Below are 128,229 nucleotides of genomic sequence, written 5' to 3'. Positions count from 1 at the left end.
ATATATGGGATTTACAAATAAAATTAAGAGAACTACCTAGGAGGCAAAGTATATATAAAGAGCTTCTAGCACACAAGGGCAACTCAGCCAGCCTAGGCAGGTCCATTTCAAGTACTCTTAACCACTCCAACAGCTATAAAAAATTGGAGAAAAGACCTGGTGCATATATTGTTCCCATGTAAAATGAGTACCTTCCATTGAAAATGATTGACTATATCCTTTCACATGAATTAAAGATAAACCTTCAGAGAAAACTGGGCACTATTTTCACTGACATTTAACTCTGGAATTTTTGTTTTTTAAATAGGATATTTGATTTTTCTTTGTACTTAAAGCACATGACACCAGTATTAATAATTTTTTAGATTTTGCAATAGAATGAATTTAGAAATCCATTAGCCAATGGGTAAGCATATAATTTATATTATGTTATAAAATTTGTATTTTGTTTTAAATATGTGTACTGGCAGATATTCTGTTTAGAATTGGTTATTATTATTACATTTTTATAGGACTATAGAGAAAAGTTAAATAAATAAATAATAACTGTTACAAAGTGTTGTAAGTATTGGTCAGCACCTGTCTTGGGGGGAATTGATTGTATGTTTTTTTATGTATTATTTGTTTGAGTGTATACTTTTCATGTAGTATCTGTTAGATTTAAATTGATATCACTAGGTTCTTATTTTCCATAGAGTATAATTTTTGTAAATTCTAAGGTTTAGGATTGTATTATTTGTAATTGTAATGGGGAATTGTATTTTGTAAAATCTAAGATTTGAAAACTTTTTAGAGTAATTTTAGGATTTGTTAACTCCCTGAATCAAGAAAAGTGAACTGTATTAAAAAGATGCCATAAAGAAACCTATAATGCATGAGGAGATCTAAAATTAATGTGGCAAGTATTGATTGAACTGAAGGGCTGAATGCATTTAATGATTGTAAATTTCTTATGCCAAAGGGGATTACCCCCAATTGGCTTCCTGTCAATGTGCCTATTAGTTTTGCTTTTTTATCTTTTATTTCCCCTTTTTCTTATTATTATTTTATTTCTATTACTTTTTATGTATTTATTTTTATTTATTAATTATTAATATATTTTTGTAATTTGACAATATAATTATATGTTATGTAATAAATATAATTATTAGTTATTTCTATTAGTTAGTTTAATATTGTAGGCACCTTTAACTAGAAGATTTTTAGAATATAAGTATAAGGTAGTTATGTTTAACTGATCCATTGGGGAGACTAGCCTCCCAAAGGATCACAGAAGGGTTATAAAAAGGAATTCTTTATTCCTTTTCTCTAATTTAATGGGGAACCTGGAGGTCCTCTTACTATAGAGATATGTAGAGATTAACCAGCCCACAGTGAAAGGAAGTAGAAACCAGAGAGACAGGAAGTAAGGTAAGAAGGGGATATAAAAAGGGCCTAGTGTCAGTTGGTCTGGGAGTCAGTTGCTGACAGTTGGGTGCTGGAAGTTTCAGGGAAGTTGGGAGTGTGTTGGGTTAGTGGTTGACGTTTAATTGCTGGAATATAAAAGGCGAGCCAGAGCTTACTGAGAGGGCTTTAGCCTTTAGAGGGCTTTTTGGCTTTGGGGGGTTTTGGCTTTTGTTTTGGGCTGTTCGATTTTTTTCCTTTCTTGAACCTTTTGGATTGTGGTTGGTCTTTGTCTCTACCTCTTTACTATATTTCCCTCCTTTACTATTATATTCAGTTTACTATATTCTTTTACTATCTCTATTTTAATAAAAACAAAGTTGTTAATTGTTAAAAGCTGCTAGAAGTTTTCTTTTCTCTGGCTTAAATGGGTAATATTAATTTACAACTCTACTATATTCTCATTAAAACTTAATTTATTAAAAGCTTTTATTTTTGTCAAACCCCTAATTTGAGACTTAAAGTACAGGAATTGCCAAACATGTAGTCTGATCCTCAGCATGAGAAAAACAAATGTTTCCCCTTCACAAATACTGTATGTTCTTCCAAAAAAAATCACTCGTATAAGAATTCTATGATAAACTTAGCCAGATAGTTACCCAATAACATATTGATTTATTATCCTTTAGAAAGTTCTGATTAGAACCACTGAAGTAATCTAAATCCATTGACTCTCTCTTGTAAATCATTACTAACTATTGTACCTGCAAAAGGCTTACCTAATCCCTTAGCCCACATCATTTTCCCTATAAAGTATGCACCCCAAATCATTAAACTTTGTCAGTGATCAGGAAGAGGATTCTGTGTGTCTCTGTCATTTTGACTCTCCTATAGTTTCAGAATCTTTTCTCTCATTCTGGTTCATAGATCCATGAGTTATTTATAGAGCTGACCTTTACAAGAAGTGGGTAAAGCATTTCTTTTATTGAAGTTTGAAAGCATTTCATCAGTATTGTAAGAGAAGAATTTGCAAAAGAGAGGAAGATGCAGAAGGAGGAAATCTGATCCAGTGAAGCAAGAAGCAGCCCTCTTGGGGGAGGGGCAGAAAGGAAGAGACCCAGGATTCCAGGGTGAGAACAGAAGCTGAGTAGAACTCAAAACTCCCACTTCAATTCTTACTCCTTCAGCTGAGAGCCTGACAAGAGGTTCTAGGAGATCTCTTTCTGGACACCAACTGCTTCCTAGTGATCCCTGGAAGTCTTTTGCTCATCTCAAACATTGCAGATTGGATTTTGAAGAAGCCATCTACTAAGAAAATCCTCTCCTCTCTATCCCAATTTGTCCTGAACTCCAGCAATTTAATCAGATTAGCTCAAGAGTAGGGACAACCAGCAGCTGACCAGAAGAGGGCTCAAGACTGAGGGCCTGGACACCCCAGATTTTGGAGGGGGTTAGTCTGCCAGTCCCTAGGGACTCCTGCTACCCACTTTCCTTACCCAGTTTTCAATTTCCCTTCCCTGTATGGTTCTCTATTAAAGTGTTATTAGTTAGATGAAGTCTGCTTACTTTCTGACACCAAAGAAAGGTACTGAAGATTTGGGAAGAATCATAACTCTCCCCAAAGAGGAGGACTAGCTCAAGATCAGGATTGAGAAGTAAACTCAGATCTTAGAGGGAAAAGTGGTAATTGAGGTACTGGGAGCATCCAGAGGCAGGAAAATCGACCCTGCCTCTCAACAATAGCTAAGATCAAGAAGGGAGGCAGTAGGTCATTTCTCTAAAGCCCTCTCTTGCAGACCTTAACCTTCACCTCTCAACCCTACTTTTTGAGGAGACATATTCTGTCAGGGAGTCAAACTCAGGTTGTCTTCACCGAGGGGAAGAGAGTGGAATATCAACCTCTTCTCCCCTCTCATTCTCTCAACCCTTTCTCTCCTCCCCAATTCACCAGTGTGTGTGGGTGTAACCTCTCTTATTGGCTTATATTACAGTATCCTTCCCTATTCCTAATACTTCTGTGATAGAAATCATCTTCTGTGTCTTAACTATTTGCCTCACATAGAATGCCTATACTTCTCTACTTATGCATATACTACTATGTGGAGTGGAATTGTGGGGAGGTTTGTACCCCCAGAATCACTCTAATGATTCCTTAGAAGACTTGATAAGATGCTGGCAGAGAAAACCTGCTTTATTCAGAGAAAACAGTAGACAGTAGGGAAGGGGGGAAGAGGAGAAGGGAAGGGAAAGCAAAGAATTCTGTCCACATAAGCAGCTTGCTTGGGGCAAAAATGTCCTGTCTTCTAGGTACAATCACAGACTTTTATAACAATCCTGACACAAGATTCTCCTCCTCACTTCTGTCCAATCCCACAAAAGGGGGGGTTGTGATGTTGACAGTCTTGAGCGTGTGATTTTCAACATTACATACCCCTAAAGACCCCCATAATCAAGAATACCCATGACTCTCATGGTATTCCCATGCTGGGACCATAATGATACTTTTGAAACTCACTATACTTTCTCTCACTCAACTTATCTTATAGTTGGCTTTCTTCCCAGGGTACAGATAAACTCTTCTCAAGGTTTTTGAAAATAGGTCAGGAAAACTAAAAGTTTTATGGGGTCTGGGGAGGGGAGGTAGTTTTAGTCTAAGGAATAGTAGTAATACTAAGGGCTCTTGAAATTAGGGTTATAACAAGTTACTACTCTGAGAATTACACACTGAATCTCTTCCTACCCACTACCAATACTTGAAGACCTTAAATTAACTCCTTGAAATTTTACTGGAGACTTATGCTTACATTGAACTTCTTCCCTTTTGACTTTTGTTCTCAGTGTCTGTATCATATAATTTAGCATTATAGAACAAGTCCTTACTTGCTTAATAATTATTTCACAAGTGTCTGTTTTGTTTTCCAAATTAGATAAGATTATAAACTCTTTTTTGACCAGGGAACATATTTTTAGAGATTAAGGCATAGTAGAAAGAATGCTGGTGTTGGACCAGAAAGCTCTAGGTTTGAATTTTTCTGACAAATACTCACTACATGACCATGAGCAAGTCATTTAACCCCTCTGAGTCTCAATTTCCTCATCTACAAAATGTGCATAATCAAAACTAGTAGCCATACCAAATGCCACATGCTACATACACATATCACAAGACTGGCATGAAGCTGAAATGATCTAATATATTTAAAGTGCTTTGGATTCCATGAAGAATATAAATTTTAATTTTTATGAAGGATTTTTATAGTGCTATAACTCTTTGCTCTTTCTAGTTTTACAAAGTGATATATATATATACATATGTATATGTATATTATATATACATTTTTCCCCTCATTTGAGCCTTACATTTCTGTGAGGTACTGTTAACAGGAATTGTCACCATTTTTACACATGAAGAACCTGGAGCTTGGAGAGTTTAAAATATCTGTCCCCAGCCATGTGGTTAGTAAGTGTCAGAGGTAGATTTTGAACTCAGTTCTTCCTGACTTCAAGTCCAGCTTACTATTCATTGTAGCATATTGCCTTAGCATATTGCCTTTCAAAATATAAATGTCAGCCATTATGATAATCTTGTATTTCTCATATCTTTATTAACTCTAGCATAGTATGAGGCTCATAGTACATGCTCTGTTCATTTGTCTTGTAACTGATATGTCCTACTTTCATTTATATATCCCAATATCATACAATCATTGAGCATTTTCTGAGCATTGTCTATGGTGGTCCAACTAAGGTAGGTGCTCTGAAGGCATAGAAGTAAAGAAAAATGACATCGTCTTTTACTCAAAGAAGCTAATACTAAAATCTAAATAGTTTCCTTTCTTTGCCAGTTTTATAGCAAAATTTTATTTGGTTGATGCTTTTCTATTATCCTTCTTATTGTTTTCTGTCATATGTAGGATTAATATCTAGGGAATAACTTCCTGTCTGATTTTCCTTTATACAAAAATAGAACTTCCTAATATATAAAGCACTAGGTTCTCTCTCTCTCTCTCTCTGTCTCTGTCTCTCTCCCAACTTCATGCATAGCAATTATAAACTAACTGGCAGATTAAAACGTAAAAGAAATGCATGAATTCTCTATTGAATTGTTCCATTTCATTTATCAAACAAATAAACACAATTCCTACAACCACCACTGAGAATATCCTGGCCTTGGCAAAAGAACACAAGCCATAAACCATCACTTTCCACCTGAACTCTCATGACTGCTCCATGTTATTGCTCCCTCCTCATTAAAGAAAAGAATTTTAAAGTAATAATTTAAGAAAATAATTTTTAAAAATTTTTATTTAGAATATTTTTCCATGATTACATGATTCATGATCCCTAACCCTCACCCGCTTCTCCCCCCCCAAAGCCTACCAGCAGTTCCACTGGGTTATACATGTATCATTGTTCAAAACCTATTTCCATTTTATTCATATTTTTGCAGTAGAGCTATCCTTTAACATCAAAACCCCAATCACATCGCTATCACACTATGTGATCAATTACATATCTATGTATATATATTTTAATATGTTATATGTATATATATATATACACATATGTGTATATATATATATATATATATATATATGAAACCTACCTTCCATCTTGGAATGAAAACTGTGTATTGGTTCCAAGGCAGAAGAGTGGTAAGGGCTAGGCAATGGGGGTTAAGTGACTTGCCCAGGGTCACACAGCCAGGAAGTGTCTGAGAACAGATTTGAACCTAGGACCTCCCATCTCTAGGCCTGGCTCTCAATCCACTGAGCTACTGAAATGGAGGGGGAGAAATGGAGTCCCCCACTACTTAATTCAGGACTAGAGGGTTAGAGGGTGATAGAGATAGAATGGAGCTTAAATGTGGAGAGAGGGGACAGATTGTTTCTCCCCTCTCTTTCCCTAGTAAACCCACACAGGCTATCTTCAAATTCACAGACTATAATTTCTTGAGAGACTGGGTTGAAGTAAAATCCAGACCTGAACTGCATCTTCTTCCTTGGGGAGGAAATATAGTTCTCCACCCCAAAGCTTCAGGTCCCTCTCCTTAAATATTATGAGCAAGCACTTGATCTATAGAAACAGCTATTTATTTTTGAGGAACACACCAAAGGTAGGATAAGTGAGATTGTAAAATAAGGTAATGGGAAAGTGGGAAATAGGAAGTCCCTAAGATGAACAATTGAACTCCTTCTTCCCAAATCCTGCAGGGATTTTGCCTGCCTGCCTGTCTGGGGTCAATTGTGAGAGCTGTCTTGACTTCTAACTGTCCTAATTCTGCTAGAAAGTTCAAGAACTGCTTTAGAGGGAGAGAGGACATCTTACTGGGATGAATAGCTTTATATCAAAGTCCTATCCACTCCTTGTTGTCTTCTACTGAATTCAGGGGTCTGGCTTCACAGAAGGATAATCAAGACTCAGAGGTTTTCTCAGACCAATCTCTCTGGAGGGGTCCCCAAAAAGAGGTGAGTTAACTGCTTGGATTCTCTCAGCTCCTCAGGTCTTTCACTGGAATTCTCCTTCCTTCCTTCCCTTCTCCCACTTGAGTTGGTCTTCCAGCAAGATGAATTTGCTTTCCTCTCTTACACTACCTAGCTGCCCTCAATCATATATTTCTCTAATGCATTTCTGGTTCCATAGTTCTTTCTCTAGATGTAGATAGCGTTCTTTCTCATAAATTCCTCTGGATTGTCCTGGGTCATTCATTGTATTGCAGCTAGTAGAAAAGTCTATTAAATTCAATTGTGCCATAATGTATCAGTCTCTGGGTACAATGTTCTTCTGGTTCTGCTCCTTTTGCTTTGCATCAGTTTCTGGAGGTCATCCCAGTTCACATGGAATTCCTTCAAGAAAATAATTTTTTAAAAGGCTTGGGGTGGAAGAGCTAGGTGGCTCAGTGGACTGAGAGCCAAGCCTAGAGATGGGAGGTCTTGGATTCAAATATGAACTCAGACACTTCCTAGCTGTGTGACCCTGGGTAAGTCACTTCACCCCCTATCCTAGTCCTTAATACTCTCCTGCCTTGGAACCAATACTCAGTATTTATTCTAAGACAAAGGTAAGGGTTTTGACAACAAAAAGAAAGAAGGGGGAGGAGAAAGAAAGAAAGAAAGAAAGAAAGAAAGAAAGAAAGAAAGAAAGAAAGAAAGAAAGAAAGAAAGAAAGAAAGAAAGAAAGAAAGAAAGAAAGAAAGAAAGAAAGAAAGAAAGAAAGAAAGAAAGAAAGAAAGAAAGAAAGAAAGAAAGAAAGAAAGAAAGAAAGAAAGGGAAAGGGGATGGGGGAAGGGGAGAGAAGGAGAAAGATACAGGCATGGAGAGAGAGAAAAAGAAGAAAGGAAGGCAGGAAGAAAGAAAGAGTGAGAGAGAGGTTAGGGGTAGAGTGGGGCTCATGGTTTTGAAAATGTCTCAAATTAAGTGCTGCCTTCTTTCTGGGTGATTGTCTTGCCTTGAGAAGTTACAGTTGACTGTAAATGACCTTTCTTTTTCATTGTACTCTCTTAACCCCTCTTCTTGAACTGTCCTCTACACTGTTCTCTGGAGAGGGCAGGCAAATGATTCGGACTTTTGGAGTTCATTCTTCTGATGTATGTAGTTTTCGGATTTCTATCCAGTGAAGGTTGTCATATCCATTTTCCTCTTGTTTCTATTTTAAAATAAAAAGATACTTATCCTGAAACACATACCCACACACATCCCTTATAGATCTGTCTACAGATAATGACAACTTCAATAACATCCCCATGGTCACGCTACTGTATATCAGGGATAAGATTTTAAATCCAAGTCTTTCTTACACTGTCTGCCAGTATTGATTCTACTTTTTTTCCTCCTATAATTAAGAATTGGACTTTGAACACAATGATAGAACTGAACGGACTCTAAGATTATTTAAATCCAACTTTCTTTTTATAGAGGAGAAAAATAAGGTCGTATTAGCCAGTTTCTCTCTGAAACCGAAGCTGAAGTACACAGTGGGTCTACAAATTTGGGCTGCAGGGCATTTTCAGGTCACTTATTAGGTTGCCTCTCAGGCAAGGAAGATCTTTTCCTTTGTTTATTTGCCCAGGCAAAAAGACCTAGTGTATTTTTCCCCCGAACACCAGGAGAACTCCTCCCAAGCAGCTTGACTCCACCCATTTACCAGAGAAGATTCGAGGAGCAAGTTATCGAAACTGAAACTAACCAATTCAAACTTTAAAAACTTGATTCCCCGGTTTGTCACCACCCAGGAACCGGGTGACAGAAGCAGCAGAAACTTCCTCCCAGGGAGCGCAGCGCAAATAGGGGACAGGACAGTATCACCTCCCGGAGCATCGCGACTGGGGGGCAAAGACCGGGGGCAAAGACCAGGTTCTAATCCCGCGGATTAGCGGGTACCGCAACTCCGTTAGCCCGTTTAGCCCCGTTAACTCTACAATCAAGTTTTAGGAAACTTCAAGGCAGAAAGAGCTGGGGGCTCTAAGGGGATCCAAGGGCCGGGCCGAGGGCGCAGAGGCTGGAGTGCTGAGCGCCTGCCGCTCCAGGACCAGAGTCGTCGCTTCCCCCTCTCTCCGTGAAAAATGTCTTTTGAATCGTCCCAGGAAAAGAATTTCCTCAACTTGATCCAGTGTTTCAGGCCCAGGCTGAAACAGTACATTAGGGTGGAACCGGTGCTGGACTACCTGACCTTTCTGGATAGAGAGAAGAAAGAGCATATTCGCCAAACCGCTGCTACCCAGGGCAACGCTGTAGCGGCGGAGTTCCTCTTGAGTACCTTAGAGAAAGGGACCTGGGGACCTGGCTGGACTCAGGAATTTCTCACGGGACTTAACCACGGGGGCTGCACCTTAGCGGCTCGCTACATGAACCCGGACCTCGCTGATCTGCCCTCTCCATCCTTAGAGACCTGTTATGATCAGTGCGTCCAACTGCTGGACATTTTACAACCCACCCTCGTCGACAAACTTCAAGCTACGGCTGTTGTAGACAAATGTCTGGAGAAGGCTCTGCTAACTAAAGAAGACACAAATCGGGTAGGTGACTCTTCAGATAAGAGCCCTTTTCCCCCTTTTGCTATGCAGTTGTTTCCGATATAAATGCCCATGCATACTTCCGTGTTGGTACATGGATGTATGTATTCTATTCCACATATTCTTTGGATGTTGAATTGATAGCTATTCTCGGAGAACAGGATAGTGAAAAGAAAAGTGGGAGAATTGAAGGACCTGGGTTCAGATTCTCTCTATCTGTATGACGTCGGGCAAATCATTTAATCTTTCTGCAACTCAGTTAGTAAACGGAAGGAGCAGAACTAGATAGCTTCTGGGGTGCTTTCCTGTTCCTATATCTAAGATCCCATGATTCAGATAACTACAACTTAACATCATGAGGGCTGTTGTCTTACTTTTCCCCAACTCCTCCCCACTCCTGACAAATAAAAATAGATTTAGATATATATGTGTATATATATATATATATATTATACATGTCTGTTTATTCACTAACACATTTTTGCTAAAGTACCTTTTGGAAACTCTTAGACAGCCTCTTTTTTAAGGAGTGGGGGCATTTTGCTTTCCAGGATGTAAGAGAATTATTGTAGAGCAGTTATTTGGACTTCATGATCTCTGTTGATCCTGTCCAATCCCATTTTTCTATGTTGGTAGTGTTTAGTCCTCTGCTCCCATCATGAGAAACTCATATGGTATAGAAAGTTTAATTAAGTATGTTTGATATATTAAAAACTAAATGGGAGAGGTTCCCATATTGCAGGAAACAATATGCCTTTTAACAGGTCAAAGATTATACGCCCTCTCTGGTAGTCTCTTAAGTAAGAGCACTATTGATCTCTTTCTTTGGTTTCAGAATAAAAACAATAATCTATACATATTATATACTAATTTTTTAATTTATATTTTATTTCTATGTCACTTAAACTTCTTTATCTTACTTAGTTATCCCTTCACCAACTATTCCATATAATTATTTTTTAAAAATCAGCAAAACTGATCAATGAACTTTTTTTAAACCTGACAACATACACAATACTCTGTACTTTGAACTCTGTAAATTTGTTTAATATCTGCTAGAGAGAAGAAACAAAGAAAAAAAGCTGAAATGGACAGCTAAGACTGAACTTTGCAAATTTGTTAAGAGTTACTAGAGAGAAGAAACAACAAAAAAAGCTGAAATGGACAGCTAAGACTGAACTTTGTAAATTGGTTTATATAAAAAGAGGGCAAATGGAAAATGAGACTTATATGTAAGACTGCATGTGTTGAAATAATAAAACAAAAGTAACTTCACATATTAGGGAAATAGCATGCATCACTACATAACTTGGAAGAAAGAAGAGATCCATCAGTCAACATGAGAAGTAGAAATCTAAAGAAACTTGATAAGTATTAATTCAATATAACACTATTATACACAAAACACAAAATCACATGAACTCCCACCTAACCCTCCCTACAAGAAGTCACGAGACTCCAGAGCAGTTCTCTACATCACTTCCTGCTTCTCACATGTGCCAATGATGGCTCAAGCTTGTCTTAGGATAGCCCAGGGGACATTCAGTTGTTTCTGATTTGTCATTTGCTAGCACATGCCCATGTAGTGTGGGTGTGCACATTCCTGGGTGCTAGACCAAGCAAGATGGAGAAAAATCTAAAAATCACATTATATTTATTGTAAAATGTAAATATGTATATAGTTAGTTCCTTAAGGTCTTAGGCAAATAGAAAGCTATTTGACTGATCTCAGGATGTGGAACAATGTATATTATTGTATTATATGTAAATAATCTATAAATAATGTATATACTATAATTAGGTTAGTAACAGTGATAGAGTCTAAATATTTAGTATAGCATGTATATATGTTGTACATATAATTAGGTTATAGATTAGACTAGAGACTTAGATAATAGTTATAATAAGTAGGCAATAGATTAAGAGTAAGTTAAATTAAACATAGCATAGACAATTAGTTATACAGAAAATGGACTTAAGCTGCATTTGCAAATAGCAAACTTTTAACTGTTTATTGTAAAGCTGATGCTGAAATTGTGTTTAATGGATATATATATATACATATATATAGATAAGATAGTCTACAAATAATGATAGATATATATATATATACATATATATATATTAGGAAAACTATTTGTTTTAGTTAACTTAGTAAGACTAAGTAGTATTAGCACTAAGATTCAAATTTCTTGTAATAGTTTTTTTCAAATATTTATTGTACTGAATTTATTGTAAAATCCTAAAACTATTCCTGCTAAGAATTCCTTAGAGTAGATTTAGTAAATTGGTAACTATAATATAAATAAGTGACCTCGGGAAGTTCACAACAAAAAAAGGGGACGATTGTGGAAAGGAAATTAGAAATAAGTTCTGAACTTTCTGCCACTGTGTTGAAACAAGCAACAGTGAGAATATCTAGAGAGAAGAAATTGTCAAGACTGACAGTTGGTGGGGGAAGGGGCAACTGAGAGTGGCAGTTGGGTCTTGTGACTAGCACTTCCTTCCTGCCAGCTTTACTTCTTTGTTGGTGTTGAAGGTGGGAGGAGTGAGGAGCTCGTTCAGCCTAGTCTGGAGTGGAGTACCTCTACTTGCTTCAGCCTGAAGACACAGGCCCAATCAGTTCTTAGGGTTAGAACTTTCCTTGGTTGCTTGCTGTCTACTGCTAAGATTCTGAATTTGACAAAGCTAGGATAGATACAGAGTAGATAGGAGTGGGAGAAACCCTCCACCAGCCTGTGAGGCCTGGTCTCAGCTCTGAAGCTGAGAAAAACTCCAACCTTATTTTGGACATCCCTTGTCCCTCTTTACTGATACCTCTCCAATGCAAACTGGTTATTAAACTTTATCTTATTTGAATTCACAGTCAAATAAGTGGACTATCTTTTGGGGGGCCTAGAGGGAGCTGAACATCAGTTCAATCATTCAAAGACAAACGTTCCTTATAGGATCCCTGCTGCTGCCTCTCGGCAGGGGGCATCTCTCTCCTTTGCCTCACCGAGCAATATTCCCTCTCTCCCCTCAACTCCTCCATACCCTGCTATAAACCCTTTGTTATCCCCTGTTTTTTCAATTTCCCCATCTTTTCCTAATACATATTACATATACCAGTAGACCTCCCTATCATTACCAAGAAGTGAGGGGAAATGACTTTTAAGAAATAAATGAAAAAAAAAAACAACTCTTACCTTCCATCTCAGCGTCAATACTATTATTGGTTCCAAGGGAGCAGAATGGTAAGGGCTAAGCAGTGGAGGTGAAGTGACTTGCCCAGGATCAAACAGCTAGGAAGTATCTGTGGTAAGATTTGAACTCAGGATCTCTCATCTCTAAGTCTGGTTCTTAGTCCACTGAGCCATGTAGCTGCTCCCAGAGACGACTTTTTCTATCATTTCTTTAGACTAAACTTGGCATAAAGAGTAAATTTTACATTTGTTTTCAATTGTTTTAGGGTTGTTCTGTTAATTTACCTCATTATAGTCATTATGTATATGTTCTTGGCTTTGTTTAATCAGTTCATTCAAGTCTTTTCATGATTCTTTACATTCACCATATTCATAATTTCTTAATTAGAAATAATATCCATTATTTTCATATACCTCAGTTTGTTTACCCATTCCCAATTGATGGGCATCAGTTGTTTCTAAATTTTTACTTTTTTCAAACAATAAGTATCTGAGATATAAAGAAATGTAAAAGATAGCTCCAGTTAAAGAGCTCACTGTTTAATAAGGGAGACAACATGCAAATAACTCTTTATATATATGCTATACAATTCTTGATAAATTGGAAATAATCAAGGGATAAGGCACTGGAATTAAGGAGGAATCGGGAAAGGCCTCCTTTATGAAACCAGAAGGTAGAGATGAAGAGAGGGTTTTCTGGGAAGAGAGAACAGCCAGTGAAAATACTTGAATTCAGGAGATTTAGTAATTTAATTGAGAAATAGCAAGAAAGCCAGTGTTACCAGATCAGATTATGTCTAAGGAAATAACACATGAAAAGGTCAGAAGGAGATGGGTCATAAAAAATTAAAAGTCAAGGAGAGGATTGTTTCATATTTGATTCTAAAGGTGGTAGGGAGCCACTGGAGTTTATTGAGTAGAAGTGTGCTGTGGTAAAACCTGTGTTTCACAAAGATCAATTTGACAACTGAGTATGGACTGGAATGATAAGGACCCACAATAGGGTTATGACACTGTAGAAGAGAGAAAGGGGTGTATTTGAGAGATGTTGTAAAGGGGAAATAGGCCTTGGCAACAGATTGGATATGGAAGAGTGAGAGATAATGAGTCCAGGTTTTATGTTGGGAGTCTAAGAGACTGAAAGGATTATTGCCCCTTACAGTTGTTAAATTTTTTATGGTTAAATTTGAATATATTAAAATTGGTGGTTGCCAGGGATTTAATTTCTAAATCCCAAAATGAATTACTAAAGTAAATGGAATTTATGGTAGTTTATTTTACAATAGAGGGAAGATATTAAGGAATGAGATAAAGGGAGAGAGAGAGAAAAAAAAAACTCCACTTCCTCAGAGCCAGGTAGAAATTTTAAGACCCTAATCAGGGAAAAGAGTCTCAAGACGATGGGACTTTCTCAGAGGGTCACACCTCCAGAAAATCAGGGAAACTAAGTCAGCCTTTCACTCACCATGGTGACTGTCTAAAAAGAAAGCAGTCTGAGGTCCTCTGCACAAGCTCCTCCAGGGTCGAGTTCCACAGCCAAATTAGAGGGTTTGTCTCCCAGTCTCTCCTCCAAGGGACTCTTCTTCACTCCAAGCTTGAGAGACTGATTCTCCAGTCTAACTTCGAGTCAGAATTCTTTGATCTTTATCTCTTCTGGCCTCTGTGGTCCTCTATTTAAAGATTTTTTTCTCTTGTGTCACCTCCCCTAAATTTTATGTCTACCAATCACAGCAGATGCTCCTCTCCAGGGCTGCCCACCCATTCACAGGTGGGTCACAGACCTCCCACTCAATGGGTGTTCATGCCTTTTTGTGGTTAGTTATACCCTTTTTGGTTATATCACACCTTTAGTAGTTAGTTACTTTTTTGTAGATTAAAATGGGTAGATCTACTTTAAATACTGAGTTAACACTTTTTGGGGATTAAAATCTAAAAATAGACTGGGGATTACAATTCAATCTTCCCAATAAAGGAAGAGCTAAGTACCTTTATTATTATAATCAGGGGATAGCTAAATCCAGTCTTCACACAGTAAAAGGGAAAGTGGCCTGGACATGGTGTTTGGGAGGAAAATATTGGGTTCTTTTTTTAGACATACTGAATTTAAGATGGCTATTGGACATCCAGTTTGAGATAATTAGATATGTAAGACTGTCGGTTGGGGGAGAAGAGTTTGGGGATGATTTGAAAATCATTAGCGTATAAGGTGGTAATTAAATCCATAGGAACCATTTTTTAAGTGAAGTAGTATAGAGGGAGAAGAGGAAAGGGTCCAGGACCAAACCCTGAGGGATGCCTGTGTTTAGAGGGTGTGATCTGGAAGAGAATCCAGCAAAAAGGTCAGAGAAGGAGTAATCAGATAGATAGGATAAGAACCAAGAAAGAGTGGATAGTATCAAGAAAGAGGAAGTGATCAAAGGTGTCAAAGGTAGTTGAGGGGTCAAGGATTTTTAGGATTGTATAAGTCCAAGGTTGAGATTTGGCTAGCCATAATCAGCAATAATTAAGGGGTAAAGGGAATTAGGAGTTCAAGAGAGAATATTATAGAGTTGAATTGGTTCATCAATGGATCAACATGGGGAAAAGAGAAAAGTGGTTACTCCAAGATAAATGACCTGGTATAAAAATTGAGTGTTCAAGAAACTAGAGATGATATTGTGGATGAAAAGTAGAATTTTGTGAGGGAAGGTCAAGGGAGAGGTGAAAAGCCAGTAAATTGTGCTTGGATAAGAGGATTTGGGAATTTTTTAACATGGAGCTGACACATTTGTAGATGAGAGCAAAATCAAAGATATGACCATCTTTGTTTGTGGCTAAGGTGAGGTGGAGGAGTAGTTCACACACAGGAAGTGAGAAAGTTGAGGAACTGAGTGGTTAGCATGATTGAGGGAAAGTCAATATATATATATACTGGAATTCCTCTAGTATGAGAGCAGGGGAAGAAAAGAAAAATTGTGAGCTATATACTAAACTCATTGAGAAAAGAAGGGAGTGACCTGGGAATCTATAGATAATAGCTACCAAGATTTTGATTGAATGGTAAATATGAATAGCATGGACATCAGAGGAAGAGAAATTATTGAGTGATGGAGAGGGAGAACCTGTAAATAGCAGTAGGGAGCAAGAAGTATCCCAACTCTCCCTCCACCAGAAAACAGAAGAGAATGAGTGAGCCAATATTGGGAAAGGGTGACCAGGGAGGCTACATCTTCAAAGGAGGAGTCAGGTTTAATAATAGTAATAACCAATAGATAGAAGGAGTGGGAGGGGAAATATTTAAGATGAAAGAAAGCTTGTTACCTTATTACAAAGGCATTCCAGAGGGCACAGTGGAAGGGCTGGGTAGTGTTTGGTTGAAACTTTGGAGTAGGAAGGGTAAAGGAGGAGGAGAATGAGGAATAAGATTTTAAAAACAGGAGTTGAAAGGACAATAAGAATGAAACATCTTCCTTCTTAATGTGAGATCTATGAAGACCAAGATCTAATTGGCTTCCTTTGTAATCCTATGTATTTTATTTTGTTCATTTAAAGCATTATTTCAAGAAAGAGACAAGAAAGATTTCAAGGGATTCATGTCACAAAAATATTAAAAGCCTCTATTCTTGGTGGACATTATGAGCTTCAATAGTCAGATGAGTTCATCAGACCCCAAAACATGAATTTATTTTTTGCTTGTTTCTTGAGCAACTACAAGAGCATAATGTCAGAATAAGTGCAGGACTGGAACCTTTAAAAAAATGACATAGAATCAAGAATCAAATTCTTGTTCTGAATGCATGTTAAGCAATGTGTTCTGTGTCTAAAGTCAGAGATCATGTCTTGAAGATATCAGCAATTCAGCAATCTTTAGAGCAAACTAATTCTTTTTGAACCATCATGGTCATTTAGTTCCAAGGAATGCATTAATAATGGTAATAGTCAATTCAGTTCGATCATCTTATTAATCACATTTGATCAACCTTTTTATAGTTTTGGCTATCATGGAGATCTAGTCAAATCCTGAAGATATAAAGTTGATGGCCCAGCTTAATATAATTACTTAATTCTGCTCCTCTGTATCTTCATGTTGTTTTGTGTATTGAGAACCAGAAAGATCACATTACAGTAGTCCAGCTGGATATGACAAATGTGTACATCACTGTGGCAGAATCTTATTTTGGAAGAAAGTACACAGCCTTCAAGCCAGCTGGAGATGGAAGATGGCATTTCCAGCCACGGTAGCTGTTAGGGAGTCCAGAAGCAACAGAGTCCAGTAACACCACAAAGTTGTTTATATTTGCTGGGTATACTCTTCCAATTGCCAGTGAAGTGGCACTTCTCATTATTTACTCTAAATACTTCTGCCTATCAGCATCACTTTTGTCTTGCCTGGGTTGAATTTCTGCCAGTGAGATTTCATCCAAGATCTGATTCCTGGCAAGCCCTAGGACAGCTGGGAATAACGCAAGGGGACTGACACAAAGGCGATATAAAGTTAGGTGGCATTTGTGAATAGATGGCATTCAATGCCAGAGAGACTCACTCTACGTAACCTCACCCAAATAAACATTTCCAAAGAGAGGGGCCATAACTAATGAAGAGCTATGCTTTTCATATTCTCTGAGGATGATGTTTCCTTGGGAGTCTTTGGGATATTTCTGAAACAAATAGCTTTCCCATTATAATACATTTTTAGTTTCACTGAAGCATATGGTTGACATTGTCAAAGAAAGTGTACATCCCAAAATATACATGTTAACCTGTAGAAGCATCAATGAATTTTGAATTTCTTACTAGAGGTAGGCTTTTTAGGCCGTGTATCTATTTTTGAAAAAACTAAAATACAGATACTTTTCAACTGGTTTAAAATTTATATGAAACAAGTTTAATTTTGAATATTATAGGTTGTATTGCTCTGAATGTTCTGTACAGATAGATATAGCTCTGAATTAAAAAGATAATGAATAAACTAGTAACCGTTGAACCAATTTGTCAGCTTTCCTTACTTACACATAAAAGATTCCCAGTTTGCTTTATAATGAAAGGTACATGACTTTTTGATATCCTAAGTTAATATATATCCACAAAAGTCCTGCTTTCATGTTTCATTGTGGTATAAAGGTAACCCTGGGTTTTGAGATCTCTTGGCAAAATTCAACTCTAGTAAGTTCTACCAGGTGGCAAAGGTTGTGAATACATTCAAAGTGACAGATTGAATCTACTTGTAGAGGAACATCCTAGTTATACGTGGAGACACTGATAACTGGTAGGCTATTAGATGATAGATGCCTTAGCTATTGCAATCTATGAAAAAAAATGATCCCCAGCCCTGTTTGTCCTCATTGTGCTTCTTCAGTGACAGTGACATAATGTGTTAAGAAACCCCAGTTTTTACACTACCTAAAAGCATGAGCTTAACTATTGGTAACCTAAATGTCAGCTCCATTTCCAGTAACAAATGAGTTGACAGTGAGCAGTTACGGAATAGTGGAAAGAGCATAGGACTTAGATTGAGATCTAGGTCCTGATCTCAGGTTGGCTACTACTATTGTTGGGCAACTCATGAACTTTATTTTCTTAGTGACTTTGGTTTTCACATCTAAAGGATGTCGATATCTAAGATCTATTCCACCTCTAAATGTATAATCCTGTCAACACTGAAATTCTAATTAAAAATTAAACCAGGAAACATAAATAGTATCCAAATGGAAAGATGGGTCACAGATTCTTTTTGGAAACTCAACTAAAGGAGGTGGTGTAGTATGTCTGAAGGCAACCAGAAATATCATTTTATGGCATAGTTGGTCATTTTATATTGCTGTCCTCTTAGAACTCTCTCAAAAAGAATAGTATGAAGGTTAATTTGAGCTCATTTGCCAACATCTATTGTAGAGGATGAAAGGAAAGGAAGAAATTCTACAAAGAATTCTAAATGCTTCCAAATTAAATTAACTGTAATACTCAGTGACCTCAAAGCAAAGGTGGTCATGAGGGAGTTGGTAAAAAAATATATAAATTTTATATATATATATCATTCAAGATTAAGAAATGAAATGTGGCCAAAAGTGTGTAGACTACACAGCAGAGCACACCAATAAAGAATATCTTCTTCAAAAAGAGTGTAGGAAGGCAAGCATGCATATGATGACCATAATTGAAGCTGATTATATTTTATAATAGAGAAAATGAGTACTTATTGATGAGGGGAAGTCATTTCCAGATCAGCTATATGCATATAATCAGACCATTGACTTGCCAAAGAAAAGTTCAATTTTTTTAAATTAGAAGAAAAATATTAGATGTTATGGCATTTAGTTAAAACAGCTTCATCCGGACCAATTTTAAAAAGTTATTTATATCCACACATAAAATGGATGATAGATAAAGCAACAGACACTGATGTAGATATTCTAATTTCTTAGGAAGTTTAGCTGATATAAAGCAGTTGCCAGAATAAATAGTCCAGAGTAGTCCAGAAACTGCCTTAATCAAGTGAGTCTGGTTTACTCCTAAAACAGCTAGTATGATGAGACTTTATTTTAGTTCACCAAGTCTATGGAACCCTTTGAAAAAGAGCTGGACATTCTGAATTAAAGGATAAAGGCAGCAGATAAAGGCAATATCCTTCTGCTGAGGATGGAGAAAAATTGAGGAGCTGAAGGAACTATCAAGAACAAAGGCATAGTAACTAAAAGCAATGCCAGTTTAGAATGTAGTATCATCTTTAAAATCTGGAGTAGGAGAGTGAAAAGTTAGAAGCAATATTACATTATAAAATAATGAGACACATTAGATAGAAAAAGGAAGCTACAGTGGAAAGACCTGGAACCAGAGGACTAGGGTTCAAATTATGATTCTGACATTGATTGCCTATCTCTGTAAGTAACTTGGGCCTTACTACCCTTATCAGTAAAAAAGAAATTAGATGGCTTCTGAGCTCTCTTCTTGTTCTTCTAGCACAGTGATACTCAGATCCCTTAAATGTTCCAAGTTCTTAGAAATGTTTGACAGAGTACCCAATTAAGCTTTTTATCCTTTAAAGGATAAAACTAGAAAGACAACGAAGAAACAAAAACTATTAAAGATGTGTGAAAGTTCCTATAAGTTTTCTCTAAGTGATTTTGGAGCTGCTACATTTGTTCTGAAACATGTCAGTTCCCAACCCCAGTGTGCTACACTAGGAGATATAAATGGCAGAAAAGAAAATTAGAATTGGAACTGGACAAGACCTAAGTATATACAAAAAACAGATGCTAGAGGCAATATAATTTTAAAGTCACTGTGGATTCAATTCTCAAGCTAGACAAAAGAAGGAAGGAGGGATTAAAAAAAAACCCAACTGTAGACATTAATACTACTTTAAAAAGGTAATCTAGATATTAATAACCAGCAATTTGTCTCTACAAAAAAAATTAGGAGAATGATTTGAACATAGAACAAGGGAGGCTGTGCCCAACTAATTCCATGCTATTATTTATTATTGATTATTCTTTCCAAAATGTGACTAAATAAATTTCCTTAAGTTTTCTCTTAATTTTGATCCTGATAAGTAGTAAAGATTTATATTTAATTAATGTTTGCCTTGCCTCCTTCAATGAATCCTTACTCCAAGACTTCAATGTGGGATGGAAGTGATGTTGGATTCTTGAGTTCATGTTAAAAAAAGGGCATTAGTGCAAGGCCTTGTAAATCAGCTTTGTACAGATTCTAAGAAGGACTCAGTGCTTAACTCATTGCCAAAAGGCTGGCCACCATGTGAAGAATTTTTAAGGCCCCCACCAACTCATGAAACCAAACTCCTGACAGTTTTCATATTTTATAATTTTTTTTCAATTTGTTAGTTGGGAGGCTAATCCATAGTTATTTTCATTTGCATTTATCTTACAAGTAGAGGTTTGGAGCATTCTTTCCTATGGTTGTTGATAGCTTACTAGACATTTCTTCTTTTGAAAACTGCTTGCTCATGTCCTTTGACCACTTTTTAACTGTTTTTGTTTATTGACTATTGTATCTTCAGGTTTCAATGATTTTTGGACAGTTTAATGACAAATTATACATACATATGTGTGCATACATATTACTTTTATATATACATATATAAGGAAATTCTATTTCTTTAGACTCTCTTAAAATGGATAATTAGGTGAAACTATTGCTTCCCAAGATCTTGATATTTGCCAACACCCAAAGTATAGGATTTATTTACCAGAATATCGATGAGACTATTGAAGTTACACAAATGTATTGAAGTGTTTCACATGGATGTTATAACAAACTAAAAAAAAAATCTAAGGAATAATAGAATTCTGAAGATCAGCCTACATGAATTTAGGTTAGACAAAAGACTCACAAATGTGATTGCTTTTAAAAATAAAATTAGCAGATTGATAGTAGAAGAAAAAGTAGTAATAAGTATAATGGTCCTAGACTTTTGGAACAAGTATTCATTATATTTTTTCATCCACTTTTATTAAGAGAAATACTTCTAATTAGCCTGTCTATGGATGTGTATTAGCTTTATCAGAGGGACTGAAAACTGATAAAGGACAGTATAATGAAAAATGGGAATGTCTTGAGTTAAAAGATGGTGCTAAATCTGGTCATAATTACCTTCTTTATCAATTATCTCTTAAATCAGCAGATAATAGTAGTACATGTGCTATAAAAAGTGAATAAGAAATCTACATAAAGGAGATTCAGGGGGTTGGTAATATAAATAAGAAAAATTAAAAATATAAAACTAAAAAATGATAAATGATAGGAGAAAAAAGTCATCTTTCATGTAATAAGGGAATATTTTAGGTTTGTAGATGGTGTAGTGAATAGAGGGCTGCTCTTGGTAGTCAGGAAGACCTAAATTCTGTCTCAGATACTTAAAAGCTTTGTGACTGAGCAAATTGTATAACCACTCTCAGTGCCATCTGTTTCCTCATGTAAAATGGGAATAATAATAGCACCTACGCCACAGGATTGTTGTGAAGACAAGATGAGATAACATATATAAAATACTTTCCAAACCTTAGAGCACTATATAAAGCTAGTAATGACTACCATAATTATTGAAATAATAAGACTAGATGAGAGTCAAAGAGCTTGATTAAATGATGTAACAGCCTTTCCTTTACCTCTTGCCTCAGGTACCTGTAAAACTTAAAGAATTTGAGTGGTGGTTGGGGGAAGGTTAAAGGGTGCTCAGTACTATTTTATTTTCACTGTCCTCTTTAGGATGCACCAAAATGCATTAGGAAACATGCTTGATTTGGAGAGTGGAGACATGATGATAATGGACTCTCAATTTAGTCAACTGTAAAATGAGGGAATCGCAGTAGATGACCTCAAAGGTCCCTTTTGTTTCTAAATCTTTGGTCATAGAGTAAACGGATTGCAGAATTTTGTTATTTTATACATTTTATTATGTATCTGATAATTTGCATTAAAATCTAATTCTCTTTATTTTAGTAAAAATGAACAGGGCAAATATTATATTATTTTAAGAAAAAAATGAAGAAACTCATATACTATTATACTTATTCATTCATTTAAAAAGGGAAAGTGTTATTCCATAAAATTTGGAAACTATTGCTTTTGGTGGTGACACTTGTCTCTTTACTAAGTAGAAAGAAACATTCCTGGTTTCTTTGTCCTAATCTGAGCCTTTATTTTTACTTGTGACTAATTATAAACCTTTTCTGGTAATTATTACTATCCTGTTGGATCTTTAAAGAAGTTTTAGGTCCATTAATTCTATTTTTCTTTTTAAAATAGGTTATTAATCTTAATGAAAATTATGGAAATGAACATGCTGTCAGGGAGCTGCTAAATAGGATAGTGCAAAAAGAAGACTGGTTTTCCAAATTTCTGAGTATTCTTCGTGAAACTGAACATATCAAGCTTGCTGAAGACTTCATAGCCGTTGATTACTTGGAAGACAATGAAGGTTATTTCTTTTTTTTTTTCTATTTGATGCCAAATGAAAATAAAATTCTATGTCATGCCAGAATACTCTACATTTAATGAAACTTGGTTTACATAATGCTACACATCTAAGATATCAAAGTGGTAATATTTGAGAGCTGGAATAATCTTAGACATCATCACTTAACCTCCCTAGGCCTCAGCTTCATCTTTTAAATGAAGGATCTAGTCTAGATAACCACTAAGCAAGATATTGTGGGGGAGGGTATGGTCATCAAGTGATCATTATATAAAAACAAAAGACATCAATAGCAATGTCTTATTTACTTATTTTTTAAAACTACCTTAGAAGAGTAAAAGTAGATGATCATCTGAGTGAACAAAGGTAAATTGATTTGCAAATAGTCTACATGGATGAAAGGTTTCTTGTCAACTTGTAGTTGATTCATATTTTGTGGGGTTTTTGGTGTCTTCCTACTTTCTGGGAAAAGTACTCGAGATCAACAAGAATGAGGCTCCTAGGAAGGCAGTGAGTGTGTGGCTACAGTCATTTCTCATTCCTTAGCTAAATTTTCAAGCTCATTTTTTGTTGTCTTCCTCTATGTCCACCTTGGCATTGAAGCTAAGTGTTAAGGTATAAGCTGACTTATTTTAGAGGATTTTGTTAGTTCTTAGTAAAATTTCTCTACTTCTGAATTTTTGCAGAAGTTACTAGCTTGTTTATCTTCATGGTGAACAATGCAATAAAAGATGACCCAAATCTTTTGAAATGACATTTCTAGTTGTAGTTGGGTGAAGAGTGAAACCAATTCTACTAATATCTTTATTTGCCTTTCCAAAAAAACAGGTGTGATCCATTCCTACATTTATCTGCAACTCCCTTATGATTTCTAATTTCACTTATTTTGAATAATATCCTTTTTTTTGTTTTAATTAAAAAAAAAAGATTTTTCCTTACCCACACTGGAAGTACAGGCCTGGTCCCATTCTAATAGGCTTAAGAGTGTTGACCTGCTATATTTCTGATCTGAACTGGTTCCTTCCTCCTTAGGCAACCTGAGGGCCCCTGGGGGCTTACTACATTAATGCCAGACTTAGCTCTTTATACTTGCCTAAGAACAGCAATGTTAATATGATTCAATAAATACAAGTACTTGTTAACTAACAGTGTAGGCAAGGGACTATGCTAGGCATTGGATATGTGACCACAAAATTTAAAACATTTCCTTTTTCCCAGTGAGTTTATATCAACAGTGTATAGAGAAGGAAGCAACTCTTAAACATATGAAGAGATGTATCATTTTTTTAAATTATTTTTTTCAGTCAGTCAGTAACATTTATTAAGTGTCTACTATGTGCCACACACTGTAGTAAGATGGGTATAAAAAGAGGCAAAAGAATAGTCTTTGCTTTTAGGAGTTCGCAATATAATGGAGACAACAAATGAATGAATATATACAAACAAGCTACCTATATGATAAATAGGAAGTTGGAAGGCACTAGAATTAAAGGAGGGTTAAGAAAGCTTCCTGTAACACTATGGGATTTTAGTTGGAACATAAAGGAAGCCAGGGAGGTCAGTAGTCAGAGCAGAGGAGGGAGAGCATTTCAGGCATAGGGGATACTCAGAAAAAATGTCCAGAGATAGAATTTCTTTTTTTCCCCTTTTTCTTTTTGAATTTTATTTAATTGATTAATTAAGAGAATTTTTCCATGGTTACATGACTCATGTTCTTTCCCTCCCCTCCACTCCCATTCCCCCATAGCCAGCATGCAATTCCACTGGGTTTTATATGTGTCATTGATCAATACCTATTTCCATTTTATTAATATTTGCATTAGGATGTTCATTTATAGTCTGCATCCCCAATCATATCCCCATTGAGTCATGTGATCAAGCAGTTGTTTTTCTTCTGTGTTTCTATTCCCACAGTTCTTTCTCTGAATGTGGATAGCGTTCTTTCTCATAAATCCCTCAGGATTGTCCTGGATTATTGCATTGCTACTAGTAGAGAAGTCCATCACCTTCGATTGTACCACAGTGTATTAGTCTCTGTGTACAATGTTCTCCTGGTTCTGCTCCTCTCGCTCTGCATCACTTCCTGGAGGTCATTCCAGTTCACATGGAATTCTTCCACTTTATTATTCCTTTCAGCACAATAGTATTCCATCACCAACATATACCACAATTTGTTCAGCCATTCCCCAATTGAAGAGCATCCCCTCATTTTTCTAGTTTTTGCCACCACAAAAAGCTCAGCTATAAATATTTTTGTACAAGTCTTTTTCCTTATTACAGAGATAGAATTTCTTGTTCATGCAACATCCAGGCCAGTATCATTGGATATAAGAGAACATAGACAAGAGTAAGATATAAGAAGACTGCAAAGGTAGAAGGAGACTGTTCTGAAGGACTCTGAATGCCAAACAGAAGAGTTCACATTTGATCCTGGAGGCAATTGGGAACCACTAGAGTTTATTGAATGAGGGGAGTGGGTAGGGGGCAGGTGACCTGGTGAGATCTGTGCTTTAGTAAAATCACTGTAGTGACTGAATGAAGGAAGGAGAAGAATGGGGCAAGACCTGAAGCAGGCAGACCCACCAGTCTATAAGCTAGTGTAATAGTTTAGGATTGGAGCAATTGCACTGGAGTGGTAGCAGTGCCAGAGGAGAGAAAGAAATGTGTTCAAGAGAAGTTGCAAAGGTGAAGTGGAGAGGCCTTGGCAATAGACTGTATATGGAGGAATGGGGGAGATATGAGCAATAATGAGGAGTCAAGGATGATGATACCTAGGTTGGTAGCCTAAGAAACTGGGAGCATGATTTTGCTATTTATCATAATAGGGAAAGAAGGAGGTAGGAAAGGTTGAAGGGGAAAAATAAGTTCTGTTTGGAACATGTTGAGTTTAAGATATCTATTGGATATCCAGTGAAGACATTTGGAGAAGTGAGATTCATTTTCTAATGTAGACTCTCCTTCTGACCGTCCCTCCCTAGCCTCACCACATTGAGAAGACAAGAAAACAAAATCCCTGTTACAAACGTGTATAATCAAACAAAACTAATTCCTACATTGGTCATTTGCAACAAAAAAAGAAGAAAAGACAAGGGAAAAAAGAGAGACATGAAGGAAGGAAGAAAGATCTCAATTTAATTTCTAAACCCATCATTTCTCTATAAAAAGGTGGGTAGCATGTTTCATCATGAGTCCTCTGGAATTGTGGTTGGTCATTGTGTTGTTCAGAATTCCTATATCTTTCAGAATTGTTTCTCCTGCCACTTCTCAGCCATTTGACTACAATCAAGTACAGAACTGTTTATCCTTATACTACTGTTGTATAATGGCTTTATTGATGCCACTCTACATCAATTCATGTCTTCCTATGTTTCTCTGAAACCATCTCACTTATCATTTTTTACAGAATAATAGTATTCTATAATATTCATATACTATAACTTGTTCAATAATTTCCCCATTTAATGGAGATCCCCACAGTTTCCAATTTGCCACACAAAAGGAATCGTTATAAATATTTTTGCACATATGCCTCCTTTTCCTTTTTCTTTGTTCTCTTTGATCTAGTAGTGTTATAATTGGATTAAAAGGTATGCACAGTTTAATAGCTTTGGGGGCATAATTCCAAAAAGCTTTCTAGAATGGCTAGACAAGTTCACTACTCTACCAACAGTATACTGAGGAGCCTGTTTTCCTGTAGCCCTTCCTGCATTGATCAATTTCTTTTTCTTTCTGACAACTTTGCCAATCTGATAGATGTAAGATAGGACCTCAGAGTTCTTTTAATTTATATTTCTCTAATTTTGAGTCATTTAAAGCATTTTTTTCATATGGCTATTTATTTTTAGCTTGAATTCCTCTGAAAAATATGCCTTTATATCCTTTGACCATTTATCAATTGGGTATAAACTTAGATTCAGTTTCCAATATTAAATTCATGGTTATTTGAAGAGAGCAATAGTAGTAAGAACAAGGATGATCAGAAAAGTCTATGATCTAATCTTAAAGTTGAGGATTCTAAGAGTAAAGAGATAGTACATTCAAAGCTTGTGAAGATAACCTCTAAGAGTATCCCAGCTTGTGCAGGGATATGGAGGCAGAAAAGACAAGTTTCATTAGAAAACAGTAGGAATAATGAGAAATAAACTTTCAAAGGTACGTTGGAACAAAATTAGAAAGGGTATGTCAGACTGAGGAGTTTGAATTTTATTCTAGAATAAATAGAGAGTCCCTGAAATTTCTTGATCATGAGAGTAAGATAGTCAGATATGTATTTCAGTAAGTTTATTTTGACAGCTGTGTAGAAGATAGATTGAAGAGGGGATAAACAAGACAGCAATACCTTTTAAGAAGCTGATGTTGTAGTCCATGTAAGAGTTATTGAAGGCCTGATCTAGGATTTAGGCCATATGAGTAAAGATAATGAGACAGGCAATAAATATATTGTTGAGCTAAAAAGAATAAGTCTTGGCAACTGTGTGGGGACTGGGGATTGGGAGGATGGAAGCATAGAAAATTACCTGAGTTTTCAAACTGAACTGGCTAGTTTGGTAGAATGGTAGTGCTTTCAACAGAAATAAGGAAATTTGAAGAAGAGTTCTGTTTTGAACATGCTGAATTTAAGATGCTTAAGGGACATCAAGAAGTTAGTGATATGGAATTAAATGGTTTGGACTGGATATATAGGTCTGAGAGTTAAATGCATAGAAATAATAAATAAAACAATAGGAACAGATGAAATTACTTAACAAGGGTAAAGAGAGAAGACTCCAGAAAGAACTGTTAGGGGACCATTCCAGTTTAGGGGAGCAGGATATAAGTGATAAAATGTCAAAGGCGATTGAGAGGGAGCAGACAGGAAAGAAGAGAGTGAGGAAACTGTAACAGCATGAAAATTCAGGAAAAAGAGTCATCCTGAGGAGTTGTTAACAGTATCATCTGCAGCTTATAGGTCAAAAAGAACATAGACTGAGAAAAGGCTTTAGATTTTGTTTACCTCTTCATCAATCATTAGTAAATGACCTGAGAGATTTCACTTGAGTGAGGAAGTCAGAAGTCTGATCACAGAGTTGAGAAGTAAATGGGAAATTGACAAAAAAAAAAGCAAAATGACAAACGTTGGAGGGACTGCTAGGAAAATAGGCAAAGGGATGGACTATTGGTTGAGTTGTGAAGTTGTATAGACATTTTGGAAAACAGTTTGGAATTACTGTCCCACAGTTATTAAATTGTATGTTGTCTTTTAACCTAGTAATACCACTACTAAATCTATATCCCAATAAGTTTTTAAAATAGTAACAGAACTCACATATTTAGTAATATGTTTAATAGCTTTTATTCTGTGGCAAAAAAACTGGAAACTAAAAAAATATCCTTTATTTGGGAAAGGCTAAGCAAACTATACATATGAATGCAGTGAACACTACTATCATGTGGTAAGAAATGAAGAAATGTTTCAGAGAAACCTGGGGAGACTTGTATGGATTTATGCAGAATGAAGTGAGAAGAATGAGAACAATTTATACTACATATCAACATTATAAATAATGAACAATTTTGAAAGATTGGAAAACCGATCAATTTAGCGATCAATCATAATTTTGGAGGGTCAACAGAGTTAATGGACCAATAAGTTAAATAAGACACATTTTAGGACATGTCCAATATGGGAATTAGTCTTTTTTTGACCACACATATTTGTTATGAGATCTTTCCTTTTTTGAGGAGGGTAGGTGACAGGGAGAGAGAAAAATGTTTAATAACCAAAAAAAACACAAACAAGTTAGAAAAAATAAAACAGAGGTACAAGTTCAGGTTACTTTTCCTTAGAATTTGACTATGAAAGGGAAAAGTGATATATGATGAGGTATGGCAGAGTAAAATGAAAGGGTTTTGTTGTTGTTGTTATTGTTTTTTTAAGGATTCCTAAAGAACTCAGAAATATTTAATGGCTCCTACTTCCCCTAGGATAAAATATTAAATATTTCTGCTGACTTTACCAGTTTTACTTCATGCACTCCACTAGCTTCCTCCATTAATGACATTCTACCATATGCCTCTTTGTTTTTGAACACCTCCCCTCCTCACTAATACATCCCCTTTTTATTTCTTCCCCTTAGAACCCCTAGCTTCCTTCAAAGACTTGGTCAGATGCTACATCTGACATCAGGCTTTTCCTCATGCTGATGATTTTACCTTTTAATGGGCAGCTACATAGCACAGTGGATCCTCGGAAGTCATCATCTTATCTGGTCTCAGACTTGTACTTAGCTGTGTGACCCTGAGGAAGTCACTTAACCCTGTTTGACTCAGTTTCTTCATCTGTCAAATGAGCTAGACAAGTAAATGGCAAACCCCTCCAGTACCTTTACCAAGAAATTCCCTGAAGGGATCATGAAGAGTCAGACATGACCGAACAACAAAAAAATCTTTTAGAATTACTATGTATTTGTATTTCCTCTATATTGTTTTATCACCTTACATTTTCCTGTACCTTTTAAGATCTTTAAAGGCAAGATCTTGGCTTTTGTCCTTGATATCCCTGGAGAGTATCTATGGTCAGCTCTAACCTCACTTTCCTTCCTTCTTTTTGACACTGTAGTTAATCGATTAAATATTACACTGTCTTTTCATCTTAACTCCTTCATCCCCTTATCTTATTATTGCTTTTGACTTACCAACGTCCCACTTAGACTAATCCCCACATCTTCTTGTAATACTTCTTACAGATCACTGAATGGGACTGACTGAAGTCACACAATCATGCTGCCTGGGTCCACTACACATTTGTCTACTCTCAACACTGCCACCGTTACTTCAACACATTGCTTTACTCTTCCTTAATTGATTCCTTATCTCATTACCCATGGCAGCTGTTCCAGATCATCTTTCTCCTTTTTAACCTCTCAAACCTCTACTCCCTTGACCCTTTCATCAGAATTTACCTTAAACTTTACTAGAAAAGAGAGCTCATTCATTCTTTGCCCCTCTTCTGCATCTCATCCTCTATTTTGACCTCCTTTCCTCTATTCTCCAAAAGCAGTCTCTCCACATGTGTCCTTGATATCAGTGTTTCCTACCTCCTTTGACAGACTGAAAATATCGTGATAAATTAGATGGGAACAAACAGGCTTCTGTAGATAATTCACTATAGCAGACTATGCTGTCATAGTAAAACAACACACTGAAAGGATTAGAGCAAAAAGAATCTGGTAAATCTGTTGGTTGTTGATTACTGGGCCCCCAGACCCCCCCCCCAAAAAAGAAAAGAAGAAAAAAATGAGCTGGTAATGAGCCTTAGTTTCAACTCTAGCCTGAACCTCAGCCAGAAGTCATTCTTAAATACTGTTCTTCAACAAGGTGTTTCCCATACTCATATTGTGATCAGACAAAATATCATGATAGGTGCAATCACAGAAATAATTTTATTCTTTGATCTTTAGATGATCCATATCAGAGGAGGCAGGAAATGGGGAGGTAGATGAATACCAAAGGTATTCACCAGTGTCAAGGATGCTATCCTATGAAAATTCCTCAGTGGAAATGGAATTGCCCATAGATAGTGAGGTTCTTTGGATGCTTCTGCCATGGATGACATCGTATTGATTATCCTAGAATACTAGAGGCCCTTTTCACTGAGCTATATTGAGATATTGACCTAGTAATCCCCATAAAAAACTAGCTGAATGAAGAATATTTGGTTCTCAAATTGTGGCATGTAATTATGTGAGCAATGTGTTGATTTGGTACCTTAGTAAGTACAATTAAGATGAACAGTGACATTGGCCCATGATTAATGAGGAAGATGAGAGTAAACTGGGTCAAATTAGAGACACTGAGAATTACTTTAAATGATATTGAGCTTCTCCTGTTCCCCAAATCTATACTCTTACTAATATTTTACTTGCTAGGCTATGTGGATATAAATTATAGGAGTTCACCCTGTGAAAAGAATCAAAATTGGATATCACACAAACAACCATATAAAGTTGCATAATGTGTATAAATATTCATTTTCCAATGATGACTTTCTTGTAAGAAATGCCCCCCAAAAAGTAAAAATCAAGGACACAAAAAAACTGGAAAAGAAGGTGATGATGGCCAGCCATGTGGCAGGAATATCATTCCAGTTTCTGGAAATTGTTACTATCTTCCCTCCCCCTTACAAATTTTCTTTATATTTACATTGTGTATATATTTAGTATTTACTTACCTATGCACATGTAGAGTATAAAGATAAGGACTCTTGTCAAATTGATTTTTTGCTGAGAGCTTTACTGATATGCTCCCAAATACTGAAAGAATTAGAATAAGTCATCCATTACATTGGGTGGATCCACTATGATGGATTAATGGAAGGGCATATATAAGAATAACCTAGGATAAGAAGGCCCTATGGAGTTATGATCTGTTCTTAGAGAAGAAGTTTCCATGCTGATGAGATCATGGATCTGTCAGCATCTGGAAATAAAAACACATTACAATTAATTTGTATACTGTCCAGAACATTCTCAAAAAGGTTATAATAGATATCATATTACAACATTAATTATGATCTCAGTGTGCCAAATGACTTGTTAATGGTAAATAACATTTTGCTTTTTACTTTTGAACTATGTGTAAGTAATATATTATAAAACCTACTATATAAAACAAATTAAAATGTTAGTCACCATTAACAAATGATCAAATGAATCTGAATCACTGAGAATCTCATATTTGAAAATACACTTGACCTTCTTCCACTTGGTTATCTAATTATTTTAGAGAAAAAAAAAGTAAATAATTTTCACTGTTTCGAATGTAGCCCTGTTATTTTTTCCCCTGGAATTTCATGTACATAAAAAATTAAACAGCCATTATTAATCTTCAGTCTTTACTGCAGTCTCCCTTTACATTTAGAATTCAACAGCATCATCAAATAGAATCAATGAGGTGAGCTAGCAAATGGAACGATACTGTTTTATATCAATCAAAATTAACCAGGCACAATCCTAGTCTAAAAATAAATACAGTAAATTTCTCTGTATTAAAAAGTTTTTTAAACCAAAAAGTTTAAATCACTTGCGTTTATGTCTGTATTCCATTATACCTTTTTAAGAAAGAGAAAAAGAAATTTTTAAAAATTGAGAATAAATATCTTTAAAGCATCTTTTAGGGCATGACAAGATTGGTTCAGAGACAGTCTCATATATCTTCTTAACCTCGGGTCAAGCAACTTTAATTTTTTGATAGCTGTATTTCAATATAATTGGTTTCTTTTAGTGCTATATGTTTCATTTTGTGCATTTAAAAACATTAAGAGAAGCTTCACACTGCTGAAAAGGTTCATGACACAAAATAGCCTAAGAAATCTCTGTTGTAGATTCTCAAAATAACAATTCCAGGTGATTTCAAGAGCCTTCTGAATCTTCAGAGGAAAAATAGTTGTTATTTATAATATAATTTTAGTAAAATATTATTTTGTTGTCACACTTTTAGTTTTAATAATCAATACATATAACTCTCAATCAGAATATTCAGTTAAGAAGAACACACAATTACTAAAGATTATTTCAATATTGAAATAGATATATTTGTTAATACTTGTTAAGGGCTAAATCAATAAACCTTTAACTGCATAACATATAGAGAGATAATACTATGTGAAAAGCACATGCTAAGCAGAAGCTAGGTAGTGCAGTGGATGGAGAACCAGATCTGGTGTCAAGAGAACCTGGGTTCAAATCCAACCTCAGATATTTCCTGGCTATGTGACCCTGGGCAAGTCATTTGACTCCAGTTACCTAGCCCTTACCACTCTTTTGCCTTGAAACCAATACTTGCATTGATTCTAAGAAAGAAGATGAGGGTTGTTTTTTTTTTAAAGCACATGTTAACCAATACATATACATGTTCATCATTCTTAGATGTGAATTTATATTTTAGAATGAGCCATTCTCTTTCTGGAAGTTATTTTTGTTGTTCAGTCATTTCAGTCATGTCCCACTCTTCATGACCCCATTTGAGGTTTTCTTAGCAAAAATGTTGCAGCAGTTTGCCATTTCCTTCTCCAGCTTATTTTTTATAGATGAGGAAACTGAGACAAACAGGGTTAAGTCACACAACTAGTAAGTGTCTTAGGACAGACACATTTGAACTTGGGTCTTCCTGACTGTAGGCCTGGCAGTGTACCCACTGTACCACCCAGATCCCCTTCTAGAGGTGACCAAAAAATATTCCTTCCATTGTATTTACCATGAAGGGGGAATGAGTAATTAAGGTAAATTGAAGCACATGGTGAAAATAGTAGATGATGTTTATATATTGACTCATCCATTTAAAAAGCTTCTTAAATCTCATAACAACCCTTTTAAGTAGACAGAGGAGGTTATTATCCACACTTTCTAGGGGGAGGAAATGGGCTCATAAAGGGAAGTGACTTTGCAAAGGTCACAGAAATGCTCAATTAGTGCTTTCTACTGGCTAGACAACTTCTGGAAGTAATCTTCATGGCCCATTCAGATACTCTCTTTTCCTAATATGTTCACATTTTCATAAATGTAAACAAAAAATTTTTGCTAACTTTATCTTGCAGAAACAATGACTATGATGTATTCATCCAAACTAACAAAGGTGTGCGATGCTTGCATTACAGATGTATAACACAGGTGAAAATTAATAGTTCACTCTGCTTTAAAATTTTTCCTCATATGATCTTACATACTCTTTAGTTGTATAAATATTGATTAGTGATGATGATAATATAGTTTTTTTCATTCCATAATTTTATCTGTCCTACAAAGGCAGATCACAGCTTCTCCACATGTCATGAATTAGCAGGCAAATAATGACTAGGTAATCAAATTTATGGTGATGATACTCTCTAAACTTAGGTTGATTCTTGGACAAAACAGGTACTCAGTAGGTCAGGACTAAACTAGCCTTACTATCTTGATCAGATCAGCATTAGAGGTTTGCTGTTTCTTTTAAGAACATGACATTACTCCATGCCATAAGGAGAAAAGGCATTAATGAAGGATGTCCCTTTTGTAAATGTAAATATTCTTATTTATGTAATTTGATGGATCTGTGCATTGATCCATGTACTCCCTCCAACAATAGCTACCCAATCATAATTCTATATACTTTGTGCATTTCCTCTGCTAAATATTTCTCAGAGAGGCTACCCAATGTTTTTGGAATCTTTCTTCAGATCACTTGACATTTTTTGATACTATTAGGTCAAAGTTCTTTCTTTCTTATATTTCTACCTAAAATGACCAGGACAGTATCAACTGAATGCAAGAGGATCTTGTCTTCTATAAGGAATTCTTGCTTCTATTTAGATTAAATGAAATCTTTGATAACAATGGCAAAAATTTCTCACGAGATTCCCTGTTCGTATCTTGCTTGACATTCATATCCAGAAATTTTTTAAACAAATATCTATTAAATATTTCGAGGAATATTGGGCAATTTTGACATAAGAGATATCTTTGCAATCTGACCCCAATCTCATCATTAAACTGAAATAGTTTTCTTTAATGTACTAGTGATCTCTCATTTGCCAAATCTGATAGTCCTGCCTAAATTCTTGTCCTTTTTTTTTATCTCTGCTACATTTGTTGCAGTATTGTTGACTGTCCCCTCTTATCATACCTTTCCTTTTGAATTTCGTGCCATATTTCTTGCCTGGCATTATTACTTCTTCTGAGTCTTTTTTGCTGGCTTCTCCTGTCATATCTCCAACAGTAGGTGTATACTCCAGGAAACTGTTCTGGGTCCTCTTTCCTTCTCTTTTTATATTCTTTCTCTTGATGACCTCATTAGCTCCTGTAGTTTTAATTATCCGGACCATTCAGGTAACTCATAAGGCAGATATGAATTGCTTATCTTGCTCCTAAATTGCATCTTAATGGCCTATTGGACATTTCCTTAACACACACACACACACACACACACAGGTAGAAACACAAGGGCTATTCTGAGGCAATAGATCACTTTAAATTAATTAAATTAATTAATTTTGACGTATTCAGTTTCCAACCTAAGACCATTTGTCTCTCTTTAGCCATCTCAGACACTTCACTGATATAGGCAATTGCAGGTTTCAGCTCAGAGCTCCAAAGATCAGCCAGCTTCCACCTCTTTGGTTAGATATTTCTAACTGTAAACTCTGGAGACATCTCAACTCATTTTGATCCTCTTGTTTTCAGCTGAAATTCTGCTGGTGGCATCAAACAAAATTCATTATTTTTCACACTCAAACCCACTCCTCTGCCAAAATTTCCTGGTTCGAAGAGGGCACCACTATTCTTGCGCTATTAATACAAGAATGCTTGACCCCTCATTCTCTCTCATTCAATATATCCAGTTAATTAGCAGATCTTGCATTTCTACATACACAACACCTCTCAATCTTTTCCCTTCTTTCAACTCATATAGTTAGATCAGGTCCTCATCACCTCTTTCCTGGATTGTTTATTACTGGAACCTCCAAATTGGTCTTCCTATCTCGTCTATCCCTACTCCAGTGCACCGTGGAGCATAATTCTGAAAATGCTGAGGAAGCAATTCTCAAAGACTATAAAGAGGATTCCAAAGGCCTGAAAAAAAAATCAGACCTTATTATTATCCCCTAAAGAGATGACCAAATAAATATCAATAATTGCCAACCCATAGACTTGAGAACAATCTAAATTTGCCTCAAGGAAACTGAGTAGATAGAATGTCCTGCCTCCTCTCAATTTTGTTTTCTTTAACGTGATTCTACTTCCTCATCTAGGACCTCATGCTACTGTAATGGACCATAATGTTAGAATTCAAATAGGGTAGTTCAGTTATCTTCCATCCTGGGCTCTTTTGAAGAAACTACTCATGATACCCAGTTGCAAAGATTCTTTATGTTCTATGTTGCTTCTTGTTTCTTATTCTCAAACCATATTTTCCAACATTTTTTGCAGTCTTCTCTTATGCCCAAGTTGGCATCGAAGTAACTGAGCATTAAAGTAGATATTGACTAACTGTGGAGTTTCCCTGGCTCCTTATTTTCTATTAAGAATGCTTATGCAAATAATGGTGCTCTTTTATATAAATGTCTGTTGTGAACACCGAAATATAAGATGACAAAATGTACCATAAATGATATTTCTTGTTGCCTTTAGATATATACTATCCAGCCTCTTTATCTCTTCAAGAAAAAACAGTAAGATATCCTTCTACTTAGCTGGAATGTACTTTTGTCTTCTGGTGCCAATAGTAATGAGAATGTCAGGATTTATGGTACAGTTACTTTAGTAGTATGTCAGCTTGTCGGTCAGTGGACAAGGATCTCAAATCTAGAGTGCTAGGACATTAGGTATGATCTAAAAATGACATGAATTTTTAGCGCTCTTTGTCAGAGTTGGCACTATTTTGCTATTCAGGTGGATGGGGGCCACACAAGACTAAGGGGCATTTTGTACTTTTCTTTGTTCCATGAATATCAGTGTCCAAATATTTATCACAAACTGTTCAACCCACAATGAGATGGAGAATGAAACCCAGAACTGAAATAATTAGAGAGAATTTTATTAAGTTATCTGACTAGAGGGAAGAGCCAAAAAAAGGATAGCCTGCGTCCCCAGTTCTGTAAGCTTTTTTTATGGTAGAGCTCTGTATCTGTAGGTCTGTATAGGATTCAAACAAAGGAACAAGGAACCAGTAGTTGATTGGTCAACATTTTGGCAGTTTCCGGATAAGATACTTGAGTAATTTAAGTTGTATTGTGTGTGTGTGGGGGGGGGGGGGGGACAAACAAACTTCCTACATTCTTTGCATGGATTTTTCAAAACTGACTGGGTTTCTAATTAATATAAGTGAAGTTAGTATAACACTGAGTTTAGCATTAAACAAATAACTGGTTTCTAAGCCATACAATACTAGGTTCTTACAGTGCCTGAAGATTTCCCACACCTAATGGTGATGAGCCTCTTTTGTATTTAGCTGGGCTAGTCCTGGAAAGCAGGAACAGACAATTGTCACCATCCTACTTGAAACCATTCTAACTTAGTAACAACTTCCAGAGAAGATTAACACCCAAGATTACATCCATGCTTTAATGAGGAACTTGAGTAGGATTTTACAGAGGATAGATATTTTATTAGGTTAAAATACATAATCCTAGCTTTTATGGATTGAGTAAAAGATAAGAATTTAAAACTAAGCTTCAATTTTAAACAGAAATGTTACTTATTAAGGGGCAGGTAGGTGACTCGGTGGTGTATGATCCTGGGCAAGTCACTTAACCCCCATTGCCTTGCCTTTACCACTCTTCTGCCATGGAACCAATACACAGTATTGATTCTAAGATGGAAAGTAAGGGTTTTTTTTAAGTTTAATTTTATTAGTGGAAATGTTTCTGTTAGTAAGAGATGTAAATGTATATGGTGTCTATGAAAAGCAGTTATTTAAAATATTTGCATCTTAGTATTTTTGCTCAAAAACAGAGATTAAGGAAAATGGAATTGAGGAATTATTCCCAAAGGATGGTCAAGATATTGATGAGACATTTCTTTCTTTATCAGATCAACAACAAGAAGAAAATGATATCCTATCTGTGGAGAGTGATGAATTGGAATCATCTTTTGCAGGTTCTTCTGTGGTTTCAGGTAACATGGTCATATCTAATATTAGGAACATATCACAGAGTCTAATCTTACACTAGGAGTAACAAACATCTTATTAGGTATAAAAGAAATTGACAGTCAATGAAAAAAGGAAAACATTTTGGTATACATGCTTTTCTAAACATTAAAAAATTAAAATGATACTTTAAGGCAGAGATAAGTCAACAACACTGGAGCAGGTAGAACCCTATTCAAAATATATTTAGGATATCTTTAACAAAATAAATAAAAATGCAATAGAACATGGATAGTGTTAATATGGGGCATTTTAAGTTATATATGCCCTGCAAAGATCCTTATGTATAGGTGTACTCAAGTTTGATACCACTACTTTAAAAAAGTGAAGTAAATTTATTTTCTCTGATCAACATTATATGTATAGTATGTGTGTATAAACATATATATATATATATATCCTAATTTGTTAAAACAAACTATGATCTGAATTTGGAATTAACTGACCAAAAAGATTAATCATTAATGGTCTGATGTCAACTCAGAGGAAGAGGAATGATTCTGGAATGCCTTGATCCTATGCTCTTCAACATTTTTAGCAATGATTTTTAATGAAAACCTAGATCGTGTTATCCTATTTGCAGAAGATGTTAATCTGGAATGAATAACTAACATATTGGATAACAGCTAGGATCTAAACAGGTTAGAATGATAACCTGAATTTAATAAAACTAAATTTAGTAAGGATAAATAGGTTCAGTAGCATAAAATTCCATATACCAGTATAGGGTGAGGGAGGTATGACTAAATAGCAGCTTCTCTAGAAAAAAATCCCGGGAAGGTAGTTAAAAACAAGCCATAAGTGTGTCATGGCTGCCAAAATTGCCAATGCAATTCTGTATTTAGGATTACATTATATTAATCTATATCAAGAAGGAAATGAAGGAAACAAGCAGTGTCTTCTATGTGCCAGGTTTTACAATTATTCTTTCCTTTTCTCCTCAAACCAGAGGTCCTACTTCTTCTTGAATTCCCCATTTTACCCATCAGACACTTGATAGTTGGGTAATCTCTAGCAAGTCACTTAACCACTGCTTTCAATTCAGTAAACATTTATTAAGTGCCTAATATGTGTGAAGCCCTTTTCAGGGCTGCTTATCTGCCTCTGGTGTTCACTTTTCACCAACTCTCACCTATGGCTCCAATATGCTATATAGCATGTGCAGTGACTACACATCCTGATAAATAATTTCTCAGGTAGGTGGGCTAAATAAGACTGAGGGTGATCAAAAGGCTTCCAGTCTATCAGTGATTTAGCAAGATTCCCTGATGTACTGAGAAATACTTAGTTGAGGAAAGCAAAGAGTTAGGAGGAAAATGGTAGCTATTTTCAGGTATTTAAAGGGCTATCATAAAGCTCTTTTGGGATGAAAGAAAAATAAATTTTGTTCCCTTTGACTCTGGAAGACAAGATTAGAAGCAGAGAGGTATATTTTTCCTCTAGTTAAAAGAGAAAAAAATTTTCCGATTTAAATCTATTAAAAATGGAATGTATCTCAGGAGATAATAGCTAACATTTTAATATATAGTTTTAAGGTTTGTAAAATACATTCATTATCTTATTTGAGTCCTAATAATGTGACATAAATACTGTAACTATCCTCTCCATTTTATGGCTCAGAAACCTGGACTTGAAAGAGGTCATTAAGTCAGCTAGATTTTATTAAATGCCTATTATGTGCCAGACTTGCCTATGATCTCTAAAGAATTTCCTAAAATATAGAAGAAAATTGATCAAATACTGTCCTCATCTAACCTCCATCGCCTATAATTTATTACACTTAACAGTATAATTTCTTTAAGAAAATAAACTGCCCAAGCACAATATATTTTAATTCTAGGGGTATATTGAAGGATATTATGTTTAGCTTGACTTGAGAAGACTGGTTTAGAGGATGCTGCAAATTGGGCATCCTCTAGCTAGCTATACAATTACCTATGGCATCAGATCAGCTCCTACATGTATGGGCTTCTCAACAGGCTCTTTTTACACACAATTGTTTCCATCTCTAATGTGTGTTAAGGATGCTTCTTCAGTTTTCTTTCTTTCTCAGTAGTTCTAGGGTAAGTGTCAAAGATAGAATTCTAATTCAGGTTTTCCTGACGATGCATCCAGCATTTAATCCACTCCATCTGGTAGTAACTTCTCCTTTTTACTGAAGGTCTTAAATCAGAGACTAGATTGCCATTTGTTGGTCATATTATAGATGTTATTTTTGATCAGGTAAACACTAAACTGGATGATCTCTGAGATCTCTGTGATCTATCTAGATTTAGGGCTAGGAAGAAGAGTTACCTTTGTTTCTGTAAAATTTGTATTACCAACTGTTTTGAAAAGCTACATCCTCAAATTAAAGAGGAATTAGTAGCAAAGGAAAAGAAAAGAATATTTATCTTTAACTTCAGACCATTTTGGACATTATAATCTTAAAAGGGTAGACTAAAAACTAGCGAAAGGAATTAGGATTTGTATCTTTGCATGAACATATTTATTTGAGGCAGAGGTAGAATTCTAGAATCTTTTTATATAAAGCCCTTTGTATTTTTCTCAATGCAAATAAGGGTGAGCCATAGTATAAAAACAGGTTTTACATGAAGAGTTATGAAGGAGTAGTATAGATTTTGAATTTGTCAATTTTCTGAACCAACTCATTAAAATTTCTAAAAGCAAAAATTAGAGCACTAGATATGACAAGCTTAGAGAACATTGTTTCCTAGGGCCCCAGTCATGGTTCAGGGTCAGGGTCAGAGGGGTTAAATAATGAATATCTTTAGTAAAAATATATACAAATATATTCCAGGTAAAAGCTGTTCCTTAGGCAGTTCATGAGTATAAAAGAAAGTAAAATCCACTGTCAAGGAAATTGAAAGTCATTGTCCAGGAGATGTTCTGGGGTGCCCTCTGTGTGTGTGTGTGTGTGTGTGTGTGTATTCATAACTTTCTGGTTCTACTAATATCTTGATTCACAATTCTGCACCCTTTTATTTCCAGCCACTAATAATATAAGTGGCAAAGGTCACACATTTCAACTTTAAGGCACACGAGTTCACGCTTTCATCCTGGCCTACATATTCATTCTGCTCCACATTCTTTCCCTTCTTTCCAAGACTGGAAATGACCAGGTGGGCCTCCGCAGTGGCTGTGGGCAGAACCTAACCAGCTAAGCGGACCAACAATAGGGGATTGGATTCTTTTTCCAGTTTTGGTGGTGCCCCCTCAGCATTGCTATAAAAATGAGGAAATGAGATGGGCTGTGAAGCTGACATTCATTGTCTGGGCCACTTTTGTTATTGGCAGCCTGGGGTCAGAGGATACTAATGGAACTGGGCAGGTGTGGGATAAGCCTCTGTGATCTCTCAATAACAGCTTGGATTGTGAATGGAGAAGCTATGGGTACAGATCTGGAGTAGTTTGGGTTTGGCCTCAGGATATCATTTTATGACCCAGCTGGAGCTCTCTGGGCAAGAAGAATTTATAAAAGTGATTTCTAGAACTTTATATGGGGAATTCCTGAGACCCCAGAGAACCTACTTGTTGGCTACCTATAATGTCCTTTGAGGGTCCTTTGACTTGCTTTTATTTGCAGGAACTGCTTTGGGAACTTCTTTTACCTTGGGGGTATTTGTATAATTTTTTTTATATTAAAGGACTGATTATTTGAACCTTCAGATTCTGAGTCATATCATAATAATAGCAGCAATAATAAATAACAAATATTTAAACAATAGAGCATTTTATAGTTTTATAGAGTTTATGTGTGTTGTTTCATTTTATCCTCACAACCACACATTATGGTCAATGCTGTCATTATCCCCATTTAATAAATCCCTAGCATAAGGTGTTGAACACATTTGAATAAATATATAATTAGATGAATAATCAAATATAGTTTACAAAGATGGGGGGAATGAGAAAATAAGCATTTATATAGAAACTACTATGTGCCAGGTACTGTGCTAAGCACATTTTACAAATAAAATCTCATTCAATCTTTATAATAACCTGTGAAGTGGATACTATTATTATCCATATTTTGCACTTGAGGAAACAGGCGATAGAGGTTAAAGGACTTGAACGCATGTCTTCCTGACAGCAGGCCCAACACACTATCTACTGTGCCACTAGCAGACTCAAAAAATGTATTGATGTCTTCTAGAATTAAAATTTCTATCAAAAACATTTCAATTTCTTTTTTTTTAAAATCATTTACTTTTATTTTTATCTTTCTAAATGAACTTGGTCAATTAAATGAAAACCAAAAAAAAACCTAATCAAACTCTTGTTAAAAATAATTTTATTGATCCTTTTTTGGGGGTACAAATTATTTTCCAATATACCCCTCATCCAAAGATCTCTTCAATGTAACAAAGAAAATTATTTAAGAAAAACCCACTGACAGAGGCTGAGATGTTTTAGTATATAATGTTCTGTACCCATAGTCCTCTACCTTTATCAAAGGGTTGAGGAGTTGACATGTTTTCTAAGACTTGAGTTTGGTCACTGCAGTTAATCAAAGATTGATAGCCTTTTAGTGTTATTTTTTTATTATATCATTGTAGTCCTTGTCTTTGCCATTCTCTTGATTATGCTTTCCTTGCTGTGTTTAATTCATTTAAATTTAGTTAAATCCTTGGTGGATTATGTTAATGTCATAAAAGAGGTAACCAGGAGGTTATGTGACTTTAGGAGACAAGTCTGCATCATGTTCCTGATCTACCTGTTTAGCAACCATATAAAAAAAATTAGATTGACCAACTTTTTGATGAAGCCATGTTGGTGCTTAGTCATCATTGCCTCTTTTTCTAAATGCTCATAAACTATACCTCTAATAATTCATTCTGAAATAATCCAGTGAATTAATATCGAGCTCACCAGCATATTTTTTTCAAATTTCACCATCTTCCCTTTTTAAAAAGAAATTAGGCCAGAATTTTCCATCTCTAGCCTTGCAGTACCTTTCTTATTCGTCTTGGTTTTTCAAAGATTTCTGAACAGTGGCTCAGAAATAATACCTACCAATTTTTCATTTCATGAGTAATCTGAGGATATCATCTAATCCAGAATGAGTACAGCATCTTGGGGGTGTTTAATTTGATTCCAATTATATTTACAAGACAAAGGTAAATGCTGGCTTTTTCTACAGCAGATGCAAAGATTGACTACTTATTAGTGTTTTCATGTAGGACAACTAAGTAGCCCAGTGAGTAGAGTGCCAGACTTGGAGTCAGAAATACTTATCATTATGAGTTCAAATCTGGCCTCAGACCCTTGATAACTGTGTGATTCTGGGCAAGTCACTTAACCTTGTTTACCTCAGTTCCTCATCTGTGAAATGAGCTAGAGAAAGAAATGGCAAACCACTCCATATCTTTGCCAAGAAAACTTCCAATGGAGGCACAAAGAGTTAGTCGTGACCGAAACAACCAAACCAAAGTGTGTTTGGTTCATTTGTCTTGTCATTTAGCACTGCTGTTCCAGCGCCTATTCCATGGGGGAAAAGAAGAACATATGAACACACTCAGAAAACCCAAACCCTATAAGGAACTGACAATATTTTTGTTGGTTTTTTTTTTACAATACTAAAGTTTTATAGTGCCAAATTTACTTAAAATAAACAGGCCCTTGGTGGTAGTTGGCAAACCTTTTTCATAGAGATTTTTGTTGAAACAGTTTGCTTCAGAAAGTTTTGCTTTTATAAAAGTTCTTAGAATTAGACAGTCAGGAGTAATAATAATCTCTTATATAATTCTTAAAGGTTTACAAAGCTCTTTCCCCACAACACACATGGGAAGTAGGTAGGGCAGATATTATTACCTTTATTTTCCAGATAAGGAAACAGGCTTTGAGAAATTGACTGACTTACTCCTAGATACACAATTAATTAGTGGCAGAGTCTGGATTATAATCCATGTCTCAAATCCAAGCCCCACTACCCGGTACGCAAAATCTAGATCTTTACCACACATTGCTGCATGCTTATTGCCTTAGGTATTTTCTCAATACTGAATAAGCCTCATTTTGGATTCTAATGTATTTTATGAAGATTTCACGAACAGTAAAAGCAAAGTAGCATGAAAAAAACTTGTTACTCAAGCTGCACCCATTCTGTAAGTAGACAGAAGACCTCAGTTTTTAGAATCATCAATCTGGCATATTTACATGTGCTAAATTCACTTGCAGAAAGACAAAACTGGGGTTGGCAAATTTTTTTAAATGACCTGCAATTTCAGATTTAGGACTATCTAATATTTGGTTTTCAATCCATTTTTAATCTTAATGCATACTTATCTTTATAAATTCATTATTCAAGAAAGATTTGAGTGCCTAATACATGTAAAGTATTGTGCTAGTGAATTAAAATGGTATTTATAATTCACAGAAAGTATAAATGTGAACCATTATTTGGAATTTTAATACAAAGGTTAGTAACTTGATTCCAAAGAAAAATCTAATGATTTTTCAATAAATATTTATTAAAGGCCTACTGGGTGCCAGACACTGCTAAATTCTAGGGATACAAAGAAAAGGAAAAGAGCCCTGCCCTTAAGGAGATCACAGTTTAATAGGGAAGCACCCATGCAAACAGCTCTGAATAAATAAGCTATATATGGGAAATGTTGGAAATAATCTACAGAGGGAAGGCACTAGAATTAAGGAGGAATCAGAAAAGTTCTGCAGAAGTGGTGGTGGGGTTACTTGGTTTGAAGCCATTGACGCTAGGGGCTGGAGATGAAGAGGAGGAATATTCTGGGCATAGAGGAGGGCCAGTGAACATGCTGGAATCAGGAGATGGAGTAGCTTATTTGAGGAACATCAAGGAAGCCACAGTCACCAGATCACCAATTATGTGGGAGAACTAAAATGTGAAAAGACTGAAAAGGCCAGAAGGGGCCAAGTTATAAAGAACCTTAAAAGCCAAACAGAGGATCTCATGTTTGATTCTGGAGGTGATAGGGAGTCACTGGAGTTTACTGAGGAGGAGAAGGATGTGGTCCGATGTGTGCTTTGGGAAGATTTCTTTGACAGCTAAGTGGAGCATGAACTGGAACAGGGAGAGACCAGAGGCAATAGCCCAGGCTGGAGGTGATGAGGGCCTGTAATAGAGTGGTGGCAGTGTGAGAGGAGACAAGGGCATATATTGAAGAGATATTGCAAAGTTGAAATCGACAGGCTTTGGCAACAGATTGGATGTGAGGGATGAGAGAAAGTGAGGATAGAGGATGCCCTACGAGTTGTGAGCCTTAAGGAATGGATGATGATGGTGCCATTAATAGCAAGAAGAATATTAGGAGGAGAGGAGGAAAGGGAGAGTTTGGTGGAGAAAGAAGATGAGGATGAGCCCAGTATTGGACATGTTTGGTTGGAAATATGGAAAATGCTCTATTGGAAACCCATTTCAAGATGTCCATTTAGAGATGTGAGTCTGGAGCTCCCAAGAAAGGTGAAGGTATATGTTGGAATTTTCCCCCCACATAACTTATCTAGAGAATCCAGTGTTTTTTAAAAAGCGAAGTGAACTTTCCCCCTTCAGAAATAGTTGAAAATACACAAGTAATGATATATTTCTTTTTTTAAATTCCTGGTCACCTGTAGAAGAGACTCAAGGATAACCCATCTATAAGCTCTATTTATGCTGCTAGTAAACGTTTACAACTGACATTCATCTAGTGCTGTACAGATTGAAACATAGCTTACCTATGTCATTTCATTTAAGCTTTTTAACAGCCCTGTAAGGAAAGTAATAAAGTAATAAAGATATGATTATATCTAGTTTACATTTAAGAACACTGAAACGCAAAAAAAGTTACATTTACCCATGAAAGTTGAGATTTGAACCTAGGTCTTATTGACTCCAAAGCCAGCTCTCTATAGTATACTACCTCTCCTGAAAGAAAAAAAAATTAAAATTAAAATTAAAGATTTATGGAGAATCTTCCTTATAATAATCCTGCGAGGTAGGTACTACAAGTACTACTTCTCCATTTTTTACAGGCTCAGATTAAGTGATTTACCTGTAGCCACACTTTATGTGTCAGAGGCAGATTCTGAATTTGAGCCTGTCTGATTCAGGTCTAGCCCCACTGTGCACTATGCCACACAAACTCTGTATTGGCAGAGAGGGCAGCTCTCTTCTTGATTATTTGAATACCATTTTCCTTAAATATATAGATAATAGATGATCATTTTTCAGTTCTGGGTTAGATATACAGATCCTAAATTTATTGAAACAAATGACTTTTTTTTTAATTTGGAAAACTTTAATGAATTAATTAATTTAGAATATTTTTCCAGGGTTACAAGATTCATGTTCTTTCCCTCTCCTCCCCCAATCCTCCTCCTGTAGCTGACATGCAATTCCACTGGGTTTTACATGTGCAAATGACTACTTTTTAAAATGTTATCCTTTGTGTGCTTTGCATTTGGAATGGTTAATATAGCTTATTAAAATAAGAGTGAAGTAAAGTTAATTAAAAATATGAATTTGGGTTTATAATTTTAAAATGTTTCACATTTACAAAATGACGCAAACCCCCCCTCCCCATCCACCCCATTTTTGTCACTGGATGTTATTTATGATTGCTTTAATTCTTGTTAGGAACAAATACCTTGCATTTTCCACCAGAGGGTGCTTTTGCATTTATAAAGACCCAAAGTGAAACTTCATCATAAGTCTTATAATGCAGCAGTGATAGAAAGTTAAGTTTTTGTATATGAAAATGTTATGTGTGAATGCCTAGTGCGCATGCATCTGAATACGTGTGTCTATTTTGATTTATATATTCTTTCACGTGAAGATTTTTAAATTCCACCCCAGCTAATGAGCTCACCAACCTGCTTGTTTTCAGACTTCACTACCTTCTTTTTCATATTTCCCCATATGTTCCATTCCTAAGGTTTATCTGGTGACATTATGTTCTGGGAGTTATTGTAGATATATTTTGCAAAGAGTAGATCGTGTTCTGTAGGAGGAGTTTAAAAATTGACCTTTATGGAAATACCTTCCCCCTCCCCCATCTGTTGTAGCATTTTCCCCTGCATTTTTTATATATCAAAAGTCCAATCTTGGGTCTGGTCTGTATTTATTTCTGGGTAAGTCTCCCCATCCCTTCCAAACCAAATTTCTTTTCTCATCCGGCCATATAAATCATCACCTAGTTTATCAGCCTCCTTTCTTCACCCCCCCCCCACCATTTACCCCCAAAATGTGGACAGCATGCTTCATGAACTGCCAAAAATAAAGAACAGCATTGAAGGGTAGCACCTTAGATTCCAGCAGCTGGTATCCTCTAGCTATCTAAGCCTCCTACACACTTAGTATATTATGACTTGTATTATAGTTATTTGTGTACCTGCCTTTTCCTTCTACCAGACTGTAAGCCCCTTGAGGTCAAATACTGCTGTTTTTCCATTTTTTTTATCTCAATTATCTAATACCGTACACTCACTGTACATGGAAGGCTCTCAAGAAATGGGAGTTGAATTGAATTCAGTTGAATTTTAATATGCTTCATATCCTACAGGAAAAGGTTAGTGTTTCATTTTAAAATTTTTATTTGGTGGCCAACTTTGAAATGATCAGCTTAGGAAGTGTAGCTTTAAAATTAAAGTTTTAAACTGCAGATTTTAAGGTAAAATTGGTGCAAGGAACCTCGCATCATTTGAATAATTGAATGCCAGATTGATGGGGATATGTTCCATAACTTTTCACATATTTTACTTTTTAATAATAGTTTGTAAGTAGAGGACTGCATTTCTCATTGGATCATAGAATTTATGGTAAAATATATTTAGAGCTGGAAGAGACTTTCTACATCATCCAGTCAAAACTCTTATTTTATAGATGAGAAAACTGAAACCCAGACAATTTAAGAGACTTACTTGCCTGAGATCACCCAGCTTTCAGGAATACTTGAAGAAAGATTTGAATCCAGATTCTCCCAGCCAGTTTTTAGAAGTTTAATCTCCCAGTACCTCTACTTAAAAAGTGGGGAATCCATTGGCCAAAGGAAAACTCATTCTTTCCTACCATGTAACCTCATTCCTGATGATTGCTCAGACTTTCCAAAAAAAGTCTTTTAATCTATCATATAGGCACAATATGTTGTGATAATAATTGATAATGAAATGAATCAATGAATGAGTGGGCTTGGGTCCTCCTCTTTTTCCTGTGTAGGATAGCCAATGGGACAAGTCATTTTTAATTCATTGGTGTGAGTGTTCATATTTTTTATGTCACAATTTAAATGTATAACAGCTATACAAAACACCACACTAATTCATAGTTACAAAAACAAAGATGGTTTTGCCCTAAAGGCACTAACCTCTCACTGAGACAATACAACATATTAAAAGATAAAAATATGTTTGAGAAGAACACTTAACAATTAAGGGAACAACAGAGGTGACATATGAGCCTTTAAGAAATCTAGTTATTCCAAGAAGTGTTGGTGAAGAATATAGCACATTCCAGTTCTTGGAAACAAATTATAATGGCAAGGAGGTTTATGATGGAGTACCCAGTGTTGGGAAAAGCAAGTAAGCCAGTTTGGCTGGGATATGGATTGGATGAAGGTGAATAACATGCAGTTGGGTTGGATTTAGTTTACTTCTTTTTGTGGCTCCTCATCTTCCTTCAGCTTCTTGACAAGGGTGTCTTCCAAAGCTCAGTTCAATGCTCTCTCTTTTTCTTTATTTATAGTGTTGCATGGTGATTTCACTCTATGTTTTGTTTCAGCTCTCAACTCTATGTGGATGACTCTCTTGACTCTTTATCTTTAGCCCTGGCTTTTTCTCTGAATCCTGAATATTTAGTTTCTTATTGAAAATTTTTCACTCATGCCCTGAAATCACCAATTTCCCATTCCCAAACCCAAATCTGTTTCTCCTTTTAACATTCCTTTTCCTCCAAGGAATCATATTCAGTTTCTTTTTTGTTTTCTCCAATTTCTCATACCCATTCCATCCAATATTCAAGGTCTGTGATTTTTACCCTCATAGAATCTTATATATCCATCCTTGTCTTTCTACTCATATTGTTTCCACTTTAGTTCAGGTCCTCATTATCTTTGTAAACAGTCCTTCAGCAACCATTTACTAAGTGCCTACTGTGTGCAAAGTATTATTTTAAGCACTGAGGTAGGTAACAAATGGTCTTGAATGGGGGATATGACACATACAAAGGTAAAAATTTTATATAATACACAAGTATGACTTGGATTAGAATATAAGAAGAGCACAGGACTGGTTACACAGGATGTAATACCAGAGGAAGAAATGATTATTTCTGTTGGTAGAGAGCTGGAAAGGATTCCTGAAAGAAACAAGAAATTGGGAATGAGCAAGTTTCCAACTAGCAGAGCATTCTAGGCAAAGGGAAGAGTATGAACAAAGGCACAGATATGGGAAATCTCTGAGCGAGTATATGGAACAGAATGCAGTATAATCTGGGTAGAGCATAGCACACTTGGAGGCAAAAGCATGAGATAAATTTGGATACACCAGGATTTAGGCTAGGAAGAATATCTTAGGCTGGATTTGGAAGCCATTGACAGGTTCTATAGTATGATTAGATATGACAGTGGTTTAAAGGCTACTTTAGAAGGAAGAGAATCTGGAGGCAAGGAGAACAGTTAAGCATGTAGGGAGTAATGAAAGGCTTGTACCTGGATTGAGAATTAAACTAAAATTGAGGATATAGATGAGAAAAATACTGTGGAATCCTAGATTGATAGGAATTCAAAACTAAATATAAGCAGGAGATGAAAGAGAAAGGCAACAATGCCTTTTGATCAATAACAATTGAGTGTATGGTAACATCTTCAAGTGGATTGATATTATTAGGAATCACTTATGAATATAGGATGACAAATGCTATTGTAAACACTGATTTTAAGTTGCTCTTTCCAGTACATAGCTGACAATGTGAGCAAGGAGCATGAGAGAGGGTATCCACAGACTGACCTCGTTTCCCATTTTTCATTTTTCCTATCACTCTCATCCATCTTACATCACTTCCAGAGTGTCATTTCTCTGCCTTAAAAAATAGAGATCTATGCTGACGTCTCTGGATGAAATAAAATCCAAACCCCTAGAGCAAATGGTATTCAAGAGCTATCACAATCTGGCTTCACCCTATTTATACACTCAGTGCCCCAGCTGAACTATTCACTTTCCCACCAACTCATCGTGCCCTCTTCTGCTTCACTGTTCTTCTCTTTAGACTTTGAGATTCTTGAGAGCAGGCTTTGGCTTTTACCTTTCTTTGGATCCCAGGCATTTAGCACACTGGCTCTTAATTGACTGAACCATTCCTGGGAAGTTCTTTCCTTTTTTCATCAGTAATATAATATGAGTGAGTTGTACTAGGTGATCTCCAGGGTCCTTTTCCATTCTTAATCAATTATTTGCTGATCCTTTTTAGTTCCTCCTCCCTTTACCTTCCATTTTTTTCCCCTTTGAAATACCATCAAGGTACAGCTCAGGTGGTCTCCATGTAATTTTCTCTAATGTATCAGTTAACAATGTTCTTTAACTCCTTAAACTTCTCATAAGATTTTGCACATCTCCTATGCACTTAACACATACTACTTTGTACTTGTAATTATTTTTATTTCCCCATCATCTCCTCTACTTGAGTTTTCTTCATCTTTGATTCAACCCTGGGGCCTAACACAGGGACTTACTAGTAGTGCATACTTGATAATTTTTTTTAATTGAATTAGATCCAGGAGAGAATGTGGGAGGTGGGTGGAGGAGGCTTTTCTCCCTTCTGCACTCAGGGAACACATGTTCCCTAGAATAGAGGGGAAAAATGTAAAAGACCAAAGTGTGTATGTGTGTGTGTGTATGTGTGTGTGTAGGTACATATACATATCCTCTAAAAATGTAAGCTTATTTTTTTTCAGAAAAATCAGGAATTTTAAAAAAGGAATTTTTATATCAATAAAAAATGGTCAGATTTCACCTATGCCAATGTAGGACAAAGGGGTAACTCTTGTGCTTGTGGTTCCAGCCTCAGGTATGAGGAGTCTAGCCCAAATAGTAAATGACATCAGTATGGAGATGGATGTATGGTCAGGGAGGGTAGTGCCTCAAAAGAACAAGAATAAACAACTATCAGAGTATGATGGGGAGTCAAGTTTCCCAAAGGGATAGAAATTAAATTATTTTACGGCTGTGGTTCAGCACTAGAGCCTAAAATGGATTTGAAGCCTTAGTTCATCTTATTGTAGCACTCCTAGAGATTGACTACATGCTACATTTATTTCTTTAATAATGCAAACTTGTGCTCTGGGAAAGGGGGATTGTGGAAGTAAGGAAGAGACTGGAGAAAGGGAAGGAGGAAAGAAAGAAAAGATCCAGGGGGGATTTCTTGTAAATAACAGGATGTGCTGATCCGGGAAACTGGGGGAGAAATACACTGGCAGGCACAACAGAAAGACGAAATTTGAGAATGTCTTGCTTAATCCACTGTATCTGGTCTTTATTATTAGAATAGAAATATAAAATATGTAGTACAAGATTATCACTTTATCGTCATTTTATGTTTTTCCAGCAGAGGGCACACCTCACATTGGGATAAATTTAAAATTAATTTATGCCAGAAAGTGTGTGTGTGTGTGTGTGTGTGTGTGTGTGTGTATGCGTGTGTGTGTGTGTGTGTTACCTTTGGCATATAAAAACTTTCTATATACTACACTGCATTTTACTTTTGGTCTCTAATTGGCTTAATATACCAGTATGATATTTTAAGCTATTACTAAATCACACATTGAATTTGTCAGTTGTCATTTAATGTGTGTTTTTACCACTATAAACTGATGAGATTGATTTGTGTGTATGGCTTGTAGAACGAGTCTCATTACTTTATAGCCATGCCACATATGTGTGACATAGTGTATTATTTTTATAAAGTGAAAAAGTCTCATCAACATTCTTATTAAGTTTAATTTCTTTTATTTCAGTAGACTGAGAGGCAGCATGGAGTAGTTGAAAGTAAAAGTTGATCTCAGAATCTAGTCTAGGTTCAGTTTCGAACATTACTGACTCTGTGATCCCAGGCATGTCACTGTGTTCTTGCAGACAACTTGATAATAAATAAAATAATAAATAAAATTGATAAAGAATAAAAAACCAAAAGATTAAAAAATTTAAAGGGGGTAAAGATTTGTATTTTCTGATTTGTACTGGTAGGAAGAGTCCCTTCAACAATGAAGTAACAAGTTTGGGTTTAAAAAAAAATCTAATATGACATGACCTGCTTGGCTATATTTTTTGAAATTAATATAAAGAAAGTGATGCTATTTTCTAGCCTGTTCATATATTACTCTAAAATTACTCTTGCTTCCCAGGAGAAACTGTACTTAGACTAATGATGAAGCTATTTTTCTATTCAATAACACATCTATCTAAAAATGTATAAAAGAACTTTGAAAATGGATTCTGTTTCTTGCCAAGCAGTTTTTCCCCAATTTTTTTCTTAATGAATAATGTAAAACCGTGCTTTGTAATCCATGATCATTTAGCAAGAAAGAAACTTTGGTCAATAAAAAAAGGAAGAAAATTATTGGGGTGACCCAAAATTTAACTATTTCTTCAATAAAACCATTTGGGGAGGAGGTTGAAAACCATATTAACAACCAATTTCAAAATGTCAATAGGTAACCACTATACTATGAAATAAGCCAGTTAAAAAGGGTAACTTTTTGATGTTGTTTTTCATTCTATCTACATGTTTTTATCCATTAGGAATTAGTTATTATTCTAAAATATTTGAAAACTTGAAAGATATAAAGCATATGAAGCATGTTCTTTTGGTTTTTAAATTTTATTTATTTGTTTGTTACATTTAAACGTCTAGTTAACTCCCTTTCTCCTCCATTAGAGAAGGCATTATTTGGTTTAAAAAAAAAAAGATTTATGTCTATATAAAACTATGTCTTGTTTTTGTTTATCAGTTTTTCCCTGATGGTGGACATACACAAGTCATTCTTCAAACAATATTTCTGTTGCTATATATAATGTTCTCTAGGTTCTGCTTGTTTCCACTCTTCATGATTTTATGTGTCTTTCTGTGTTTTTCCAAAATTAACCTTTTCGTCATTTCTTATAGCACAGTGGTATTCCGTCATAATAGCCACTCCCTAATTGATGGTCATCCCTTAAATTTCCAGTTCTTTGCCACCTTAAAGAGAGCTGCTATAAATAATTTAGAACATATAGGTTCTTTTCCTTTTCCCCTGATTGCTTTAAGAAATAAATCTAATAGAGATATTGCTGGGTCAAAAGGTATACATAGTTTTATAACTCTTTGAGCATAATTCCAAGTTGCTCCAACTGAATGTTGTTCCATCAACAGTATATTAATGTCTCCATTTTTCTATATCCCTTTTAACATTTGTCATTGTGGCTTTTTATCATTTTAGCCAGTCTGATAGGTGTGAGATGATATCTCAGAGCTGTTTTGATTTGCATCTCTTTATTCTCTATTTCTAAAAGAAAGATATTCTTTTGAAAGATAGTGTCTCAGTATCGTAGTTTTAAAACTAGACAGACTGACTGAATTTTGATACTAAGTAGGAATTTATAAGGCCTTTGGCTAGTTCCCTTATTTTTAACCTGATAGTATTAGACAAATGCAGGAGGGAAAGAACTAGGAAATGAACCGTTAGGTACTATAGTAAATATGAAATCTTTAATTTCATTATTAAATTCTTTTATACTATATATATTTCTGTGAATATTAGAATATAAAAGACTTCAATTCTGCAGAAGCAAAAATCTTACTTATAAATTAGTATTAGGTTAAAAAAAGGAATTGATGTATACTCGTGATAGTGAATAAAAAAAAAACTGTACAAATGGATGTTCACAGGAATAGAGAGAGAAGAATAAAGAATTGATATTTTCCTTTTTCTTTGAGAGAGAACTTTTAGAGAAGAACTTAAAACTGAAAATTTAAGTGATTAATCCTGTCAGGATGGAATCAACATCAATTTCATATCTGAATGGATTTTAATTTTTGTCACATTTCTTGAAATGACTTTTTTTGATTTTACAGACAATATTGTCAAACCTATTGGGAAATGTTTCAGATTAAGTGGACAATCTGTAGGTGTACCTTATGTGCTATATTTTTGAAGCAGTTCAAATCCCTCAGGATTAGGAGTATAAAAATTTTGCATGATATAAGGCATGTGCTTTAAATTTGCAGATGATGCTAAGGGGGAAAGGATGACGTATGGCATAACAGAGTCAGAATGGCTAGTGTATTGGGTTGAATCTAGTAAGATGAAATTCATTAGATACAATGTAAAGTCTTATATTTGGGTTTTAAAAATTCATTTCATATATAAGGGATAGGGGAAGTATGGCTAGATGACAATTTTTAAAAGATCTAGGAGTTTTGTAGTCTGCAAACTCAAAATCAATCAGCAGTATGATGTGGCTACGTGTGTAAGTACATACCACGTGTGCACAGACATAGTATAGTAACGTGTATGATGTGTAGCACATATTGTTTACAAATATCGATTATGTGCATCCTATACATAACATATGTAGAATGTACATAATATATATGTTGTATGTAAATATATAGCTATATTGTATATTTATGTGCATATATGTATCCCAGTAGGTATGTATGTATGAAATCTTAGACCACATTAAGGGAGGCATAATATCCAGAAATAAGGAGGTGATAGTCCTAACTTCTGTCCTATTTATACCATATCTAGAATCTTGTATTTGGTTTTGTGTACCACAATTTTAGGACCCTGATCAGGTCATAGGAGGGCAGCCTAGATGCTGAAGGTCCTTGAGTATATGTCATAGGAGGAAGGAACTGGGGATGTTTAGCATAAAGAAGGGGAGATTTCAGAGGAACGGAAGTTGTCTTCAAATATTTGAAGGGTTATAATGTAGAAAGGAATTAGACTTATTCTGCTTGGCCCTAGAGGGCAAAATGAAAAGCAGTGGGAAAAATAGCAGAAGGCAGATTTAGGCTAGAAAAACTTCCCAGCTATTTGGAACTGTCCAGAAGTGGATAAATGTCTCGGGAGATTATGAGTTCTTCAAAGGATTGATCTTGGTTTGTTGGAGATACTGTATAAAGAATTCTTGTTCAGATACAGGTTGGATTAAATATCTTCTGGTGTTTTTTTCCAACTCTGCCATTCTGCAATTCTATAAAGGAGCCATAACTATTTAAACTGATTTCTTTTCTGTTTTTATAGAAAGTACATTGTCAGGGGAGGCCTGGGTTTGAATCCTGTGTCTGACAATGACTTGTTATATAATATTACCTTCTCTGAATCTCAGTTTCCTCACTTTTATAATGGGAGTAATAATACTTCAAATACCTTTCTGAAAAGGTTATGGTAAGATTTTAAGTGATATATATATATATATATATATATCACCCTTAATGTTTTAAATGTTGTATGACAGTTATACTGTTAGCCTTAGAATCAATCAGAAGTCAAGGGGGGAAACACTTAAGTAAATTCTATCAAAGAAAAATAGTTGGAAACAGAGGGATACAGTTAGTGTCCTGAGTTTTCTACAAAGTCTATTTTTAAAAGTATTAAGATTTAACTCTTCCATCAAAATGCAATTTAAGTCCTTCCTCTTTAATAATAATAATAATAATAACAACAACAACAACTTTTATATAGAGCTTTAAAGTAAGCTCAAGAAGGTTCTCCCTCCACCCTAGGTTCCAAGGAAACCTTTGAAGGGTAATGGGGTTCATTCTAAAAGTCAACCCAAGCCTTCATTCTGCTATATTACCTTCATTATCATTCACCATTGGTTACTGCCCCAATACTGGCTAGTTGATATCTCCTTGATAGATTTGCTAAGCAATTAACATCAATTAACATTTACAAAAGGACATTTACTGAAAATAAATAGCAAGAACCCAAGGACAAAACCATGTCCCCAAAACCACTCTTCCGTGCCCCTCAATCATTTGGGAGACTGGAATTAAACTTTATGTTATTAGTACAAAAGAATCAGCAAGTTGCTCCCAAATGTAGCATAACTGGTGGATGGTGTCACCTCCTTATGATGAGACATGGCATCTCAGATGCCTGATTGTTCTGCCATTGGGCTAGGTCAAGCAGTGTGGGTTTCATGGTTCCACTGGTTCAACAGACTCAACTGCTGGGAAATTCATATGGACCTCAGTGTCTGCCTCTCTCTGGTGGCCTGCCTACTTTTCCAAGCTCATAAGCTTGTAGCCTAGTCCAATCTATTTCCAACACTCATTCATCTAATAGCAAGAAAGAACAAAACACAGCAGAGACAGAAAAAAAAACCCATGTCAGTACTCATGGCTTCCTGACAGTTGAGTAGGGAGAGTACATGACTGGAATGGCCTCTCTCTTCTTATGGTAGTCCTTACATTATTCTCCTCCAGGATGAGATCAAATAAGCTGGTTAATTCCTTTTGTATGGTCATTCAGTTCCAGTTGATCAGCTAATTAAAAGGCTTTTCTTCATCCCTCAGGCTGCAGCCAGGAAGCAGTCACAGAATATCAGTTTGGAGCTGTTGGTGAGGCTTGTCTAACTCTTCATGACCTTATTTGGGGTTTTCTTGGCAAAGACACTTTAGTGGTTTGCCATTTCTGTCTTCAGCTCATTTTATAGATGAGGAAACTTAGGCAAATTGCTTTAAGTGACATATCCAGGGTCACACAGTTAGTGTCTGAAACCAGATGTGAACTCAGGAAGACGAATCTTCATGACTCCAAGTCCAGTGCTGTATCCTCTGTGCCACCTATCTGCCCACAGAATTCCTGTGCATTTTCCAAAGTGGAGAGTCAAAACCTTTGATCCCACATCAAGCAGCCATTTGATTTGTCATCAGATGGATCTGACTGCTTGTGCTGGAAGGAGTGGGCTTTCATTGGGTCCACAAATTTGATTTTGTGTATGCACACATATAGCATGTATTTATACTGGTGCATGTCTTACCTAATTCAAACGTGATCTTCTTGAGGGCTAGGACTATTTACTTTTGTCTTTGTATCCCCAGTATGGGTGATCATAGTGCAGTGACTGTACACAGTATATGCTTATTCATTGATGAATTGATTCATTCATTTCAACAAGAATTTATTAAATCGCAACTATGTTCCAGTCACTGTGCTATGTGTGGAGATACCAGGACAGAAACAAAAATAGTCTCTTCTCTCAAGGAGGAGGGAGAAGACATAGGGAGAAACATGAACACAGATATAAAGCAAAGCCCAAGTAGTGTGTGTGTGTGTGTGTGTGTGTGTGTGTGTGTGTGTGTGATCGGCAATTGATGAGCTCAGGATAGTCAATGACTAGGACGTAGCATTTGATTTGAGTCTTGAAGGAAGCTGGGGATTATGAAGGGCAGAGATGAGTAGTAACTGAACTCCACGCTTGGGGGACTTATTCAAAGATGCGGATAGGGGAGCTAGAATGATGTGTTTGGGGAATAAAAAATAGGCCAATTTGGATGAAATGTAGAGAATGTAGACAATAATATGCAATAGTCCTGGAAATGTAGGCTGGGACCAGATTTCAAAGGACTTTAATGCCAAACAGAGTAGTGCCTATTATATTTTAGAGGCCAAATAGAGTCATTGGAGTTTCTTGCATTAGAAATACTGAATTGTTCACTGTGATAGGCCTTCCCTGAAATGTGCTGGTGGCTCTGAGAGTGGAAACAATAGGACAGATATAAAGATATAGGATTCATAGGCATAAAGACAATATTTGAACCAATGGGAGTTGATATGATCACCCAGAGAATGTAGGGAAAGAAGAGAAAAGGGCCCAGGATGGAACCATATCCAAGAAAAGGAAGGTTGGAAGAGAACATAGCCCCTTATGTTCTAGGCACTGTGTTAAACACTTTACAAAACTTACCTAGTCTGATCCTCACAACCATCATTGGAGATAGGAACTATTATCACTACCATTTTACAGTTGAGAAAACAGACAGGCTAAATGACCCACTCAAGGTCTCTCTGTCAGGTGATATTTGAGCTCAATCTTCCTGTCTCCTCTAGGCCCAGTGCTTTGTCTAGTGTGTTACCTAATTGCCCCAAGGAAGGAGACACAAATGGGGATCTAGCAAAAGAAACAGGGAAGGAGCTGCCAAGAGAATAAAAGAACAAGAAAGGAACCAGTGTCACAAAAATCCAGAGAAGAGAGACGACTGAAAAAAGGAGGGATGAGCAAGAGTGTCCAAAGTTGTAAAGAGGTTAAGAAGGATTAGGACTTAGAAGAAGAGAGCAGATCAGGTCCCACATCACAACTACCTAGCTATCAAAGATAACAAAAGAGGAAAATGATAAATGTTGGAGGGGATGTGGGGAAATGGGTACATTAGTACATTGTTAGGGGAGCTTTGAAATGGTTCTGCCATTTTTGAAATCAACTTGGAACAATGTCCAGAAAGTTGCCAAACTGTGCATACCCTTTGACCCCAAAATGCTAGACCTATATTCCAAAGATACCAAATAGAGGTTAAAAATATCTGTAGGTTTAAAAAATATATTTATAGGAGCTTTTTTTCATAATAGCTCCAATCTGGAACCTAAGGGATTGTATGCATGATATTTATTGAGTATTATTATGAGTATATATTATGAGATATTTATTGAGGTATTAGTTTTGTTTTCTTTTTAATTTGATCATGTGAGCTGGGATTAATAATAAGAAAAGATACACTAAAATACTTATGTAAAAAATGAAAAATTTTTAAATTAAGATAATTGGTCACCTTAAAGAAAGCAGTTTTGGGGTCTAAAGCAAGGTTGAAGAGGGATAAGAAATGAGAGGAGAGGAAGTGTAGACAAAAAAGTATATACAGATTTTCAGTGAAAGGAAGGAGAGATAAAGGACAAATGTCTCCACCAATCAATCAATCAACAGTTTAAGTGCTTACTGTATGCCAAGAGTTCTGCCAAGATCTGAGGATAACAAGCCACTGCCTTAGGAAGTTTACATTCTGATGAGGGAAATAACATTAACATATACTTATATGTGTATATACATACTACATAAAAGGAGTGGAAGGGAGTGCACTAATAGCTGATGGGATCAGAAAAGGCTTCATGTTTATGGTGATGCCTGAGCTGAGACTTGAAAGAAACCAAGAATTCCAAGAGGTGGAGAATAAAAATGAGAGACATTCTAGATTCAGGGCACAATCAGTACAAAGGCATGGAATTCAGACAGTAAGAGTAGGTCTCAGAATACTACAAGGAGAATAATGTGTAAGAAGACAAGAATAGTAAGAAAAGGTCAGGATGTAGAAAGATTTTTTTAATGTCAAAGAGTAGAGTTTCTGTTTGATTTTGGTGGCATCATAAAGCCACCAGAATTTATTAAACAGGGGCAAAAGGATCAGACTTGAATTTTGGAAAAAACACTTTGGTGTTAGGATTGAAATTCTCTAGAGCATGTATCTTAATGTATACTTATTTATGAAATAAGCTAAACGAGCGGGTCAGAGAAAGAAAAGGAACCAGCTACATGTGGTCAGCTGTTTCTTTCACAAGCCTCCTTTCCTAGCCAGAGCTCCCTCAAAAGCTTGCCCTCTCCTCACCATCTTCCCTGAGCTCAACTACATGCTCCCATTACAGATGATCCTCCTCTCACCGTGGTTCTGGTAAAAAAGAGCCAGCTGCATCATGCTCTCCTAACCCCCTCCTCTCTCCCTGGGGCTAGGCAAAAGCAACCTATTTCCTTTCTGGACCCAAACTTGTGTTTTCAGTGATGTCACTTTCCTGAGTCCTCCTGACTTGGCGGTCTCTGATCAGAGGTTCATCTTCCTGATGTCTAGAGTCCTGTGGAACAAGAGACAAGCATCCTCTGAGTGCCAGGGAGGCATCCTCCCAGAGGGTGCATGTGTCCCCCTTACACAGCTAAACCCCAGACTGTGTGCTTAACTCAGAGAGAGGGGTTGAATGGCAACCTCCAAAGAATGGGGGTTCAGGATAGTGTTAAGTTCTCACAGTGGTGATAAGGAAGATAGACTAGAACCTGGAGAAACTTAAGGTAGGGAGACCATTAGGAGGCTATTGTAATAATCCAGGTGAGAAGTAAAACAAACTAGGGTGGTGGCTGTATGGAGAGGAGAGGACACGTGCAAGAAATGTTGTAGAGATGGAAATGTCAAGATTTGGCAACAGTTTGGATATGTGGGGGACTGAGAGTAAGGAGCCTAGGACATAGACTGGGACACTAGAAGAATAGTAATGGGAAAATTCAGAAGCAAGGTAAATTGGGGGCATGCTTCTGTTTTAGACTATTGAGTCTGAGATGTCTACAGAACATCTATTTCAAAATATCTCATTCAATAGGAGAGCTATTTTGATGAGAGAGATGAGGATTGGATATAGATAGATAGATAGATAGATAGATAGATAGATAGATAGATAGATATATCCTAGGTAGTGTTACAGACAAAGGAGTGGTTGCCATAAACTGTGACTGCGAAAATATGGGTGTAAGACTTTGAATTGCCAAAACTGCAAAGATAAATTTTTAGTGTCTTGATTTTATATTAAAAATAAAGTAGTCGCCATGGGAAAAATTCCCAAATATGAAATACCCAAGTCAGCTGGGTTTTATGGAGATTTTAATTAATACAAATTAAGGAATTAAGGAAAGGGAGAGAGAGAGAGAGAGAGAGAGAGAGAGTAAGAGGAAATAGGGCCTGGCCTAGGCCTTTCTCCTTAAGAGAGAAAACTAAGTCAATCTTTAATCACTCACAACAAGATCCTTCCAAGCAAAACTCTAGTGTTCAGAGAGACCCTCCAGTCACAGTAGACATAGTATATGCATGTTTATATGTTTTATATATAGTATATGTGTTTATATATTATGTATCTATAGACATAGTATATATGTGTTTATATATTACATATACACATATGTGTTTATATATTATGTATGCATAGTATATGTGTATTTATATATTATATATACACAGATAGTATGTGCTTATTATATATACATATAGTATGTGTTTGTAGATTATATATACATAGTATGTGTTTTATATATATATATACATATATATATAGTATGTGTGTTTATATACTATATAGGCACATAGTATATGTATGCTTATATATTATATACATAGTTGGTTGGTTGGTTGGTTGGTTGGTTGGTTGGTTGGTTGGTTGGTAGTAGTCTCTCGGTAACCGAGGATGACTATTGTCTTTGTGCGTTTTTGTGCACAAAGACACCTGTGCATGAAGATTTAAGTGGAAAAGTCGATGCACAGAGACAGTCCCACTCTCTCGGTGTTGAAAGCCTGGGTCCAGTGGCATGAAAAGTCGTTACGCCTGGAGACTTCCTCAGCTGCATTGGATGGCCGGGTTGTCTTTTGTGCTCCAACACGCCCTGAGCACTCCACAGTGCTTTGCTGCATCGCCATCTCAGCTGTTTAACCTTCTTGTTGGTTTCTTCCACCTGTTCCGCCGAAACAGTCTTCACATGCTGGGTGAGCAAAGCCCTAGTTCACCAGGGGTCGACGACGACCCTATGGCTACCCTCACAAGGTTTAGCCGGCTTGTCGAAGCCGTTGTTATATATTATATATACAGTATATGTGTCATATATTACATACACACATAGTATATTTGTGTATATATTATATATATATAGTATGTGTACTTATATATTACATCATGTAATACATTACATGATGTAATATATAAGCATAGACATACATTTAGTAACTGATGGGCCATAAACCAATTGGTGAGTTAAGGGGGGGGGGGTGTCTACTCCAAGAAAATAAAGACTTCCCATGGCAGAATAGGCAGAAGAGAATAATTTGTTCCATTGGCCATGAAGGTAACTATGGAATTTTACATGGAGAAGGGCTACATCTTTATTAGACATTAGAGCAAAGAAAGAAAATGGGTAATTATGCCAAGAGGTTTTTTTTTAAATGAAAAATAGGGGAGTAGAGAGAGTCCAGGAATAACCTCCTTCTCAGCTTTTGCAAGCTGTGGACTATGAAGCTGAGGGTTCCTCCTTACTGGGTGTGGCAACTTAGGCGAAATAATGATGAATGGGACACAGCTTTCTATTCAACCTGCAGCACAGGTTTCACAGGATAAACTGCTTCACCTTGGCTGAGGCTTGGCTTTATTTTATACCCTCATGATCACACATCTACTTGGCACACAATTTCATTCTCAACATACATGTTTCCATAGAACATAACAACAGATGTGAAGTCTAAGGAGATATTCAACAAAACATTGTTACTGAGAGCAGGGTCAGAGGGTAGAATCAACATGACACAGATTTGCCAGTTTTTATGCCTAGAAGAGGGTCCTATCTAAGTGGGTATATAAGAATCCTTAGGTTTAATTTTGTAAGTGGGATCTCCTGGTAATATTCTGGGGAGACAGAGTAGGACATCTGCACTAACCCTGCAAGTATGTTGCTCTCATCCTTTTTTTTCCCCGGGGCTAAGTAAGAATAATAATTATAGCAATTCCCATAATAAGGGGATGTTAATAAGGAACTTAGGGGTTTCAATGGGTTTCCATCCTTCCTGATGGTTGCTTTGCAGTCCCCAGTTTCCACATGTGACCATGTCAAACAGCGTGGTCTTTGATGGCTCCCGGCACTCCACAAAGTACTAGAGAGGTTCTTTGTTGGAAAAATGGGGAAAGGAAATGACGTAGAAATCTTTAGCAATGAAATGTTTGGAACAATGACAATGAGGGCTTAATTAAGGAAGTGTAAAATGATTGCATCTCTGTTATAGACCTCTAGCATAAACTAGATAATAGTTAATTTTTTTTGTGGTTAGCACTGTCCTGTGGCTTTTTCTGGTACCATGCTTCAGTAGCATGCACATAGGAGTGGAGAAAAAAGGTGGTGGGGGTTACATAGTATTGGGACTTTGTAGGGGAACCATTATGCTACAGTAGAAAAAGAACTCAAAGGATCTATGTTGAAATTCTGACTCAGTTCGTGTGACCATGAACAAGTCATTTTAGGCTCTGTTTCATGATCTACAAAATCTACAAAGTGATTAGACTAAAAGACTTTTAATATTCCTTCCAGTTATAAATCCATAATCTTTTATTAAGACATAAGTAGCAATTGGACTAGAGAAGAAAGGAATGTAAGTGAATTATTATGTGGTAAGTTTCATAAGGGCAGCAACTGTAATTTTTTAGCTCTTGGGTTTGCACATTGATAGTAAGCATTTAATAAATATTGATTTAAGTTGAATTAAACTCTCCTATTCCAAGTATTGGGTAAGTTCTTTTTAGCTTATGAAACTTGGTGAATTACAACCTAGTCCAATAAAATATGCATACCACGTCCCTTGAAAGCTAAAGGGAGCTGATAAGAATTTTATAGAAAAATTCTCTGCTAATATGCATATTGTTTAAGCATATTAGAACAACATAAATACACAAATGTGAAAATACTGTGCTTATCAGTTGTCACAGATTAGCTCCAAAACTCAGATTTGAAGGCTCCCTTATGATTGCAGGGGAAAACCTATACATCTCGCCGAGAGATTTTAAATATGGCACTTTGCAATTCCCAGAGGTACCTCTTGTTAGTAGCTCTGAGGAGAGTGTGGGATAGAGTTGTCAAGTAGGAGAATTTTATGGGCAGATGTACCAATGAGAGGAGTATGTTATTTAGTGGGAAAAAGGCAAGGAATAAAATCAAATAAGAAAAATACCTTTGAGTACTTCTTAATCTAGAAAAATTTTTAAATATGTTTTCTTGTTAATTTTTATCTTTTATTTTTGGCTAAATTTGCTTTTAGGGAATCAGAGGCATCATAATGACTAACTGGAAACAAAAATGATCTAATCTTCCAAAACTATGTGTAATAAAAAAATTTCCGGTGATGTTAAAATAACATGTGATTTCCAATTTTTATTGTCAAAATACAAGCATTTAAATTGATTGACTTCCACTTAATTCATTCAATAATTAATTATTAAATGGCCCAAGTCCTGGAGTATCAAAGGCAAAACCCAAAATAGTCCTTGCCCTCAAGGAACTTGGCTTCTATAAGGAAAGAAGAATGTGCAAAGATACTGAATACAGTTCACCTTCCAGGTCTCTACTGAATTCCTTGAAGATGCACACAGAGGAGAGCACTAACATGTGAGGATTTCATGAAAGACCTGCAAAGGGAGGTGGCATCTCAGCAGAGCCTTGAAGGAAGCCAGGGATTCTGTGATATTATTTGGATTTTAAGAGATTTTGACTATTGGTTCTGATCTTAACAATACCCTTCTATAGTGCTTGAAGAGAAATCCACAGAGGGGAAATATTTAGAGGGATAGTGAAAGAGTTTTTCAGAGTAATTTTTTTTGAGAACCTTAAAGGGGAAAATCAGAGTTGTTAAGGCAATGTTAATGAATCCTTTCATCTGCTCTTCATATGAATCATTACTCACTTAAGATTTAGCTTAATGCTAATAAAGGGCAAGGTTGAATTCTAACCTAATTCCTTCTTCTACTATGAATTTGACATCAACCTGTTTTCATACTTATCAGCGAAAAGCAAATGAAATTTCATTTTGGGGCTAAGTATGAAAACAGGTTGATCTCAAATTCATAGTCTAATTATAGTATTTTCATAATCAATCAGTATATTACTAGAGTTGCTTAATGTATTGCAAAATTTGCATGTATAGAATTCCGTGAGTTCCACACAGTCTTTTGGTAGATAAAATAATATCAAGTCCAGTTTTTTTTTTCCTTTTCAGGCATAACTTGCACAGATGGAAAAAGGAGCCCCAGTAAGTTCCAGTGCAATGATTGCATTCGACTGCATTCTATTTCCCCATGGGTACACTCTCACTATGCTATACTTGCTAAGAAACCAGTGTTTCATAGTTGATCATCAATGCTTGTTTCCCCATCCAGCAGCTGCTTGCCCATAGTAGTGAATTTTTTTAATGTAGCTAGCCAAAAGCTCTTACCTTACTTTATCAGCTTCTCCTTTGGGTGTGCCTTCACCACGCACACTGAACTGTATGTACTGTGTATTGTAGAGGTGTGCAGTTAAAAATACGTTTACGCTTGGAAATATTTTAAAAATATTTTAAAATGTTTTCCTTTGCAGAATCAGACACAAGTTTGGCAGAAGGAAGTGTCAGCTGCTTAGATGAAAGTCTTGGACATAACAGCAACATGGGCAGTGTTTCAGGCACCATGGGAAGTGATTCAGGTACCGTATAACTGTTGTGTAAACCTTAAAAAGTGTGAAATAAGACAACATATAGTAGGAAGAGTGGGGGCTGCTGCTTATACCCTACTTAGTGTATTTATGGAAGTTGAAACAATTCTTTTCCACTGTGAGGTCGTTTTGGAACTTTGCCATATACCTTCTTTTGAAGTGTAACCTACAAAAGTCTTTCAGAACGAAATAATCTAATTTAGATTCAGAACCTGTCTTTTTGGTCTGGCACATTCTAAATTCCATAGAGTCGTGGCTATTTTATTTATGAAATCTGTTATAATTTAATTTAATGCTTTTGGATTCTGTACTCTTTTTGTACATGTGCCCAAATGCCCAGGGGCATATTTTTAATCCAAGAATTAATAAAGATTTGGCTACTGAGAGTTAAAATGTATGTGGCTTTGTAGATAATAATATAATAACTGCTCTTAAAATGCATATTCAAAAAGGACATGTAGAAAAGAAAAAGAATTCTATTCCTTGTAAATGTTACCAGACAAGAAACAAGAATTACAAATTATTTGGTCATTTGTTTTAGGGGGGGAAATTGTAAAGATTTGTGTGAAGACCACTGGTAAACTCTTATTTACTATTTTTATTTTGGAGTCAGGAAAGTGTCCACATTAGAGATGAAATATTGCAGTACTTTTGATTCTATAGCCTAGTGGTAGAAAACAGAATAAAGAATATGTGCATATTTGGGAGTTCCCTATGAAGCATTCAAAAAAATCCCACAAATATAAAGCTGAAAGAATTTTCAGAGAAATCACAGAACTATTGGACTAAAGAGGAAACATTATAAATCATTCCAGAAAGACTGTTTTTAAAGATTTCAAGAGGAAATTCATACTCTCTTTTGATCACATTTTATTTCTTATAATCCTACTTCTAAAATCACAATAGAGAAAATTGTCATTTTGAATATCAACCACGTATAATAATAAAAAGGTATCGTTATTTTCAATTAAAAAGAATTCAGCTCAATATTGTTTATTTAGTATTTACTACGTACCTTTTTCCCTGTGGAAGGCAGTGTGGTAGTGAAATAAACTTCGAGTTGGGAAAGAATCAAATCAAATAAAGTACTTAATATGTACTTGGGCAAGAAACAATCTCAATTTTGTTATTTATAAAATGGATATAATAGTATTTTCACCATCTACCTCACATCAGGGGCATTGGGTATTTAAATCATTTAAAGTGTGATTCAAATATAAATTATTATCATTATTATTGCATATTTAATTTTGCTCCTCTTATTAGATAACAAATACTCTAATGGAAAGAGAGCTTACCTTAGGAACTGAAAGAGCTGGGTTGGAATATTACCTCTGACATATACTGGCTCTGACCCTGGGCAAGTTACCTAACCTCTCAGTGCTCTGGTGCCACCCGGCATTGGTAGGAGTTTTCACATCTGGGAGTTCTCTATACCAATAATATTGCATAGAAATTATGTATTTCAGTCATATATTTCATGTACCTGCTATCAGAAATTGAGGTTGGTATTTCCCAGATCACCCTATTAATAAATGTCAAAGTACTAAAATAAAGGAGTGGAAAAGATTATTTCAGGTTAGGGATGGGGAATGGGGGTGGGGGTGGAGAATAGTGTTTTAAGCAGATAATAATGTCCCAAAAAGGAGAAGTTATTGTGGCAATGGTACTCTGGCCTTATCTTTGGGAAGTAAAAAATTTGCAGATCCTTCTCTGCTGCCTTAAGCCTAAAGAAAGATGGGTCAACTCCATTGAAGAGAATTTCAGGGAAAATGATGTCATCAAGTGAAATATTTTTAGTGATGTGGAGAGTAGACCTGGGGAAGCATCATGAGAGACTAAATAGGGAAAAGAAGTAGAAGAGAACATAATACAGGGTATCCCAGAAGTCTTGGTGCAAATTTGAGCTGTTAAAACTATTGAAGTTACACTAAGATTTTTTGGACCCCCTATTTATTAGAGTATGATATCATCTATGTCAGTTAAGTTGTTAACAAAAATAAAGGAAGTAGGTCATTGAGAGGTAGAATGGGTGTATTTTATTTTGAGGGAGAAGAGTAAGTGAAAACAATTTATTTTAGGGAAAAAAGAGTTATATTGAATTAGCTAGCTCAGGGTTGCATGGACTCCTTATAAACTTTTCTTCCTCCCTGGGTAGTAGATCTGGCATGATAGTTTAATAAAAAAGAAGATTTAAGACCTTACCAAATGTTATTCATGTTATATAATAAGACTCATTTCCAGCTAGATTTTACATAATAAAGCATTTTAAGAACCTTCATGGATTGTGATTCTGATTAGACCTTTGTTTCTTAAGTAAGTGAATTTTTATTTATCTAATTAAAGATTCATTGACATTCATTCCTTCAGTCTACAAATACATACAATGCATTTATAGCATCTGAGGTATTGTGCTAGATGTCTTAGAAATATTAAAAAATGTTTGCTGAAATACAAGACTTATTCAATCCAATCCTAAACATACTTGTAAAATGCAACTTGGTCAGTCAGGCAACCATAATTTATTAGGCACCTACTATGTGCCAGGCATTTTGCTAAGCATTGGGTATACAAATAAAGAGAAACAATCCCTGCTCTCAAGAAATTCACAGTCTAATGGAGATGGGGGTGGAAGGAAGAACAACCTGCTAATTCTTCTATTTGCTATTTTTTCCTTTACTTCAAACATGATTGGGGTTTAACCTTTAGCCATGGAAAGAAAGATACACATCCATAGATGCTTCACTTGTGTTTTTATTTAGAAAACAGTATTGTAGGCTTAGAATGAGAAAAAAGCTTAGAAATAATTTATCATGTTTCCAGCCTACCTTGTTTTTTAAGCATATGCTTCCTTGGTGACATACTTTACTTTGTTTCCTCTTTAGAGTCCTTTGTTACATATTGTGTCCTGCTCATGCATATAATGTGCCCCTCCATTGACCTCTAGGTCATACTTGTTTTTAATTACTTAAGATACCCTAGTATTCCATGACCAATAACCAAACAACTGTGTGGATAAAATACTACTTTTAAAAAGATGGCTCTTTATTTTTGAGTGGTTTGAGGTTTTGAAAGGAATTTTGCTATTTACTGAAGGCAGACTAATGCATTCTCCTGTTTAATTCTGGACCTCTTTTTTATTCATGCACTTGTTCAACAAATTTTACTGATAATCTCTCTAGTTCATCTTGGTGTCAAAATCTGGACAATAGACGTCATTAGTCCATTTGTTTTTTCTGTGCAAATAATAATATTAAAATTTTCAATCATTGTGAAAATGTTCAGAGTTTATTGCAAAATACACAGGGTTATCTGAAAACAGGAGCATCTGAGGGACCTCATTGTCCAGAAAAAAAATTCTCTGAAACTTGAACTTTAGACTATCTCCTTCATGATGCATACAAACATGTTTGGCAAGCATGTATCTCTTGTTTTATTCTAACTTGATATTTACAATTGAAGAATCATCAAACTCTGCTATACCTTTCAAGAAATCTTGTATAATTTTAATATGGCAATGGAAGACACATTATTAGAAGCATGCCTTTAAGAAAATATTTTTCTGTTTGAAATAAAATGCGTTTTTTATGGTGAAATAATGGCACAATGGTAGGCATCATTCAGTCAGTCATATAATGGTAAAGCTAAGGCATAAAATGGAATATTATATGCAAATATATCTGTCTCCTCCTAATAACCAAATTGAGAAGATCCTTGGTATTTTTCTATTAAAATATTTATAGATTAGAAAAGAGTTTGTTATGAAAATGTAGGCAGTAGAGAAGCAATATTTCTCTTAGCTGTCTTTTCTGAAATTACTATGATCTGAGATTTTTTCATTGTCCTTTTTAGCATCTTCCCCTCCTTCAGATTCTTTGTGAAGCAATCCCTTAATATCACCATTGTGTGACCTCAAACAGGAGTCTTTTCTAAGTATATTGTTATAATCCAGCTTCTTTTCCAATTTTTGTGGGAGGGGGATGGGGTTCTATAATTTCTTCCATTTGTACCATTTCTGTCTTCAAGCACATTCAGGACCATAATGTTAAGAGACAGGAATCGGTGGCTTACTTGTTCTTAAATGGTTAGAAAAATTGTTCACAGATCTTTTCCATTTTTCTTCTATTTGTTGATATCGGTACATTTTTATTCTTAAATTTCCTCAAGATGATTTTTCTTGGTTGGATGTATTACCAAGATTTCTTCAAATTGTTTTTAGCCTTTGCTGCTATCTTTTTATTAGGTTGTGATGCTCATAATCGGCCATCTTTCTCTGTAAGATTTGATGAATAAATTTATTTTCTAAACCCAGGTTTACTATGAGAGCCTTATCTTCTGCTCAAAAAGTGAATGTTTGATGAAGCTCTGTTTTAGACCTTTTTGTTCTTTTTATGGCAATTGATTTACATTTTTTAAACTGCTGTATTCACATACCACATAACTGTCTTTATTCATATGTTTCTCCACATAGTTCTTATAGTTTGACTAGGTCTGGCCCATTTTTTTTTCAGCTACATACCATATCTTTTTCTGATTCTTATTCTTCTAGCTTCATACTAATTTTGAAATTTGTTTCAACAAATTTGTTTGTTGTTTGATGATATATGCATAGTTAATTCACTAGTGATTCAAATTTCAGTTATCTTCTGTGTATTAAAATATAATAATTTTCATTTTTTCAATATTATTAGTGCTTACTATGGCTAGTGCCTACTGATTCTCTCCTTGAAGAAAGAATTCAGGCATTAAGCTTCTCTAAATTTTGGGCCTCTCTAATCCTTTATTTTTTATCTGTGTTTTCCAATATTTTATATCTTCCTTGTTTATTCTCCTGTTTGAATTAAAGTTGTTGAGCATCCGATTATATGTTAATATAATCAGATGAATCTTATTAAGCTCTTTCTTATAATTTTTGTACATCTTCATCCTCTGAAACCTGATTTTGGTGCATTCAAAAATACTTTTCATAAACAGGTCAGCTAAATAGTAGACAGAGAATATAGAGTTCTAGCCTTGGGGTAAAGAAGACCTGAGTTCAAATTTTGCCATAACCATTTACTAACCTCAGCAAGTCAGTTAACCTATCTAGGCCTCAGTTTCCCTCTGTACTATGGGATAATAATAACATTTATTATGTGGGTTGTTGTGAGGATCAAATGATATATCTGTTAAGTTTGTTGTAAATCTTAAATCACTACATAAATATTAGCTATCATTATTGTTATTATATACTCATCAGTATCAGACATTGAATGTCCTATGAAATATTCTTTGTTGTATTTGATCACAAGAGTAAAATCAACTCTACCAATTCCTTTATTTTCCTAACCAAGGAGAAGGTATAAATAATCTTTCCATTTAGCTGAAACTTCTTTTTTCTTCTAATTTAATTTGTAATAAGAATGTAAAGATCAGTACTATTTAGTTCCTTCAGTTGTATTGTGGCACTTCCCTGAAGGATCATTTTCACTGCAGCTTTATATTATCCAAGGGTGTCAGCCCTCTTGGCCCATTCTCTATATATGCCTAGCTAATAATTGATTAAGCATATCTCATTTAGAATATCAAAATATGATTTAAAATTTTAGATAATATAAAAACAATATGATTCTAAGCATCCTGTTTCCCTTTCCTGACACTGCCACCATCACTACAAGAAGCAGAAGGTCAGGCACACAGTACTTGTAACTTATTTTTGTTTCATAGGTTGTTCATGGCCAAAAAATTTCATCACCAAATGGCCAGCCCTAATGGTGATGAGCCTCTCATACTTAGTTAGGATGGCTCTTGAAAAGTGGACTCAATCTGTTGCTGAGACTATTCTCAAAACCTTTCTACCATGGTAGAAGCTGCCAGTTTTTACTCCATGAAAAACCTTTGAGAACCCTAGTTCACCCCCAGGATAAAACGTTAGAATAGGACTTAATGAGAATTAGTTGCTCTTTTTAAAAAGTAAATTAAGAATTCTAATCACACGTAACATTTTTTTTCTGACTCATTCATATTGGGTTAAAATGATTCTCACAAAAATGTTAATATTTTAGCATTAAATATTTGTTTAACATGTAGCTATTATTTCCCATAGATTTGTAGATAGTGCATTTCAGCCTGTCCAGCTGGAATGGTGTACTTTTCCATCATTACTTATTTTAGGTGGAGTTATGCTTTTTGGATTTCTAACACATGCAGTGACAGACCTTTTTTCTTCAAGAATAACTGAGCTGTCAAAATCAACTTGAGGCTGAAATTTGCCACATGGTGTGGTTCCAGTCGCATATTATTATTTAAAGAATATTTTATTTTAATTTGGACATTTATGAGCTATAGAATTCTAAAAAGAAAAATAATTTTTATGTTTTCAAGCTCTATATTTATTGTAGAGGGAGGATATTTTAAAAATCTTTGTCTATTTAAAATGCTATTATTATTAATTGATTTCATGTTCCTGGGGGGAATAAAATGATTTTTTTTAAATACATACAATAAAATAAGATTCAAACAGTGATTTTGTAAAGGAAACTGGTTAGTAGCTTGGTTAAAGTGAAAATCAGCTTAATTCTGTACTTTTAACCATAGAGGGATGAAAACTCTTCCTCTATTGATAATACAGAGAGATTCTTCCTTATCACAAGAGAATATGATATGGCAAGAATCAATTTGACAAGTTGGCATTTACCAAGTAAGCAGGATTTTTTATTTCAGTTTTATTTTAACAGTTAATAAACCTGTCTTCTTTCCTCTTCCATTTACATTTATCCATCAAGTTTCATAGTCTTCAAAGGGGTTTTAATAAATGGTTCAAATAGTACAATCAAAATATATTAAACTCCATTTTGAAATGGAATTATCAAGTTGGGGTTTTTTGAGGCTAATTGGATTCTCTTTGGTTTTATTGGAATCATTATATAAAAGTAATCATGAATGACACTTAGACCTGACTACTTAAGCAGTAAAAATTTTACTTTGACTGGTTTATAGAACTTCTGATGAACAATAGGATCATGTGATGTTAAAACTAGAAAAGGACCTTAGAAACTAAAGATTGGGCAAGTCACTTAACTTTCTTTGAGACTGAGTTTCATCTATAAAATGTAAGGGGGTTGGAATCAGTGCTTCCTAAGTTCTTTTTCACCAATCACATTCTATGTAAATATGATCTATACTCACTTCTGGGAAAGAAGGCTTATAAAAGTCACTGTGCCTTTCTTTAAATCTTGATATCCACAGATAGGGTAGCATGAGTTGGGTAGGAAGAGTGGAAGACAACAGGAGGAACAATTTTATAAATAAATTTTAAAATACATGTAACTATTTTGATGGAAGCAGCATTTTTTTAATCTGTGCAAAAATGTATGCAGATTGAAATAAAACAAAAGAGAACTGATCTTGTTGATACCTTTTAACAAACTGTCTAGCTCAAACAGCAAATTAGCAAAAGTAAATACACTGATCTTGAAGTTAAACACTGCTTAAAATATAACTTCTCTTACAAATGTACTAGTTCTTATGCAAAAAGTATTTTTAAAAAGTGATGAATGTAGTTAAAATAAGTGAAATGTTGGTATTTTGGTGATCTATGAAGAGTCTTTCATGAAGAAGTAATGGTGTTCTTGGATAAGGGTTCACCTTAATGTAAATAATTTAGATGAATTATTAATAATTGTTAGCTAACTGCAAAATAAGCATAAAAAGAACTCAAAATATAGCATTTTAAAGTCTGGTGGGCTAGAATGAGAATTTGATGATACTGAAATTAAATGAATCAGACAGATGATCCAATGTTAGTTTAAATGTAATGCATCTGTTTGTATTCATTCATACAGAAGGCAAACTTCCTGCAGGGTTAGTAGATGACTATTACTAAGCACTGTTTGGTGTGAATTTTCCTACCGTTCAAATAGTACTATCAAAATAAGTTAAAATCCATTTTGAAATGGAACCATCAGCAAGTTTTTTTTTTTGAGGCTAATGGATTCTTTTTGGTTTTATTGGAATCATTGATAGCGGAGAGCATTTATTGTGTATGTAATATAAGACTGATAAGTCCTACAATTTCATTTTTCTCTAAAGATTTCATGTAACTTTGGAGAATTTTATTTAACTTGGAACAGTATTAATTTTATCTCAATGAGGACAATTTTTTACAATTAGTAAATACATAAATAGATTCAATATTAATAAATGTAAAATTTCAGATAGTCTTTAAAACTTTCTAAAGGGAATGATATTGAAATAATTTTTTGACCCAGAGATCCTTTTTTAAAAAAATCTCATAAATGCAAACTGAGAGCAGAAACTCCATCTGTGCGACAGAGCAGAAAAATGTTTGAATTAAACTATACACAAAAAAGAATATGGAAGACAAGGCCTATGTCTCATTCAGTGTTTCCTACTGTCTCTTATTTGACCCTTCTCTTTTTCTTTTTCTTTCCCTCCCATTTTTTAACTTCATTCAGACCAAGATGATGAGAAGAAAAGAGCATCTCCTGAGCCAGAACTGGTCCTTAGGTCTTATCAAATGGAAGTGGCCGAACCAGCTTTAGAAGGGAAGAATATTATTATAATCATCCCTACAGGAAGTGGAAAAACAAGAGTAGCAGTTTACATTGCCAAAGACCACTTAGATAAGAAGAAAAAAGCATCAGAGCCTGGAAAAGTTATGGTACTTGTGAATAAGGTATATGTCACATCTAAATATTGGTTTTTCTTTTTTGTTTTATTATTCTATTACATTTAACCCTCACAACAATAGTTTAATTAAAGGGATATTGTTAAAATAAAAGTCATCTTTTTTCTCTTGTAGTTGAAGTTCTAAATAACAGGTAACGTCACTTAAAAAAATAAATTTCTCTAATGACAAAGCCTTCTATTTTAATGGTTTTGACTTATGAATACACAATGCATTTTCCTTGAGATTATTTAAGGTTAATTTGTGCTAGTGGAAATTATCATAACATTGACATAGATGATCCCAATGGGGAGAAGGGAAATGTGAAATTAGATATTTTTTTTTGGATAGACCATTTGATTCTATATGTCTGTCCTTGGATACAATGTGTGGTGAAAAATCCTATTTATATGGAGTGGTTTGGGAACGAAATGTCCTATCTAATTGAGGATTTTAGTTAACTCTAGGATATATGTAACATGTATAGTATATCAATTTAATAACTTTATTACTCAAGGCATAATACTATATCTTTTATAGTATATTAAAAGGAAAACATGCTTATTATGTTGGTTACTGATCATATAAATGAGAATTTATTGCATAGAACCTCCTTCAGGGAATTGGAATAGGTCAGAAGTGTCAAACTTGCAAGCTGCAAAACTCCCAAGTGTGGCCCAAAGAAGATTAAAATATAATCAGGAAATGTTGAAGAAAATAAATAAAACTACATTGTAATCTAGAGAAAATGTCAATTTGTGATTTTCTGAGTCAATATGCAGCCCTTTGGGATCTGAGTCTATTTGAAGATGACACCAACTGAACTAGGAAATTTTTAAAGTCCCTCCCAATTCTTAGACTCAATAATTCAAGGATTCTCAATATTCAATATTTTTCATACTGTGCATAGTAATTTAATATTGACATCAATATTTCAATGGCCCTATGATCTCATGGGTTGCAACCTGACCATGCCTCATACTTGGTAATTCTTACTAGTGTCTTTCTATCTTTCTTTCTATAAAAGAGCTTTCCAAGGATTTCTGGACCCTTTCCTCTAGGTCTTTTAGGATTGCATAGGTACCAAGGCAGAACTTAGATCAGTCATATTTTATACTTTGTCCTTACTAAGAGACTCATTTGCCTTGATTATTCCTTGGATATCTTTTATTCCCCCTTTCATCTGCATTATTAGTAACAGGTTATAACCAACTTAATATCAGTTATAGTTAGCTTAATACCAGCTAATAACCAATGTCTTACAGTTTAAATTCGTTGGAAATTGTGCTGTTCCATGATCAACAGCCATATGATTTCACCATATTGTATTCCCAGTAGAATACTGGTGTTAAAAAGATGGTTCTTTCTGACAGGGAGCCACTTGAGGTCATTAAAAATACTGTTCTATTTCCTAAATGCACAATGTAATTCATTTATATTCCCTATGTAAAATGAAGCATTTTTATGAGGAACATAATTTTTCTATCCAGTCTTTGAGATTATTAAAAAGCTATATCTGTGAAATGTAGCATCAACATTTTCCTTACATAAAACATGTTATATAACCTTTTAAGCAATTGCTACTGCAATTAAAACTTTAAAGTGAGAAATAATTTTCAATGCTAAAGTAAACATATGCCCAGAAAAATGCAGTAGAAACCCTAATTTTTGTGTCATTTCCATTATGTAGCTCATTATGTATTTTGTTCGTGTCATCATTTTGTAAACAGTTTTTCATATGAAGTGGGCAGCTAGGTGACACAGTGGATAGAGTTCTGGGCCTAAGGTCATAAAGATTCATTTTCCTGAATCCAAATCTAGTTTCAGACATTGATTAGCTCCGTGATCCTGGCAAGTTATTTAACTCTGCCTCTTTTTCCTCATCTGTAAAATGAACCTGAGAAAGAAATGGCACTCCAGTATTTTCCCTGAGAAAACCCCGAATGGGGCATGACTGAAAATAACTGAACATTATATGAAGTATCATATGGGCATGTGGTTTGCTTTTTGTATTTTTCCCCTCCCAGTAAGAGGGACACATTTGTACTACTCAACCCATAATCTCTCATTTGGTACCCTTTATGACTAATGGCAAAATTTTTTCATGACCTATAAAAAGGAGAAAAAGTGAAGTCTATAAAAGATATAAACTCCAAGTAGAACTTATTTTGAACTATTTTGGTAGCTCTATGCTTCAGACTCCTGAGCCAGTCAACATGATAGCATTGAAAATAAAACTATCAATTCAATCTAAATTAGACTGCATAATTTTTACTTATTAATTAAATTTCTGTTTGTTCAAATGAACATAACAGAGAAATTGGAGGACTTTTGCAATTTGATTTTTAAAAATATACTCATCATATTCTAGATGTACCAGAAAGCATTATGACTGAAGTCTAGGGATTCAGTGATAAATGGCCAAGAGTTGTTGGAACTATAAAACACAGCCCTTGGTTATTAAGGGAAAATAGACTGCTGGATTAAAGATAAAATATCCAGAAATAGATATTGCCTGACATTCTGTTATCATGTGATGTTTGTAAGTAGTGAGTACTGTAAAGGGTAAAATTAGGGTTGTTGACTGAATATATTATACTAGTGATTTCCAGGGATTAAAATTCAATCCCAATAAAATACTCAAGTCAGTTTGGGATTTTATGGTGGTTGAATTACAATAGAGGGAAGAAATTAAGAAGAGAGAGAGAAAAGGGAATTGGACTGTTCTGGCAAGCCAGATAGGAGTTGGAGGTCAAGGAAAGGAAGAAAGGTGAAATCAGTCACCTCACTGCCAAGCTGCAAATGCCAAAACCTGCCAAGACACCAAAGACGCCACCACAAGCTCCCAACACAAAAAAAAAAACCAACGTCTCTGAGAGAGTGAGAGTGAGAGTATGGAAGTAACACGAAATATATAGACCATTCTTTACATTACTTCCTGTGTCTCACATGTACCATTGTTAGTTTAAGCTTGACTTAGGACAGCCCAAGGGGTCTGTCAGTTGTTTCTTATTTGTGACTTGCTAGCACATGTCAGTCATAGGCCATCCTCCTGAATACTTAATCCTTAAGTAGGGGTGTATACATTCCTAGTTGTTAGAATCCTAAGACTAAGCAAAATGGAGAAAATCTAAAATTCACAGTACAAAGTTTTTATATATGTAATTGGTGGCTGATTTATCCTGACTTTTGCTCCACACATAAAAAAGTTGTATGTTTTCATAATTCATTGCATTAAGCCTGTTGTGGTATGAGAAATATGTAACATGTATTGAACAAGCTTGCATTTCATCTGACTAGTAAGTGGTCATTCACTATATTTCTCATTGTCATTGACCTTTCCATTCTATTTTAAACTGTTATCCTTCCTTAAAATCCTTTCCTTCATTAGTTTTTTTGACACTCCAATGACATTGCCCTAGATATCTTAACTACCTTCCCCCCCCTCCTTTTGTTTCAGCTGCTCCTCTACCACTTTCCTGTACCTTATGGTTTTTCTCCAGGTCTAGTTCCTGGCCTGCTTCTCTTTTCTCTCAACAAATCCTACCCTAGAGAGCTTATCTTTTCTCCTGGCATAGATAATCAGCTCTATGCTAATGACTCCTATATCTGAATCTCTGGTCCTAATTCTCAAACTAAACACAAGCCATATATCTCCAAATGGTCATTTATGCTTGGATTTCAAGCTTGAAAAGTTCAATACTGAACTCATTTTCTGTAGTTCCTATCAGATTCCTAGTCTTTCCTCTCTCCCAGACCCTGACATCAGCATTCTCCCAGTCATCTAGATTAAAAAAAAAAAACTTCATTCATCTCTTTCATCCATCTCTTATATGGAATTATAGAATCATAGAATCTTCACATTGGAAGGGGCTTTAATACCTCCTTAATCTGAATCTCTCATCAAATCAAGAAATTTCCTCTACAATATCTATAACAGGTAGTCATCCAGTCTTAGCTAGAACTTCCAGTGACAAATACTGTTTCAGAAGGAATCACATTCTATTTTTGGATAGCCCTATTAAAAAAAAAAAGTTCTTCTTTACATTATTGACCCATTGACCCAAAATCTGCCTCACTATAAATTCTGCCCATTAGCCCTCATTTTGCCCTATGGAGTTAGAATGAATCTAATCTGTCTTTCATGTGTCAACTCCTCAAACAATTATTATTCCCCCCTCACCCCCAAGCCTTCCCATTTATTCTTAGTTCTTCCAATAGTCCATTAAACAACTTCACTATCCTACTTGGCCTCCTTTGATGAGTCATAATTTGTCAGTCCTTCTCAAAATGGAGTGCCCAGTATTGAAGGTGGCACTCTAGTTGTGGTCAGACCAGTGTGGATGTGATCTGAATAATGCAGGAGACAGTGAAACTATTAACTCCTTTGTTATACCTCGAAAGCCCAAGACTACGTTTTCTTTGGAAGCAACATCACAAACCTCCCTAACAATACATAGATGATGAACTGTTACTGACAAACTTTTAAGCTAAGTTGTCTCAATCCTATGCTTATATAGTTCATTTTGTATGTGTGTGTGGGGAATGGAGTGATATGCAAGATGTAACCTTTATCATGTTATTTTCAGTATTATCATTCTACCTTGCCGTCATCAATCAGCTAGCATTTATTAAGCATCTTCTTCTATGTGCCCAGCATCTTACTAGGCTCTGGTTGGAGATACAATTTTAATTTCTATTCTAAGGCTTCTTTTTAGCCTTTTGTCTTTCAAAGATTTGGGTAAGCATATCTTATTCTCTTTTCATCTTAATTGAATAAGATATGAAACTGTATATGGTCAAGTTTGGAGCATAAAAGAACCCCAATGTAAAATCTGTGGTCATTGGATCATATCTGTCTTTTCTTTAGACATTTAAAAAAATGCTATTCCAAGGGTCTCACTTTCCCCTTCCTTGGTGATTTAGATCTTTAAGATGACATAATATTTTCTGCCAAGTTTTATTTCCATATCATCAACTAGTTCTTTCTTGAAGGCTATAATTGTCGTTTCCTCATTGTTTTCTTTTTCTTTATCTACCTCGTTTGCTGTCTCCTCATTCTCCTTTAAGATAAATTCCCCATAAAGCTCTAATATTGGCCCCCTTCTCTCCTGTCTCTGTATACTCTTTTGATGAACTCATCCACTCGGAAACAATTACCTTTAAATTAACAACTCTATCCCTCAGACACTATTCAGACACATATTTCCAACTGATTGCTGTACTATGTATGACTGCACAGGGATGTCCTTTCTACTTCTCTGACTTGCACACTCACAACTAAACTTGCCATCTTTGCCCTTCAAAGCTATTTTCCCAAACTGTTTCAATTTATGGGCCATATAGAACAATCATACCATTATAAAATTCTCATTTTTATTTACTCTTTTCTCTCATTCCTTCACACCACACATCTAGGTAGTTGCGGACTCTGAGTTTCTAATACTTGAATATCTCATTCATCTGTTCTTCCTTTCTAGTCCCCTGCCAAAAAAAAAAACAACAACCTTCATTAAAGCCTTCCTGATCTTTCTGTCTCCTGTCTTCCCCCTCACTATTCCCACCATTCCATTCTTTATTATTAACTCCTTTGTATGATATCAATTTCATTATCATTCATGATTTTAGTTATCATTAACTCATTTGTTCATTCAATATTATGTATTGAGGTAGAAGGCTTATTCTGGTTTGAGCAGATCATCTGTCAGACACTTCCTTTGTCTTGTCAATGATTATAACTCAATGCAAATAAGTTCAGTTTACCAAATACGTATTATTTGTAGGCACTATTGATAGAAATGACATGAATTCTACTCTCAAGGATCTTAGAGTCCAAAAGGAAAAAAAGGAATGTACAACTTTGATACAAGTGAAAGTGAGATGAGTGCAAATGATGGGCTGTTTGAAGGAGAAAGCAGGGGTCAGGAAAAGATTTATGGAAAAGGTGGCCCCAGACAGTGTTTATCATCTGTATCTGGATGCCAATACTCCTGTCCCCTACCATGATCATATTTTTCTCACATCTGTGGCCATGACAGCTCTTCTATTATAGGACATAACAAACATGGCACCAGTGTGAGGTCTACTAAAGACTCTGCCTTGGATTTGTTTTTCTACCCTATTTAGGAATTCTTCTGCCCATTTAGTTAAATAGTATATTAAAGAGGCATTCCTTGAGTCTATTCATCTTTTCAGGAGAACTGTTTGAAATTGTCATTGGTGAGTGCCTCTAGCAGGAAGTTTTCAATAGTAGGATCATAGTAATTGCTGGATTGATATTAAGAATAACCTCGTTCATTTGTTTTTTCCTACTTTGGTATATTACTTAGGTACCATTAGTTGACCAGCACCTCCGCAAAGAGTTTAATCCATTCTTAAAGAAATGTTATCGTGTCATTGGAGTAAGTGGTGATTCCCAACTGAAAATATCATTCCCAGAAGTTGTCAGATCCTATGATGTTATTATCAGTACAGCTCAAATCTTGGAGAATTCCCTTTTGGACTCAGAGAATGGAGATGACGATGGTGTCCAATTATCAGGTAGCTTTGATTTAAAGAGTTTTATTACTTAAGTAAAATTTCAGAGGTCTTTTGATAAAAGGAAAAAGAAGTCTTGACATAGTTGGCATTTTATGATTTTAAAATTCCTTTCTTTTACCCTTTCTTTCAGAAGGAAAGTAAAAATGTTTGAAATTCACTTAATCCATTCTCTCTCTTTTTTTAAAAGAAATAAAAAATGTATCAGGATTGGAGTGGGGACAGATTAAGTAACAATGGAGAAAGTAGAAAATGTACATGCGTACATATTTCAACAACCTTGAGTGTAGGCATTATCCAACAGATTTCAATAAGGTATACACTCAGGGAATTTTATTTATTTATTTTTAATGACCATTTATTGACTCTTCAACCAAAAGGACCATTTCTATTTCTCAAACTAAAGTAGCAAAAGCTTAACTAAACTCATTTTTAAAAATAATCAGCTAAACTTTACTTTAAGAATGTTAAAAAATGAAATATTTAATGAGACAAAATATCAAATTTTTGCTATAGTGATAATCATGTATATATAAAACATACTTTTTGTAGGAAAATTACATAGCTGATTTGAGAATCCTTTGAATTTTCCATTTATTTTCAATCTCTTTCTATTAGAGACTGCTATATATTTTTTTATTCACAGTAGGACGTTTCTTTATTAGATTTACCTGTAGAACAAAATCACTGGGGGGGGGGGGCGAGGAAATGTACTAAGCAACAAGATGGAAGATTTAAAAAAAGATATTAAATATATTAACCTTCCATAATAGTGTTAATTTTTTGAAGGAATAAAATAATTTAGCCACTACCACTGATTTGGGGATAGAAAACCTGAATTTGAATACTTATTCTAGTATTTATCTATATATTTGTGTATATACTATATATTTCATAGAGAGAGACTTATAGACTAAGTATTCAAATACATATATCCCCTTTTCTAAACCTCACATCCTCATCTATAGGATGAAAGTTGAAGCTAATGACTTATGAGGTCTCTTCTAGCCCTAAATCCTACAAAACCTATAAAGTAATAATTGTTACTTGAAAAATCATAGTCATTCTGTGACAAGTGAAATGTGGCCACTCTCTAATAAAATCCCAAAGTATCCCCTCTCCACAAGACATCTAAGTTAAAAATAATTAAATGTATTTGAAAATTTAGAGTTTGATACTATAGCTCAGAGAAGGTCATTTATAAGGAATAATTTGAATAATTTTGATTTTCTTTCTAGACTTTTCCCTTATCATTATTGATGAATGCCATCATACTAACAAGGAAGCTGTCTATAATACTATAATGAGACGTTACGTGAAGCAAAAGATGAAGAACTGTCGATTGAAAAAGGCAAATAAACCAGTAGTACCTCAACCTCAAATACTTGGACTGACAGCTTCACCAGGTGTGGGAGGAGCCACAAAGCAAGCGAAAGCTGAAGATCATATATTACAAGTAAGAAATTACTTTGAAAGTGAGTAATTTAAAAGTAAGTAATATTTTACATTATAGGAATAGCAGTGCCATGCAGTATATTGATGTCTGCTCTCGTGGTAAGGAAGACCTGGGTTTTAAGAACCTCCTCTGACACACTGGCTATGATACTTTGATCATTCAAGTCACTTATTCTCTCAATGGCCATGGCATCTCTCTTAGACACTAAATTGCAGAGGGAGGTGCAGAGCTGCATAGGTAAAGGAAACTTCCCTGCTGGAAGTTCTCTATTTTAATGAATCATAGGTGCAGTTAAAAAATTATACTTTGTAATTTTTGCTAAGATTGTTTTGAAATCTTAATTTGTGTTCAGTGATTTATAGTTAAAAGAAATCAATATGTGCACACAGAAAATCTGTATAGATGACCTTCTCCAAAACATTGATTCATCTAATAATTAAAAGAGGACACTATTGCATGAACTATGAAGACTAACATTTAATAGCATGGGGCAAAATTAATATTGCTTATTTTTAAAACATAAAGGCGTTGAGGTATCATGAGAAAAAGTACTATCCTTGTCATAAAAAGACAAGTTAAAATCTGAGATTTACCACTTGCAAGTTCTGAGGTTACAGTCCTACCTTCACTACTCTATTTACTGATTTCTGAAATGTAAATAAATGCTCACACTGAAAATTTTACAATCAGTTTTAACAAGCTTGTTGGAGCTTACTCTAGCACACCACTGGTTGAGAGCATTGAGAAGAGGAGATCAATAATTGGGAGGAAGACAAGGGTTTGATCACTGGCAATCTAGATTTCAAAATCACTGGGATGAAGAGGAAAATATATTAATCACTGAGGGATGAGTTCATATAGGTTGTCATTGCTCACAGAGTCTGAGAGTGGAGTTGTCCCAGAGCATCAGGCAACAATGTGTAGCTAGAAGAAGGAGACGGGGCAGATCTGTCCAGGCTGGGGCAAACTGACTACTATGGGGTTCACTTAGCTGGAAAGATGCCCAGAGCAACTATAGGCAAACAAAGCAAATGAAGAATATTGTCTACTTCTTACATGAGAAAGATTTCTATACCAAATGGATCCAATACATAAATGAAAAGTAATTATATGTTGAATTTTTTTTCTTTTTACAGTTATGTGCTAATCTTGATGCATCTATGATTGTCACTGTTAAAGAAAATGCTTCCTTTCTGAAAGAACAAGTGAAGGAGCCTTGTAAGAAGTTTGTGATTGCAGCTGACAACAGAGAAGTATGTTTTGAAATTTCTGTACTGTCTGTTATAAAAAAAAGTGTTTTTAAAATTGAAAATAATCATTACTTCAGATTTTAAAAATTATACAGGCTATTTTTACCCTTTCCTCCTAAAGCTTATTATACCAAGCTATTGAAATATAAAGCTTCAGGGCAGGTAGGTGGTTCAGTGGAGAGAGAGAGCCAGGCTTGGAGTCAGGAAGTAATAGGTTAAGACCTGGCCTCGGACACTTCCTAACTGTATGACCTGGGCACGTCACTTAGCCCCAGTTACATAGCCCCTTACCACTCTTCTGCCTTAAAATTGATAAGAAGGTATGTCTTTTTAAGCCCCAGCTTTGCTATTATGCATTGATAGCATGAAAGAATATATAGCAAATTTTCTCTTCTAATTTTGTGCTGACAGTTACAGATAAGCTATGAGAGAATACTTGCTAGATTGAAATTTAGTAAGTCCCTTTAGCTTTGACTATCTTTCATAATTCCAATACTATTAAACTAATACACTGTTGCCTTTCCAAAACTTTTGAAATAATAATAATAATAGTAACAGCAATAATTGATTTTATATAACACTTACTATGTGTCAGGCACTGTGCTAAGTGCTTTACAATTATTATCTCATTTGATTCTCATCTATTCTAGGAGATAGGTGATATTATTTTCTCCATTTTACAATTGAGGGAACTAAGGCAAACAAAAGTGACTTAGGCAAGATCACATAGCTAGTAAGTATCTGAGGCCAGATTTGAATCTTACTCTGTGAATGAAGCTCTATCCATTGCACCACCTGGAATGATAGTGATAGTCCTAGTTTCTGTAAACTACTTCAGGTTTTTGAAGAAGATATCACTCGTGGTGAAAGATAAATAAATTATATTCACTTGTGACTGTACTATGGGTGTATGTGTATATAGCAGAGGCCCTTCTCTTGCACTGGAAACTCAAATGCCTGGAGGTACACTAGTTACTTCTTGCCTCAGGGCTCTAGAAGACACTGAGGAGCTTTATTACTATGGCACTTGAGTTCCTACTTATGTTGTTTTCCCACTGATTGCCCGTTTATATCAGTTAGCCAGTCAGACTTTAGTTTTTAGAAAAGAGTATTAACTAATAAAGTAGTATCATATTAGAGTAATTTGGTACAATACATCTCTCCAAACTATCTCTGTAAGTATCTACAAAATCCAGAGGAAAGTGAGCTCTCAAGGTTAAATCATATGTGCAAAATGGATAATGTCCTAGCCCCTAGAAGTCCTTTTTTCCCCTTCATGGGTCCTGTAGTAACTGCTCCATAGACCTAATGTAGAATATTCAGGGTTCTTTGTAGAGGCCTGAAGTTATCTTTCCTCATCATGTGTAGTTTATCCTGGAATCCAAATGCAAGCAGTACCATTGGCTCTTCTGAAAAAAACTATGAGAATACCTACATGCAGTATAAATCCCCCAAACTTTCAAAGTTCACAAGGTCTTCCTCTGATCAGGCAGAGGGAGGAGGATAAAACACTTAGCACAATTCTTGGCATATAGTAGGTTCTATATAAATGCTAATTTACCATTACTCCTCCTGCCCCTCCTCCTCTGGATTATCAAAAATATACCCGTTTCTTTACTGTAAACAAATGTTCCTGCTGAAGTCCTTGGTAATAATGATGCTACTTTAGCAAAGAGGTTAGTTATCAATGTAAGAGTTATGATTATCTTGCTATTTTATTTTTAGAATCCATTTAAAAAGAAACTTGTGGAAATAATGACAAATATTCAAAACTTTTGTCAAATGAATCCAACATCTGATTTGGGGACACAAAGCTATGAACAATTTGTCATTCAGAAGGAAAAAAGAGGTAATTTGGTGTTTCTACTAAGTAGTTTTAAATTTGATTTATTATACTGTGTCAAAAATTCATATTTAAAACTGTATATTTTCTAATATTGTTTTATCTGTATATTATAGTTGCGATACAAAGTCAGAATAAAGATCAATATGTCTTTACATTTTGTCTAAGGAAAGAGGAACCAGGCATCTTGACCTCTTTATCATGTCTTAAGATGCTTCTCCTCAAAATAGCCTTCAAGATAAATATTATAAGTTGATATTAAAAGATAATTAGACTTAGCACATTTTCCCTAGTGTTGGTTGAAGAAAAGCTAGCAAAATAGCTAAACTGCTTCAAGGGAGGGAGCAGATGCAGTCCAAGGTCTCAAAACTAGAGCAGGATCTCTCCTTTGATAGGGAATGGAAGCAGCCCATATACTTAAACCCAAGGGATCAAGAGGTGTTGGAGTATTTTAATCCTTAAACAATCCTTACGAATCCATGTTTAGTGCATGAGCCAGTGCAAGGCCAGATCACAGGATTTATAGGTCATCTAGTCCAGCCTTCTCATTTTTCAGAAGATGAAACTGAGCTTTCGAGAGACTATGACTTGACCAGGGCACCCAAGGAGTTAAGTGTCAAAAGTGGCGATGTATCTGCAGGGAAGACTCCCAATCAACCACCCTTTGCCCTGCATGGTGCTGCCTCCTCATGTAGAGTTTCTAATGGAGTGAGCCGCCCCACTATGGTCTCCTGGGTTCATAATATTTGTACAAGAGGAAAAGCAGAATCATAGAATCAGGAAGGGAGCAAGTATGGTCATTGGCATCGGAAGAAAATACCTGAATGTTTCCATTCATTCAGAGGCAGCATCTTGCTGGCATCATATATATATATAATATATATATATATATATGTTATATATATAATATATAATATAAAAAATAATATATATATATATTAATGTTTTCGAGACTAGAATTGCTTTGAAAGCATTTACAAGCTGATATATATAGTCTCGAAAACATTAACTAGTTATCACAGATATGAGGCAAGATCTAGCGTGGCCTCAAAGAAGAGCACGATTCAGGAAGCCTTAGGATTTTTAAAAGGGATATATATAACATGACCTTAGGCAATATTTTCTTTATTCTTTATAGCCGCAAAAGAAGGGAATTGCAAAGAACGTGTTTGTGCAGAGCATTTGAGGAAGTACAATGAAGCCCTACAAATCAATGACACAATCCGAATGTTAGATGCATACCAACACCTTGAAAGTTTCTATAATGATGAAAAGGAGAAGAAGATGGCAACACAAGAATATGATCAAGAGGAGGATGACAATGAAAAAAAAGCATTGAAAGTAGATGAGACAGATACATTTCTTCTAGATTTATTTTATGGTAAATATCAATTTTTGATTACATTATAAAGAAGTAGAATTAAATTTGACATAAGGAAAATGTTCTTAACAATCAGTACTATCCAAAAGTGGAATAGGATACTTTAGGAGAGAATAATGTTTTCCTCATCTGATGTCTCAGTTGAAGGCTAGGTGACCACTGGATGAGGTTGTAAGATCAGTTGTAAGAGGGAGATTAATCAGGTGCAATTTACAATGAATGACCTCTGAAGTAATTTCTATTGAGTAATTTCTATCTGAGACTGTAAACATTAACTTTAAAAAATCTCCCAATAGTACAGCTCCAATCTCCTTTTCCAGGCTTAAGCTTAATCACTTCCCTTGACACATTCTCAATTTACAATTACACTAGACTTTTTTTCTGTTTCCCAATCTTTTCCTATACTTTCCTATCTTTAAGCAATCATTCAAGCTGTTCCCTCATGCCTGGAACACATTCTGCATCTCTGCCTACTGAAATCTTTCTTTTATAGGTCCAGCTTGCCATTTCCAGATGCCATTTCCTTTATAAAGCTTTTCTTTACCACTCAAACTGAAAGTGTTCTTCCTCCCTAAATTTTCTTGCTTCAATCTCTTATTTGCCTTTATCAAACTCTACCTTATATAATACTTATTTGTGGATATATATGTATTATTCTACAATATTTCCCTTATTGTATAAACTTCCTGAAGACAATATCACATTTTATTTTTATATGTCCAGTGCCTAGCATAACATAATGTATATAATAATAATTAAGGCATGTATAGAGTGTTCAGGGAAGTCCAATATCTCTTGTGTGAGGGTTTGCCAAATCCTTTTCAAGTCATCCTCCCAATGTCCACCTTTCACCCAACTCTCATCTGTGACTCCATGAAGCTGCGGCATAAGCACTGACCACATCCCTGTAAGCCATCTAGGCAGGCAGGCTAAACCAGGCGGAGGGTCACTGATACTCTAACCCATCAGTGAGTTAGGAGGATGTATACCTCAAAGCATGTGAACACTTCTCCCAGTGGAAGGTGATGGAAGCTGGCATTGTGGAATGCTTAGGACCTGATTAGACAATCAAAAAACCCAAGAAGCCACTCACCCTGGGCCATCACCAGTCATTTTCCTGATTTTTGTTTTTCCACTAAACTTCAATGACTGGAAGAGAGGAAAACTAAAATTTTGTGAAACTGCCTCACTTAAATCTAATTTATGTAAGAGTCAAAAGACACCACCTATGATGTTATTTTGGTCCTCTTTGAGTAGGAAAGACAACAACCAACCAATGGAACTAAATAAGGCTGTGAAAATTCCCATGTGCTAACAAGATCCCAGATTTTTTTTTTTGCATATTTGAATATATTCAGGATTCTTTGAAGAATATCAAAAGGGAAAGAAATATGAGGAGGTCTTTGACATTTACCCTGTTTTTCTATAACATGACTGAAGTTTCCACAGTATGGGTTTTGTAATTGATTGATTGGTTGTTAGCATAATTTCTTTGATGGGGTTTTTGCCACATCTAAGTTATATTAACAACCTTGAATCTGTTTGTAGTTAAGACACTTTTAAGTTCCTATTTCCAGGAATTGTTGGATGCTCTTGACATAATTATTTATATATTTCATTGATTTTTTTGTTTACTAATTGCTTCTTAAAGAAAATAAGAAAGAATTGAAAAAACTGGCCATGACTCCAGATTATGAAAATGAAAAACTGACCAAATTACGAAACACCATAATGGAAGAGTTTACTAAAACTGATGGATCTGTAGCCCGGGGAATAATCTTCACCAAGACTCGGCAAAGTGCATATTCTCTTTCTCAGTGGATTAACAGTATTGAAAAATTTGCAGAAGTAGGAGTAAAAGCTCACCATCTAATTGGGGCTGGAAATAGCAGTGAATTTAAAGCCATGACACAGGTATCTCACTGAGTATATTAACTAAAACTGTAATATAATTTTATTTCTATGCAAATTATTTGTACTTTCTTTTTAATTCACTTTTTAAATATGTGTTCTTGAAATTTGACTGGGTACAATGTGTAAGCACCTTTAATAATCCATACTGCTCTAGAGGCTGAGGCAGAAAGATCTCTTGAACTAGGTTGCCACTGGAAGGGTAAAATGACCCAGGTCAGAAATGGAACAGGTATATTCCTCATCTGGAAGAGTGACCATTATACTTCTTGCCTAAGTAAGATAAGGAGACTCTGTGTGTGTGTGTGTGTGTGTGTGTGTGTGTGAGAGAGAGAGAGAGAGAGAGAGAGAGAGAGAGAGAGAGAGAGAGAGAGAGAGAGAGAAAGAGACAGAGAGAGACAGAGACAGAGACAGAGACAGAGACAGAGACAGAGACAGAGAGACAAAGAAAGAAAGAGGAGAAGAAAGAAGAAGAAAAGGAAGAAAGGAAAGAGTGAAAAAGGAAGAAAGATGTTTTAGATTTTAATAGAAATCTTATATTTTATTATAAAGTGTGGCTAGAGTACTATTCCAGCAATCAGAACCTTTCAGTTGTGATCTCAGATCTGGTGCAAAATCAAAAGTAGCAGTGAATCATTATTTGACATACTTCCAGAAACCACATTACTTGATTGACTGTTCTTTGCAAGAAATATTGCCATTACTCAAATAATTAGAGGTTCAGCTACCTCCCTCTTATAACACATCCCTGAATGATGTGCAACTATGAGTACATTATCCCCAGGTCATAGTTGGCTTAGCTTCTTGTCCTTTGTGTAATTGTGTATTTGGAATTTCTGCCATTATTTCAGAGGGTTGTGGGTCTGGTATGTTCGATTATCATTCACCCAATGTCATTAAATCTAGATCAGCACAATACCAGCTGGCCTGCAAAACCCCCAAATGTATTTGGGAAATTTTTAACAAAAATTGAAAAAAGCAAAACATAGATAATGTTAAGTTGAGGTTTTCTAAGTCCATGTGTCTCCCATAGAAATCCATGTCTATGTTAGTTCAATACCACTGATCTAAAGAAAGGCTCCCATTTGATTTAGATGTGGAAGATTTATGGCAGGAAGTGAACAAGAGTCACCAAGGAGATGATATGAATAGGTTACTTGCATCATTGCATGGAGTACCCATATTAATTAGATCACAAATCAATTGCAGTATCAATTTTTAAGTTCCATTGGGTTATTCCATTATTGTTTGTTTATGTTATTAGCCTACTTCTTCTTTATGAGTAGACTTGAGGAGTGGACAGATGTTTAATAGTATAGCTTATTATCCAATAAGTCTATTCCTTTCAATTCATTCTTTATCCACACTTGTCCAAACAGTGTATCTTTTGAGTATCAGAGTGGTAAAAACCAGTTCCAAAGAACCTGGAACTTGGCTAAAAGTGAATGCAGTTCTCTGGCTGGCATCTTGGTGGAGGCTAACAAAGGTGACTCTAGGATTCAAGAAAAGACTTTTGAAAATCCTACATGTACTTTTTCCTACCGCAAACGAATCAGTCACTCAATTAACAAGGACTTAGCTGCTCCCTATGTGCCAGACACTGCGTTAGGCACTGAAGACACAAAGACACAAGTGAAGCTGCCTCTCTGCTCTCCTGGAGCTAAAGTAGCACAGCTGTGTTTAGCAAAAGAAAAAAAGCAAACAACTGCACACAGATTTTTCTACTCCTAGAAAAGTGGCAATGCATATTGACTTCAGTCTGAAATAAAAAGACCCAGTTTGGAATCTCAGCTTTACCATTTACTTTAGGCATGTTCTTGGGTAACATGAGGCCTTTCGAAGAATTGGTTTTTTTCATCTGTAGAATCTGGTAATAAGGGTTTTTAGGCCAAAAGCACACTGTAAACTGAAAAGTGCAAAGTAAATATAAGCTCTTCTGGTCATTCATTCCTCATTGTTCCTGCTTTGGGAGTGTAGGGAATTCAGGATTTACCCCCAGATAAGATCAGAATACACTTTTTCAAGTCATTTTTTTAATATTTATCCTAGAACATTTTATTAAATTGGTAACCAGTCAAAAAGAGAATATTTCCTGAGCCAATGGAATACTTAAAAGGGAAGTTTTGGTATGTGGGAGTGATGGCAAGAAGAGAGGATAATTCTGAAAGGCCTAGATAGGGCCCTTCAGCAGCCTTGTATATGTACTGTTTCTACCACTATACATTAATGCTAATTCAATTCACCATTTGATACTACAAAATATATTTTTGTTTTTGAATTCATACATAGTACCAATATTTCAAATTTCAGATAGTCATTATTTGTTTTAAATTTAATTGAAAAAATCATATGTAAAAATCCATTTTTATGATTTAATAAACTTTCAAGATTTCAGTGCCTTTGATTTTTTGTTTATAAATTTTACTCAAATAATTCAAATACTATGTATTTCACTATTTGAAATTTTCCTTCTCACTTACAAGAAATCATAGATATCCAGCCAAGCCACTATATTCTAGATTTTTGAAAGTCCAAAATTGAAATTAATGCAGCAAAAATATGGTGATATTGAATATTTCCCTACAAAGGTACTTTCTTTCCATCTCCAGTTTAGCCATCATTTCATCTCTGTAGCATAAAAAAATTTTAATATGTCATTACCAAAATTAAAATCAGATACTAATTTGCTCAAAAAAATGATGCTAAAGCTAGTGGCATCATTTGATTTAGACCAAACTCCAGTTTACAATAATTTTTCCAGTGGAAAAATTTTTTTATGTGTTCAACTACATAAAAGTAACTTTTTGTGCTCTATCTGCAGAATGAACAAAAGGAAGTAATTAATAATTTTCGTACTGGAAAAATAAACCTACTTATTGCCACCACAGTGGCTGAAGAAGGCCTGGATATAAAAGAATGTAATATTGTAATTCGTTACAGTCTCGTCACCAATGAAATAGCCATGTTGCAGGTATATTTAGTTAACCTTAATTTCTTTCCTTCTCTTTCTTTTTTTCTTTTGTCTAATTTACTTGGCTATTTGTCTTTAAACAGTGCAAAGTAATTATAGAATTGAATATTAGAGCTGAAAGTAACCTTAGAGTTCATATAGATGACTTTATTTTACTGCTGAGAAAGCCAAAACCTAGACTCTAAAACTAAGTATCTTAACCCAAGTAAAACAATAAATTAGTGTATCAAGAACTCTTTCCTTTGATCAATAGAAATAGGAATTGGGACTAGATCTGTGATTTGATCAGTATAAAGAATTCCCAGATGAGGAAATGTGCTCTACCAATATAGACTGGCACTTCCTCAGCAACTTATAGTTCTAAAGGACAGCTCAGCATATGAAAAGCTGAAAGGTGGCCCAGGGTCACTCTAGCAATATGTCTTAGAGAGGTGCTTGAACCCAGAATTTCCTAGCCAATACCAGCTCTCTAACCACATTAAACTTTGTTCCCCCTCCTGCCCCTTTCCTCTATCTCTGCTCTTTCTCTTTCTTCATATAGAGATATAATTCCTCAATTTAATTTTAAAATATTTGTTAAATGTCTACAGTATTCCAGGCATCATAGTAATCCTGGAGGGCTAGATGGTACAGAGAGTGCCAAAACAGGAATCAGTAAAGCCTGAGTTCAAATCTGGCCTCAGACATTTGCTAGCTGTGTGACCCTGGACAAGTCATATAACCCTGTTGCCTTAGTTTCTTCATCTGTGAAAGGAGGAGAAGGAAATGTCAATCCTCTACAATAGCTTTGCCAAGAAATTCTCAAATGGGGTCACAAAAAGTTGGGCACAATTGAAACAATTGAATAACAAAACCAACTGTGTGTATATATATATATATATACACACACATAAAATATATATATATATATAAATATATACACACATATACAGTAATAGATATTATATGTAGATATATATATACACACCTGCAGCATAATTTTCAGGGGGAGAGTATTGCATTTGGAGTGATCAGGATATGCTTCTTGTAGGATATTTAAAACTGCGCTTTAAATGAAAATAAAAATTGAGGCAGAGATGAGAAAGGAAGACAATTGAGACACGAGGGACAGCTGCTGTAAAGGACCCAAAGATGGAATAGAGAATGCCATGTACAGAAAAGTTTGGTTAGTATGTAAAATATGTAAAGGAAAATGATTTGCACAAAGCTTATAAACATAGGTTCCATGGGGCCATCTTGCAGAATGCTTTAAAAGACAAATGGAGGGATTTGTAAATTACCATAGAAGCAAGAGAAAGCCACTGGGACATCTTGAATGGGAGGTCATGGTGTGTTTTAAGAAAATCAGTCTCTCAGATATATGGAGGATAGACTGGAGAGGGGAGAAACTAGAATCAAGGAAGCCACTGCTATTGTTCAAGCAAGAGGGAGATGAGGGCCTAAACGAGGGTGAGGAGTACAGAGAAGGAGACTTACAAGATACCTTACGGAGGCAAAACTGACAAGACTAAGCAGCAGATAGGATATGAAAAGTGAGGGACATGGAAAAATTAAGGATGATCCAAATTGACAGCTTGGGGATTTGGGAGAATTGTGGTGTCCTCAGCTGAAATAGAGATCTTAGGAGAAGGGAAGATTTAAGGAAAAAATAATAGGATTTATTTGGAATATGTTAAGTTTTGAAATAAAGCAGCTAAATGAGAGAGTGCTTTGCCTGAGGTTGGAAAGACTCACCTGCATAAGTTCAAGTCCAATTAAATAAATAATTATAGTTTTGTGACCCTGGGCAAGTCATTTAAACCTGTCTGCCTTAGTTTCCTCATCTGTAAAAGGAACTAGAGAAGAAAATGTCAAACCACTACAGTGTCTTTACCAAGAAACACCTAAAGGGAATTACAAAGAGTCAGATATGACTGATATGACTGAACAATCAGAGTTTGAAATGCTTCTGAGACATCCATTTGGAGATGTCTAATAGGAAGTTACTAACATGGGACTAGAGTTTAAGAGAAAGACTGTGGTTGGATATATGAATATAAAATCTATCTTCATACAGTTGATAATTAAGCTCTTGGAACCCATGAGATCCTCTAGGAAAACAATTTCAAAGTTAGTTTTATTTTATTTTCTTGCATAGCACCAATAGCTTTGTTTTCATTTAATTAATATAGTTAATATATTAGAAGTTTCTACCCTTTTTTGTTTCTGTTTAGTAAGACATTAAACAATATAGTATTGTGTTTTTTTGCAAAAGTGGAAATAGGCCACTTGATTCTTAAGATTTCTCTTCTCTTTGCTTGCCTACTACTTGCTAGAACATTGACAGATAAATTGAAACATAACTTAGACTGGATTTTTCTATAATCATTACAGAATTCTCTTTTATGTCCATCTCCTTGTAGAAATTTTAAAAAAAGTCATCAGAATTTATGTTATCAATTTTTATCCACATTCTTTCTTCTTTATTTTTTTCTTACATTGTAAAAAGACCAATTTTGTTAATAAAAAAATATTTGATCTGAATGTATATTAATTGTAACTTTTATGGAAGAACCTTTCAGGATAAGGTGGAGATGCATTCTATTTGCTAAGTTTTTTGTTGATACTCTGAAACCCCCTAATATTTTTGATATACTGCATATTTTTTCTTTCTTTTTGAAAAGTCAATTTCAAATAAATAAAAATGTTTGATACCAGCATCATCAACAAAGCAATACCTGTTAAGAAAAGTATCTAGAAATCTATAAATAAAGTGAATTATAACAAACATATTTAAAGATCAAGTATAAATTCAATGCTCAGAATATCCTGTGAGTACCCTGAAGAGACTGCCTTCATTGTATTTTATATTGGTGATATTTTTAATTAATGTGAATACAAAGACTTGTTAGATATTGAACATTTATATATTCTAGTCATTTGAACATGTATCCTAGCTGCCTACTAGAAATAAGCTGCATTGAAGCAGCAACTATGTCTTATTTAATCTTTGGATCTCCCTTAGCCAAGTGTTTTGTACACAAGTACCTAATAAATAGTTTGTCAGCTTGATTGTTGAATATATGCAATAGTCTACTTGACTGCTATTGCTTTTATTGCAACATTTTGTTTCCAACGTAATGGTCTTGGAGCAAAGAATATTATTGTTCCATATTTTGTTTTAAAGGGAGGTAGGTAGAGCCAAGATTTCTTGTAAATAATTATTTTCTTTTATATTTTTATAGGCCAGAGGTCGAGCTCGAGCTGATGAAAGTACGTATGTACTAGTGGCAAGTGATGGCTCAGGAGTAGTTGAACGTGAAAATGTTAATTTATATCGTGAGAAGATGATGCATAAAGCTATTGAAAGGGTACAAAACATGAAACCAGAGGAGTATGCTCAGAAGGTATCATTCATGGTCTTTACTTTGCAGTTGGTTTTCCTAGAGCATCATAGAATCTGAGTTGGTAGGGACCTCTCGTCTAATCTATACCGTTACAGGAATCCTTCCTACAATGTCCTTTTCATTTTAAAAGAGCTCTTACTCTGCATGGTAATCCACACCTGTATGTCTCTGAGGCTGGTCAATCGCTAAAAATAGGAGTTCTGAACTTAGGCCACTAGGCTGCCTAGGGATTGTCGAAACCGGTCTCAGTTGAAAACATAAGTCAAAAGCCCTGTGCCAATCAGTAGTGAGCAGAATTAAACCCATTAGTGACCTGAGTAAAGAAAGCAGTCCCAATCACAAACAGGAAAGGAAACAAATAAAAATTGTTTATCTGTATATCTGGTTGTGATAACTTATGTCTGACTGAAGGAGGAAACTATCTCCAGTGGAAATAGTGAGTAGCCCCAGGCTCCCCAAATCCAAATCTATAAACAAATATACCTTCATATTCTGTAGAATGAAAGAAATCTCAAAGGAATACAATAGACCAGATTGTGCCAGTGATGGTCCTCAGCAGTATCCATTGATGCTAATCCTAACCCAAGGAAATTAGTTTACCAGTTCAGTTAATGTTTGTATTCTTAGAGTTAAGCAGCCCATAAAGGCAGTGACAGTATCTCCACATTGCAGCATATTGTAATTGAAAGTATAGATGGTGATAAAATGAAGACTGCAGAAAGAAAATGCAGAAGAATAAGGAAATTCATCACTTCAGAGGATCCAAAGATATATCTGCACAATAACAAATCAGTTTCTTGGGAGAAAATTAACCAAAATATCTAGATATGGGTGTTATTTCTTTTTAAACATGAGATCTAGCTCAGTAACATTTTGTGAATCCATGGACATGTTGCCTTACGAAGAGAAGTTTTTTTTTAAGTTGGTCCAAACGCACCTGGCCAGACTTCTAGCTAGTATCACCTAAGTACATAGAGATAAGCTCAGGGACTAGATCTATATACACTGATATTAAGAATTCTCTAAACAGAAACTCCCTTTTGTAATGAAGATCAGCACCTTTTTGGCAATTTGAGTCTTAGAGAGCTGTTTAGAGTGCTGTGAGTTTAAAGGACTTATCCAGGATCAAATGGCTTAGAATTTAGAAGTATAAAGTACCTTAGAGGTATTTTAGTTCGACCCCCTTATTTAATAGATTATGAAACTGAAACCAAAAGGCATTAAGGGACTACTTGTCAGAGCTTACATACAGAGTTACTGCATGGCCAAAGTGGAATCTGGAACCACATCTTCTAACTTCAAATTCAGTGCTACCTTACCACATGCTACTTTATCTTTTTTTTTTTTCCATTTGTGGTTTTCTTTTCTTTTTTAAATTTTTATTTGGAATATTTTTCCATGGTTACATGATTCATGATTTTCTCCCCTCCCCCTCCTGGAGCTGACAAGCAGTTCCACTGGGTTATACAGGTATCATTATTCAAAACCTATTTCCATGTTATTCAGATTTGTAGAAGAGTGATCCTTTAATTAATTAAATTTAATTAAAATCCTAATCACACATCCCTATCATACTATGTGATCGATCATATATTTTTCTAATGCATTTCTGGTTCCACAATTCTTTCTCTGGATGTGGACAGTGCTCTTTCTCATAAGTTCCTCAGAATTGTCCTGGATCACTGCATTGCTACTACTAGAGAAGTCCATTATATTCGATTGTACCACAGTGTATCAGTCTCTGTGTACAATGTTCTCCTGGTTCTGCTCCTTTCACTCTGCATCACTTCCTGGAGGTTGTTCCAGTCTCCATGGAATTCATTCACTTTATTACTCCTTTTAGCACAATAGTATTCCATCACCAACATATACCACAATTTATTGAGCCATTCCCCAATTGATAGACATCATTCTACCTTATCTTTTAAACTTTCAGCTTTTCATGGTAAAATCAGAGGAAAAAACTGAATATTTGTGGACTAATAATACCATTGAGGAAATTATTTTTTGTTTGAAAATATTATTTGTCACCATATCCTTATAGTTAAGAAATATTTATTAAATTTCATTCAGGATGCTGTGATAGCTGTTAGAAGAGATATAAAGTTTAGATAAAAGATGTTCCCTTCCTTCATGGACTTTATAGTCTAGTCCTGTGTTGGCAAAGTATTGGCATGAATGCAGAGCTAGCCCTCGGGGAGCTGCTCCATTCCCCCTCTTCCCAGCTCCAGAGGACATCTTTCGCATACTCTGTCCCTGTGTCCAGCTGCCCAAAAGTGAGCACTTCCTCCCTCTGGGGGGCCCACAGGCAGCTTGAAATTGCACTTTGGTTACCCAAACTTGAAAACCTTTGCCAACAATGGCCTAGTCCATAGATAGTTAAGAAACTGGGTTCTTAATAAGAAATGAAAAGTGACACCTAAACATTTGAGTTATCCTTGTTAACTCCATGAGAACAACATCTAGATAAAACCCAGCCCATCCTGTTCTTCTTTGTACCAAGCCTAAATGTGTACTGGATAGAGAATTACTTCAGCATCCTTTTGGTTTCTCTGGAACATTCAGAGTCCACTCTACATCTGATCTTAAACCTCCTTTGAGCCGTTTCTCAGTCATGTTCTTTTCTTTGTGACCCCCATTTGGATTCTTCTAAGCAAAGATATTGGAGTGATTTGCCATTTCCTTCTCCAGTTCACTTTAAAAATAAGGAAACTGAGGCAGACAGGGTTAAGTGGCTTGTCCAGGGTCACTCAGCTAGTAAATGTTCAAGACTGAATTTGAACTAGAGAATGAGTCTTTCTGATTCCACACCCAGTAGTCTCAACATTGTGCCACCTAACTGGCCCTTAAACTTTCTAAGCCAAACCAAATTTCTAGGGACACGCTCTGTCCTATTCCTTCTCCCTGGAAGTCACCCAGCTATGTCCACTTTTCTTATTTTTACAATTTCTCTATACTTAGGCTGATTGCCACAGTGCGCGTCATTATCATCATCATCATCATCATCATCATCATCATCATCATGTCTGTTGCCCTACTACTCCTATATTTTCATATTCTTGTGATATTTCCAGACTGTTCTTTCAGCTTCTTATGTAAATCTTACATTATCTTAATGTATTCCTAAAAAGTTTCTTCTGCCTACTGTGTGTGATTCATCACATAGTACTTTGTAAGCGCCCACATGAACATGGTGCTATGCTAGAATGCCTCCTCTCTTCAGTTCATTGAACTGTAAATGTCTTGATATTCACTTCTAGCATGACCAATCCAGCTAACATCCTAACTTCAATTCCTCATATTATTTTACATTACATATAAAAGTTGTTTATACTTGATTGACTAAGTAATTGTCATGCAGCCTTATGATTAGGGTCTGGTCTTACTTTGGAGTTTGTTTTTTCTTTTGATCCTCTGCATTAATCTACAATTTAACTTTGTCATCTATAGCCCCTAGACATAATATAGTTGTTAGGTATGCAAGAGAGCCTATAGACTTCTTTTTAGTTGTGAGGAATGTAGGAAATAATGATAAAAACTTAGGTGGAGAGAAGCACATTTCGGTACATTCGATAATCAGTTAATAAGTTGAGTTAAAAATCTTATCTTGGCTTGACAAATAGTTTGATTATAATAGTTTGATTTAAAAAACTTTGAAAGATAAGAGGCATTCATTAGAATATGACTGTCAGCTCTTAGAGAACAGGGATTTTTTCTTATCTTTCTTTGTATCCTAGGGTCATGGTGGCAAACTGTAAGAAATAAAATTTAGGACTCTGACCCTTAATTTCCATAGTTTATTAGTATTTACTTGGATAGGTAAAGGCAGAAAAGTAGAGAAAAACCTATTCTATTTAATCATGTGGGTGCTCTCAACATGGCCCCTCAGCCATCTTCCTCTTGACTGGTTCCTCCAGAAAGAGGCCCTACTTCCTTGTCTCCAACCTTTTTTCCTCCCTCTCTCTTCCAGGTCCACTTCAGTTACCTTGGATTCAAACTCAGTCATATAACCCACACTAGGTGACGTAACTAGGATCATAGGGACACAGTTAAGACCCCATGCGTGATCCTGGGAGAGGGTTCCCTTTACACAAAACTATGCATGCCAGAGGGCACTCAGAGCCCTCTCTGTGGGCACATGCCCATCACTCCAGCACAAAATTTTTCTCAGAGTTCATTACTAGAAAGCCAGAGGGACGTGGGGCTGGGCTGCTCTCCTACTCCTCACCTGAGGACATTTCTCACATTACCCGCCCCTCTAAAAGATTCACCATCACTGTCCTACAGCTAATCCTCAATGCCTGGCACACAGTATGTACTCAATAAATGCTTGTTGATTGACAATATAGGTATAGGATCCATATGTCCCATAGTTGTTACAGTTTTGTTTTACCAATACATGCTCAGAGTTCCTCTGTAATTCAATTCAGTTGAACAACTACACTGAGTATGTACTATATATATACATACACACATACACACACATATATATAAGGCTGTGTGAGGGAATACAAGGAAGAATAAAATATGATTGTCAATGCTTTCAAAGAATTCAATAAATTCAAAGAATTTATAGTCTATAAAAGGGATTTAAGACATTCAACTTGGTGCTTTTAAAAATAGAGAATAAATGTACTTTCAAGTGGTGCCCCATATAGTGAGCATTCAAAGGTAAATGGGACCATTCCTAAGATGAATGGATCGGGAAAGGCTACATCAAGGAAGTGGCACTTGTCATAAAGTCAGGTATCCATTGAAATGAAAGGGATCATAAATAATATTTACAGCATAGTCAGGTCTCGATTTTATGGTCATCACAGGAACTGAGGCAATATATACTAGACTGGAAATAACCCAAAAGCAAATACACCATTTTAACAACATATAAAACCCTTGCTATCTGTGGGTTCAGCTATGCCAATGAATCATGTGCCTTCCTATAGCCAGAGAAGCAAAGGTGGACAACCAGCCGGGGCATACCACAACAGGAGGAGGGGCAATGAGGAACTTGGAAAAATATATATAATTTAATGTCAGAAAATTACAATTCCCATTGCCCTTCTTGACAAATCAATTCAACAAACATTGATTAAATGCCTACTACATGCCAGGCACTGCTCTTAATGCTCTGTCTACAAAGGCCAAAAACTCAGTAGTCTGTAATCAGGAGCTTACATTCTCCTGGGAAGATTCAACATGTAGAATGATAAATAAATATATATTATACTCAAATTAATACAAGTGACTTCAATAGAACAAGAGCACTAAAACTGACCAAGAAAAACCACTCTATTTGGTGGGGCCATTATGTATTCATCTTCCTGAGTTCAAATTCAACCTCAGACACTTACTTGCTGTGTGACCCTGGGCAAGTTACTTAACCCTATTTGTCTCACTTTCCTCATCTGTAAAATGAGCTGGAAAAGGACATGGCAGATCACTCTTAAGTATCCTCACCAAGAAAACTCCAAATGGGGTCACAAAGAGTCAGACACGACTGAAAACTATTGAACAACAACCATTCTACTTGTACCATTGTGTCTCCTCTGTCTGTCCCCTGGGAGCTTTCCCCCAAGTCCTTCTCTCTTAGCTTCAGTCTCTCTCTATCTTTTGGATCCTTCCTATAAATATGCTCAGGTATCCCTCCATCCTTAAAAAACAAAAAACAAAAAACTTTCATTTGACCATGATATTTCCTTAAGCCATATCTTAAATCTCCCTTTTTCACTGACAAATTTCTAGATCTAGGAAAGTTTAGAAGTTTAGGGAAAACGATGATAAATTCTACTGAAGACATGTTGATTTTGAGGTGCTCACAATGTATACAGTAAAATTTATCACCATAATCTCCAAACTTCCTTATTTTGGTTGAGGGCACCATTATTTTCATGTTCATCTAAGCTGATAATTTCTGAGTCATCCTTGATTCTTCCCTCTCTCTCTGATACCATTTGAGTGAATCAGTTGCCAAATCCTATTGGTTCTGCCTCAATATCTCCTGCCCTTATCCTACCTCTAATCAAATATCCAGGGCTTCAGATCTCAACTCCCTCATCCTGTTGCCAAAAATTACCTCAGTGGGACACAGGTCTGACCATTTAATTTCCCTTGTCAAAAGCTTTCTTTAGCAGACTGAAAACTTCAGTTTGGCCTTTAAGACTCCTCACAATCTGAGTCCCACCTATTTCTCTAGTCGGTTTTACATTATACCCATTTATTTGCTTTTTGTCCTAAACAAACTGGACAATTTAATAGCTATTCCACAAACTCAACTTTCTATCTCTTTTCTTCTCTACATCCCTGTTAGTTAACCTCGATGCCAAAAAGACATTCCTTCCTCATCCCTCTTTCAGAATCTTTATCCTGCTTTAAGATTCAACCCAAGTTAAAAATTCTCTCTGAAGTCTTCCACAAGCCTCCTGGTCAATGTCCTTCTTCATGTTATCTTATGATTACCTTAATTTGAATACTACTGTATTTCCCTAGTAAGTCCCTGAAAGGTAAGCTATGTTTGGTTTTGGCTTTGTTTCTTTAGTATCTTGCGCCTAAGAGGAATTGAATAAGTTTTTATTATTGAAATCATTTTATAAAAAAAAAAATCCTCTTTTACACTGAATGAAAGCTTCAAGTCTTCACTGGATAACAGAACTCATGTGGAAAGCTTTAAGTGGAAGGCACCAATTGGCAAGCTATGCCCAGAAACATAAATGTTGCTAGGCATTTGTGGTTTGGGGATGCATAGTATCATTTTCCTTCTCCTAGAAGAAGTATTTATAACCTGGGATGAGTGAACTTGTCTTGTTTTTTTTGTTTTAACCCCTTACTTTCTGTCTTAGCAACAACTGTAAAACAGAAAAGCAAGGGCTAGGCAGATGGGGTTAAGTGACTTGCTCAGATTTATGCATCTATGGAGCATCTGAGGCCAGATTTAAACCCAAGATTTTCCAACTCCATGCCTGACAATCTATCCACTATATCACCTAGCTGCTCTTGAACTTGTTTAAAAGCCTATTTTGATAACTATATATCAATATAATGTGTTTCCTCATACAGTGATCCCTCACCTATTGTGGGAGTTATGTTCTAGAGACACCCACGATAGGTGAAAATCATCAAAGTAGCGGCATTTACTGCCAGAAGCCTTAGACAGCACAGAACATTTGGATGGTATAGGGCTTGAAATAAATTCAAACTTTTACAAAAACTTCACAAAACATAATACCAAAGAGTAACACTACACACAGCAATCAGACATCTATGTGAAGTGGACAAGGATAGATGCTGAATGTATAGGCACAGTGCAGAAGAGCAAACAGACTGATGCTACAGTCACTGAGCCAATCAGCACCCAGTATACAGAACACAGCACTGTGATTGGCTGCCTTTCATTCCATCAGTCAAGAGTGTAACATGTACAATCTCAAATTGGCAAACTTACCCAAGTGGTAGTATGGTATTCATCCACAAAATTCTGCAATATAGAGAAAACCACAATACAGAATTGGATTTTTTTTTAAACTTGTGATAAGTGAACTGCGATATAGCAAGGGATGACTGTATACTTTATTTTATGCATTTAGAAACATTATTCTAAGACAATTATTATGGATCCCTGTCCTTGGGCCTATGGGCTTTAACCGCAATGCTAAAGAAGTCCATAACACAAGAATATGTTTTAAAAAATTTGCCTTGAAGATTCACTTTGTTATATCTTCTTCATGCTAACAAAAAAATTGGTTTTCATTAACAGGGAAAAGTATTCCCTGCAGCATAAGACAAAGATAAACTAGTCTAAAATTAAAATTCTTGGTGGCTAGTCCTTAAATGTAGAAAATGAATCAGTAGGCTAATTCTCTTAGAATGTTATGGCTAGCCAAGACTTAAGAGGTCATTGTGATATACTCCATTTCACAGGAGAGGAAGAATAAGTGTATAGAGTTTCAGAAACTTGCTCAAGATTGTGTTTTCTTAAATAGTATAGCAACTGTAGCTGGAGCTAGCATCCAGATCTGTCTCCCCAGTCTAACTTCACTTTTCCCTCACCTCCACCTCTTAGACTCGTTCTCCTCCTCCACCATTGATCTCAACCAACATTTCCTACATGACTCCTTTCTTGATCTTCATAATCTACTCATGCCTTCACCCAAATTACTTGTTATTTTCTGCATCCCTGTGTGTTTTGGGTGGTTGTGTACATACATAGCATTTCCCCACAGGCCAGGGACATTTCCTTTTTTACTTTTGTATCACCAACACGTAACATGGTGCCTGTCACCTAGTATGTGCTTAGAAAATGCATGCTGGGAAGCTAGGTGGATCAATGGATTGAGCACCAGGTCTAGAGTCAGGAGGATTTTGATTCAAGTCTGGCCTCAGACCCTCTCAAGCTGTGTACAAATCACTTAACTCCATTTGGTTAGCCCTTAACAGCTGTTGTCAGCCAGCAAGTCCACAAAAAGTTTCCTCGGGGTCCAGGCAAGGGCTATGACTCCATCCAAAAATGGATTTTCCCCTTCTTTCATTTCTCCTAAGTCTAGATTCCTCACTTCTCTCTCTCCTCCTCTCCTAACTGGAAGGAAAAGTTAAATGCCTTCCTTGGTAAATACTTTGCTGATGAATTAAGTATTTTAAAATAAAATATCAAGTATCTCCTTTTAATTTATTTTGACAAGTATGTATTAAGTGCCTACTTCATTTTGGGCCCCATGTTAAATATTAGGGAATGCAAAAATGAAAAATAGTCATCATTTTAAAGAATTTACAAATTCTTTATTAATTTATTTTTTATAAAATTATAATTTTTATATTTTATAATATATAATGTATAAATATTATAATATATAATGTATAAATAATAAATAATATATTTTATAAAATATTTATTTACATACAAAACTAAATATAAATAATAAGATTATATTTTTAAGAAAGCAATGATTCAAAATTGACATGGAATTGTTTTGGTATTATTATACCTAAAGAGGGGGGTTCTAAGGTGTATTCAGTGTCTTGGCACTTGGTAAGCCCTTCTGTCATAAATTTGTAACTCAGAAAGAAAATAAGAATTAAAAAATGCATGCTGATTAACATATGCACCTGGCTTAGACCTCTTGAATGATTATTTTTAGTAACTGGCAGAGGTGTTGCTGGAGCCAGCTCCAACCACTTGGGAGAGCTGATTGTTAAATTTCCAGTATGAACATTTACACTTCAGAAATTTGCTATTGTCAGAAGTCAGGACTTGATTTATGATATTGTTGATGTTCTATACTTAAGGAAATGTTAATAATAGAGATTAAATTTATGTGTGAATGTATACATTCCCCACTCCACTCCCAGAGATCCCAGTTGTTAAATATTTACTGACTCACTCTGGATTGTTCGATAAATATTATCTGCTCAAGTGCAGCAGGGGCACAGCAGAAGGCTGAGAGAATGTATTTAGACTGGAGGCTTGGGTACAAGAGGCTAATATTACTACTAATAATAACTTTTTTTACCTAGAGCTTTAACGTTCACAACGTGTTTATTATCTCTTTTGAGCTTCACAACGTCCTTAGTTATTGGTCACAATTCAATAACTTTTAACAGTAATCCATTAAGCACCTACTCTGTGCAGAACAGAGCTGAATGTTTATTTTCTCTAAGTAATATGTTTGTTTTTAATCATTAAGCTTACAGTCATCAGATCAACGACAGACATTTCAGTATTTTCAAGGAATTTAAATGCCCCAAAGCCTAGAGCCTAAAGTCTAAAATACTGCAAGGTTAAAAAAAAAATTGAACTTTCAATTTCCTTTTTTTCCTTTGGTGCAGATTTTGGAATTACAAAAGCAAAGTTTAATGGAAAAGAAAATGAAAACTAGGAAAAGTCTTGCAAAGCAAATCAAGGACAAGCCATCATTAGTAACCTTCCACTGTAAAAAGTGTAATGTGCAGGCTTGTTCTGGAGAAGACATCCAAGTGATTGAGAACATGCATCATGTCATCATGACACAGGAATTTAAGTAAGCTTCTCCCAATTAATACTTAAAGTTTTTCTTAAAGGGTGTGTTGTAATTTTAATTATAAATACTTTTAAAATGCATTCAGCATCTGTTGATTACAAGATTTTCTATTTTCTGCTCTCCTACCCCTCCCAAAGTTCTAAAACAAGCTTTTAGAGAATGTGTTGTTCTGATTAAAAAAAAAGACATCCCTTTATCCCTACAAGTGAATGCATAAGTGAGGTAAAACCTTACCAGTCAATAAAGCAGTGCAATGATACCCACCTCCTTTGGGGTATTTGTCATCCTTACTCACCATACTGCTAGGTCTTCTCTACCTATTTTTTCAGAACTATATTAGAAATTACATTAGTTTTTTTTTTTTTTAATGGGGGCAGGGGGCAGGACACCTAAGTGGATCAGTGGTTTGAGAGCCAGGCCTAGAGATGGAAGGTCCTAGGTTTATATCTGGACTCAGACACTTTATACCTTTGTGACAAGTCACTTAACCCCCATTTCCTAGCCTTAACTGTTATTGATTCTAAGATGGAAGGTAAGAGTTTTTATTTTAAAAAGAAAAAAGTGACAGTTGCAATCTTAATTTCACAGAACCATTTAAACAGTGGAACATCTAAAGTCTAACCTAACAAGTGAGCTTCCAAATTTTAATTTAAATTCAGCTCAGTGTCTTCAAAAACAGCAGGAAAGGAGCCTGTGCCAAACTTACCATGTTTGTTATTAAGAATCTAATGAGCTCCCTTAGTGTATGGCACTGTAGCCGGTGCTATAAATTTATGTTAAATATTATTCATGCTTGTTTCAGATGAATTCCTGATCAAATGTGAAAGATTAAAAATTAAGCATAGCCTTAGAATTACGAAGTTAATTGTAAAAGTGAAAGGATCCCAAGAAATGGAATCGGGAAGACTTAGATTCAACTTCTGATAGTTACTTCCTGGATGACAAAGGGAAAGATACAACCTATTAGCCTCAATTTCCTCATAAGTAAATTGAAAATAATAGTATCTGTAGCATCTACTTGACAAAAGTTGTTGTAGTGTTCAAGTGAGAGTATGTAAAATACTGGATAAATATCAGCTATTGCCATTATTTTCTAGTGCAGTTGTTTTTTAATCATTTTTGAATCATGTCCAACTCTTCATGACATGACTCCTTTTGGAATTTTCTTGGCAGAGATACTGGAGTGGTTTGTCATTTCCTTCTCTGGATCATTTTGCAGATGAAGAAACTGTGGGAAACTGGGTTAAGTGACTTGCCCAGGCTCACCCAGATAGTAAATGTCTGAGGCCAGATTGGAACTGAGGTTTTCCTGACTCCAGGTTCAACCCTCTATCCACTGTGCCTAGTTCAAGGGTAATGTGTGATTATAAACTGCAGCTGGGAAAATGAACATAAAGATTAGTTCAAGAAAACATTCAAGACTATGGAAATCTGAGCAATACTTTTCAAATTGGAGTGGTTAGTGTCTTTTGGCCAAATGGAGAAAAAAATGACCATTCAAAGTATTCAGCAGAACTTGAGTAAATGTTTGAAAATAGAACCACAGCAGGGGACATAAAGATATGGTTTTTTTTTAATTAAAGAATAGTGTCTGGCATATTATGTATAGCCTGATACTTGGTTTGGCAGCACTAGGCTCTGATGCCAATTCAGATTTAGCAAATACAAAACTTCTTAATCAATATCTCTTGTCAAATTTTAGGAGTTTCTACATTGTAAGAGAAAATAAAGCACTACAAAAGAAATTTGCAGACTATCAAACAAATGGTGAAATCATCTGTAGTCAGTGTGGCCAGGTAAGCCAATTGTTTTTGTCCTTCCAGCCAAAAATCAGGTTTCGTATAATATGTATATAATTTAAAACTTCTCTTTTCTTTTCTTTCCAGTCCTGGGGAACTATGATGGTGAACAAAGGCTTAGATTTACCTTGTCTCAAAATAAGGAATTTTGTGGTGGATTTTAAAAATAATTCCGAAAAGAAACAGTACAAAAAATGGGTGGAATTGCCTATAGCATTTCCAAAGCTTGACTATGCAGAACATTGTATGTTTAGTGATGAAGATGAATATTGACTTAAGATTCTCTAAATTCTTTGAACTTTACATTTTTTCCATGGAATACAGAATCATATTTTTTGCAAAGATTGCTCCAAAGTGTTGAGAGAAATTTCTTTAAATCATTTTGAGCTCTTTGAAGAAAGGTACTCTGTCAGGTTTCATATTATCTATGTTATTAGGGAGCAAGTATAAAAAAAAAATCCACAAATGATCTAAAACTGCATTTGATTAATGTAGAAGACAGCATCATTCTGGGAGAACAAGAAGAGGCTTGATTTGAAACTCACTAATCTTGTATTCTCTGAGAATCATAAGTGGCAGAAAATTTACCATAAAAGAAAGGAACTCAGAAGGAAAAGAAATGAAAGAGACAAGTTCTAGGTAATCAGAACTTAAATATTTAAGACATTGTTATTTTTCAGTCATTGCCATTATTTATTCCCAAATTTCATTTGCTGATTTCTGCTAATTTATTTAGTAAAGAAATAACAGTTGTCTCTTTCTTTTCAAAAGTCTATTTGTGGCCACTCTGATATTTCCTAGTTCCCATAATAAAAGTCAATGAGAAAAAGCAAGAGTTGTTTCTGTGAATCAGTGAACATTCCCCATGAGTAGACAGAATAACCCTAGTTAAAACACTTCTGTTTTCTAAAAAAAAAAAAAGGAGGGCCAGGAACCCTGATCCTTCTTTACTAAGGAACAATAATCACTGAATTCCTTCAGCTGACTTGTTACAAGAAAGTTCTCTTCTGATGTATTAGGAAGAGAAAACTGTGTCTACTTACTGAAGATTCTTCCTTCTCCTCTACTGATTCTTCAATTTAGAGACATAAAAATGAACTTAAACATCATAACTTTTATTTTTCTGATGATATCAAGATGCAAATTTGCAGTATAAGATGCAAAAAGAACAAATTAATTTATTCTCCTCTATTAAAACAAAACAAAAAATACCCTGAAAGAACACCTACAGATTACAGAGAAAGTAGAACTCTCTTCAAATGACATCTGGAAACTTTACAAAAATATCAACACATAAAAATAGCTAATTGAATAGCTATGAATTTTTGAAATATCAACAAACATCATATTTTTTATCTAGGTTTCCCAGTGCTTTCTTCAATGCAAAAATAATTTGTCTTCCAAAATCTCAAGATATATGTTTCAAATAGTCTAAACTTTTATTTTTGCTAGTGCCTCATAATGGAGACTGATGGTAAATGACCTTTTATTCAAAAATAAAAGTAAATCTTCATTAATTTTATACTGATTATGGCTGCTATTGAGGAGTTGCAAATGCCTAAAGCATGTTAGATACCTTATAGAACATGCATATGCATGCTCCTTAACTTACAAAAATGTCTTCTTATCATTGTTCATGCTATTGGTTAAATGACTGTAGAGTAAAATTCCATATAGCCATTTAAGCATGTTTGCACAAGAGAGGAAAAAACTGGGCAGGGGAAATAAATCTGGCTCTATTCCACTATGCACTGTTTTTATACACATATATTTTTATTTGTCTTACAGTTTTGTGCTATGTCTCGAACCCTTACTGAATTGTAAGCTTCTTGGGGGTGAGGACTGCTTTTCAGAGTTTCCACAAGCATTCATTAAGTATTTCCTCTGTGAATAGAACTGTGCTGATCTTTGTATTTCCCTACCAACACAGCACAATGCATAGAATGGAAGATTTAGAATCAGTGTTCTTAACCTGTGGCCCCTGAACTTTTAAAAGCACTTTATTAACTGCATTTCAATATGCTTATTTCCTTGGTAATCCTGTGTATTTTATTTTATGAAGTTAAAAACATTCTGAAAAGAGATCTATTTGCTCTACTAGACTACCATAGAGGTCCTATGCCATAAAACATAAGCTATAAAATATAAGCTTCTAAAGGTCTACATGAACTGATGCAGAGTGAAATAAGCAGAACCAGGAGAACATTGTGCACAGTAATGGCAATATTGTATGATGATCAACTGTGAAAAATTTAGCTTTTCTCAGTAATACAATGACCCAGGACAATTCTGAAGGACTTATGACAAGGAACCTATCTACCTGTAGAAAAAGCACTATTAGAATTGGAATGCATATTAAAGCATGTTCTTTTTTACTAGTTTATTCGTGTTTTTATTTGGAGGTTTGGTTTTATATAAACCTTATCTTACAACAATGACCAATATGAAGTATTTTTGCAGGATAAATTATGCAAAACCCAGATTGCCTACCATCTGCTGGAGAGGGGAGGGAAGGGAGAGAGGGAGACAATTTAGATCTTATAATTTCAGAAAATATATGTTAAAATTTGTTATTAAATGTAATTGGGAAAGTAAATAAAAAAATAAATGAAAAGATCAAAGATGAAAAAATAAAATAAAATTTTAACTCCTGGAGGTAAGGATTGTTTCATTTTTTATATTTGTATCCATAGAGCCAAACACAGTGCCTGGAACATCATAGGTCTTTAATAAATGCTAGTTGGTTGATTGATGAATGCTTTAAAATATTTGTTGAATAGTTAAAAGTGTGCTTGAATGAACATGTCGTTATTGTTTCTTTGAAGAATGCTGCCATATCACCTCAGTGGCAAAGAAAACAGCACATTAACATCTAACAAGAATGCACCATGTCCGTACATTTTCTTCTTATGGGAAGCTAATTAGTGCAGTAGATAGAGTGCTGGATTTGGAGTCAGAAAAACTCATCTTTTTAATTCGTATCTGGCCTCAGATACTTACTAGCTAGGTGATCCTGGGTATGACCTATAACTCTTTTTGCCTCAGTTCCTCTTCTGAAAAAAAAATTGGAGAAAGAAATGGCAAAGCACTCTAGTATCCTTACCAAAAAAAACCCCAAGGGGATCGTGAAGAGTTGGAAGCAATTGAAAAATGACTGAACAATAAACAAGTCTCTTAGATTATAGATGGCTATGGGGAATATCTGAAATACCCTAGCCCCAGCCCAATAGGTCTTAAAATAGGTATACTGTTGAGGAAGGTCATCTAAAAGGAGACATTGATGACAAGATCTTCCAAGGACCCTCAGTTCTTGGAGCTATTATAGAGGACATAGAAATTGATTTATGAAAAATAATTTTGGTAACACATTATCTGTAATGGGGATAAGTAAGAAGCCTTTCCAGTAAGATCAGGAGAGAATCAAAGATGCCCATTAGCACCCTTACTATTCATTATTGTACTAGAAATGTTAGCTCTAGAAGTAAAAGAAGAAGGTATTAAAGGAATTGGAATAGGCAATGAGGAAATAAAAATACCACCACTCTTCACAGATGATATGATGATATACTTAGAGAATTAACCAAAAACCCAATTGAAATAGTGAACAATTATAGCAAAGTTTCAGGATATAAAATAAATCCACACAAATAATCAACACTTCTTTATGCTACCAGGAAAGCCTAACAGCACATAATAGAAAGAGAAATCCCATTTAAAATAATTGTAAATAATATAAAATATCTGAGAGTACCTGCCAAGAAAAACCTGAGAACTATGTGAACACAACTACAAGTACTTTTCATACAAATAAAGTCAGATCTAAACAATTGGAAGAACATTAATTGCTCATGGATAGGCCAAACAAATAAAATAAAAATGACAATTCCACCTAAGTTTCCTATTCAGTGCCATACCAATCAAATTATCCTATAAAGCTAGAAAAAATAAAGTTCATCTGGAAGAAAAAAAGCCAAAAATTTAAAGGGTAATAATGAAAAAACAAAATTAAGGGACAAGGACTGGTAGTAATGTATCACAAACTATTATAAAGCAGGCACCATCAAAACAATATGCTATTAAGAAATAAGAGTAATGTATCAATGGAGTAGTATGCATTCAACATATTGTAGTAAATGAGCAAAATAATCTACTGTTTGGCAAATCCAAAGATCCAAGCTTTTGAAAGAACTCACTATTTGACAGACTTCTGGCAAAACTGGAAAACAGTATTGCAGACACTAGCCATTGACCAATCTCACACCATATATCAAGATCAAGTCAAAATAGATACATACATCATTTACCAAGATAGGATCAAAATGAATACATGGTCTAGGCTTAAAGGGAGATATCAAGTAAATTTAAAGAACAGGAAACATTCCCCATTAGATTTTTGGTTAAAATAAATTTTATGAGTAAGAGGTAGAAAGTATTGTGAGATGTAAAATGGTTAAATTTGAATATATTAAATTGAAACATTTTGTACAAATAAAATTAATGTAGTCAAGGTAAGAAGGAAAGCAGCAAGTTGGGAAACAAATTTTGTAGACAGTTTCTCAGATAAATATATAGAGAACTTAAGTCAAATCTTTAATAATATGAGCCCCAATTGAAAAATAGTCAAAAGATACAAATAGTTTTTGAATGAAGAAATCAATGCTATACATAACTATGAAAAAATGCTCATTGATTAGAGAAATACAAATCAAAACAATTGAGATATTATCTTATACCTATCAGATTGACTAAGATGATAAAATGGTAAAATTACAAATGTTGGGGGAGATAGGGAAAATGGGGACACTAATACACTGTTGATGAAACAGACCCAACCATTTTGGAGAGCAATTTAGAATTATGCTCAAAGAGTTATAAAACTATATACCTTTTGACTCAGCAATATCTATTAGGTTTACTTCCTACAGCAATTGGGGAAAAGGAGGTAAAAAAAGACTATATTTCTAAAGTATTTATAGCAATTCTCTTTGTAGCATCAAAGAACTGAAAATTGAAGGGATGCACCTCACTTGGGGAATGGCTAAAAATTGTGGCATATGATTGTGATGGAATAATATGGTGCCATAAGAAATGACAAAAAGGTTAATTTTGGAAAATATCTACATGAAATTATGAAGAGTAAAACAAGCAGAACCAAGAGAACATTATAAACAGCAACAGAAATGTTGTTTGAAGAATGACTTCTATTTGTTTAAATAGAAATAAATAAGACAGTTTTATATATACATATATCTTTTTTGTCATATGATACTTTCTTTAATGGGAAGAGGAGAATGGAGAAGGAAGTTAACTGGGTATCTTAATGTCACAAACTAATTCATTTTACAAAACAAAGGGGATACCATAAATTAGGAGAGGACAAAAGAATTTAACTGCCAGAGCTAAGGATAAGGGAAGAATTTATGAACAAATAAGACATAGAGAACATTACAAGTTGTAATATGACATATACGATTGTAATGGAGTATTATTGTTCCATGAAAAATGACAAACAAGAGGACTTCCGGTCAAGATGGAGGCTTAGAGAAAGCTAAAGTCCAGATCTCCTGAAACCCTTCCTTACCGATCTCAAACCGAATGCTCCTAGGGCACCGAAATCCAAAACAATCAACAACATAGACCCCGGGAGTCCTCCTCCTGGACCTGGACCTGAATCAAAAGGTACGGCCTCCCCCAAAAGCCAGAACCCGAGACCACTCAGACCTAAGGGGTACTCAGAAGGAAGGTCCTAGGACCCATCCCCCCCCAACCCAGAACGCCGAGTCTGAGTCCAAGGCAGCAGAGGCAACCCAGAGCCCCACGGCCAGCTATTCTGAAGGCCACATCCTGAAAACAACCTGACCCAGTCGAGGGGGTACCCAGACAGCAGGGAAACAGAGAGAGAGGGGGGAGCTTGTAACCCCCTGGCTGGATCCTTCCATTGGAGTCTCACCAAAAAAGTCCCTGCCTCAAGGCATACTAAATTCAACCCAGGGAAAGCTAATCTCATTAGGAGCCCTGGGAGCTCCAGGAAGCCGCGGCCCCTCCCCCCACAGAGTGCTGCAGCTGACTGGCTAAGGCACAGGAACAAGGGCCAAGCTAAAGCTAGGCTCAGAGCGTGGAAGTAAGGCAACAGAGAAGCATCAGGAGTGTGCCAAGGAGAGGAGGGCAGTAACAGGGACACACCAGCAATTCCTGGCTCCCCTGGAAGACAGAATAACAACTGCATGGAACGGACAATCTGCCTAGGGCTAAAACCTCTGAACACCAGACAGAGATAAGAAAAGCTAATCCTCCCCACTCAGATAGAGATGGCAAACTACACAGAAGCACAAAAGCCCCAAAATTCCAAAAGAAGCAAGAAGAAGGGGGCGACTTGGGACACATTTTATGGAGCAAAAATACAAAACACAGAGGAGGTAGAAGAGGTAAACACAAGCAAATGCTCCAATACCTTCCAAAGGAAATGGAAACCCTCCACAAACCCATGAAGAATTTGAATCTGAAATGAGCAAAAAGATGGAAGCCTTCTGGGAGGAAAAGTGGGAAATAATGCAAAAGAAATTCATGCATCTACAAAACCAGTTTGACCAAACTGTAAAAGAAAACCAGGCTTTAAAGCAAGAACTAACAAAGCAAAGCCAAAAGAACAAGAAATTAGAAGAGAACATAAAATATCTCACTGACAAAGTGACAGATTTGGAAAATAGAGGGAGAAGAGATAATTTAAGAATAATTGGACTTCTAGAAAAGCCAGAAATAAACACCAAACTTGACATCGTAATACAAGATATAATCAAAGAAAATTGCCCAGAGATTCTAGAACAAGGGGGCAATACATCCACTGACAGAGCTCACAGAACACCCTCTACACTAAATCCCCAAAAGACAACTCCCAGGAATGTAATTGCCAAATTCCAAAGATATCAAACAAAAGAAAAATTCTTACAAGAAGCCAGAAAAAGACAATTTAGATATAAAGGAATGCCAATCAGGGTCACACAAGACCTTGCAAATTCTACTCTGAATGATCGTAAGGCATGGAACATGATTTTGAGAAAGGCAAGAGAGCTGGGACTTCAACCAAGAATCAGCTATCCAGCAAAACTGACTATATACTTCCAAGGGAAAGTATGGGCATTCAACAAAATAGAAGATTTCCAACTTTTTGCAATGAAAAGACCAGAGCTCTGTGGAAAGTTCGATATCGAGCATCAAAGAGCATGGAATACCTGAAAAGGTAAATATGAAGGAAAGGGAAAAGGAAAAAATGTTATCTTCTTCTTTTACTCAAACTCTCTTCTATAAGGACTACATTTATATCAATCTATGTATACTAACACGTGGGGAAAATGTAATGTGTAAATAGGGGGAAAAGAAAGACCAAATAGAATAATCTTTCTCACACAAAGATTCACATGGGAAGGGGAGGGGAAGAAAACTCCTATAAGAAGTAGAGGAAGAGAATTTTTACTTAAACCTTACTCTCAGGGAAATCAACTCTGAGAGGGAAAAACATCCAGATCCATTGGGATCTTGAATTCTATCTTACCCAACAAGGGTAGGGAGAAGGGAAAACCAAGGGGGGGAGGGGGAGAGGGAAAACAAAAAGGGAGGGAAAGAGAGGGGGGAAGGGGAGGGAACAAAAAGGGAGGGACTAAAAAGGGAAACATATCAAGGGAGGGGACAAGGGGGACCAATTTAAAGTAAATCACTGGACAAAAAGGTAGAGCTGAAGAAGAAAAGGTTGGAACTAGGGAAGGATATCAAAATGCCAGGGAGTCCACAAATGACAGTCATAACTTTGAATGTGAATGGGATGAACTCACCCATAAAACATAGACGAATAGCAGAATGGATTAGAATCCAAAACCCAACCATATGTAGTCTTCAAGAAACACACATGAGGTGGGTTGACACCCACAAGGTCAGAATTAAAGGATGGAGTAAGACCTTCTGGGCCTCAACTGACAGAAAGAAGGCAGGAGTGGTAATCATGATATCTGATAAAGCCAAAGCAAAAATAGACCTGATCAAAAGAGATAGGGAAGGTAATTATATTTTCTTAAAAGGGACTTTAGATAATGAGGAAATATCACTAATCAACATGTATGCACCAAATAATATAGCACCCAAATTTCTAATGGAGAAACTAGGAGAATTGAAGGGAGAAATAGAGAGTAAAACCATATTAGTGGCAGACTTAAACCAACCATTATCAAATTTAGATAAATCAAACCAAAAAATAAATAAGAAAGAGGTAAAAGAAGTGAATGAAATCTTAGAAAAATTAGAATTAATAGACATATGGAGAAAAATAAATAGGGATAAAAAGGAATACGCCTTCTTCTCAGCACCACATGGCACATTCACAAAAATTGACCATACATTAGGTCACAGAAACATGGCACACAAACGAAGAAAAGTAGAAATAATAAGTGCAGCCTTTTCAGATCACAAGGCAATAAAAATAATGATCAGTAAAGGTACATGGAAAACCAAATCAAAAACTAATTGGAAATTAAACAATATGATACTTGAAAATCGTTTAGTTAGAGAAGAAATCATAGAAACAATTAATAATTTCATCGAGGAAAATGACAATGGCGAGACATCCTTTCAAACCTTTTGGGATGCATCCAAAGAGGTAATCAGAGGTAAATTCATATCCCTGAGTGCAAATATCAACAAACTAGGGAGAGCAGAGATCAATCAATTGGAAATGCAAATAAAAAAACTCAAAAGCAATCAAATTAAAAACCCCCAGCAGAAAACCAAACTAGAAATCCTAAAAATTAAGGGAGAAATTAATAAAATCAAAAGTGATAGAACTATTGATTTAATAAATAAGACAAGAAGCTGGTACTTTGAAAAAACAAATAAAATAGACAAAGTACTGGTTAATCTAATTAAAAAAAGGAAGGAAGAAAAGCAAATTAACAGCATCAAAGATGAAAAGGGGGACAGCACCTCCGATGAAGAGGAAATTAAGGCAATCATTAGAAATTACTTTGCCCAATTATATGGCAATAAATACACCAATTTAGGAGATATGGATGAATATATACCTAAGATCCCCCTTTCCATGGATGAATATATACAAAAATACAACCTTCCTAGACTAACAGAAGAGGAAATAGAATTCTTAAATAATCCCATATCAGAAAATGAAATCCAACAAGCCATCAAAGAACTTCCCAAGAAAAAAATCCCCAGGGCCTGATGGATTCACCATTGAATTCTATCAAACATTCAGAGAACAGTTAATCCCAATACTATAGAAACTATTTGACATAATAAGTAAAGATGGAGCTCTACCAAACTCCTTTCATGACACAAACATGGTACTGATTCCAAAACCAGGCAGGTCAAAAACAGAGAAAGAAAACTATAGACCAATCTCCCTAATGAATATAGATGCAAAAATCTTAAATAGGATACTAGCAAAAAGACTCCAGCAAGTGATCAGAAGGGTCATCCATCATGATCAAGTAGGATTTATACCAGGGATGCAGGGCTGGTTCAACATTAGGAAAACCATCCACATAATTAACCACATCAACAAACAAACCAACAAGAATCACATGATTATCTCAATAGAGGCAGAAAAAGCCTTTGATAAAATACAACACCCATTCCTATTAAAAACACTAGAAAGCATAGGAATAGAAGGGTCATTCCTAAAAATAATAAACAGTATATATCTAAAACCATCAGCTAATATCATCTGCAATGGGGATAAACTAGATGCATTCCCAATAAGATCAGGAGTGAAACAAGGATGCCCATTATCACCTCTACTATTTGACATTGTACTAGAAACACTAGCAGTAGCAATTAGAGAAGAAAAAGAAATTGAAGGCATCAAAATAGGCAAGGAGGAGAACAAGTTATCACTCTTTGCAGATGACATGATGGTCTACTTAAAGAATCCTAGAGATTCAACCAAAAAGCTAATTGAAATAATCAACAACTTTAGCAAAGTTGCAGGATACAAAATATCCTGTAATATATATTACAGGATATATATATTATATATATATATATATAATATATATTATGTAAACCACATAAATCATCAGCTTTTCTATATATCTCCAACACAGCTCAGCAGCAAAAACTAGAAAGAGAAATCCCATTCAAAATCACCTTAGACAAAATAAAATACCTAGGAATCTATCACCCGAGACAAACACAGGAACTATATGAACACAACTACAAAACACTCTCCACACAACTAAAACTAGACTTGAACAATTGGAAAAACATTAACTGCTCATGGATAGGACAAGCCAATATAATAAAAATGACCATCCTACCCAAACTTATTTATCTATTTAGTGCCATACCCATTGAACTCCCAAAATATTTCTTTACTGATTTAGAAAAAACCATAACAAAATTCATTTGAATAACAAAAGATCAAGGATATCCAGGGAAATAATGGAAAAAAAAATACATATGATGGGGGCCTTGCAGTCCCAGACCTTAAACTATATTACAAAGCAGCAGTCATCAAAACAATTTGGTACTGGCTAAGAAACAGAAAGGAAGATCAGTGGAATAGACTGGGGGAAAGTGACCTCAGTAAGACAGTATACGATAAACCCAAAGATCCCAGCTTTGGGGACAAAAATCCACTATTCGATAAAAACTGCTGGGAAAATTGGAAGACAGTATGGGAGAGATTAGGAATAGATCAACACCTCACACCCTACACCAAGATAAATTCAAAATGGGTGAATGACTTAAACATAAAGAAGGAAACCATAAGTAAATTGGGTAAACACAGAATAGTATACATGTCAGACCTTTGGGAGGGGAAAGACTTTAAAACCAAGCAAGACATAGAAAGAACCACAAAATGTAAAATAAATAATTTTGACTACATCAAATTAAAAAGCTTTTGCACAAACAAAAACAATGTAACTAAAATCAGAAGGGAAATAAATTGGGAAAAAATCTTCATAGAAACCTCTGACAAAATTTATAAAGAGCTAAATCAATTGTACAAAAAATTAAGCCATTCTCCAATTGATAAATGGGGAAGGGACATGGATAGGCAGTTCTCAGATAAAGAAATCAAAACTATTAATAAGCACATGAAGAAGTGTTCTAAATCTCTTATAATCAGAGAGATGCAAATCAAAACAACTCTGAGGTATCACCTCACACCAAGCAGACTGGCTAGCATGATAGCAAAGGAAAGTAATGAATGCTGGAGGGGATGTGGCAAAGTAGGGACATTAATGCATTGCTGGTGGAGTTGTGAACTGATCCAACCATTCTGGAGGGCAATTTGGAACTATGCCCAAAGGGCGACAAAAGAATGTCTACCCTTTGATCCAGCCATAGCACTGCTGGGTCTGTACCCCAAAGAGATAATGGACAAAAAGACTTGTACAAAAATATTCATAGCTGCGCTCTTTGTGGTGGCCAAAAACTGGAAAACGAGGGGATGCCCATCAATTGAGAAATGGCTGAGCAAATTGTGGTATATGTTGGTCATGGAATACTATTGTGCTAAAAGGAATAATAAAGTGGAGGAATTCCATGGAGACTGGAACAACCTCCAGGAAATGATGCAGAGCAAGAGGAGCAGAACCAGGAGAACATTGTACAGAGAGACTAATACACTGTGGTATAATCGAATGTAATGGACTTCTCCATTAGTAGTGGTGTAATGTCCCTGAACAATCTGCAGGGATCTAGGAGAAAAAACACTATGCATAAGCAAAGGATAAACTATGGGAATAGAAACACCGAGGAAAAGCAACTGCCTGACTACAGTGGTTGCGGGTACATGACAGAGGAGAGACTCTAAACGAAACTCTAATGCAAATATTAACAACATGGAAATGGGTTCGAATCAAGAACACATGTGACACCCAGTGGAATCATGCGTCGGCTATGGGGGGTTGGGGGAGGAAAAGAAAATGATCTTTGTCTTTAATGAATAATGCTTGGAAATGATAAAATAAAATATTATTTTAAAAAAAAAGAAAAAATGACAAACAAGATGATCACAAAAAAGCTTGGAAAGATACACAGGGAGTGATGCAATGTGAAGTGAGCAGAACCAGGAGAACACTATACAGAGTAATAGCAATAATATATGATGATCAATTGTGAATTACTTAAATATTATCATCAATGCCAAGATCCAAGACAAATACAAGAGAATCACGATGAAAAAATGTTATCTTTTGCCATAGAAGAAACTGATGGAATCTGCTTGCAAGTTGAAATATACCATTTTTCCTTCATGAGCTTTTTTCTAATATAAGCGATACATGCCTTCTTTTACAACATGACCAATATGGAAATATGTATTTCATGATGATACATGTATAACCTATATCATATTGCCTGCCAACTTGAGCTTCCTCGGGGATGGATGAGAGGTAGGGAGAGAACATAAAACAAAAAATACCAGAAAATGATTATTAAAAATTGTATCTGCATAATCTCAGAAAATATAATTTGAAAAACGTAAATAAAAAAGAAATTACTTATTTTGTGTACATGTTATTTCCCCCAGTAGATGGTATACTCCTCAAATGTAAGGTTTGTTTTTCTTTTGTCTTATGTAATAGATGCTTAGTAAATGTTTGTTGAGTAAAAATTAATTATAATTTCTATTATTCTAATTGTTAATTTTGTAACACAATGTTAAATTCTCATGTGATATTCAAAGTTTAGATGCTGTTTTCAAATTGTTCCTTTACTGAGGCTCTTTAAAAAAGGGGGGTGGTTTGTTTGTTTGCTTTGTTTTCTTTTTCTTATTCCCCTCTTTTTTAATTACCTTTTGATGATTCTCTTGAGTTCTGTGCTTGGGCATCAAATTTTCTGTTCTGTTCTGTTCTGTTTTTTTAAGAGACTCTATAAGTTAAAATGATATGTATCCCTATAAGAAAAGAGGTCATTGGTACCTCCTAAAAACTGTTGTTAGCACCTGGGCAGCTAGAAGAATTACACTTAGAGGGAACAGTGACAAACTGTATGGGATGAAAGGACAAGACATAAATAAGTATATAGATCTATGCATGCATATATACATATATATGTATATATATATATATATATATATATACAAATGGAGCTAAAAAAGAGGTTAATACTAAAAGAAATGGGAAAAAACAAATGGGGGTAAATTTATATGTCACAAAGAAGCTCATGACGAGAGGGGGGAGAACATCAATACACTGGAAGGGTAAAGAGGTTGGAGATAGGAAATACTCAACTCTTATGTGCATTGAAATTGACCCAAAGAGGGAAGTACAATCCAATCCATTGGGGCAGAGAATAGATTTGTGCCCTATAGGAGAATAGAAGGGCAACAAACAGACTGGTGGGGAGTGAAGCCATACAAGGGAGGGAGAGAGTGGAGGAGGGTAGTTTTAGAAAGACTACAGGAAAAATAAGGGGGGGATAAGAAGGGAGGGTGTAGAAAGGGTAGTAAAATAAGGGAGGGAACTAGGGGGACTGGTTAAAAACAAACATTGGTGTAGAAGGAAATAGTGAAAGAAGAAAAGGCAGGACCAGGAGTAGAAATCAAAATGCTGGGAAATACACAGCTAGTAATCATAACTGAATGTGAATGGAATGAACTCACCAATAAAATGCAAGCGAATAGCAGAGTGGATTAGAATCCAAAACCCTACCATATGCTGTCTGCAAGAAAAATACATGAGAAAGGTAGATACACATAGGGTGAAAGTAAGAGGATGGAGCCAAATCTACTGGGCATCAACTGATAAAAAGAAGGCAGGAGTCACAATCATGATATCTAACAAAGCCAAAGTAAAAATAAATCTAGTTAAAAGAGATAGGGAAGGTAATTACATCCTGATAAAAGGCAGTATAGACAATGAGGAAATATCAGTACTCAACATGCATGCACCAAATGGCATAGCATCCAGATTTCTAAAGGAGAAACTAGTGGAGCTCAAGGATGAAATAGATAGAAAAACTATACTAGTGGAAGACCTTAACCTTCCTCTATCCAAAAAAGATAAAACCAACCAAAAAATAAATAAGAAAGAGGTAAGAGAAGTAAATGAAATCCTAGAAAAATTAGAGTTAGTAGACATTTGGAGAAAAATAAATAGGGACAAAAAGGAATACACCTTTTCAGCAGCACATGGTACATTCACAACAATTGACCATGCATTAGGGCATAAAAACATTGCAAACAAGTACAAAAGAGCAGAAATAATAAATGCAACCTTCTCAGATCACAATGCAATGAAAATAATAATTAGTAAGGGTACATGGAGAGGTAAATAAAAAATTAATTGGAAATTAAACAATATGATTCTCCAAAACCAGTTAGTTAAAGAACAAATCGTAGAAACAATTAATAACTTCATTGAAGAAAATTACAATGATGAGACATCCTTTCAAAACCTATGGGATACAGCCAAAGTGGTACTCAAGGGGAAATTTATATCCTTGAGTTCATATACTAACAAATTAAGGAGGGCAGAGGTCAATGAATTGGGCATGGAAATTAAAAAACTAGAAAGTGAACAAATTAAGAATCCTCAAATGAAGACTAAATTAGAGATCCTAAAAATTAAAGGAGAAATTAATAACATTGAAATTTAAAGAACTGTTGATTTAATAAATAAGACTAGAAGCTGGTACTTTGAAAAAACAAATAAAATAGACCAAGTACTAGTCAGTCTAATTTTAAAAAGGAAAGAAGAAAATCAAATTGACAGTATCCAAGATGAAAAGGGAGACCTCACCTCTAATGAGGAGGAAATTAAGGGAATCATTAAAAACTATTAAGCCTAATTATATGGCAATAAATATGGCAATCTAGGTGATATGGAAGAATACTTACAAAAATATAAACTGCCTAGACTAAAAGAAGAAGAAATAAATTACCTAAACAATCCCATATCAGAAAAAGAAATTGAACAAGCCATCAAAGAAAACCCTAAGAAAAAATCCCCAGGTCCAGACGGATGTACAAATGAATTCTGTCTGTAAAGATTAAAATTTAGGGGAGAGGGGGAGACTGAGGCAGGTAGAAATTAGTTTCTCTCTGCAAGGAATATATATTTTTTAGAGGTTTATTAAAGGTTAAAGATTAAGAATATACAAGTAAGAAACATGTGCCTAGGCCAGAGGCCTAGACAAAATAACCTCACATCATGGAAGAGACGCCTCTGCTCCAAAAACGGAAGTCCAAAAAAGCCAAGCCCTTCAAAAGCCTTTGCTTAAATATCTTCTCGATCTCGGCCCAGGTGAGATTACAAGGCATTCTGGGGAAGTGGAGCAAAGGCTCATGGGGATTGTAGTCCTGTATTCGAGTCTATTTTTTACATCCCCCCATGTGATCATTTGTGGAAAAATTAATTTTTCCCCAAAAGGATCATAAAAACATAATAAACTTAAAAGATTACAATAGTGTGAGGATAAGAGAAAAAAGAATAAAACCAATAATTTCTGAACACATTGACAAAAAGCCGTTAGGAAGCAGTCCCCTTTGGCATAAAAGTATACATACAAATAAATGTTCAATCAACCACACCCAAAGTTCAATTTTGTGCAACTTGTGGTCTGGAGGTTTCTTCATGGTGGCTTCTCCAACAGTTCAGTTTCTGAATTCAGGGAAGTAGCATCTTCTTTACCTAAAATTCTTCTCAAAAAGAATTTAAACTTTGCAATTTGAATAATGATATTTTTTACTACATATCAAACATTCAAAGAACAAATAATCCCAATATTATACAAACTATTTGACAGAATAAGCAAAGAAGGAGTTCTACCAAATTCATTTTACAACACAAACATGGTATTGATCCCAAAGCCAGGCAGGTCAAAAACAGAGAAAACAATAGACCAATCTCCTTGATGAATATAGATGCAAAAATTTTAAATAGGATACTAGCAAAAAGACTCCAGCAAGTCATCACAAGGGTTATTCACTATGACCAGCTAGGATTCATACCAGAAATGCAAGGATGGGTCAATATTAGGAAAACCACCCACATAATTGATCAGATTAATAAGCAAACTGACAAAAATCACATGATTATCTCAATAGGTGCAGAAAAAGCCTTTGATAAAATACAACACCCATTCCTACTGAAAACACTAGAAAGTATAGGAATAGAAGGGCCTTTCCTAAAAATAATAAACAGTGTATATCTAAAACCATCAGCAAACATCATCTGCAATGGGGATAAACTAGAAACCTTCCCAATAAGATCAGGAGTAAAACAAGGATGCCCATTATCACCTCTATTATTTAACATGGTACTAGAAACACTAGCAGTAGCAATTAGAGAAGAAAAAGGAATTGAAGGTATTAAAATTGGCAATGAAAAGACTAAGCTACCACTCTTTGTGGATGAAAAGATGGTTTACTGAAAGAATCCTAGAGAAGCAACCAAAAAGTTACTCGAAATAATCAACAGTTTTAGCAAAGTTTCAGGATACAAAATAAACCTGCATAAGTCATCAGCATTTTTATGTATCTCCAATGCATTTCAGCAGCATAAATTAGAAAGAGAAATTCCATTTAAAATCACCCTAGACAATATAAAATTCTTAGGAATCTATCTGCCAAGACAAACACAGGAATTATATGAACACAACTACAAAACACTCTCCACACAATAGAAACTAGATCTAAACAACTGGAAAAACATTGATTGCTCATGGGTGGGACGAGCTAACATAATAAAAATGACAATCCTACCCTAATTAATTTACTTATTTAGTGCCATACCTATTGAACTACCAAAAAACTTTTTTACTGAATTAGAAAAAAACATAACAAAGTTCATTTGGAAGAACAAAAAATCAAAGATATCCAGGGAAATCATGAAAAAAAATGCAAAGGAAGGAGGACTTGCAGTCCCAAATCTCAAACTATATTATAAAGCAGTAATTATCAAAACAATTTGGTACTAGCTAAGAGACAGAAAGGAGGATCAGTGGATTAGACTTGGGGTAAATGACCTCAGCAAAACAGTCTATGATAAGCCCAAAGATCCCAGTTTTGGGGACCAAAACCCACTTTTTGATGAAAACTGCTGCGAAAATTAGAAGACAGTATTGGAGAGATTAAGTTTAGATCAACATCTCACACCCTACACCAAGATAAACTCAGAATGGGTGAATGATCCGAATATAAAGAAGGAAACTATAAGCAAATTAGGTGAATATAGAATAGTATACTTGTCAGATCTTTGGGAAAGGAAAGATGTTAAAACCAAGCAAGAGCTAGAAAAAAACACAAAATGTAAAATCAATAATTTTGATTACATCAAATTAAAAGTTTTTATACAAACAAAACTAATGCATCCAAAATTAGAAGGGAAGCAACAAATTGGGAAACAATCTTCATTACAAAAACCTCTGACAAAGGTCTAATTACTCAAATTTATAAAGAGCTAAATCAATTGTACAAAAAAATCAAGCCATTCTCCAATTGGTAAAAGGGCAAGGGACATGAATAGGCAGTTTTCAGATAAAGAAATCAAAACTATTAATAAGCACATGAAAAAGTGTTCTAAATCTCTTATAATCAGAAAGATGCACATCAAAACAACTCTGAGGTATCACCTCACACCTAGCAGATTGGCTAACATGACAGCAAAGGAAAGTAATGAATGCTGGAGGGGATGTGGCAAAGTAGGGACATTAATGCATTGCTGGTGGAGTTGTGAATTAATCCAACTATTCTGGAGGGCAATTTGGAACTATGCCCAAAGGGCGATAAAAGACTGTCTGCCCTTTTACTCAGCCATAGCACTGCTGGGTTTGTACCCCAAAGAGATAATAAGGAAAAAGACATGTACAAAAATATTCAAAGCTGAGCTCTTTGTGGTGGCAAAAAAATTGGAAAATGAGGGGTTGCCCTTCAATTGGGGAATGGCTGAACAAATTGTGGAATACGTTGGTGATGGAATACTATTGTGCTCAAAGGAATAACAAAGTGGAGGAATTCCATGGAGACTGGAACAACCTCCAGGAAGTAATGCAGAGTGAGAGGAGCAGAACCAGGAAAACATTGTACACAGAGACTAATACACTGTGGTATAATCGAATGTAATGGACTTCTCCATTAGTGGCAATGCAATGACCCTGAACAACTTGGAGGAACCTACAAGTAAAACCACTATCCTCATCCAGAGGAAACCCTGTGGGAGTAAAAACACCAAAGAAAAACAACTGCTAGAATACATGGGTCAAAGGGATATGGTTGGGAATGTAGACTCTAAATGAACATCCTAGTGCAAACAACATGGAAATAAGTTCTGATCAAGGACACAAGTCATACCCAATGAAATTGCACATTGGCTGTGGGAAGTGTGGGTGAAGAGGAGGAAGAGAAATAATGTGATTATTGTAACCAAAGGATAATTTTCTAAATTGACTAAATAAACTAATTCAAGTGGGGAAAAAAAAACAAATTGTTCCTTTACCTCTAAGCTAGATGCCCAAGAAGCTAAGAGAATTTAAAAGCAACTCTACATGATAAAAGAAAAAATGAACTGTTAGACTAAATCTGGAACTTTTAACCTGGGATCTATGAATTTTTTTAAAAATACATTGATAATGACATTTAAATATAATTGGTTTTCTTCTGAAATCCTATTTATTTTATATATTGAAAAACATTTTTTTCTGAAAAGAATAAATGGCTTTTCACCAATAAAAATATGACCAAAAGATGGGAGTAATGTCTTCTGGACTCATCTATTACACACTGAAACTAATATTCAGATGTTTATCCTAGCACAGAAGTGAGTCCCATACTCATATTTTGTGATCACAACTAGTAAAATTTGCATCATCACTTTCATTAATAGTTATTGAACATCCATGGAGGCTAAGTGGATCTCTAAAGTTTGCAAAACTGAATCAGAAACATTTCTTGTCCTTCAGTACTTCTATTGACTATTATGTTGATCTAGCCAGTAATAATGGAAAAGCATCAAGCTTTTTTAAAAAGTCAAATACTAAGTGGTAAAGAGTAGGCATATGAGATTTCATTAAAAAAAAAAAAACAACAACAAACAGAATTCATTGTCAACCCAGTTCCTGGAATTTGGCCACTCTAGTTCAGGTTCCCATCACCTCTCACATGAACTATTAGAAAAACTTCTTGATTGTTTTCCTTCACGTTTCTTCTCAAATCCATCTTCCACATGGTTGCCAGTGTGATTTTCCTAAAGTTTAGGACTATGTCACTTCCATAGTGAACTTCAATAGTTTCCCCTCTGCTTCTAGGATCAGATATGAACACATCTTTTTGTTGCATGTAAGGCCCTTACACAACATGATGTCAAACTCTTTCCCAGCTTTATTATACAGTACTCACTTCACACAGAGCCAAACTTGCCTCACCGGTTTTCATGTGATATTTCATCTCTCATCTTCATTCTTTTGCAGAGACTGTGCCTGGAATTCCCTCCTTCTTCAACTCAAATACCACATAGGTAAACTTTTCCAGTTTACCTCTCCCATCTTAATCCTTTCCACCACCAATAAAAAAATGATCACAAAATATATTTTGTAAATATTTGTTTATATTTGTTGTCTCCCTTAACTGGACAGGAAGCTCCTTGAGAGCAGTAAATCACTTCACTTTTGTTTTTGTGTCTCCAGCATCTGGCCCATCATACAGTTATGTCCCTTGAAGCTCTCCTATGTGTTTGGATTTGCACTATTCAAATTTTAGCTAGGTGAAATAAGGTCATTGGCTCTAGTCCAGGGGAAATATGCAATGTGAATTTGAATAATGTGACTATATTTCAAGGAATTTGTTTATTTACTCTAATTAGGACTTAGTTATAAGCACTTATTAAATGCTTATGGCTTGATTGATTGTCGTTTGAACTCCATAATTCATATTATTTTCAAGTCATTGGTTATTAAAAATAATAATAATAAAAACAAGATGGGAGATTTACAATTCTTTAAATTTTTAGGTATTTGTTACCAAAATATGTCATAAAATAATTTTCTTTCATGATATTAATCAGTCTTCCATAAAAATCTTCCTTGAAAATGAAATTTGGATGTAGTGGAATGCTATTTATACTCTGCAAAATCCTATTATAAACCAGATCCACTGGTTTCTACCTTAGAAACTTTGATATCAAGAATAGAAATATTCTTTGGGAGGGGGATATTTACTGACTATTAAATTGCAATCCAAACACACTTTTCAAATATGTTTAACATCTTATAATGCATCTTATTCATTTGGTGAGAGGTAGTGTAGAAGAATCTTTAAAAAATGGTTTCAGTTCCTTATCTGTAAAGTGAAATAATATTTCCTGCTCATTAATGACACCAGTTCCCATGGTTTCAAAAGATATTGCTGGGTGAATGATTCCCAGGTCACTGTCTATAGGACTGAACTCTCTTCTGAGCACCAAGTCATATTTCACAATTGCTTGTCTGACATCCCTTTGTAGAAGTTTTGCTGGGATCTCAAGTTCAACCTATCTGAAGTTCAACTTATCATCTTTCTTCTGACTTATCCCTCTCTCTTTTTTTGTAAAAAATAAGTTTTTAATGATGTCTTCTGTGTCTTACTTCCTCATAGTTATTCCTGGTATCTTTCAATTTCATATTCCTAATGTGCTATCCCAGAAAATAATATTTTTATTTTAAAAATTATTTTTTAAATTTTAAATGTTGAATTCCAAGTTTATCTTTCTCCCTTCAGTTCCTCCCTCTGCCCACTGATAAGGTAAGCATATAATACCCATTGTATTTGTGACATCATGTAAAACATTTATTAGCCATGCCACCACAAAAGAAAAGAAAAGAAGAAAATTATATTTCAACTTGCACTCAGTTTATCAGCTCTCTCCAGATCTGGATAGCAATTTTTGTCATGAGTACTTCAAAATTATAATCTTTGCCAATAACATATTTTTGAACCCTTAACTTCTACCTTAGAATTAAATCTGTGTACTGGTTCCTAGGCAGAAGAGCAGTAAGGGCTAGGCAATGAGGGCTAAGGGACTTGCCCAGGGTCACACATTTAGCAAATATCTGAGGGCAGATTTGAACCTGGGGCCTCTGGTCTGCATGCCTGGCTCTTTATCCACTGAGCCACCTAGCTGCCCCCAAATATAATATTTTTTTTGAAAAAGGAAAAAAAAAACAACCAGTACAATTGATAAATGCATTGAAAGAGACTGAAAATAAGTGCAATGTGTAATGCTTGAGGGTCTCCCTCGCTTCTCATTTTCTTTTTATTTCAGTTATGTTTGATCTTTCTAATTTTGTTATATTTGCTTTTGATCTTTTGGTGTGCAGTTTTTAAAAATCTCTTTCAATGACGTCACTATTCTCCAGCTTGCCAATACTAAGATCGGGAAATCATCTTTGAGTATTCCTTTACCACCACCCTCCAGTCTCTAAGGCTGTTGATTTCACCTCTGCAATAACAATCCTATCTCTGACATTTACTGTTTACTATGTGTGTGACCCTCAGTCAGTATAGAAATCCCTTACTTTCTCTGGGCTTCAGTTAACTTGTTTGCAAAATTTGGGGGTTGATGTCTATAGAGTCTGTGGTCCCTTTCAGCTTTAAATCTAAGGTCTTCAAACTTGGCATCTGATCCTCTCCCTTTCTTTACAATTTGCTCTAATCTAGCTCAGGTCCTTATTACCTTTTAACTGTCTCTTGCAATACCTCTTTGCAACTCTTCCCACTTCCATTCAATCTCCCCTTCAGTCCATCCTATGTCCTTCTGTCAGATCAGTGTCCTCAATACCTAAGTCTGATCACAGCTGAGCTCCAAACTACTCACAATTCGCTCTTGCCTGAAATACTCTCTTTATTCAGATTCTACCCATCTTTAAGGCCTTGCTGAAATGTTACATGAAGCCTTCTTTGATCCTCTCATTCAGAAGCAGTAACTTCCTTCTGTGAGCCCTTATAATACATTGTTCATTTTTTCTCATGTTCATTTGTCTTTTATTTATTTTTATTATTTATTTATTTTTAAAAACACCTTCCATCTTAGAAACAATACTGTGTATTGGTTCTAGGGCAGAAGAGCGGTAAGGGCTAGGCAATGGGGGTTAAGTGACTTGCCCAGGGTCACATAGCTAGGAAGTGTCTGTCATTTGTCTTTTTAAAATAACTTATATATTTATCTTATTGTATCTTTCCAACTAAACTGAAGGTTCCTTCATTTCCATGACTTCAACCACTACTTCATGCCATGTACTAGTAGTATATGGAAGTTATACAGATGTCTCCCAAATCTCTACCTTTCACGCTGGTCTCTCCAAGTTTTAGACCTGCTTTGGAGTGATATCCAGGATGCTATTAGCACCTCTTTCTCACTGTGGCACCACCAGTCTCAAATGTTCACAACCTGGGGGTTCTTTTTTAAATTTTCTCCCATCATCTCTTCTATGTAATATTCTCCATCTCTGCTACCTTTCTCATTTCAACCTCTTCCCCAAGAGCGATATACTTCTACCCTATTACATACCCTCATTTCTGCCTTCAGGAATTATTTATTGCAGAAGGTTTCTAACAAGTATTTCCATTTAAGCTCCTGCTGCTTTCTAATCTATTCTTCATGAATTGGCCAAAATAATCTCTTTTATTCATACATCTAAAACTATG

The 128,229-nt window shown here is 35.4% G+C and overlaps 1 protein-coding gene across 1 annotated transcript; it reads left to right on the top strand.

Annotated features, from left to right (window-relative positions):
• Positions 1-8,310: 8,310 nt before the first annotated feature.
• Positions 8,311-108,243, top strand: IFIH1 (interferon induced with helicase C domain 1). Its single transcript, XM_007494271.3, has 16 exons — positions 8,311-9,397; positions 22,324-22,495; positions 37,036-37,119; positions 64,280-64,384; positions 72,850-73,070; positions 79,391-79,601; positions 80,837-81,054; positions 82,191-82,307; positions 84,030-84,153; positions 85,286-85,528; positions 87,180-87,442; positions 90,261-90,410; positions 93,635-93,796; positions 103,613-103,803; positions 105,506-105,599; positions 105,690-108,243. Exons 1-16 carry the CDS (start codon positions 8,945-8,947, stop codon positions 105,873-105,875), a joined length of 2,994 nt encoding a protein of 997 aa, XP_007494333.2. The 5' UTR covers positions 8,311-8,944; the 3' UTR covers positions 105,876-108,243.
• The last annotated feature ends 19,986 nt before the right edge of the window (positions 108,244-128,229 follow it).

This window comes from Monodelphis domestica, chromosome 4 (assembly GCF_027887165.1).
Source record: "Monodelphis domestica isolate mMonDom1 chromosome 4, mMonDom1.pri, whole genome shotgun sequence".
Classification (NCBI taxonomy): domain Eukaryota; kingdom Metazoa; phylum Chordata; class Mammalia; order Didelphimorphia; family Didelphidae; genus Monodelphis; species Monodelphis domestica.
This window is presented reverse-complemented; position numbering and strand designations above follow the sequence as displayed.

Bases quoted from the DNA above. Each gene is read 5' to 3' on its own strand.
- IFIH1 (XM_007494271.3), top strand. From the start codon at position 8,945: ATGTCTTTTGAATCGTCCCAGGAAAAGAATTTCCTCAACTTGATCCAG. The intron at 84,154-85,285 runs GTAATTTGGTGT...TATTCTTTATAG, and splicing joins CATTCAGAAGGAAAAAAGAG to CCGCAAAAGAAGGGAATTGC. The intron at 105,600-105,689 runs GTAAGCCAATTG...TTTTCTTTCCAG, and splicing joins TCTGTAGTCAGTGTGGCCAG to TCCTGGGGAACTATGATGGT.